At 40.4% G+C, this 144,179-nt stretch overlaps 6 protein-coding genes across 8 annotated transcripts; 3 read left to right on the top strand and 3 right to left on the bottom strand.

The window, feature by feature from the left end:
- The first annotated feature begins 25,143 nt into the window (after positions 1 to 25,143).
- On the top strand, positions 25,144 to 61,972 carry LOC133457150 (leucine-rich repeat-containing G-protein coupled receptor 6). 2 transcript variants are annotated; one of them, XM_061736073.1, is made up of 18 exons: positions 25,144 to 25,774; positions 39,617 to 39,688; positions 46,120 to 46,191; positions 48,003 to 48,074; positions 51,294 to 51,509; positions 51,669 to 51,740; positions 54,377 to 54,445; positions 54,896 to 54,967; positions 55,060 to 55,131; positions 55,510 to 55,578; positions 55,803 to 55,874; positions 56,182 to 56,247; positions 56,347 to 56,418; positions 57,017 to 57,088; positions 57,551 to 57,676; positions 58,322 to 58,476; positions 59,427 to 59,507; positions 59,617 to 61,972. In XM_061736073.1, exons 1-18 carry the CDS (start codon positions 25,530 to 25,532, stop codon positions 60,759 to 60,761), a joined length of 2,820 nt encoding a protein of 939 aa, XP_061592057.1. In that variant the 5' UTR covers positions 25,144 to 25,529; the 3' UTR covers positions 60,762 to 61,972. The 2 variants fall into 2 exon arrangements, with proteins under 2 accessions (XP_061592057.1, XP_061592058.1); XM_061736074.1 differs by lacking the exon at positions 55,510 to 55,578.
- A 114-nt stretch (positions 61,973 to 62,086) lies between these two features.
- ube2t (ubiquitin-conjugating enzyme E2T (putative)) lies at positions 62,087 to 66,822 on the bottom strand. 2 transcript variants are annotated; one of them, XM_061734943.1, is made up of 7 exons: positions 66,447 to 66,822; positions 65,462 to 65,571; positions 64,205 to 64,274; positions 63,989 to 64,094; positions 63,770 to 63,868; positions 63,263 to 63,346; positions 62,087 to 62,314 (listed from the first exon to the last, which is right to left on the bottom strand). In XM_061734943.1, the coding sequence occupies exons 2-7, from the start codon at positions 65,568 to 65,570 to the stop codon at positions 62,198 to 62,200; spliced, it is 585 nt and encodes a 194-aa protein (XP_061590927.1). In that variant the 5' UTR covers position 65,571; positions 66,447 to 66,822; the 3' UTR covers positions 62,087 to 62,197. The 2 variants fall into 2 exon arrangements, with proteins under 2 accessions (XP_061590927.1, XP_061590926.1); XM_061734942.1 differs by having other exon boundaries at positions 66,451 to 66,820.
- Positions 66,823 to 67,327: 505 nt separating this feature from the next.
- zgc:194242 (uncharacterized protein LOC100005854 homolog) lies at positions 67,328 to 69,002 on the bottom strand. Its single transcript, XM_061734941.1, has 4 exons — positions 68,890 to 69,002; positions 68,211 to 68,467; positions 67,814 to 67,994; positions 67,328 to 67,720 (listed from the first exon to the last, which is right to left on the bottom strand). Exons 2-4 carry the CDS (start codon positions 68,463 to 68,465, stop codon positions 67,524 to 67,526), a joined length of 633 nt encoding a protein of 210 aa, XP_061590925.1. The 5' UTR covers positions 68,466 to 68,467; positions 68,890 to 69,002; the 3' UTR covers positions 67,328 to 67,523.
- Positions 69,003 to 71,394: 2,392 nt separating this feature from the next.
- Positions 71,395 to 76,128, top strand: etv7 (ETS variant transcription factor 7). The gene is made up of 9 exons (XM_061734940.1): positions 71,395 to 71,635; positions 71,837 to 71,984; positions 72,128 to 72,292; positions 72,390 to 72,566; positions 74,462 to 74,563; positions 74,686 to 74,823; positions 75,336 to 75,478; positions 75,597 to 75,697; positions 75,794 to 76,128. Exons 1-9 carry the CDS (start codon positions 71,603 to 71,605, stop codon positions 75,978 to 75,980), a joined length of 1,194 nt encoding a protein of 397 aa, XP_061590924.1. The 5' UTR covers positions 71,395 to 71,602; the 3' UTR covers positions 75,981 to 76,128.
- A 1,715-nt stretch (positions 76,129 to 77,843) lies between these two features.
- Positions 77,844 to 84,923, top strand: pnpla1 (patatin-like phospholipase domain containing 1). Its single transcript, XM_061734852.1, has 10 exons — positions 77,844 to 78,140; positions 78,217 to 78,449; positions 78,982 to 79,047; positions 79,131 to 79,346; positions 80,608 to 80,681; positions 81,649 to 81,743; positions 82,372 to 82,605; positions 82,781 to 82,898; positions 84,209 to 84,331; positions 84,485 to 84,923. The coding sequence occupies exons 1-10, from the start codon at positions 77,933 to 77,935 to the stop codon at positions 84,546 to 84,548; spliced, it is 1,431 nt and encodes a 476-aa protein (XP_061590836.1). The 5' UTR covers positions 77,844 to 77,932; the 3' UTR covers positions 84,549 to 84,923.
- Positions 84,924 to 118,266: 33,343 nt separating this feature from the next.
- On the bottom strand, positions 118,267 to 142,940 carry kcna10a (potassium voltage-gated channel, shaker-related subfamily, member 10a). Its single transcript, XM_061734851.1, has 2 exons — positions 142,805 to 142,940; positions 118,267 to 120,173 (listed from the first exon to the last, which is right to left on the bottom strand). Exon 2 carries the CDS (start codon positions 120,007 to 120,009, stop codon positions 118,267 to 118,269), a length of 1,743 nt encoding a protein of 580 aa, XP_061590835.1. The 5' UTR covers positions 120,010 to 120,173; positions 142,805 to 142,940.
- Positions 142,941 to 144,179: the final 1,239 nt, after the last annotated feature.

Below are 144,179 nucleotides of genomic sequence, written 5' to 3'. Positions count from 1 at the left end.
AAACGATGCTTGAAATGTTTGATTTTGTATGACACAGTTTATGTAGTACATGAAACATCTGACGGATTACTGCAGCATTCAAGTAATGGACGCTAATGGCAGGTGTCGATTAAATGTGGCAAATCCCATCGTATGCATCCCATTAATTTTCTATGAAAAGCAGGAGGCATGGGGCCCTGGATAGCTCAGTGGGTTGAGCGGGCACCATTTGTAGAGGCTGTAGTCCTCGTACGGGCAGCAGAGGTTCGAGTCCTGGCCTGTCGCTCTATACTGCAATGCCCCCCCCCTCTCTCTCTGCCCATTTCCTGTCTACCTACTTTCTCAAGAAAGGCAACTAGTGCCACAAAAACCTTTTTGTTCTAGTGCTTATCATTGGTCATAGACAAACTTTAGCAAATTCAAAAAAACAAACTCAGCAAGTCTGATTTTAAACAACAATGTTAATGGCTTCCTATCCAGCACCCTGTAAGAGGTGTGTGATAAGTTATCAGGCTCGCGGTGATATCTGCAGCTGGTAAAAGCTGCAGAAACTTTGTGGCTTAATGGTAGCATTTCCTATTTCTTTTATGCCTTTATTCATGTTGGAAGCGTGAAAAACTGTATTCCATTTTCAGTTCTGTTTTACAAACTGTTCTGTGACCTGCTATGGTAGTTATTGAGTGTCATCTTTGCATGAAAATGAATTAAAACATAAACTTTACCTTAGTGAATAGGAGCTAGAACCTCCAAATGTATGGAGGACCCAATTAAAAATAAAAGCAGAAATATATAAATGCATATACATGCATTTCTTGTTTTTACATTCCATCGTCTCCTCTTTTTACTTGACCATATGCATTCCTGCCTCATTATGCAAATGAGGAGGGTTGCCCTTCTTGGTCCCGCTCCTCTTCTATTGGTCAATAAACAGGAAGAAGCAGGATTGCGCCAAAATTAAGATTATTAGTTAGTTATTTCAGCTTGGTTTAGTTCATGCTAACCTATTAAGCTAATTAGCATTACTTTGCATTCATTCAAAACAATATTTGAAATGAGTAAAGTCTTAAAAAAGAAGACGGGTACAATTTCAATTGCAAGGGACCCTCAATGAGCCAGCACTGAATGACTGCAGCCTTGCAGTCCATCTGGCCTTTGTTGCAGCTAGGTCCACGACCGAGGAGCTGCAGGACCTCTTGTTTCAAAAGTTGCTGCAGTGGCAACATCAGAAATGACCAGGGGCTCTTTGACGGCCCTATTGCAGACTTGGAGGCAGAGTTCCTGTGTGGATCTCGGATTTCAAATAGGCTACCTATTGTTTTGGTGGAAACGGCAATGTCCCCATATTGGACAATAATCATTGCCACAGTTACTTTGAGCCATTTCACATAAGTAAAGGATTTCAGCAGCTAATAATAATCACAAGTAAAGTTTGTGACTTTGTGCAACATGTTCTTTTTTTTTTTTGTCTGCACACATATTAATGGTTAATACCATGCTGGTAAGAACCTAAAGGCATATATATGTGCATTGTTAATATAAAATACATATGATATTTTTTTTTTAATATGTCACATATATTTATCCTATTAATATGCATACATATATATACGCATACATACGCATACACATACACATACACATATATATACACATACATACACATACAAACCCAGTTTTTTGCGTCATGTTCTTCATGCCATTTGCATGTCAGAAATGTGAAGAACAATATCAAGTTCTCAACTTTATTTCCATAGCCATTTAGCCTCCTGGATCAATTCTTCACACAGCAGTGTCATCCTTGTGCAATTAAGTCAAAGCTAAATCCACTGAACTGAACAGCAACCTCACAACAACACCTATTCCAACTGAATCCTTTCAAAATGGGGACAAAATAGCAACAATGTGAGATCATTTTTTATTATTTTCTACGGAAAACAGTGCAGTAATCAGAGGCTGCTGTCACATCACAGCCACTTGTACTCTAGAATGTGCTGTGGATGTAATATTGCCAGGAGCGTAAGTAATGATGCATTCAGTAGCAGTATTGTTGAGAGGTGTAACAGTAATAATTATCATTAGTTCTCACTGCATAAACACAGAGTTAACTAAAAAGAACTTGATAAACGTGTTTGGAAAAACCCTCAGCTTTCAGAGAAATGGGTGACGGTTGGGACTCTAATAGCTCAGCTTGCACCTGGATGATTCAGACGGAGTGATAAGGCCTGACAAACTCTGGACATTTGGAGTTACACACACACACACACACACACACACACACACACACACACACACACACACACACACACACACACACACACACACACACACACACACACACACACACTCTCTCTCTCTCCATGAAGACAGTGACAACTGATGCTTTGCCACGGCTTGTTCAAGTTAAGAGTGCTTAAAAAATGTTGTTTACTGAGTGGGTGAATCTGGTCTATTGAGATACCAGAATAAACTTAAGGAAAGGAACAGATTCATGAATGAAGATTTGCAGCTGCATCGTTTGGCCAGAAGGACAAGGGTTTTGAATGTCTCTTATCTAAACACAAAAATACTCTGTTGCTATAGGTTAATGTTCAGTTAATGTATCAGTAATGTGTTGTAATGTTTAGTGTGTATTATGTTTGATATAATTTCATTATATTATTCTCAGTTGAGAGAAATCAGTGTTCAGTGTCTGGTTGCCTACAAATACTTCTTTTTTCATGCGAATTATTTATATTTTCATCATATCGTTATGCTTTTTTGTGATAAAGCACATGCAGAGGAGTCTGGTAGGCAACGGAGATTTCATTATCTGCTTATGACTGAGTCACTTGTGGTGCTTTAACGGTCCCAGAATGGCAGGTGACTCATAGTATTGACTGGTGATGGCTTTATACACACATAAATTAGAAAAAAAGACCACTTAAGTACTGCACTGGAAGCAAATAAGTTGATTGTAGCGAGCCTTATCAACAGATCAGTTGCTGATGAGTAAGGGGCCGTATTTGTGTTGAGTGTGTTTTGTGTCTATGTGTCCAGGTGTAGCAAGTTTACAGTTAAAGCCAAACCCCCTAGATTAGTGAACATACGCAAATCACCTTCTACATGCAGGTTACCTGGAAATCCCCCAGGGATCACACAAAAAGATATGTGTATGTGTTTGTGTCAATTGATAAATGAATTTCTTGTTTGTCTGTAGAAGTGATTGCTCCATGAACACATGAACTTCACAGTGTGGAGAAACCAAAGTGATACAGCAGTCAGCGCTGCACACATATTTGATGCAATGCTTTTGAAAGTAACTATGCTACGTGGTTAATGGCTGCGATTGTGTGGAGTTAATGTTACACCTGACGGTGATTCAAGCTATTTGGGAGGCATAACAGTTTTCAAAACTTCTGTTCAACGTTCACACAGTTGGGTAGGGCAGCTGACTGAGGCCAGGTGAGTCAGATGAATAATCTGACAGGTGAGGAGGCAGTTGGACATGCCATGGTGTTGGCATATGAGCTCTGTATGTGAGACATGGGAAAGTATGCAAAACCTGAGGTTGACCCACGTATTGCCACCTACCCCACCGCTCCATCACCCCAACAGGCTTTTGTTTCTCCATATTTTTGTCCTTTATTTTGACTTTTTCAAACTTATTTTAGATGTGCAAAATTGTTTTCTTCATGCATAAGTAAATACATTTCTTTGGACTATTTTTGCTTTTTATTTTGCAAATATTTTTTCAAAATGTGCACATTATTATTATTATTTATTAGATTTCTTTTTAAATTTGTCTAAATGGAGCAATGAAGCCAAACCTCCTTGCAGTAAATGTACAGATACATTTTATTTGCATGTGTTTACAAGCATCACAGCAGTCAAATGGTCCTGGTTCTTGGTTCTGGAGGATAATATACATTACTCATACGGGAATGCTGGAGATAAGGAATGGGACTGGGAACTGCTGGGACTTTGCATTCCCACGAAAGATTGTTTGTGTCCTGCAGTAGGCAGTCTTACAATCTTTGGTCTCAATAAACACTCATAAACCACAGACATGCACACAACCCCACCAGCCTTATCAGAATAACACATAAACTCGAGTGCGAAGCCTGTACATAAATCATCTGTTTTCACAGTGAGATAAGCAAAAGTGTGAAATTTTATCTGAGCACCAAGAATAAAATAAAACATCTTCATGAGATTTTCCAAAAAACACAATGAGGGGCCTTAGGGTCTTTGATGAGCTATTTTCAAACCAATCCCCACTGCACAGAGGAAAGTCCACACACACACACACACACACACACACACACACACACACACACACACACACACACACACACACACACACACACACACACACACACACACACACATACACACACACACACTTGCAAAGCCATGTAGTTGTCTGCAAGCACAGCTTGACCATGTCATGGTGTATCCTCCTGCTGGAAGCCCACACCTCCAATCCACAGCTGTCATAAGGGCAGGGTAGATGAAAACAATAGCTGCTTTTTCTATCCCACATCTGAACTTGTTGCTTTATTGGCAACACACTCTCATTCAACATCTGTCTGTTGTCTTGCTTACATGGTGTATGAAAAGGCAATGGGCTTGATATTCAAACAATATTGGTATTGCAGTAAAAAAATCTTTCACAGTTCTTTGCTGCACTGCATAAAAGTTATACCGTGGCATTGAATATGCAACGCAATGTTGTGTGGAATGAAGAATTTAAGTAACAAGTTACAGTAATTCCGATCCAAGCCAGTTTCCAGGAAAGCCATGTTGCATCTAATACCTCCCTATTGTTTAAAAATGATGTACTGTACTTGTGTATCATTTTCATTTTCATTCTAAAGTGCTAAAAATCTAGAGAGAAAACATGTTTAATAAGCATTCAGTCTGGGAAGAAATCACCCTACAGTATACTCCAATCTACAAAGCTTAAAAATATGTAATTCAAGGAAACACAGCCGTTTCTAAGTGCTCTTTGAGTCTGTAGCTCTGTAGCTTGACGTGGCCTTTATTGACAATTGGGAGACGTTCTGGGGAAAGCCCGGTCTGATTAGAAGAGACGGCATTCATCCCAACCGGGATGGTGCGGCTCTTGTCTCTAGTAATTTGGCCAGTTTTATTAGACACTCCCCCTGACAATGCAGGGTCCAGGCCAGGTTGCAGAGCTGCAGTCTTACACACTTCTCTGCTGCTTCTCGAGGACCAACGCCTGCCAATAAAAGTGTAGGATTGCATTATGTAATTGGCGACTCTAAAACTGTAGGATTACATGATGTAATTGGCGACTCTAACCAGGTGCCTAGCAAAATAGAAGTGGTTGCAGCTCCCCACCCTCCAAAATTTCACCAGGTGCAGCGTTATATAGGCATTAACCAAAATAACCTTTTAAAAAATTAAAACAATGCACATTTGGTACCAATAAGAGACCGAAAAATTAGATGCGGACTACTAAATATACGATCGTTAAGCTCCAAGTCTCTGTTAGTAAACCATATAATTACAGAGAGCAGGAGTGATATTTTCTTTTTAACAGAAACATGGTTACAGGAGGAAGAGTATGTTAGTTTGAATGAATCAACTCTGCCCGGCTACATTAATCATCATATTCCTAGAAGCACGGGCCGAGGCGGAGGAGTCGCAGCAATTTATAACTCCAGTCTCCAAACAAAAACTGAACCTAAGTGCAATTATAATACATTTGAAAGCCTCACGCTTAATCTGAAATTTCCGAGCTGGAAATCAGAGAAGCCAGTTGTGTTAGTGGTAGTGTATTGGCCCCCTGCTGGCGCTTATCTAGAGTCTCTGTCTGAATTTTCAGATTTCCTATCTGGATTATTGATCAGTACAGATAAATTCATCATAGTGGGTGACTTTAATATTCATATGGATGTTGAAAGCGATAATCTTAAATTAGCTTTCAATTCTATTCTAGAATCAATGGGTATCTCACAAAAAGTGGACAAACTGACGCATTGTTTTAATCATACCCTGGATCTCGGTATCACCTACGGTGTTGAAACTGATGATCTGTTGGTGTCACCTGTAAACTCCCTTTTATCCGACCATTATTTAATAACGTTTGAATTTAATATTGTCGATGTTGAAGTGCAAAATAGGAGGTATTACTTTAGCAGATGTTTGTCTGATGAAACTATTGCTAAATTTAGGGAGGCCATTGCTTACGACAGTGGGAAATAGTGATGTAGTGTAGGCCAGTGGTCTGGGTTCTGCCTCTGCAGATGTTGATTTCCTTGCTAGTAACACTGCTGATTTGTTGCATTCAGCTTTAGATGAAGTTGCTTCTTTGAAAAGGAGGGTTTCCAACCATAGGAGCTTAACTCCCTGGTATAATTCAGATAACCGCATGTTGAAACAAAACGTGCGTAAAATGTAAAGGAAGTGGTACTCTTGTAAGTCTGTAGACTCTTATCGTGAATGGAAAGATATTCTAATAGTATATAAAAAAGCCATTCGCAAAGCCAGAAAAGCTTATTATTCAATGTTGATAGAGGATAACAAAAGTAACCCACGTTTTCTGTTCAGCACTGTAGCCAGGCTGACAAAGAGTCACAACTCTGTTGAGCCGTGCATTCCTGCTGCTCTCAGTGGTGAAGACTTTATGAGCTTCTTTAACAGTAAAATCACGAGAATTAGAGAAGAAATCAACCAGCCGGTTGTGGGCGTTCCTTCAGCTTTAGCGACTTCCCTAGGCTCTGACTTGACTCTAGACTGTTTTGATCCTATAGACCTCCCTGAGCTGACCTCACTCGTCAATAGAGCTAAGTCAACGACATGTATGTTAGACCCCATCCCAACTCGACTATTCAAAAATGTTTTTTCTCTTATTGGTGCGACAATACTGGACCAAATCAACCTATCCCTAAATTTAGGATATGTACCACAGGTTTTCAAAGTTGCAGTAATTAAACCTTTACTTAAAAAACCTTTTCTTGACCCAGACACCTTAGCTAATTATAGACCAATTTCCAACCTTCCATTTGTATCTAAAATTCTGGAAAAGGCAGTTTCAAGCCAGTTATGTGACTATTTGTATAGAAATTATCTGTTTGAAGTCTTTCAGTCAGGGTTCAGAATGCATCATAGCACAGAGACAGCACTGGTTCGAGTCACGAATGACCTTCTTATGGCCACAGATAAGGGATTAGTATTCATACTGGTTCTACTGGACCTCAGTGCTGCTTTTAACACTGTAGATCATGGCATCTTACTGCATAGGTTAGGGCATGTTGTTGGGATTAAAGGGACAGCTCTACGTTGGTTTAAATCATATCTATCTGACAGGTTCCAGTTTGTTCATGTACATGAGGTTCCTTCAGAACAGTCGACGGTCTGTTATGGTGTTCCGCAGGGTTCAGTGCTAGGACCAATCTTGTTCAGTTTATACATGCAGCCATTGGGAAGTATAATCCAGAATCACATACACTTTCATTGCTATGCTGATGATACGCAGCTCTATTTGTCTATGAAGCCGGATGAAACAGAACCGTTAGTTAAACTTCAGGCAAGTCTTAGGGACATCATGGACTGGATGTCTGGAAATGTCTTGCTTCTAAATTCAGATAAAACAGAGGTTATCATTCTTGGTCCACAGCATCTTAGGAAGGGATTAGATGGTGTTGCGATGGCTTCCAGTGCAACTGTGAGAAACCTTTGTGTTGTTTTCAATCAGGATTTGTCGTTTAAACCATATGTTAATCAGGTTTGTAAAATAGCATTTTTCCATCTCCGTCATATTGCAAAGATTAGGAAAATCCTCTCGCAGAGTGATGCAGAAAAACTAGTTCATGTGTTTGTATCTTCTAGACTAGATTACTGTAATGTGTTGTTAGCAGGATGTCCAAGTAATTTGCTGAATAGGCTCCAGCTGATCCAAAATGCAGCAGCGCGAGTGCTGACAGGAATCAGCAGGAGAGACCACGTCTCTCCAGTGTTAGAGTCGCTCCATTGGCTACCTGTAAAATTCAGAATCCAATTAAAGATTTTATCACTTGCGTATAAATCCCAAAACGGCTTAACTCTGCAATATTTGCAAGACCTGATAGTGCCTTATGTTCCTAGCAGAGCTATCCGTTCTCAGGTGCAGGTTTACTCGTAGTTCCTAGAGTATCCAAATATAGATTTGGAGGGCAGGCGTTCTGCTAACAGGCACCATTACTATGGAACCAACTTCCAATCTGCATTAAGGAGGCTGACACCACCTCCACCTTTAAAACTAAACTTAAAACCTTTCTGTTTAGTAAAGCCTATAGTTAGTGTTTAGGAAACCTCTAGCTGGTGTTGGAAAATCTCTAGGTAGTGTAAACTCTAGTGTGTTAGAGTCAGTAGTCATAGTTGCAGCTATAGAAATAGACTATAATAAGTTAGTCTCAAATATAGCTTCGTGGTAGATATGCTGCTATAGGCCTATGCTGCAGGGGGGCACCGACATGATCCACTGGACGGTGCCTCTCACCCTTCTTCTCCTCTCCTCTTCCCTTCCTCTCTTCTCCATTTCCATTTTATTCTAAGTATCTCATAGCCATCATTTTTGTCCATCGTTCCTGTAGTTTCTTGCGCTGGCCCCCTTTTTCCTCTTTTGTGTATGTTTGCAGGCCGGAGCTTCGGGAGCTGCGTGCTGGCCTGCGGTCCATGTTTTACCACAATGCCAAGAGGGTAGAACAAATCAATGATCTTAAAGATGCAACTGTTGTTGCACAATCTAGCAAGGGTCATAAAACCGTTTCCATACAATTCAGAGTCGACTAGTTAATGGTGAGATAGTTCTTGGCTGAGTTTTCACTTGATACTCCAGCTTCCTTCCGCAGTCTAAAAATGTCAGGTTTCTCTGTGATTCTGAACCCCCATAGTAGTGAGTATAAGTGTGCGTTGTCGTTGGTCTGTATGGGACCCTGTGGTGGACAGGTGACTCATCCAGGGTGTGTCCCTGCCTCCCATCTAAGAGTCTCAGCAGATACCAGCAGATCCCCTGCGGCAATAAAATAGGAATAAGTTGTTATAGATGATGGATGCATGGATGGTTGCCAGAAGAAGCCTCCTCTTTCTAAAACGAACATGGAAACACATTTAACGTTTGCAAAACTACATCTGAATTAAAGACATCTGGAATAAACTCCAGTAGAATTTATAGGAATTTAAATGTTCAAATGCTTGCCAGAAGAAGCCTCCTCTTTCTAGATGGTTGCCAGAAGAAGCCTCCTCTTTCTAAAAAGAACATGGAAACACATTTAACGTTTGCAAAACTATATCTGAATTAAAGACATCTGGTATGAATTCCAGTAGAATTTATAGGAATTTAAATGTTCAAATGCTCCATTGTTTCAACTGTGTTTCATGAGGTGTTTGTACAAACCAAACACAGCATTTCAGTGAAAAAAAAACCTCATCCCAGCTGTCACGACTGGCGGTGGAAGGATGATGATTTGCGGTTGTTTGCTCCAAAGGCTTAAACTTAGTCAAAATTAGGTAACGCAACATGTCAAAGTTCTTGACACCAGCAAATCCCCTGAAAGTCAAAAAAAAAAAAAAAAGCAACGAAGGTTAAAAAAAGGAATAATTAAAGTCTAGACTTCAATCCAACTGAAATGCTGTGGTGGGACCTTAATAAAGTGAGTTGTGCAAAAGTAAAACAAACAAACAAACAGGCAAAAAACAAACAAAGACAATAAGCTGAGGATCAAAAGATTGGACAAAAATGGGACGACTACAGTATATGTATATCATGATGTTGAGTAGAAATGGACTGGTTAGACTGGTGTAATGGGACAAGGGAGATTTTCTTGACACACTTTCTACTCTCGGTACAAATTAGTCACGATTTAAATGCCACACCCTACCACTGCCTGCTATGTGCATTGTTTTATGTCCATAATTTATCATCTTCTGTTAACTGCGTCCAGCATGATGATGCAGCATCCTTTTGTGTGCAGAGAAAAACACAAATATGGCAAGGAGAAATTCCAAAGGGGTTATACCACAATGATATGATCAACAGTTTTATCAGGTAAGGGTTGAATCCATGGGAGGTATTTCTAGCTGGGTTTTTTTACTGTGATTTCTGAACATTTAGGAGTGTCCAGTTAAGTCAGGATAAGTATGTCAGGTTGTGTGCACAGTAGCGGGAGCTTGTTATATTGTGGTAGGGGATGGACTTCCTCTTTCCAAAGAAGACCATGACATCGTGAGTGACTTGCCATGATATATGTCACTTCTCTTTTGCTGTAATGTTGTAATACGTGACAATTTGTGTTGTAAAGTGCGCAACACTTGGCTCCTGTTGTTTTAGAATTTGTGCTGAGAGTGCAGAAGGGGGTTATTATGTCATAATGATGAGTAATACCATGTTTCAAGAGGTGTTTGATTGTGGATTATTAATCGTATTTAAAAACTTTGAAGAGAATAATTTTATATGTAAAATCGTAAAGAAAAAACACTTTAGACATTATATGTATGTATTGCCAAGTGTATTTGTGGCTAGTCTCTCATACTCAGAAGGGGCACCCCCAGCACTGCATAGGCAACCTCAACTTCTGTCTGTGATAACAAAAAATATCATTGTCCCAAAAAACAAAACATTATTGGTTATTAAAGTACTGCCTCAGCAAAAAGAGAAAAGAGGAATGTGTGACGGATGATTAGTTTCCCTCTGCATCATCAGATGCCTCAAATAGGGGAGAGACATGTCAATGCAACTAGAGAGCGGTGGTTCATACCCATCCATCCAGTTTAGACCAGCTGTGATTGGGCAAGAGGCAGGTTGTGGTCACTTCAGAATAACACATCAACTTAACGCGTTACTTGAATGTGGTAAAAAAGGTGAAGTGGATAACCATACAGGAAGAGTCAGGTTTATATAGACAGAGCTGAGTAGTGGTTTGTACTAAGAGTGTTGTCTATTTGTCTCTCACCTAAAACTTCAGCCATCTTTGCTTTTGCAATTTCACGAATAAATATTAACTTCTCTTCAACATGACTGACAAGAGGTCAGAATCATGAATTATTATGAACTACAGCCGAACCTCTGGACAGAGCATATTCTTCTTCCTGTATTGTACCAAAGGCAGACAGGAGCCTGACTCACTGTCCCATCTTGTGGTATATAAAGGTATTACATCTGTTACAGACCAGCAAATCAGTTGGTTAAGCTCAATAGATATATATCTGCAGATCTATAACAGATCTATGATCTATGACAGCCATTACTATTGTTTCTTTACATTCTAACACGTACTGCTTGATTTCCAACATCAGCCCGTTGGTGTTATAGGGCTTCACTCCTCCCCCGACACCTTTCGTCGTGCCATTAAATCTGTTGCATTCGATCTCAGTTGAGAACTGCACACCCTTAGGACCAGAATAATTGTGCAGAACCCTCAAACTTGCTTGTGTCTTGTACAGGACCTGAGTTTGAAGAGGGCAACTGCCCACAGAGGAATGGGTAAGGATGGAGTTTTTTGTTTTTGTTGATGTTGTTTTCAATGTTAATATAGTGACGTTTTATGGGTTGGTTTGTCCATAAATAAGCTATGAGAGGACCCACTGGATGTCTGACTTCCAGTCATGGCCCATGTACAATCATAGATGGACCTCCACCGTGGCCCCACATTAAATCAGAAATTACTGTCAAAGGCACTTTAAAAATATGAAAATGCTGTGGTGTAAAAAAAGAATCAAGTGAGCTCACAAACCTCTTAAGTAGCTCATTTAACTGATATAAGCCCTTTCACTGCAAGTGGGACTGTGATAAAGGGAGGGAGAGAGAGAGTGAAAGAGAGAGAGAGAAAAAACGTGTTCAAAATAGATGCATGACTGCCTTTGTTTTGAACTGAGTTAGGATTTTAGTATTGTGGTCTCTTTTCCTTTCTTTTCTTTGCTTAAAATAATCTGTCACCAACCTCATTTCCAATAAGCAGTGAGTAATGTTTTTAAACTGAAAACATTTATCTTTATTTATTTTAATATGGAAAAAAAGCAAGACCAGTTGCCTTGACCTTTGGCTATATGAGAAAAATAATTAAAGAGAAGCTGGGAAAAAGTGTTGTCATCTGGGTATAATCAAGGTATTTTATTCTGTTGCAATCTGTTAAAGTGATGAGTATGGACTGTATAAAAAGGACCTGGACAAATCATTGTTACATCCCCAACAGACTTCTGAAGAGTGAGTGTTGAAGCGTATTTGTTGGACCTGTGGAGGATGCCACCTTGCAAGGAACTGACTCTGCCGAACCCCAATTCCAAATATGTTTATTTCTACTGTAAAATGGAACATTTTACCAGGAGGGTCAATGAAGACCGTCTTACCTTTGAGCCAGCGCCTAGTGTTCGTCAAAGGAACTGCACAGATCGCCACTTGCACGTTGGAGTGTTTTCCAAATAAGTTGTTTTTAACTCTTCTTCCTAAGACTTCTTCAAACAAGGCTAACAAACAAACAAACAAAACACATCAAGTAACAGTGAGAACCTTTGAGAAATAGAATGTAATTTTTTTCTTACATTTTACAATTTGTTGTATGCACAACTTCAAAATCTGCATTAAAACAAACAAGACATGTAACAGGTGAGATTTTAAAAGCACATAGTTATAAAGAACATCCTCAATCACTTTGCTTCTGTAACAAAAATGATGTCTTAAATGCCTTGTAGCTTCTGGTGATTCATATTATTTGTTTTGACATGAGCATATTTGATTAATCACTTTCTATCAATGTGTAAAGAGAATTTCTGGTATTTTAACAAAACAAATCCCTCATAAAAATACCTGTTAACCAACTGTTAATTTGTGAATGTCTTCAAAGACAAATTAATAATTGTCCATGTGAATATCGCCTGTTTGTTGATGAACATTCATAGAGATTACTCATACTGTGTGCTATTTTCTGTTATTCTTAGAAATGAAAATAAAAATAAAGAAATCATAAATCCTGATTGGCATGAAAGCTCAGGATTCCAGTGACGGTATCAACTTGTTGTTTTCGCTCCTGTTGTTTTTGTCCTTGTTCTGATTTTAGACATAAGATGGCAGCATTACTTCACCAGACTCAAAATGAACTCAGGCAACCCATAAGAGAAGCTGCACAATATAATTGCATGATTTAATGAGATAATTATCACTGTGCTCAAAGTGATTATAAGTTTCATACCTCCCAGGTGTTTAATTTTGTTTTACTGGCTGTAATTTTCCAGCTACTTTGTACCATTGGGATGACTGGAATTCTCTGTGCTGGAGTGAAATCTAGTGCAATAAAGCTCCTCATCTTCATCTCTTTAATGTGTTGAGTCTCCTGGCTGTTTTACTTAGTTTCTGCATGAATGAGACTCTGTGGAGACAACAATACTCAGTCACTGTTAACATTCCACATCAGTCTCCTTCTGCAGTGACAAGACTGATGCTATCATACAAAACTGAGTGCAGCTACCTAGGCGGGACAAACACTCATCATTCACGTGTGCATGCAGAAGTCCACACCTGCACGCAAATGCAGCTCTACAGTTAGAAATGTGTTAACGCGTACATAGACATAATCAAACAAACCTTGCCACAGTAATCTGGACTGGTTTTCAAGGTCAATCAACTTTTTATGGAGTGAATTAACAGGTGTAACAGTCACATACACACACAAACAAAGTCACTTAAAAACACAAGGCTCTGATTGCAGTGCCAGTGGCGCTGCTCAGAATAGCATCAAACAGAGTGGAGTGCGTCTTTCTTTGGCAGTGTGCATGTGTAGACCTGTCTGCTTTACTCAGCTTATTTCCCCATATTATCCCTCGTTTATCACACTGTCACTGCAGAGAAAACAAGCAAAGTGAAAATCAAAACACAAGAGAGATTCATCTTGATTGGGCTTTTGCATCAGAGATCACTTGGTGTAAAGAAAGGCGCTTGTATCTGGCACTTTTATATACATTTATTTTAGTTAGCCAACAAGATTTCATGTGAATACTAATGGTATTGCTTAAATTAGAAAGGTGCATGGTAACCTTAGAAACTATGGAAAATTATCTAATAATATATGCATGCCAATGTATAAAACTCAATCTTTCTTCCATGGAACAAAAGACTTACATTATTTATTTTCTGTAACTGTTACGCTTGCTCTCACTGTGCACTGCTGTTTGCAGTTGTGAAGATTGTGCTCCCTCTATTGTTTTGTGTTAGTTATTGCATTTTAAGAGTAAAGCACAAGTAGTTTTTGTTGGATTTTTAAAAAAAATAAATGTTCATTGTGTCCGAGGTTCACTAACGACGCTACTACAGTTCACAACTTTGAACAGATGTTAAGTGTTAGATGACGTTATTGATTATATTTTTACCTAGTTGCATTATACTTTATAGTAACCAAGACAAAGATGGGACAAAAATAAAAAGGAAAAACCAAAACTCTTGACCACTAGAACAAGATGGCTCTGGAAAGTCATAGTTTAAGTCCACGTCTCACTATTGATCTGTTTCTATCCTGATTAGAGCGTTCTCTTGGAAGATGACAATGCTCCCATCCAAATACGTATATATCTTCACAGGCCCATTTAACACAAACAGAGATTTTAAACCGATGTGCTGAACAACACTCTGCTACCATGATCAAGACAGCCAATGAGAAGATCTTTTAGAAAACTTATGGTAAAATTTCAGTTCATGTTGGTTTTTCTTTTAATTTGACATATCAATTAGTCTGATCTGAATAACTTAAGTATTTATTAAGTTTTTAACTTTTACTACCACTGAAAGTAAAAATTCTGTCAAATTTAAAATGTGTATCGCTATGTCCTACTGTGCTTAAACATGTATGTTTTTGTTTTCTTTCGTTGTCCATCTATTTTTTTGCTGAAGCACTACAACCAGGAGAAAGTTGACAGCAAAAAAGAGATAGAGAAATGGACCTGAAGAGGGATTTTGTGTGTTTGTTAGCCATGCTAGTGGCTTTGGCTCTGCTTTTTTTCCAGAGGCAACACCTGTCTGTCAGTTCACCACTTTGGCCCTGACTAACATAGCATGACTTGATTGACATTCATGTTCTCCAGATGATGAATTGCTCTGACTGATTTTCTCTAGATCCAGCAGGTTCCAGTGCATGACCATGTTTACCTGCACGTGACCAAAGATCAATAAGAGTGACCGGCCATAAAGTTTTTGTCCCTGTGCCTAGAAAATCAATGTATTCATAGATATATAATTAGAGAGTATTATATGTATTTGCTGAACTCCATTAGCACATCCATACAGACTTCATTTTGTCTCCCACAAAGAGACCAGAATAATATTTCCAGCACCCTGTTTTTCCCCACTCGTTTGCACCCCCTCTTCACCAGCCACTTGCTCTGCCCTCGTGTCCTCATCGCCTTACCTCATCCCCCTTCTTCTGCTGCTCTTTCTTTCTTTCATTCATCCCCTTTGTACTGTGAGATGCAGAAAGGAAGAGAAGGGGGGGTTGAGGGACCTTTTGTTAGCTTTCAGGTGGTTTCACATGAAAAGCCAGAGTACACACCTAGGTTGCCGCCATCTGCGACCTTCGGCGTCTCACTCGCTTCCGCTGAGTACACCTGAACTGGCTGTCAGTTGCCTCTAAAGCTGAGGCATGCACACAGAAAAAAAGGACAGCGAGCAACATGTAGCAACATAAATGCCGATGCAAGTATATTTTTTGGTCATTGTCTTCAGTTGGTGGGGAATAAGATGCTGAGTGGATGAAGTCATGGTGTGTGTTTGTGTGTGTGTGTGTGGGGGGGGTGCACGGCTTCCTCCATTCTTTCCCTGAATAGACTCCTCAAGCTGCAAGGAGCTCAGGTAGCCTCGTGTGTGTGTGTGCATACGTGTGTGTGTGTTTTCCTCCAGGTAGAGCACGGTGAGTGCTCTGAAGTTAGTGTCAGGTGTCAGGTAGCTACTTGTCTTTGTGTCTTCAAGGCAGCCGTTGCTTGGATAGTGTTTACAGCCCAGAGCGCACAGCAGAGAGGGGGAGGATAGGGAGGAGTTAGGAGGGGGCGTCAGCTTTGATCTGATGCAGCTCTTTTTGATAGCGTGTGTGAGCAGGAGATTGACTGTGAGAACGAGTGACAGGGAGACAGAATATGAGCGTACGACCGCTTTAGTGCAAATGTTTTCACATACTAACAGCTCTGCCTGCGCTCTTCAATCATTGCAAAGCTGGTCAAGTCTTTTTGAAGCCCTGAGCAGAATTTGAGTTGACATTACTGGATGTATCTCAGTACATTTATGACACCCTAAGGCCCCTGTTAAGTTTGGAATTAATATGGGTTTTCAGTCAACTGATCACAAATGGGCATCTCTGCACATGTGAATGCACCCTAGACACGTTAAGTTCAAGTCGCTTTATAAACATTCACAGGTTGGTCTTCAGAAAATATGCACAAACTGGTCACATCTAGATTTACAGAATCTTTTAAACTTGTAAATGCTGTGATGGCTCAGTGGCTGTGCTTCAATGCAGGGGATATGGAAAAGTGAACTCCAGGATATTTTTTTTTTGCAAATGAACATGATGTACAAATAGTGTTAAGAGTGTGATCTGATCACAGGTTTAACCACACGTATGGAGATGCAGGTGTGAACTCGTGTACTTCACTGATCATCTGTAACACATGCTGATGCCAGGTCTGAACAAGTGGATGTGTGATTGATGGTACAGGGGTTATCAATCAGTTAACAGAATTAAAGCTCTAGGTTTAAACATGCTGGTTGGTAGTGGTTTATGTTTTTCAGCAGGTGTCCTGGCTTCCTATCACAGTTGAAATTCATACATCTCTAAAGTGGTTGTGGGTTTAAAAATGAGCACATGAAGGATTGATGACCTGTATGGGGCTGTCATCTGACTTGGCTGTGATAGACGCCATTCCTGCCTCTAGACCCACAAAAGGATAAAGCGGGTGTAGTTGACCTATATGTGTAAAGTACATTATAGGTTAGACATTGTTTGTGTTCTTCTCTGGAAACTTGACTTACAGAAATGCTGGTAAAAGGAAAGCAATGTATGAACATTAGTAGCTATTTTAAGCGACTCTGGTATCTGTTTAATAGACATCGGTTATGCCATCTGGTTTGGATACATAAAAATAGTTGTTTATAGAAATCATAGTACAACAGAAAATAAAAGCCAGCATATTTTTTTCCCATCTCGTCTGTCTTATCCCCCCCCCATGACTGTTTACTTGCACACAAATAAAGGCATTTTAATTATATAAATGTATAAGAAAGGAATGGGAAAAACAATAACAATCCAATCATAAAACCTTGTCAGTGGTCATACAACATGAGAAAACCAGAAACCTTTAAGTGCCAATATTATTTTTTCCATAGCCTGCAGTCTTGAGATTACTTGTGGTTTAAAACAATTCCTAAAAATAACTTTTATTCAATCTTAATGTTCTTTTAACAACATAAAATTAGCAAATGCAACAGTTTAAAGGTTTGCAGAGGCCTCAGCTGGATTTTCGTGTTGCAAAATGGCATGCCAGCAATAACAACAATGAAAAGAAAATCCAGTTTGTTAGACAGACCCTGAATTTGTGTCATGAAAACTTCATCACAATTTTTAGCCCCTTTGTATTCCCACATGTTTGTAGGGGGACCAGCCATCTGACTTCTAAATGGTGTGCGAATGGCCGAATGATCACTTCCCAAGACAAACCATCTTCTTTCCATTGAAAGCGATCATTAGATAAATTCAACAGTTTAGACCTGCAATTTCACTTCAGCCAAAGCGGTGCTGTATTTCCATACACTTTTTAAGCAACATTGTTTAGTACAATCTCATCGTCAGGAATCATGAGGAATTGCTTTTTGGATGACCTTAACTTGGAGGCCACAATTCTGAGCCTGTTCTTCGCCTGCTCTTCCCAAACTAATTTCAGTCATGTTATTCATGCACTGACTGGACAAACAAAGACCACCTGGACGAAACAAAGCAAATAGGTAAGGACCGCTGTGATTAATATGTTTCAGCTGGCAACTTATTTAAACCGTACTGATGCAGTGAGTAACTTTAAAGCTTCTTAATCTTGGAAAGCATCCTGTGATCATGGAAAAAATGTTACTCTGTCACAAAAGGGTGTAATTTTATTGGTCTGCACTCATCAAACAAAAAACAACAAAAGGAATGCTAAACAGGTTAAGAACTCATCAGTGGTTTATCAAAACCTGGAAGGATAGTGAAGCAACTCACACTAAAAAATAACAGCAGCATTGAGTCATTTAGCTCCAAATTATGAAAATGTTGTGAAGTTTTTGTAAGTCCCTTTTTAGTACATTTAAACCAATATTGTTAACTTAGAAATATACTAAATAGATAAATATAAATTAAATGTTATAACCTATGTGTTGGTGTAAACGACTGTACTGAGTAAAAGATGTGACATTGCATAAACTTGAAATATGTGTCGTAATAAAAGCTAAAGGTGGTTTTTCTTTTTTTGTGACCAGACATATTCCACAAACTCAAGACAAAAGTCATCTCAGGGATTCAGGAGGGATTCAGTCGTCTTTTCTACGCAGGTGGTAGATGGAGAGAAAGTACTCCTACAGACTCAGCAAAGGGGCAAGAGGTGCAAGAGGCCTCTTGCAGCACAGCTAAAGAGATGGCTCAGGGTCAGTTCAAAATAAACTTTATCAAAAAAGAACATATTAAGCCTTATCTTAGAATCAGGGTAGTTGGCTATTTCTCAAACTCAAATAAGAAGCCGATTCCACATTAGAAGAGCCCAACATCTCCCATGCTACTTCTGGAAACTCTAGGACATGCTGTTAGGGTAATATAGTGTATTAGGGCTTCAAAGCAGATGTTATCATGGTATTTGTTTCAAAAGTTTACAAAGTTTACCTAGGTTTTAATGAAATGTCTGTGGCATGCTTTAGCCAAAATACTGCAGAAATATACACTCACCGGCTACTTTATTAGGTACACCTTGCTAGTACCAGGTTGGACTCCCTTTTTCCATCAGAACTGCCTTAATCCTTCGTGGAATAGATTCAACAAGGTACTGGAAAGATTCCTCAGGGAGTTTGGTCCATATTGACATGATAGCCTCACGCAGTTGCTGCAGATTTGTCAGCTGCAGATCAATGATACAAATCTCCCGTTCCACCACATCCCAAAGGTGCTCTATAGGATTGAGATCTGGTGACTGTGGAGGCCGTTTGAGTAGTGAACTCATTGTCATGTTCAAGAAACCAGTCTCAGGTGATTCATACTTTATGACGTTATGACTCTATGACCACAGTGTACCCATCAGAAGGTACAATGTGGTCATAAAGGGATGGACATGGTCAGCAACAATACTCAGGTAGGCTGTGGCGTTGAAACAATGCTAAATTGGTACTAATGGGCCCAAAGTGTGTCAAGGAAATATCCCCCACACCATGACACCACCACCACCGGCCTGAACCGTTGATCCAAGGCAGGATGGATTCATGCTTTCATGTTGTTGAACCCAAATTCTGACCCTACCATCCAAATATCGCAGGAGAAATCGAGACTCACCAGACGGACCAATGTTTTTCCAATCTTCTGTTGTCCAATTTTGTTGAGTCTGTGTGAATTGTAGCTTCAGTTTCCTGTTCTCAGCTGACAGGAGTGGCACCCGGTGTGGTCTTCTGCTGCTGCAGCCCATCCGCCTCAAGGTTCGACGTGTTGTGCGCTGAGAGATGCTCTTCGGCAGACCTCGGTTGCACGAGTGGTTATTTGAGTTACTGTTGCCTTTCTATCAGCACAAACCAGTCTGGCCATTCTCCTCTGACCTCTGGCATCAACAAGGCATTTTCACCCACAGAACTGCCATCACTGGATATTTTCTCTTTTTCGGACCATTCTCTGTAAACCCCAGAAGTGATTGTGCATGAAAATCCAAGTAGATCAGCAGTTTCTGAGATACTGAGACCAGCCCGTCTGGCACCAACAACCATGCCACGTTCAAAGTCACTTAAAGCACCTTTCTTCCCCATTCTGATGCTCGAACTGTTGTTTGAACTGCAGCAGATCATCTTGACCATGTCTACATACCTAAATGCATTGAGTTATTGCCATGATATTGGCTGATTAGAAATTTTTGTTAACGAGTAGTTGTACAAGTGTACCTAATAAAGTGGCCAGTGAGTGTAGCACAAAAGCTCCATTTTCAACCATGTCTTAGCTTCTCCGTTCACAGCAGCTGGTGTTAGGGGATGGAGTCAAACACTTACCTCATCTCCAACCCCTTTTTCCTTGGGATGCGCCTCTTTTGAAATTGATGCTTAAAAAAGTGCACTTCCTAAAAAAAGCAAATGCAACATTATGTGAAATTGCGTAGAGATAAGAATGAAGATTCAAAATTTGGCTACTTTGATTTGTTCTATAATGTCCAATGCAAGTCTGAGTGGCCCAATGAATGAAATATTTTTTACCACAAAGTGACAATCACAGAATCCCTTTATATGTCCCCTTTAAGATAGATGGAACTTGGCCGTTTAGTGATTCATACCTGAAGTGAAAATTAATTAAAGATGCCCTAATTAAAGAAAAAGCCAATAAAGAGAAACTGAAACTTCTCCTGCTAATTCCCATCAGAAATCACTCCAGCCTCTTTTAGCTGGAGGCTTTTCAGATACGAACCTTGTTGGAAACATGGATTTACATATAAAGATTCACAAACAAATATTTTCCAATTCATGGTCATTCTAATAATCAATTTCCAATTAAATGTTGTATATTCAACCTTTTTATTTTTGTGTCCCTGCGATACACTGGTACATTGATAACTGGATCACAATCACCAATGTTGAAGCTGACAGAACTCAAATAAAACTGTGAGGTGCAATGTGGCCAACTCCCACTTGGAGGTGACTTTTCTTACAGTAAAGGGCACCGTGCAGAGTTGTCAACATATTCGTTACAGGAATGACAACAAAAGAGAACATAGGAGAGGGCAATAAGAGAGAAAGACAGACAGACAGACAGACAGGAGACCAGATATGCAGGTTTCTTTTTACAGTGCACTGTGTGTATTTTAGGGCTCCCCTGGGGCCAGTCAATTAAAGAGCATTTATAAAAATGACAGAGCTCAGTGTGCCAGAAGGGGTGAGGAAGAGAGCAGGGAGTGGAGAAGTTCGCAGGTGTATTAAAAGCATGCACATGTTTTTGTGTATTATATATGCATGTGTATCCATGGGAAAGAGCGTGTTTGTGTGTGAACTGTGAGATCCCGCAAGGTGTGCCTGTAAACAGAAGCAAACATTAAGTCGAAGTGCTGGAGGAAAAAAAAGAAAACCATAAAACAATTCACGCAACATTTTCAAGCTGACAATAGCCAGAGAAAGCAACAACAGAGATTTCACTACAAAGAAGAAGCAAAGGAGAGGATGAAGAGAGGGCAGGAGAGAGAGTAAGAGAGAGGGACATTGTGAAGAACGGCTCTGAAAGAGTTTTTGTAGGGCCTTAACAAAGGCCCCTCAGAAAACACAGTGGCATAGGAATGTTAATTAATTAATGAGAAACTATTCAGGCTACAGAGGATTGTGGAGAAAGAGAGACAGAGCAGGAGAAAGACAGACGGGCCAGAGGGGAGGACAAACCTCAAACTGGTTGCAAAGACTTTCATCTGTCTAGCTTTTTATTTTCAATAGCACGTTGTGCACGCATTCACAAGTCCAGTATGCATGAATGAAGCATTTTTAGGGAGCGTGGACGCCATAAATTTAAGTGCGGCATCCCTGTGCTTGGTTTTGCATGTGTGCATCTTCATGCATGTAGCATCATGCATGTAGCATATACTGTAGCTGCAGTCAGACGAATACCACCTTCTTTGTCCTCAGCTTTTCGAGAACTAACACAACACCCTTGCTGGCCACGTTGACTGCCAAACACTTCAAAAAAGATTTTATTAGCCCAAGCGCATGATTTTACCAGCTCATTGGGGACTACTTAATCCAATAAAAATCACCTAAAAATAAAGTTATGACTAAGATTTGGCACATCTTTTTATAGGCGTATTTTCACCTGATGAAATAATTGTTTCTCCTCCCTTTTGCAGCTTGTAAGCGGTCAGGACCAGCTGCTGAAATGTCCGCCTGAGATTTAACAAAGGAATAGAACAACAATGTTGAAGCATTGAATGCCAAGCCTGCTTTTCTTTTGTTTGATTTATTATAATTATAGATGCATGATTAGGCTGTTGCGCAACATCCTGTACTTTCAGGTGCACAGCGTATAAATGCCTAGTTGTGTAAGACACGAAGCAGAGTCATGCCAATCCTATCACAGATTTATTTTAGATTTACTTTTGCCTCACTTTGTTTCACACAATTTTACTAGATACAGTTATTCTTTTATGCTTTTTAAACTGGCTTCCCTGTCCCTTTTATAAGTGTTTTACTCTTTTATTTTATTCAAAAGTGCTTTTTATTTATACTTTAGGACTTTTAATCACATGGTATTATAATGTGTTGCAGGTTGTCATTTTTATCTGATAAACTGTTCTTTGTGAAGTGCCTCTAAAAGATGTTAGATAAATAAGGGTAAGGAATATCTTACTTGCTTTTTTTAACAGTTTAACGATTTTCATTTGTTTTTAAGATTCTTAGTATTTTGTCTCTCCAGTATTTGCTGATGTGCTGACATCTTTTGTCGCAGCAGGTTGTCATCACAGTTACTGCTTATTGTTTTTCACTCTGCTCCAGTTGCTGCTCGTGTTCATGGAGGCACTTTTGTCTGCTCCACTCTTTTAACAACACGTTATAGTTATTGGTGGCACCTTTTTTCCCCTCATCGTCGCTGATTTCTCATTATGTTGTGTCATGATTTTCATATCATATGACACAACATATGTTTTATTCTTTTACAGTATTCTTAGTTTTTTATGCTTTTTATTTTAATCTTTAACTCTCAAACTTGTGTTTCAACTTCTGCTGGGCTGTTTAAATGTGGTACACAATAAAACATAAAGTTAATCTGGCTTGGCTACAACTCACTCATACTAACCTTTGTGTGGAGGTCTGTTCTTAAAAGTAACAACACAAGAAGCCATATTATCTTTATGATAAGAGTAATTACAGTATTATAACTCTGAACTCATCTCTCAGAAGAAAAACTCACCCAGAAGGTCTAAAGCTGTGACAGCTAGGTGCAGTGGGGCTGTCACTCAAAGACTATGCCCCTAATTGTGCCACAATTTGTGGCTTTACACAATGGTACTGGATGAGGTACAGGACAATTCACTCCTGTATTGTAAATCATTTTTTGTAAAAGACTATAAATGGGCTTCTTTCTGCTGCAAATGTGGTCATTTTTGCAGTGGTTGGCGGCATTTTCTCCTCAAATGAACAAGTAAACTGGAGCATGTAGCTGGGATGAAGGTTTTGTGTATAAATGCTAAATATTGCTTCAGTTTTCTGCTTGATCTAGCTCCGAAGCTGTGTAATTGCCTCAAGAAAATCTCTCTTACCTCCTAAGACCTGGCGTTCACATATGTGGACATCACATGTTTTGTTGTCATAATATTTCATTTCTTAATGGGGGGCCAAAAGCATCAAGAAAAAAAATGCACCAAGTCCTAGGAAGTTTAAAAAAAGTAGTTTAAAAAAAAATTATTATTATTTTATAACAGTCAAAAAAGTAAAATAGGATAATAATTACAAACACAACACAAATGACTATGATTGCAGCTCCAATGAATGAGCAGTTGTTCTTGCTTCCCCGGAAGAAATACGATCAAATAAAAGTTAATCATTAGATTAATTCGCAAGAAAAAAACAAACCTGCAGACATAAGTGTCTTCATAGCCAAGATAAGTCGCTTTGCTTTGTTTTTTCTCTTCTTTTTCTCCTTTAAAGTTTTGTTTCAGATCTGTTTCTGCACGTCTTCTGGTGCTTATTACAGTCATGTGTGACACCTCTTCTGTGTGACAAGGGTATGTAGCCTAATTTATTCAGGTAATGATCACGCCTTAAGGATTTAGTTAAATATTTACACGAGTGAGACCAAGTGAAACGCATATGTGAGTGACTTCGCACCAGCCACTAATAATCTGCTATTTATCTAGGGAAATCTAAGTGTGTATGTGCATGCATGTGTGTCTCTGCTGATTGAGATTGTGGCATTCCTGCAGTGGAAACGTGAGAAGGTGTGACTTAAGAGACACTGGATTGTGCTCGTTCTGGGGACCGAGAGGTGCTGAAGTGTCAGAATTCCAGTTTCTCCAAATGTTCACTTCTACTCACAGACTCCTAGATCCTTAACCTGCACAGCTTTTCTTTTACGTGTTAAAAGAGACGTATCATGTCCCTTTTCCTTCCACATTGATGCAATTTCTTAAGAAAATGTCTTTAACTTGTTTTCAATGTGAATATCATGTTATCTTCTTTGGTTTTATGGAAGAGATTGATCCCTTTATCTTCAATGCACCACTACTTTCGGCAGTTAATAACTCTTGTAAGTTTTGTTGTAATATGGAAGCAAGTTTTGTTATACTCACCCTTGAAGTGTGGTGTGATTATGCGTACGGTACACGTTTTGAGACACTTATGTGCTTCTCAGTTTATATACACACGGTATTTGGGCTTCTATGTTTTTGTAATCATACATCAGTGGGTATTTTGGTGGGCAATGTAGGAATTGACACATGGAAGAGTTGGAAATATATATATAACTTGCTGTTAATAGTAATATCAAAGCATTTTATTTTTTTCACAACTGAACAAATGCAGCAGGAAATAAAAATAGTCTGTATAATTTACAGAACTAGTCACAAAAAACGAGATATTTTGAAAATATACGCAGCTCCAAACAAGGAGCCAGATTGGTCTTTCCCCCCGTGTTTTTCTCATGGTAGAGACATCAGCTTTTGCACTTTCCCATAGCAGAGACTATCATTTGCTCTCAGAACAGCTCATAAGGCCACAGCAGCAGCAATTTTGTTTCACACCACCGCCTTCTTCCCTTTTTCCCCTTCTCTTCAGACTAATTACTCACTCATTCTCCTCAAAGTGAGCTTCAAGACTAAGTGAAACAAGGAGGGAAAGGACGACAGGGAAAAAGAGAGGGAAGAGTTTGAGGATCGCGGGCCCCTCCCACTTTCCGGAGATGCTCCAACCCATCCCTAAATTGCGGACCAATGAGGGTGATTCATTCACAACTCACGAGCTCCTTCTACAATAGGTAAGGAGAGAGAGACAGAGAGAGCAAGAGATATATGCAAAGAGAGGAAGACAGAGAGGGGGAGAAAGACTGAATCTGTCTGTGTGAGTAAGTTAGTGTAAAGGAAATACTAGAGTGAGAGGGAGGAAAGGAGTAGAAGGAAAAAAGTTACAGCAAAGTGGAACTCCTGAGAACTCCTTGGAGACTGAGAGATATGCAGATGAGTGGAGATGAAGAGGTGGACCTTGTGACAGGATAGATTTACTGTGTGGACAACCTGCAGGCGAAAGGAAAATAATAACGCACTGACGGAGACAGGAGTCGTTGGAAGAGAGGAAACTCCTTATTAATCCCAGCTGCCACAGGAGACATCAGAGTGGACAGCCAGGAAACCCTGAGGTGTAGATGCAGACAGGTGGACAGCCAGACATGCTGCTTTTACTTGTGTTTCTCTGCGTTGCTGGAGGACTTTGGGGGCCTGCCCCCACAGCGTGGGGACACAGACGGATCCAGGACAGACCGGGGCAGGGAGCGCCGCTGTGCCCGTCGCCCTGCCAGTGTGATGAAGATGGCATCTTTATCATGGTGGATTGCTCAGAGATGGGACTTTCATCTGTGCCACTCAACCTCAGCCCTCTCACCACATACCTGTGAGTCAGATGTTATAGCTACAACTCTCCTTTTCTTCTGTTTTTTCATGTCGTACTTCACCAAAACCCTTTAACCCTTCCAAGTTATGAGTTTTTCCTTGACCCCAGTATATTATCGTCATGTTTTTCCTCTTGTAGTCCTACTCTTTCTCTCCAAACCTGCACTTCTTCTCTCATTAGTGATGGCTGAGTGCCAGTTCAGTGGGATTCAGAACATTAATTGAAATGTGAAAGAAGGCTGCTGTAGTAGCTGGCATTTCATCGATTTGCTCTGTAAGAATAGAGCCATAAGCAACAGTTGGTTGGATGTGTGACCAGAAAAAACACTGGCAAAGCCCACATGGAGATAAAAATGGACAGGGCCAAGTGTGTGTGCGTATTTATGTGTGTGTGCTAGCCACTACGGCAAAATAACTGGACTACTTTCAGTGTCAGGTTTCCCAGCACCAACTGGAGACTGAGAATGCCTGGTGTGTGTGTGTGTGTGTGTGTGTGAGTGTACTTGTGCATGGTATGGATTTTGCATACAGTACATGACTGAAAGTGTGTTTGTGGGCCTTTGTAAATGTGTGTGAGTGCAAGCTTTAAGCATGCCTTTGTGATTGAATTAAAGTTAATATGATTTTTGAAGCTGTATCACAGTAGTTTATGCTGGTCAGCCAGGTAGAAGTTATGTATTTCCTTTTATATATATATATATATATATATATATATATATATATATATATATATATATATATATATATATATATATATATATATATATATATATATATATATATATACATATATATATATATATATATATATATATATATATATATGATAAAATCAGTTAGTGCAGAATAAATTTGGTGATTTTTGTGGGTTTTTGTTCGTAGATACAAATAAAAAACAAACATTGGCCACTCTCAGGGTAATCAGAGACATCCAGTCCTATTCTTAAGTCCTACTTTCTTACATCATCCTGTTGCCGGCTAAAGACAGAACTTTCAAATTGCTTCACCGCGTAAGCCCTCAGACGTGCCGTGATAACCAACAATGACCTCATAAGGCACTCGATAAGAATTGAGGGGATCAGATTTCAGAGGATCAACAGCTTATGCAGCAAATGACTAAATACGTGACACGTTTAAACCCTGCTCGAATGATGCCCGACACTCGGAAACCTGTGACAACCAGACTTCACTGTGTTCACTGTGTTTAAATGTTAAAACATCTGTACAGTTTATGGTGGTGATATATGGTCTCCAAGTCCATCCAAGCATCACTCTGGAGCATCCGGCTTTTCAAAGAAGGCTGAAACGTATAGAGCAAGAGCGTGGAGCTTCTTGGTCCTCGTCTAAAATAAAGACTGTGATGACCTGAGACTCTCTTCACAGAAACACACATCATTCCCTCCAAACACAGACATAATTGTTCATTTCCCCTCGTTACCTAACAGTGGAACTGACCAATTAGTGAGTTTGAGGGCTGATTTAGAATAAGATAAATAAACTCAGGGACCGCACACACCCACACATACAGGCACTCTCACACACACACACGCACTGCTCGTAGAGGAGACAAGAATGTGGGACAGCAAGAGAGAGATGCCGCAGCAAATTAAGATCCTACACACAGAATCACAGATTTCTCTTTCAACTTTCTGATAAAAATCATCAAACACAAACAAAACAACATTCCCTCCCAACATTCCCTGACTGCGCCCACATGCATGCACACACACACACACACACACACACACGCATACACACAGACATATCCCGTTTCATACTGGAGTATAAAAGGTCAAAATGGCCGTGAGCCGTTCCAATCCCCACCAGGATCCGTGGAAGTGTCCAGCACGCCCCGCTGTGCCGTATAGGCTGGATTAGCCTCCGACCACATCATGCAGCCTGTCGAGGTCACAGGGATTTGCATGGGAACAGTTCACCTTACGAAACCACATCCACACAAATCTGGGAAAGTATATGACATCATCCGCCCGTGTCACTGGAGAGCTCTTCAAAGTGAGCAGAAATGTTCATGTTATAGCGACTCCGAGGGCAACCCAGGCATGTTGCATGATTCACTCCGTCTTACAGCCTATCAGCACACTTGAAAGTCCAAACTTGGGATATGGATATAGGTATAAGTGTAATTAAATTAGAAAAATCAGAGGAAAAAAATGATCGTGGCGCTGAGGCGGGTTCAGTTTGACTCAGCAAAGGAATTTATCCACTGGGAGGCAAAGGTGCTCTCAGCAACATGCAAGATTTATGACAATAATCGTTTCTCTGGGCAACACTTCAAATGAACCGTCATGTGAGATGCTTTGAGAGACCTTCCCTTTGATATCAGATTAGGAAGGAAAGACAGTGCCCAAGGGTACGCGTCTATGTGAGTGAGCGTGGACGTGTGTTACGTTTGAGAACACTGAGTACAGTATAGGTGTTTGGGGATCTTGTGCTGCTTTAGCTGCAGGAACGGTAACAGCCACTGTGTGTTTTCTATGTCGCAGATGTTAAGGGAAATGAAATGAGCCAGTCATCTGACCCCCTTCTACACTTATATTCAAGCAAGGCAAATATTTAAACACCTGAAAATAATCAATATGCTCTTTATCTGGCTGGTGTGGCACCTGTAGCTAGTCTGGCAGATCCTTTGTTTACACATCTCACACTTGCCTAAGTGCTGTCAGCGTGAAGAAAGAATGCAGATCTGGGACTGGTCTGAGTCTGCAGCTGAGCAGCGTTTAGGTGATGCTTTGTGGTAGCGGTGAGTGTGGTGAACTTCTAACAGTGTTTTGGCCAAGGCCAGGAAACCACAGCTAGCACATTACCAGAAAGAGGAAAACCAAAGCGAGCGTGAGCACGTGTGCATGTGTGTGAAAGACCACCCACAATGCAAAGAGGACTTTTTTTTCTTTCTTACCAGTGGAGTTGACACGACTGTAAAAATTATGGAGAGATGGATTATGAAAAAAAAAAGATGGGGAGAAAAACTGATGTGGAAGTGATGTAGTAATGTGTACCAAGAGGAAGATTTTGAAGATTCAATTTAGGTTTTGATGCAACATATAGACGCAGACACACACAATTTACGCACACGCAAGGGACGACATCCTGTCTCTGTGCGGTGGCCTTGACAGTAACAGTTGTGTGCGTGTCATCTAGCCATTATGTTGATGGCATGATTCCTATCAGGAGTGACCGGGGGTCGGACTGTAAACATCATGTCTCAGAGACATTGGAGTGAAATTACAGAAATTGTATTTGATAGAGAGGGGGGAGGAGGATTTGAGGAGGAAAATGGACAAAAATAAGAAAAAATTAAGAAAAAAGAGAGCAGTGTGTGTGTGTGTGTGTGTGTGTGTGTGTGTGTGTGTGTGCGTTCTGACAGTGGAGGGTCCTCTATAGAGCAGCTATCAGCTCCAGCATCAGTGTCCTGGCTCCAGACGTCTATGGTAGCCCCCCGCCTTAAATACACTCCCCTCCCTCGCTTTCTGTGTTTACCCTCTCATACCTATTCTCCTGTCCTCACCTGTTTCCTCAGGTCTCCCTTCAGACTGACGAGGAATCCGTACATGGTGTGTGTGTGTGTGTGTGTGTGTGTTTGTGTGTGTGTGCGTGTGCGTATGTGTGTGTGTGTGTGTGTGCAATGTGCTTCCTAGAAATTTAAATTGAAATGACATACAGCTCAGAACAGCGAAATGAGAAAAAGTGAAGGGCGTGTTCCCAATTTAAATGGCGTAGATGTTTTCAGAGTGAATGTAAGTGTGTGTCTGTTGGAGGAGGAGCTGCTTTGGCTACAAGCCAGACAACTGTCAGAGAATTGCGCAGCTCTGATTATATAGACGCCCCAAATCAGTGGCTTATACCATCATGGTTAATTTGTTATGATGGAAAATGTTGCAGAATTAAGGCCAAATAGTTTTGCCATTTCTTTCTTTGTGCCTTCCAACCGTGATTCCCAACTTTATTCAGTCTCTCTCTCTCACACATACCTTAAGTGTATACCTTAAAGTGTCAATTCCTCAGTTCTCCTCCCCAGAGGCTCTGCGGTGAACACTAGCATAAAAACCCATTTCCGCTTGCCACAAAAGAGATATTTTTGCCAGAGGGGTGTTTGAGAGAAAGAACAGGCAGTTAGCGTCGGATAGTGCACCGGTTTGTGGTTTCCTGAGAGCAGCCTGGGAGGCTTTTAAATGCCGCTCAGGGGACAGACAGCAGGTAAGCAGGTACAGGACAACAATGGGATCAATGGCATTTCCCTTAGGAGCGGCTGGCGGAGAAGACACAGAGGCCATAGTGTGCTCTACTGCTCTATATCCTGTCCTTTAGAAAAAAAAGCAGAAAGCAATCACGACACAAAATCATGAAGGGGAACAATGGTGGAGGAGGTAGAGCTCACTGGCGAATGTCTTCGGAGTGTATAGCCGCATGAGCCTATGAGCACTAAAAAGAGCAGTGTTTGGTATCAGATCAGCGGCAGCTGACTGAATATGTGAATCTGTATGTTTCTTGTGATTGCATTGTGTCGCAAGTATGACACGGGGGCTAGGAATGTGCTCGTCGGGATGTGCGGTTGAGGGGTGAAGGGGCTGACTCTGAGTGAGGGGATTCAGATTGCCTGCACGGCCCAGATTCCTATTCATCATTTCCAACCCTGGGAATCTTTTGGAATGTTTGTTTGTGTGTGTGTGCGTGTATATGTGCATGAATCTGTGCAAATGGACTAGCGCTCTCTTTTCACAACAGAGAAGGCATTGTCCTATCCTGGGAGGGCCATAGTGAATGTCCCTAAACTGTCATGATGTATGCACATGCATACAGTATGTTAACTTACTGTATATCTCAGAATAAGACACATAGAACTTTGTGGTTTCAAACTGCCATATGTGCCTATCAATTTCTTAAAAGAACAATGGAATTAGGTCTATGAGCAATTGTAGATGACTGAAGCCTAAACTTTACAGTGCAGTGTATCCCAATATTACTTTTTAATGGAAACAAAAAGAAAAAAACACCTCTGTAATGAGCCATAAAGGAGAATGCTTACATGAGCGCTGACAGCAGTGTGTGTTCGTAATAGCTTTTAAGTTCCCCCTATATCTCAGCATAGTCAGTCTGTCTCTGCCCGCCTATCTGTGTGATCAGCGGCCAGGTCTGCTGAGTAAAGTGGCCTACATAGGGCGGGCAGTGTGCAGGTGATGACTGCTAAGAGCTAATGATACTTAATGCCCTTTCCTCTAGTGTGCACACACATGCCCATATGCACCCGCAAGAGGTCCATTTCTGCATTAGACATAGGGAAAATGTCTAGATATCAGTGTATGCATCCATATTTGCAAACGTGGCTGTGTATGCACACTTCCCTGATGGTTTTTGCATCCACAGAAGTTTGGGAGAAATGTGCAGAAGGGAGCTATACTGATGAAAGGAAAATGTAAAAAAGTGAATCTGCGGTTAAATAATGAGCAGCAGAGATCCCCACTTGTGAGTGCTCACAGGGCAGTTTGTTTTTGTTCATTTGAGGTTTAAGGTTTAATAACAGCATAATGGTAGTGGATGGGGTTTATTTTGACAATTTCCTAATAATTATTATACTTACAATGAACCTGTATAGAAGCCCGTCTTATGAAAGCAATTATTGCTGAGGCGGTTCTCCATAAGACTGGACACGACAGGTGAATTTTTCATCTGTTGGAAAGGGAGGAAAGCGGGACTTTGCAACTGCAGCCAGACTTGCTCATGTCTCTGTTACATGTCTGAGAAGGAATAAAAGAGGAAATCTGGACTTTTTACATGGATGGCGAGAGGCCAAGCTAAATCTCTTTAAACCAACAGCAGCCACATGCCTTCACTGGTGTGGAGTAAGATTTCATCAAGTGCTGATCTGCGTCCAGTTCTAGATGTTATCCATGGGTGCTGTTAAATATACGGAGCAGATGAGCTGATCACAGATCTGTGAGCGTAAGAGCGGAGGGCAGGGGGCCAGCAGTGGATTTGAACGGTCTTCCAACGAGATCCGAAGTCCCTCTTGTCTCTGCCGTTCAACCAAATGAAGTCATAATCGAGCCTGACAGTAATACTCATCAGGTTTCATTTACTGCTGTATGTACCGCACAGAATCTACACTGAATATGCATGCAAAAAAAAAAAAAAAACATGTATATTGGAGAAGCTGTATGGCAAACTTGTCCCAATTGTCATCACATTTTTGTCATTATCAACAACTTTCATTGGTATGTGTTTTGTCCTTTTGTGTGGTTTCAATTTCATAGCTTTGATTAAAAAAGAAAGATCATGTCACACATAAGTATTAAAACCAGAGAAAGTATACATGCCAGAGCAGCAGATTAGTGGGCAGGGCGATGAATGCCTTTCAGCCTTCCAGAGCCACGGGCTACTCTCAACAGCTGCCTGTCAGTCCTGTCCACATGTTGGAGGCAGTTGTATGTTGTGTAGCACCGACTGTTCCAACACTTCCTGTTCCATTACTGAAGTGCTTGACCTTTCACCCCCCTCCCCTCCGTCTCATGACAGGGGATGTGGGGGAGGACAGGCAGCGGACGTGGAGTGTGTTCGTGCACGTGTGTGTGTCCGTGTGCAGTATACCAGGGCATGAAAAAGTCCCAGAGGGCATGAGTATGTTTCCCATGACATGGCCTCAGACTAAACAGCCGCTCTCTCCACCCAGACATCCGCCTGCCATTCTCCCCTAAACCGCAACAGGCAGAGAGGAGCACAAAACAGGGAGGCATCTCCCTTTTTCCGTCTCTTCATCCTTCCTTTTCTGTTTCTCTGCGCTTTTGTGGCCCAGTCCTCCCCGTGGCCTTCCTTATCCAGGTGAAAGACATCCCCTCTCCCTCTCCCCTGCTCTTTGTGCCCCATGAATGAGAGAATGAGAGAAAAAGAGAGGGAAAGATAAAGAGGGAGTGCCTTTGGACACAAAGGGCAGCATACCCCTCCCAGGAAGTCTGGGAGAGAGGCAGAAAAAAACACATCTTCAGATGAAGGAGGAGGGAGGACAGCATTGTACCTTCCTTCCTGACTCTTTGTGTGTGCATGTGTGTGTGTGTGTGTGTGCGCGTGTGTGTGTGTGTGTGTGTGTGTGTGCGCGCGCGTGTGTGTGTGTGTGTGTGCATGCTCATGTGTGACCAGGAGTGAAACTGAATGCCAGAGCAGTCAGTCTATTCAGATTGAAAAAAGCAAACACACTTAGACCTCACCCTTGCTTTCAATGCACATACGCACACTGCTCTTTCATGCACGCACACATTTGCACGCAGTCATTTAGACCCTCTTAAAAGCGGCACCCGAGCACTGACTACCAGTCGCATTATGTGGAATAAAAGCTCCTTTTTCATCGTGCCTTAACTGTTTCAAAGAATTAAGCGGAGAGGATCAGACTTAATCTGACTGAAGACATTACTGTCATAGTTACACTAAAAGACAGCCAAGGTGTGGCTCAAGAAGCCCAAGCGCAGAATTCCTGCCCTCCGGGCGAAGCTTTTGCTTGCTGATTTCCACTAAAGATCCATTTCTCTAATGTTCTTCATATATAAGCCACCTTCAAAGGGGCAGAGCTTAGTGCCATTATTGGCTGTTTGTTCGGTAGATGTCTCCATTTGAGGACTGAAGAAAGGGATTGGTATGGGGCCAAGAAGAAAGAGGGACCAACGAAGAAAGTGAGAGGGAAGACCTTGGGGTATGGCTATGGCAAGCTGAATATGGGTTTATCTGTGAGTGACATGAAAAACATGTACTTTGTTAACATGCTTTTAGGTACATTTTCATGTCTCGTACAAATTTGCATGAGACACGAGACGCTGTCTCTCAAAGCTGCTCACATATTGAGCCCTTTAGTTTTTCATGTGCTCCCACATCTGCAGTTTGCTGATTGAGAACTTTGAACAGCCTACAAGGTCTGCATTTGGAGGCTGAAACCGTGGATGGGAAATAAAATTCAGAATGCTCCGCTTTTGATAGGAATAACACTCCAGTCGAGAGTGTGGACGTCTGGGCACTTGTAATCTGTTTCAACTATGTGGGCTCGACTCAGAGCGTGCGTGCAGCCTAAGAATTACACTTTTGGACAACGATAACTTTCGGCACACGTCTCTCTTTTGCGACAGACTTCTCTGTTTTCTGGGTTTTTGTGGTGACACATTCTGCGTTGACCAGATGAGAACATTTGACTGACTTCAATTAAAGCCTATCGGACTACCCTGGATGTTTAAAAGTGGCTCTAAATGGGTACCTTGTGTGTTGAAATTTTAATGGCAAGGGGTTTGGCCTCGCATCTGTGTGCGATAAGCTGGAATTCAAACAGGTTGACAAGCCAGACGCCTTTTCCATGCCAGTTCCATGTTTTTTTATTTTTTTATTTATTTTTTTTCTTATTTGGGACAATCTGTTTCCCAGAATCAAAATCATATCTCCTCAGCTTTGTCTGACTGACACGTTTCAGCATCAGTGCCAGAAAAAGACACCTGACTACTGATGGTATCTCTGCTGTTCTGAGGGCACATTCACCCGCCAGGGTGGTCTGCCGTCGACCCCACAAAAAACAAAAACAAAAAAAACCCAAAACAGCGAGTCTGGAGTGCGTACGAGGGCTGGAGGAGGCGGTGTGGGTGTGTACGTCTCTTTAACGTAAACAGGGTTGTTTTTCATATGATGTGGCTGAATGTTTTGCTCTGCTGAATCACCCGCTCTTGTCAGAAAAAGCTTCCAGTTTGAAACTGGCTACAATGGAGCTAGGGGCGCATTCACACCTATACGCACCCCGGCTTTGATCACAGACCCGATAGCATACTTCAGTAGTTCAGTTCACAGCTAGGAGGAAAAATGATAAATCCCATTGTTGTAGCTACAGGACTGTGCAACCCCATGCCTCATTTGAAATTTAAAACAGAGATACTGAGAGAAAATGAGTGTGCGAGACAGAGTGGTATAAGAGAGCAGCTGAAAGGGCCAGGGCTGATGAATGGAAAATGTACCTCTACAACTTCATGCTTCCGTTACTCCCTTAAGACAAGCTCTTTGCCATGGATACTCTATCAATCACAGCTAAAGCAATCACATATCCGGCGCTATACCTTTCTTCCCATGCCAAGCCTTCCTCTCTTACATTCTCAAGCACACAAGTGCACGCAGACACATTTTGGAGAGGCAAGACTAAACGATCTATCAAAGCACATTGTGTATCTGCAAATCACGGAACAATGGAGGAGCACGAATGGAAAAATGTCAAAATTCTTTTTTTTTTTGTTTCTTCTACTCGAAATCAACGCAATACTGGCTTCAATTTCACTCACGCTACTGTGCTTAATCACAAAAATTTGCACGCATGCACGAGGAAATCTAATTCTCCTCCAGGGAAAGACAAACACATCACTGAGGACTTTGTCAGTCATTGCTCAGAATCAGAGGAGGAGGGGATGAAAGGGAATGTTAAGAGGCACACATGGGAGTGTGTTTATTGTTGAGCATCACGCTCAAAGTCTGAAGTTTTAAGTTCATCGTTCAGTAGCAGAGGAAGATCTAAGTGGAGGTGATGGCCTGCGTTTCTCTGTCAGTTGAGAGATTTGTCTCCTTATGAGCAATCAGGCTGCTTTCTTGACGTTGTGGAGGCCAAGAAAGGGCAGAATGGTTCCCTGTACTCAAATGAAAAATAAAGTAAAGAAACCACATGTTCTTTCTTTTTGTCCTTCGCGCACACAGACGCACAGGCGCACACACACAGCTCTGGCAGCGTTCATGAATGATGTGGTGAAAATGCGAGCGGGGACTGTACCCGCCACATCTGCAGGCTCACTGGGAAACAATAGGGGTGTGAAAATGAGCGACAGACATCTTACCGCACACACCGCAGCCACCTATAAATGGAAAAATTATCGTATGGAACACACAGACACAGATACTGACATGCATATTCTCACTCTCTCTCTCTCTCTCCCTCTACACACACACACACACACACACACACACACACACACACACACACACACACACACACACACACACACACACACACACACACACACACATAAACGGACGTGCCGGAGGTGCCCATAAAAACGGGGACACAAAAACCCCAGTTGTAATTTTAAAACTCCAATTCAGCAGAGCCTGCAAAATCTTTAAGCACTCCTTTTCTCATTTCGTTTGTGGCTGTTTATTTACGCTGAAAATATCTGAACGTCACAGCGCCAGCCGACACAATGCACATGTGGTAGTCATCAATCATAATTATCATGGTTTAAAAAAGCCACAGCTGTTATTTGATTTTAAAAACAAGCCATGGTGCGGTGCCTTCCAATGATACGTCAACTTGTCAGCGGAGGCCTTGGCCTGCGTAGCAGAAATGTCTCTCTCTCACTTCTCCCTGAGTTCGCTGGAGTGTAGCTCCAGCCGAGGCGAGCTGAGCCGCATTCAACCTTTCCCCATGACTCACCATTGTGTGTCTTTATTTTTAAACATTTTCTCTCTCCATCGCTGCGTGTTTATCCTGACTGAGTGACGCCGCCGTTATGGACTTCACACAACGTTTGTATATGGCTTCTTTAATCAGGACCAGATAATGGAGTGCTGTCTCCATCTGTGGACGCATCCCCAGAAGCTGACTGCGTGTGTCTGCACGTGTGTTGCCTCACTTTAATGATCCGTCCAAAATGTTACAATAAATATTTCCCTCAAAAGAATTTTTGTAAATAGATGATGGATAGGTGGGTATGTGCTGTTCTAGAGGCCACACTAGCGGCGTACATGGTTTGGGATTAACGTGATTATGTCAGCAAGTTCATCTGCAGCTTGATATGTTATGTGTTTGGCACCTTTATTTTTTTACTTACATGTATCTCAGACTTTAATCAAGCACTAATTCATTATACTGTTTGTGTTGATTAGACAAATACGTACAGGAAAAAGAGAGATGGGAGAGATACAAAATGTACGGTAAGGAGAAAATAAGCATGCACTGGTATCTAAGTTTTTTTTAATAGTTTTTCTTTAATCAGCCTTCCTTGACGAAGTCCCCCAGTTTCAACATCCGTCCATCCATCCATCTTCTATACCGTTTTATCCTTTGCAGGGTCTGCTGGAGCCTATCCCAGCTCGTTACAGGTGGGGGTACATCCTGGACAGGTCGCAGGGCCATTAGCTTCCCTGTTTCAAGATGTTTTAGGGTTATCTTGCACTGCTTACCTTTACAATCGAATCACAAGCATTTACTGGGTATAAAGTACGAGTCTTGAATTGCTCATGCCTTGTTCATCTATTTCTTCTCTTGGGGCGATGGTTTCAGGGATTTAACGGTGTACTCATCATTCAGGTTCAGTTTCAATCCTCTGATTGATGGTTTTACCTTATGTTCAAGCATTTATGAATAAGGATGCACACATCGTCCCGAAACCACTAGTTATACAGTGATCTTACCAAGCACAATTTCACCAGGAAACATGTTGTAAGAACTTTTGTCCACATCTTCAAAACCTGCTACTGTCAAAATCTTATAAATTTGGGATGTAAGGTGGCGTCCCATGTGATAAAAATGGGAAATGCAAGTTGTAAACGTTGTAAAAGTCTATTTTTATATTTTATATAACAGCCAGGCCATGTGTATGAATTCTATTCATGTGTTGTTGTTTTTTTAACTTCCTGACTTTAACTGCCTGTGAAAAATATGCTGAAAAAGTGAAAAGACTGAAAAAATCTTGTTTAGGTCAGCTTTTGATATTTGGCTCTACAAGATGGGAGTTGGCAAGTTTATGTAGCGACTAAGAAAACATAGTCATTGTATGATTTTTTAACTCATGATTGTGAAACTGAGATTTATTTATCTATTTTCACATAGTGGTCTTCACACTTTGGCATGATGACACCAAACAAAACTCCTTAAGTCAGTGGTTTAAATAAGACGAGCTTTGTTTATAAGTTCAGGCTTTATTTATGAGACTCTAATTCAGGAGAGCCTGTTTGAGTAACTGATCCAGAGTTTATGGATTTAATTTTTTATCAAAAACTTTTTTTTTTTTCAAGTGAGTGATCTGCTTCAAAGAGGATCAAGTTTTTACTTGTTCAAAGTTGAAAAAGCTGGTACTTTCCACTGACTGTGTTTCACCAGGATTTTTGGTGAGAATAGCAGCAGTGTTGGGAAAAGGGTGCATGAAAATGTGTGTGTTACTTGCGAGTTGCTTAAATGTATTGAAATGTTTAACTTGCCATCCAAGGGGAATAATTAAAGTGCATACCATTTTTTTTTTATCTAATACTGTATGTTCAGGTCACTTGCAGTATTTTCTCAAGCTTCGTATGTCTTAGTTCATTTGTTCTTTGACTACTTTGTTCTTTTACAAAATGCCATGAAACACCCTTAAGAAAAATTGAAACTCTCCCACTTTACAACAAACACCTTGAACTCCTTTTGCAGTGAGACCTGGCAAGCTGGAGGAGGTAACATCAGCAAGTTTCCACTCATGGAAATCTACCATTATTATACTTTCATGAGAAAAATATTCAGTGGCAGCAGACGCTGTGAAAAAGGTGCACAATTATCTGACCTGCAAATTGTCAACTGTTTAAATGCAGCAGTCAGCGCTGGATGCTCTTCACATGGTGAGATTACATCTAATTACTCCAAATGACAGTTGGAGCACCCGTCCCCTCGCCTGCTGTCAAGTGTTATCTTTGACAGGATACCAAGCTCCTGAACCTTTCCCATCTGCTAATTATTACGCCACATATATATATATATATATATATATATATATATATATATATATATATATATATATATATATATATATATATATATATATATATAGATACACATACACACACATTTATATGTAAGATAGACTCTTGAACCAGAGTATTGTCATGCAGTCTTTTCTTCTGCATGCCTTAGGACAGATTCATCAGACTCAGCTCTCCTTTCCCCTGCATCAGCTTGGCTGACATGACAAACAAACAGCCCCTGTGTCAAAACTCCCAACAGCAAAGGGCTTCTGAGAGCACAGTTTACACTTGCTAACCCGGTGGTCTGGCTTTATGAGCAATGGTTAGTGTCATACACACATGCAGACATGCACGCACATAGGAATCTCGCTCCTAAAGAATCATGCAAGACCCAAAGGGCTGTGAAAGCAAAGAAGGGGTGACGTAACACCTCCCTGCTTTCATTGTGTTTATCAAAGAGATGACCTTACACGACTGGGGCCAAAAGGTTATAGACGTTTTCCACCACGGGCTGACACAGAAGTTGTTCCGAAGTGTTAAAAAACATGTTTATGTTCGTTGAGGATACGCGTTGCACGGATGTGACTGAGCATCCTCCACCTCTGCCTCTTTCACCGCAACGCAGCTGGATCAACACACCCTGCAACACACACACACTCACGTCAGGGAAATGAAGTGTGTCTGTATTAGAATAGTGACCAAGGAGGAAAGGAGGTGAACCCCTGAGAAGATGAGAAAAAAAAGAAGAAAGGAGACTGAAAGGGAGAAGGAGGAAGACGGAGACAGATATGAGGGGAGGCTGAGGGGTCAGATGTGAAAGAAACTAGAGTGAGACATCTGGAAAAGAGAAAGAGTCACTGGGACGAGAAGGAAATTGCAGCTGCCCAACAATGATTCATTGGGGAAAATTCTCTCCTGCATCTCCTTCTCCACCCTTTCATCCTCCAACCTTTCTCTAACCCTCTAACCTTTCTCTGTCCGGCTCTCCGCCTGTGATGATTAATTGCCAAATTAAAATACATTCAGAACTTCACACTCTGAGTATCTTGAAGACTAATAATAAGGTCTAAATGAAATGCTCTTTATATTAATGCTCTTCATTTTATATCTCTAGGGATCTGAGTATGAACAACATCAGTGAGATCCAGCCCAGAGCCTTCCATCGACTGCACCTGCTATCAGAGCTGTGAGTACAAATTCATTTATCTCACACTCACAGTCCACTCACACATGACAAGGATCCGTCATCTCCTGAAATGCTGATGGTTTGGTGACGAGGTTAATGGCTTTGGCTCGGCCCTGATCTCCCCCACCAAGTCACCGCTTGCAGCAATCTGCTAGTAGATCCTGGGATGGCCATACAAAAGAGGGAACAAAAGGGAATCTGATAATCACTCGGAGAGTGGATATGGATATGGATATGGATATGGTCCTTTAAGAATTTACAGAGCGGGTTATGTGCTCAGCATCCAAGCTGCTTCCTTCTCCCGCCCCCTTGACTTTGTTTCAGCTGGACGGCTCAGCACCAGCAGCACTCACGTAGACACAAGTGTTTGCCAAGACAGACTCACACTATGGGAGAGCCATGGCGGAGTCCATGTGATACGTGAGCACGAAACAGCACATGCGATTAGAAAAGGCTTCCTCGTGGAGGAGCATTCCTCCTTTCTGAGTGTGAATAATGATCTTGTGAGCATGATGATGTGATGACGTCTTCTCTGCTTTAACTGGCCATTTTTGGATTTCCATTTCAGTGGCCACTGATAAAACAATTAATATTAAAATGACTAAAGATGGTATAAATGGTGGTACTCTCTACTATTTAGTTAATAAGACTATTATGGCACCAACTATTATTATACAGCCACTTGCCAGACATTAACAGAACAACCTTTGGTGCAAAATGTTGCCATATCTATAATTTCTGAGATTTCTGAGAACTATGAAAAACAATCTGTGCTTCACGCACACACACGCACATAAAGTGCTAATCTTATTCTCACATGGTTGATGAAGAAGTACATTGGGTAGAACATTTGCTTAACTTATGAAACAGACTCTCCTTCACCTTGGTGATATTTGATCTGACCATTCAGCAGGATTCACTTCGGTCTCTGTTTGACAAAAGCTGCCCACAAATTTTCCCTCAGGGTGCAAATGTGCGTATGTCAGTCTTCACGTGATTATTTTTCCTCTGAATCCTCCAGTGTGTGTGTGAGACTGAATTAGACATTTGAACAGTCCGCTATTTTCTTTAGTAAATCTTGCAGCTGCAGCCTAAGAGCTATGAGCAAATGATGATGAAAGTAAAAAAAAGATTAGGAGGAAAACTGCTTTGTTCATTCTGAGTCCTGGTCCAACTGTGTTTGAACAGCAGAACAAAGCTGAGTAATGAAATTTTGCAGCACATTTAGATCTGGTTATTATATTCAAGACTGAAATTTATTGCAATTTAATTAACTGTGGATCTGATCCTTTGCCATCATAGAAACAATAAAGATCGGATATTGCTGTTTCTGTAATGATGAAAGATGTTTTTTTATTTGTTTAACGTACTAAAGGTATTGAGTTAATCAGGGATTAATTCTGATGGGAAGTCAAGCAAACATCTACACAGGATGAAGCCTTTCTAAAGCAACGTCCCAGAAAGTTCTCTGTTAAAGCTACTGTACTTATACTGCCCCACTTTTGGACCAGCAGCTTATTCCCTTTTTCTTAACCTTTTCTTGTCCAAAAATGGGACCGAACATCAACATGTTGCAACTCGGTCCATATAAAACAGTCTGCTGTTGTTGATCCAGTCTGTGTAGCTGTCTTATGCATCAAATGATCAAACTGCTATGAAATTGGAGGTTTGAGGTGTTTAAGATGGTGAAGATTTGCTCCTGTATGGCCCTCATTCTCAGTTAGCTGTTTGCAAAAATCCCAATCAGAATAACTGAGAGAGCTGAGATAGTTTCAGCTTCAGGTAAAGCAGTAACCACTCAAAAGTTCTTCACCCCCCTGCTTCCAAAAAATGAAAAAGAACAAAAAAAAACCAATCCTTTCAAGTTTGACATTTTCATTTGTCTTCTCTGAAGAAATGGTAGCTGGAGCTACACCTGCAGTGTTTGTCCAGACATCATCTTCCAACATTTTTATTTACAACCCCTTGATCTTGCTTCGTCTGTCTCGCCCCGAAGTTCTGACATTTTATGGAGACATCCTGTTTCTTTGTACCTCTTCCAAGGAGGATGTTTTTGCCCTAAAGCCAAGTTTTGTTGCCTTGCTGACCATTTCTGGAGATGTGCTGAGGTGATCAGGATGTGCAGGGAAAAGTAAGCTAGGTTTCTGATTTTTCTGTCTAGACAGTTTACAAAGATGGAGCATAACCGACATAAAGGACATACATTATAATTATAACATCTTATAGCGCTTAGAAAAACAAACCTAGCACAAACACAGTTGGTTTGAGAGACAGCTTTTGATGTGAGACCACAGCAATGCCTGGTAGCGCAAGAAGAGGCGAGACCCAGTCGTGTTGTGACTGGTAGAGTGATAAAGTGTTTGATGTTGGGCTCTACTTCACTGCCCGCCCTCCCTCACTCCGTCTCCCTCCCATATTCATTTAACTTCAGGCTACTGCAAGCTATAGTCACCACCTTTGATATATTTTCTTTTCATTTACTTCAGGCTATCACCACATTTTTACAAACCAAAACAAATCTGCTCATGTCAGGAGCTTTCATCGCATCTTACACCATAGAGAAGACATGGAATAATATATTAAGAACTGGAGAGTATCCCTGCCGTTAGACATAAACTGTTCCATGCTATGTCTCATCTCTTTGCTAAATATCCTCTATAGCACCAAAGACTAGACGGCTTATCCCTCTGAACCTCCAGCCAGGTGATTAAATTAATTCACAAAGCAGGTAGCAAATCTTGCCAGGACAAAGCTACTTTTGATTCACCGTGGTATTAACATTGATAATAAAATGTAAGTGTGATTGCCCCTCCTTCCAGCCTTTTCTCTACCCCTAACTCCTTATACTTAATCTTATTCTATTGATCTCAGATTCCTCTTATTAAGCTTTCATTTGACACTTTGATCTGTGAATTGCCCCTTAATTCAAAGACGGAAAAATGCACGCAACTGCCATTGACGTACGGCATAAAGAGAGGCAGCTGAAAGGTAGACTCCGTGTCTGGGGTTTAATGAGAGGGCAGCAATGCCCACACTCAGGTAAAGACTCTCAGAATGGTTACTTATCTACCTTTCATAGACAAGCCCCTTTTTTTTCAGACATTGCGGCATAGTATCAAAGATCCACTATTTCTGGTTATATTGCAACCTGGAGCTGGTAGAAGATGGTTCTGGCAAAATTACAAAGCTCTTCCTGTAAACTTGTGTCGAACCCAGCACTGCTTCTAGTCTGTCATCTTTATCAAAGTCGATGTTATCCTTACGGCTAGAGATCTCTGCCTTTTGCCTTTGACTCTCCATATAATCAACCGTTTTGGTGAGTCTCTCATACTCATTATCTGTACCTATCAACCACCTTTTGCTGTAATTATAGTGCTGAAATGAAGTCATCAAGGAGAAGCCTGACTTCCAATATGGCTTTTCCTCTTCCCGTGGACTCTTTTGCAACATTAATTAGTGCAGAAAATGGTTGCAGCCCCTATTTTGATTTGCTCAAGACTAGACATTTCGTAGACCGATCTAAATCTCCCAAACATCTTCTGAATATTCATGCATCCCTGTGAAAGTTCTCCAAGAATCATTTTTACATTTTTTATAGTCCGAATTTAAAAGGAAAGATGCAGCGACTAAAGGCCAGCACTGCCATGCTTGTCTTCCCTTCAGTGATAAGATTGTCTGCAGATACGCTTGCAGTTTGACAGAGGTGAGGGTTAAGAGGTCGCAATATTGGTTTCCTTGATGCTCCAGGTGCAACCCACAGCTGGCACTATCTCTCTCTCTCTCTCTCTCTCTCTCTCTCTCTCTCTCTCTCTCTCTCTCTCTCTCTCTCTCTCTCTCTCTCTCTCTCTCACTCTCACACACACACACACACACACATGAGCAGATACTCCCAGTGTCCAGATTATATACATGCAATTTCAGAGGTTAATGGCAGGTTAAGTGGTTGACCCCAAGGCTCGACCAAAGGGTCAAACACTTAAGTAAGTCACATTTTCAACTGATGGACCACGTGTATCAAGGATCACACATGTCCAAGTACTGAGAGAAAACACACCCACACACAAATTGCTTTCTCCCAGATAAGGCCCGTTTATGCTCACTGTCTCGTTTCATCACGGACTCCTATCCACCCATGCCCTGCTGGGCCTCTATCACTGCATGAGATTGTATCCCAAAATATGATGCTGTTCTCTATCTGTACTCTAAGTCTTTAATCTGTCAGCTTGTTTATTATTCAGAGGCAATAGGACATGGTGATACGCAGAATAATCAGCAGTCGCCATGCTTCAGTAAAAGCCCTCACTGAGGAGCACGGATAGCAGGGTGGTCTCACCTTTGTTAACACACGGCACCACTCCTGTTTCCCTCCCAAACGTTTGAACTACTCTGGCCTCTGTTATTTTACTTATAAATGACTTCAATAGAGCTAGCGTATGTTGAGGTCGAAGTTTTATCTTTGCAGCGTGTCGGCCAAGAACAATTCGAACAACCCCCAAATCAAATTAAAAAGAAAAGAGAAATAGCTGGAGACATGATTTGACAAGAGCAAGGCGCCTTTCATTAGAATGAGATTGATGTGGAACGACCAGGCGGCTGAGTGTGGAACATTCACTCAAACAACCGTGCACACTTGAATACACACGCTGATATCATGGAAAGAGTTGGTCAATGGCAACCACTGCTATTGTTCTGTTGGTATCTATCAATAATGCCTGAACAGTTGAAATTTTGTTTTCTGGTTTCAATATCCATCTTCACTTTCAACATCATTGTCAAATTGACAAATGAAGTCTACAAAGGTTTTTTTTAAAAAGCAGGAGAAAAAGAAAAACACATTTCCAGTCTAATGTTGTTTTGGCTCCAATGGAGCAGGGTTGGCAGTAGGACATACACATCGTGTTATTGCCTTAATGACAAAGTTTGTTTTCTAAAACTTAATATTACCAGTGTTTCCTCATCAACCCATACAAAACACATTTATTTTCTCTTTAGTGTTACCTATATCTTATTTCATTCCAGTGCATCTGTAACTAATCATTGTGTTTGAACAGGAACTGGATGAAGGCACTTGGGGGTCAGCGCTTTGCAGAAACCGACTTACTGTAGATGTTTGACTGATGTCCAGAGCTCTACTGAGCCTGCCTTAACAGTTCCCTCTGGAAATGCCTATGCAGGAACCAAAGTTGAAATGTAGAAAGGGTAGTGGTCCTCTAGGAGATGGTAAATGTGCACGCAGTCCTAGATGACCTATAGCAAGACTGAAGTCCTTTATCTTGATTCAAGGCTGAATCGGGGGGGTATCTGATGTTAGTTATGTGCCCCGCATTTTATGTGTCCCTCATGTGAAATCTATTCTGAGACTTAAGGTTCCATGGATGTCTTTTTAACTGAGTTTTGACTGAGGGTTTGAGAGGCCCGATTAAACTGCACCACAATATTTTGGAAAAGAACCTGCCTACTCTTCTCTGTAATTGTGCATCCTTGTGTTGATATATCTAAACTCTGGAAGAGCTCTTGACTGAGCTGAGTGTGAGATTTGGCAGGCGTGGGCGAGGTTGTGTGGTTTGCCACTGCACAGTAATAAGACTGAGACGTGTTGATATGATTATCAGATGTCAGACAGAGTTTGCTGCGAGCCCTTCGACTTCACTGCCTGAATGATAGTGGCTTGGAAAAACAAACCATCCAACATCAATATTCGAATATGCTGGTGCAACTCCGCCAAAAAGCGGGGTGTTTAGCATAAAGCTGAAATGTCACCTGTTTCAGAAGCGCTTTTGGGTGGAGGAGGGTGCCAATGACTAAACTTTAACGTATGTGTGTGTTTAATAGAAGTGGGTGGTCCGGGGCTGTGAAGACCAAATCTGTGTTTAGCTGTGTTCAGCTTGTGACCTTGAGAGTTTCTCTGTTGGACCCAATGTTATTTATTTTGACATCTCATACACACTCACAAATGACCATTAGGTGCCGTGTTTGATAAACAAACTGATTGGATTGCTTGTGTGAATGCGTGTGGTTTCTCTCCTCGGTGCTGTCCTCAAGGCCCCTCAGAATGGCCGCAATTTTACCTCAAGGACATATAAATTGGCACGTGCATTCACCCTGCACACATGTTTGTGTCCACATGCGTATTATACGCCCCACAATGCACACCCAGTCTCAGTTTTTATCTCACTCATCAGAGCTTCCAGTGATTGGTACGGTTTCAGCGTGCGTTTTTACGCCAATGTCAATCACACGTCTGGAATACAGTTATTTGCATGCTGCCGCAACAGTAACCTCAGAGCTGAAACTTTAGGATGAAGTCATATCACAGCCCAATCCAAAAACATCAAATACGGCATATGGCAAAACTGCTCTTCTGAGACTTGCATCTTTTTGTCATTTTGTCATTTATTTTTTTATGTTTTATTTTTCTATTTCTCTCTTAGGCGTATCTCGGGGAATCAGTTGAGATATATCTCGGGCCAAGCTCTCCAAGGTCTTCACAACCTCAAAGTTCTGTAAGTATCCTCCTCCTTCCTCTCAATTGTACTAAAGTGGGTTTCTCCTCGTTCAAAGCTGAACCATCACGCACTGTTCTACTTTGGCTTCCAGGAGTTGTCCTCCTGTCTTGAATGAAATGCAAAGGCTACACATCGTTAACTGCAGTTAAAGTTTATGGGTTGGCAGAGACCTGCTCTGCTTTGCAGCCAGTTCAATTGCAGGCAGCACACGCCTCCATCTTCGCAGGTGTAAATCAGGGGACCTCCCAGTTACAGCAACTGCTGAGATTACAGCGAACATCAGAAAGTTTACTTTAGAAGTCCGGTCATAGCTGCTTTCTTAACGCTCCATTTCTCATGCTGTGTTCATAGCTTTATGACCCATGGCCACCAACTGTTACCGCTGCTGTGAAGTATTAAATCACGAAAATGAGCAAAGCAGCAATAAAATACACAGCACCATTTGACTTGCAGCATCTAATGAGTTGTGGCCATATTTCTGTGGCTGCAATACAAGGGTTTTTAAGGAGGTTTTCATGAGCACCGGCAACCAGCAAAATTCCCCTTTGCACCCTTACTGAGATGTGAAATGTTGGAGTATCAGTGCCACAGAACATAAACTTAGTAGAGTGTGGCTTGTAATCTGGGGGACTCTGGAGAATAACCTTGTATTGTGAAACTCACCAAGACAAAATTAGTAAGCCTGTTACATGTCCAGGGGTATTAACAAATGAATAGTCATCTGAAAGCACTCGTGTTTCATGCTGAAACTCCAAAGCAAACTTTGAGTGGTCTCTGTGGCCTCATAGCAGCTGAACCATCACCTTCCTTTGCTAATATTTTAGACGCAGTCATTTTAAATGCAGGTATTCTGGTGAGCTTGTGTATGATAATTCAATTCAATTCAATTCAATTTTATTTATATAGCGTCTAATACAACAAAAGTTTTCTCCACGCTTTCCAGAGACCCAGAACATGACCCCCGAGCAATTATTAATTAATAATTAATTAATAATTTGGCCATACACTGGCTTTCACACAGTGATGGTTATTGTGCGTAATTTACTGTATTTAAAACAAACAAAGACTGAATTGAACAGATTTATCACCATCGTTGTAAGTAACACAACAACATTTCCTTGCTCCCAACATAATGCAACTTTTGTTCTTTTAAACAATTGCTGTAAATGACTGAGGTTTATTGTTTTTTAAGTGATGTATATCGATATAGAAATTATGGTTTTTACATCTTGATGGAATTTATTCTCACTTTTTCACTTAATAGTTAAACAAATTCAATTCGTACATGAGTCTGTCCATGTAGGCATCAGGGTTCCTTAGTGCTCAAACAGAAAAATACTCAGGAAATTTTTTATGGTGTTATTTATTTGAGGTATGATACTCAGAAACAGACGTGCGTGTACGCATGATGTCAAAATAAAAGCATAACAGTGCTGCTGGGCAACATATTGGCATTTTCATGCATTGTGAGCTGCGCTCCGTCGACAGGCTGAGATAAAATCTAACAAAGATGGAAAAAGCAAGCAAGATCGAGGAAAGAGCGAACGCTATTATTTGCTCCTCACTTCCTCCTCATTTTTGCACCATTCTTCTGAGAATGACATCAGCAGCCCACCCAAGGAGGTTCTCGTTCTCTTTTCCTCTGCCCTTCATTCTCTGTTTCTCTTCAAGCTCTCCCTGGCCCTCTCTTTCTTGTGTCAGATTTCTCCCACTATGGAATTATTTGTTCTGCCTAATGTGCGCTATCTCACACTAAATCAGCTATACTTCTGATGCCAACAGCTGAATCATCTGTGTGTACATTTTAGGATGCTACAAAACAACCAACTGGAGAGACTTCCTGACGATGCTCCATGGGACCTACCCAACCTCCTGTCCTTGTAAGTCTGTCTCTCTCTCTCTTTCCCCAGCACACATGCACATACACTAATCATGCTACTCTACCTCATCCACCGGGGAATGAAACGCCCCCCCCCCCCCGGCCACCCACGCATCTCAATTCTAACCGCAATGCAGGTATAGAGTACCACTGACAAATTACAGACCTTACCCCAGCGCTGGCTGCAACAGTTTTGCGCTCCGTGTTATACAGCATGACGGTAGGAGTCACAGCCCTGATTGTGTCAGCGCAGTTCATGGCAGCATCTGGAAGCCATGAGAGAAACAGCAGACACTGCGGGCCGGGGAGAGCATCTCCAATGAGCTGTGAAACAACCCTATTTTCCATCAATTCCCCCTCTTTTCCTCTTTTCCTCCTCCGTTCTTCTCCCACCACCCACACTGCTATCCCCCTGGCTGATGAGAGTGTTTGGTGGCTTAATTGTCTAATCTGTGGGGTCAGTGTGTGTGCGTGTGTGTGTGTGTGTGTGTGTCGAGGGGCGGGGGGGGTCGTGTTTGGACGAGAGCATATGGACCACCTGGTGGGACGGCCGTGGCTCCGTTGGTGGAGTGGTCGTCTTCCAGTTGGAAGATGAGTGGTTCAGTTTCTGGCCTTGCCACCTTTTATAGTGTCCTGGGGCAGGACGCTGAACCCTGCACTGGCCCCGGTGTGCTCATCAGCTCATACGTAACTGTGGGCACACGCCCTGCATATTGTATACAGACTAAATAAGTGTATAAATGATGATAAACAATGTGAGAGTGCCACAATATGTGATTAAGCATAATGTAAAACATAAAACAAGGTTCAAATTAATATAATACAGACACATTTTCTTTAATCTTTAGCTAGTACCTGTATACGCTTTCAAAATTATGTCTTCTTTCTGCAAATATCCATAGTGCCATTTGCCTCATCAGACAGAAATTAATGGACTCACCTTCCCCCTCAAAGTTATCTGTCAGCTAGAAAGGAGGCCTGCACTTCCTCAAGACAGTCCCAAACCAACACACACACACACACACACACACACACACACACACACACACACACACACACACACACACACAGCTGAAGCTGTCCTTGTGTGAGTAAGTACACGTTTGATGTAACAATTAACTGTAACAATGATGCCTTTCCGCTTCAGTATGTGTGTGAGGTCTTTTTTCCGTTTTTCCTCATAGATATCACTTGGTGTACTGAAAAACACTTGCACACACACAAAGAATACCCACACAGAAGCCGGTGTATAGAGACGCACCTTGTCATTATAATAATGATAAGCTCAGCGGTGAAAGATTACTGGAAAGGCTTTAGATAGTGAAGCTTGTCGGCGCCTCTCACCGGCATAAAACACACCGGGTAAAAAGACACACAACAAATGAGTCAGCACATGAATTTTACGTTGGTATAAACATATAAAGAAGGCTTTAAACCAAAGTAAATCGTAACTTAATCTCAGTCGAAAATCCTTATGTCTGCAGAAACGGATTCAAGAAAAACCCTCAAAAAGTCTCACCATTCGGAGCAGATTGGGTACAGTGCACTGTATGAGTGCTGTTGTTTAGTTTGATGCCATCATACGAGCAGACAGATGTCTTTCCGTCCGCAGGTTCAGTAGCGTAATCACCACTGATGAGTTTCACAAACAGCCTTGAATGAGCGTAAGCCCGTTATTAAAGATCTGATTGACTGGCAGGGGAAACGTGTCCCTCCAAGTTTGCCATTGTAAAAAATGTCGACCATCTGGAGAATTGAACGGGCACAAGCAGGTCCCCAGATCCAGTGGATCATTAAAAAGATCTTTGTCTTGGGTCTTAACTCTCACTCCTATAATCTTACCTCAGACTTTGATGTGATGGGCAGGAAATAGTCTGCTTTATTGGCTTCAGTGGAACATTCCCCAATCTGTCTGGACCTTCAAGAGACCTGGCAGTTCTACCCAGAGGAGCAATTATTTTGTCCAACCCAGAAAGTTGAAGGACCTTCCAAAGATTTCCTCCTGTGATTTGTCCTCAGTTTGATCAGACTGTATGTACTGTACGAGGATGATGTTTTAGCACCGTTAGAAATGTGTGTTTGGGAAGTAGATGTGAACATTTGCCCTAAGCTGGTTCCACGTATAGAGTGTGTATGTACATGCATGCTGGATGGTATCTGTGCGTGCCTGCGTTTGAGCATCTGCCAGTGTATACAGTTCCTCTCCTGATGGAAAATTTCCTTGGGGAATAAAGTCCACAGTTCAGAGTTCAAGTTCAGATTTCACTTTGATGATGCTCTCTGTTTGGCGAAGCCTCAGAGGGGAAAAGGAGGGTGAGGAGCACGGGAATCCAAGAATCTCAGCAGAAGATTGATAAGAAAGGATGTTTGAAAGATGAGCAAGAGTTAAGATACAAAGGAGTTCACAGTGGCTGTGAGTGCATCAATGGAGACGCAAGAAACAAAATGTGTATGTGAAAGAGGCCAGAGGGAGGAAACGGAGATTAATGAATAACAGCGAAGGGCCAAGAAAGGGAGAATAGCAGGAGGAAGTGGTCTCAGCTTGTCAACTCTGCCTTGAGGGCATCATTCATCACTATCGACAGTGTGTATGCACGTGTGTATATACATGGAGTGTGTGTCTGCACTTATTTGCCTGTGAGTTCAGGGCAGTGAACGGGATGGCTGAAGAGAGGAAAGTGCATGTGTGAAAGCACATGCACTCTACTGTCATAACTTCGTTAGATAAAAGAAGTCATGTTTGTGTCTGAGATGCGGAAACATCAGTTTCTCTGATGGAAAGAATGTGGAAAGGACAGGCACCTGAGGATCCATCTTTAACTGTCCTTTCTGTCTTTCCCTTTAATTTTTTTAGATGCAAAGAAAAGAGAGATTTACACAATATGAATAAATGGATGGTAAATTAAATAAGCTCTCTTTAATCGGTCATATGTGTCTTTATTTTTCTCGTCTTGTATTTCATGCATGTCTGCGCTGGTGAAGCTTGACATGGCTTATTTAGCGTGAGAATAAATCATAACAAGGAACTTGTAAGAAGCTGCAGCAAAGATGAAAGGGGGAGAATAAAAGACACGTAATGCTTCTAATAACCTTCCCGTAAGGTAAACACATAACTACTAATGCACACAAAAGCACAGATACACAGTGCACATAAGTAAAATAAACAGAACACTAAGAATCGTTGATTATCCCGCTACTCACAGCTCCTCTCGCCCTGCAGGCGTCTTGATGCCAACCTGTTGTCTGAGGTTCCAGCAGAGGCCTTTGGAGGCGTGCGTGCTCTGAGACACCTGTGGTTGGACGACAACACCCTGACAGAGATCCCCGTGATGGCCCTGGACTCTCTGCCATCTCTGCAGGCAATGACGCTGGCCCTCAACCAGATCACACACATCCCAGATTATGCATTCACCAACCTCTCTGCTCTCGTTGTGCTGTAAGTAACATCCTCATTTGTTTGTTTTGAACTCCCACAAGTCCGCGTTTCTTTACCAGAGAGATCATTATTTCTGCTAGTTCAGAGTGGGGCAGTGATGATGCAATGGGGAAAAAAACTAGTCATTTACTGAAAAGATGTTTGTGGACTATTTTCCAGGCATCTCCACAACAACCACATCCAAAGCATGGGCTCGAGATGTTTTGAAGGTTTACACAGTCTGGAGACACTGTGAGTATCTCACACACACAGGCGCGCGCACATGCCCGTATGCTCATGCTTCTTGGGAAAGCAGTTACTGTTAAAAATAGTACCATTAAAATGATTAGTTTTTCATTATCTTACACATACTTCATTTCTACATGCACTTACCTTGAAGGAAGTTAATTTCTTCGGTCTCCATGTTTCCCCAAACACTGATTTGGGCTTTGTGATGATTACATTTCAGCAAGTATCAACATTAATTTAGTGCAATTGTGTTTACAGCAAACATATCGCCGTAGAATAACCCTAAGATTTATGAGGGGCTTACTGAATATAACCTCAAAGAGTTAACAGAACCAAGAGCCATCACTTCCCACATTATAAGTCTGACTCCTGTCTTTTATTTTGTGTGTGTAATGGTTGTGGGTGTTACTAGGAAAACTTGAAAATTAATGTGTTTTTATAAATCATATGTTGCACGTGTGCCAAAGAATTCTGAAGTGTAGTGCTAAATTGTAAAGTCATAATGATTAATGTTCTGGTAATTTTAGCAGGTGCTTGAACATTTCTCAAAACCACAACCAACAATTGAACAGCAGGAATGTGAAGATGAAAAGACCCTCTTTGATTACTTTGAAGTATCATCAATGGATTCCACTGTTTTTTGTTTAAATAATTGCTAAGCAATGCTAAGGTCAAGAATAGCACAGTGTGGCTCCAGGAGAGTTTTTTTTGGGAGTCCGTGCCTTAAATTCAATAACTAAATGCTAACCGCATACCAATATGGAAAACCGCAGAAAAACTGACACAGCCTTATGAAAGAGTTGGAGGAAGAAAGTGAGAGAGACTGACACACTTGCAACTGCGTCTCCTGCAAAATTCATGGTGGTCTGATGAAAACACAGTTTCTGGCACGCTGCTTAACAACCTGTTGAAGTGTAAAAAATTATGTGTTCCTTTTTATGAGCATGTGTGTGGGCAACATGCAAGCTTGTGTGTGCATATATGAAACCACTTCTGCCTGTGCAATCATAAACGTATGGCCGGCTTTACACTCAACTTAAAAGCCATTATGCATGCTGGGAAATGTGAGGAAACAGGGTGTAACTCAGGGTAGCCATGGTTTAAGGGGATGAATGGAAACTAGAGAATGTGAAAAAGAGGAATGGAGCTCTCCGGACCAGAATAGTGTGTGTTAAAGTGTTTGGGTCGTCAGTGGTGGGGAAAGACAGATGATTCAGCGGGATAAGATGACAGGTGTCATTGACGTGGGGATTGTGCTGGTATGAGGGGTTAATCTCTCACAGTGGCTTTACTTGAGAGAAATACGAGAGACCATCTGCATCACCACCATCCTCCCCAACCCCTGGTGTGTAATATAAAATCATTACTGAGGAGCCATCCAAAGGGCTGCTGGAAAACCATGCAAACAGCCTATGCAAAAAAGAAAAAAAAACTAACAGATGCAAAGAGGGAAATATTTCACATCAGTAAAAATGCACATGTTCTGAAGTATTTCTTCAAAGATACTTTTTTTTCTAAAATTAAAAAGTGGATGGCTGATAAACTTCAAAAAACAGCAAATATGGAAATTATTTTCAAATCCACACATAGATTATATGCTGGCAGTCACATGTACACTTTATGTGCATGCACACAAGAACATCTTACATCATATTTACACAAATCTGTCACCAGAACCACTCGAAAGTGCAGGACCTCGTCATTCTGCCAAAGCTGTTCTTGCCCATCAGGATTTGGACAGAGAACATCTGGATGTGTCTTATGCTGTCTGGCATTGGGATGTTTGCAGCAGATCTTTTGGCTATGTATCTCTGAATCAGGATTTATTTTATCCTATGGATGTTAGATCAGGTTGAGATCTGGAGAGTTTGAAGTCAGGACAAGTCTTCAGGCTCTTTGGAGCAAAAAAATGGTTTTGGTTGTCGGACCAAATCCAGTCTCTGGCTCAAGACTAGAACAGGTTTTCAAAAGCCCGGAGCAGAATAATTTAAGATAGCAGTGGCAGATCATTTATAATGAAATAGCCATGTTATTGTGTTCATTGTTTTATTTGCAAAAGTCTGTTTTGCACTCCGCTGGCAACAACTTGAAATAAAATATATGAGCACGTAGCCAGTGTGTCGCTACACGTCAGCTAAACTAACAAGTCCGGCTTCACTTCAAGGTATCATCTTTCCCTGTTTTGTTTTTTATTTTCCCTAGTTTTGATTTGCTGGGATTAATCTGCCTGTCTCTTATATTTAGCGTGTGGCACAGCATTAAAAATAACAAAAAACTAAAAAAAAATATTACACTGGAGAAAAAGAAAACATTTCACCTATTAATCCTTTAAGTGTTACAGGGAATACACAGTGTCAGACCATGGCAACCGTTAAACAGTGTTTTCTGGGAAATAAATGAGGCAGAGACTTAAATATTGAGGTCAGCACACAAAAGGTCAAGGGTCCAACTTGAAGGTCACTCTACAGCTGTTAGCCTAGTAGGATGGAGATCACATGGCTTGGCATATGTACACAGATATAGAATATCAGATTAAGATGAATTACTCTTTCAACTGCAGTGACATAAAACCTTCAGGATGTCTTTAGACTTAATGACTTAAGATATTATTTAATCACAACTGTTTTCCTTACTTGCAGGGATTTAAACTACAATTATCTACAGGAGTTCCCTGTGGCAATCAGGACATTGAGCAAACTTCAGGAACTGTGAGTCTGCGTGCACACGCACATACACGAAAACACACCTGCCCAGCATGACTATCATGGTTACGTTATCCCAAGTAATCCCGTTAAGTGATTTTAATGTGGCACTCGGATACAATCTCTCTCACCCTTAGCAGGTGCTGGCTACACACCCACGCAGCCGTTTGCCTGCACATACACACAGTTGCTTACACACGTACACACAAAGCGTGTTTTTCCTCCTCTTCAGCAGATGTTTCGCAGTGTGCATATGTGTCACGGATACAGCGTATGTGTGCGTGTTTACATCTCATATATCCAAAAATGTTTTTCAGCTGTGCAACAGCAGGTGCAACATGAGGACATATAACTTGCCTCTAGCACACAAACACACTCGGTTGCTCGCGCAGACGCACACAATCCCAAACGTACAGACAGAGCGCCTCACTAATGGTGTGCTTTTACATTTTTCAGGGGCTTCCATAACAACAATATCAAAGCCATCCCTGAGAGGGCCTTTGTGGGAAACCCTCAGCTCCAAACCATGTGAGTTTATGTCAACATCAAGCAAAGCTCAACCCATTTTAAGAAGAAACTATTTAGCATATACCCAACTCATTTGTCTGCTCTCCTTACAGCCATTTCTATGAGAATCCTATCCAGTTTGTGGGAAAATCTGCTTTCCAGTTTTTACCTAAATTACACACACTGTAAGTATGCGGTCAGTAAAAACCATTCCAGCGAGTTAGTCCAAACACTGTTTAAATCATCTGCTGTCCCATGCAGTGAGAGTGGACATGTGTAATGGCCTACTGAATGATGTTGTGTTAGCATATTGCCGTGCTGTGTGCTGATGTGGTAAAAGAGTGCGTTGTAAGAGCATGTTGAATGGTGTGACTTATGATGTCTGGTGAGACAGCCAAAAACAGCCAGTGTTGATGTTGGAAGAGTAGTTTGATGGCTAAAATGAGCTGTTAGACAAGCTCTGTGTTCACGCATTGGTGTGCGAGTAAGTGTCAGGGAAAGAAAAGCAAAGAAAAACATTGTAGTTCATCACTTTTTTTTTTTTTTTCTGCATTTGACTGCAGTTCCCTTAATGGAGCAACTCAGATTCAAGAGTTTCCTGATCTGAAGGGAACCACCAGCCTGGAAATTTTGTGAGTGTCACATACACAAATGACTTTTTCATCTGCAGCACGGAGAGTCTCTTGGGTTGAGGTCAGAACTGGTCAGAACCAGGAGGGGCAGGCTAGTTATGCCAGCCAGTGACAGTTTTGGCGATCCTACACAGCTGTCCGTCTGACCCAGTTAGACTGCTGTTGGATATTTTCATTTGCTTGCACTCCAACAAATGATCAGAGGAACTTCTTTTTCTCCCCAGGACGTTGACTCGGGCTGGTCTCTCAGTTCTCCCTCTGGATCTTTGCGAACAGCTGCCTCGCCTCAGAGTGCTGTGAGTACACAGGAGGTGGGAGGGTGAGGGCCAATGACATGTACCAAAACCTGATACACAAAACTCAACCGTGTAGAGCTGTGCCCCCAAGCAATCGTTCATGCAATCACTTTACAATGAAACCCAATTACTCTGTCCACCCACCCAAAAAAAAAAAAAAAAATTGTTCTGTGGTATCGCCTCCCTCACAGAGCTGACACCCAAATAATCTTGTCACCCCGTAATTTCCCACACTAGAAAATCCACAGCTGGTCACTGTCTTCCTGAGTGCTCTGCGTAACTGTACTTGCTTTTATTGCTGTTGTAGGGAGCTATCTTACAACCAGATAGAGGATCTTCCCAGCTTTTCCCATTGTTCTGCACTGCAAGAGATGTAAGCACTCCGAATTGTTTTTTTTTTCTTTTTTAAATTGTTGCCCTACATTCATGGATTGTATTCACTCTATGTACGCTTATATGTTTTTGTCAACAGCGGACTGCAGCACAATAAGATCAGGAGGATAGAGTCAACCACCTTCCAGCAGCTCACCTCTCTCAGAGCTCTGTGAGTCAGTCTTTCTTCTAACTCTTCATCAGCACACACCCCCCCCCCCAAGTTTTTTTGTGTAGAGCAGAGTGCATTCTCCTTAAACTGAAAGGTTCAATCCCAAACTGCTTGGATGTCTTGACTTCAGACAGTACAATGAACTCCAAACTGCCTCAATGTACCATCTGTGTGTGAATGTGGGAGTGAGAAGAGAAGTGTTGCACTGATGTAATAAAAGAAAATACACGGTGTGAATGTAGCTTGTTGTGTAAATCAGACAGAAAGATGAATGATACTTCTGAAACGCAGTCAAGTTAACCTCCAATCAGACAAGTCACATGACTTGATTTTGTTTCAGGTTTAATTGACTAGATAGCTGGAAAGCATAACAAATTGGAGTCTATTTTAGAAACACCTTCATAAATTGTGAAACATCTAAGTAGTTTAGGTTCATAAGGTGTCAGAAACTGGTTTGTTTTATGGAAAATTAGCCGGAGGAGATGTAGAAGCTCTGGCAGGGCTTAAATTTGAGGACATATGTTCCATTACTGACACCTGGTGGTATGCCAATTTCAGTTCAATAAGGCTTGATTTTTTTTTTTTTTTTTTCTGACAGTGATCTGAGCTGGAACATGATCGAGTGGATCCACCCGGATGGCTTTGCCTCACTTCACTCTCTGATTAAACTGTGAGTAGAAACAGATAGATAATGAGACTCTTCTGCCTTTCATCTGACTGTTTAGTGCTGTCACTCTTCCTTCCTAAAGGACATGCTGAGTTTGTGTATCATAATTAGCGGTGAGTCACAATCTTGGGCTTACACGAACACTCTAAATTTGACTGTGTGCTTCGCAGAAAACCTCCTGTATTTGGCTAACTCTTCAAAGAACCCTGTCTTGTATTCATCATTTGTAAAAGCCCCATCTGTGTAGCCAGGAGCACAATCTCAGATCATGCCAAAAGAAAATATTGTTTTTGTGTGAAGACCATGTTGCTAAACAAGTTTGTTCTAATATCATCTGCATTTGATAGTGTTTTTTTCTTCTTCTTAATTGTGTTAATTCTTGTTTCTTAACTGTGGACAACAATATCTGCTATAAAAACCTACTTTGCAAATATAACATTGAGTAATTTTTGTTATTTGTCTTAGGGATCTGACTGAGAACCATCTCAGCTCCGTACCTGTTGCAGGTTTGGGGGGCCTTACCCATCTCAAATTAAAGGGAAATACAGAATTATATGACGCCTTCAGTCCTGACCACTTCCCCCACATAAGGTAAACACACCAAGACACCCTTCATGAGCATTCTGTGGTTCTTCTTTTTCAACAATATGAACTCCAGTCTTGTGATTTATCAACAAAAACGTATTCAATGATCCAGGTGTGCATCCTTTGGCCGTGAGGGTTCAATTCATGTCATAATATCCCTCAAATTATCCCTCACTTTAGAATATTCTATTAATATAATTTTAAGTGGCAGCCAAGCTTGAAAATTGGCTAATTACAGCACAGCCCTGCAAGCCATCCCCAGCTGGACTTTGACAATGAGGAGGCATCTGTTAGCAAGTTAATTCTTGTTACACGGACCCGTGAAGGCCTGAAAAAAATGCAGTGAAGTAAACACGAAGCCTGAGCTTCAAAGTCACTGAGGATGGCAGATGATCAAAGTGCAGTGCTGTGGAACAATGACCATATAAATGTTCACACATCAAAATAAGATAACCCAACCCTCCTTAAAGAGCCACATTTACCTGAGGGATAAAGATACTTCAGAACAAGCTCTAATGGTTTAACAAATAGTGTTAAAGACAAGACTGAATTGAAGATAAAGTTAAAACGACGAAGTCTTGATTACATCTATTGTGGCTTTGTTTTCTCTGCTTTGTTGTCAAGAGTGTTGTTTCCATCTGTTTGGTACAGGGTGATAGAGATGCCGTATGCCTACCAGTGCTGCATATACACATCCTGTGACAGTTACAAGCCAGCGAGCCAGTGGGACACGGAGCAGGGCAACACTCATGAAGACCTGCAAAAGAGGACTGCACCTATGTACCCCATCCACGCTGATTCTAACTGTAAGACAGCACAAGTTTAATACATGACAAAACAATGTTGATCCACTTCCATTTACTGTTCATATACATCACTGTATATACACTGTTCATATATCATATACGGTTACGTAAACACACACACAGTGAGAATAAACTGTGTTTCTGACAACAAGCCAATTATATAGGCATTGCGAATCTTATATTGTTCACTGATTTTACCTTATCTCAATTACTGTGTGGAAGTCTGGGGCAATACATATACTACAATGTACATCCATTGTTTATCCAGCAGAAAAGAGCGGTGAGGATCATTCATAAAGCAAATTACAGAGAACACACCAACAGATTATTTATTAATTCAGGACTTATTAAATTTAAAGAAATAGTTTTGGATAGGGCAAAAAGAAAAGTATTACCAAGTAATCTACAGCAGTTGTTTGTCTTTTCGAATCCAGAAGTTATAGTTCATAGAAGGAAATATAATTTCAAACATCAGTATGCAAGGACCACTCTCAAGCAGATGTGTATATCGGTTGTGGGAGTAAAACTGTGGAACTCTCTACAGAATGATTTAAAGGAATGTACAAATTTACTTAGGTTCAAAAAAATGTATAAAGATAAAATATTTAAGTTATATGATCATGAATAGGCTGGAACTTAAACAGTACTATTGATATATGTGGTTGGTTTCTATTTAAGTGTATATTTTATTGTAAATATTGGTTACTTTGACTGTTCTTTTTGTTTTGGTATTGAATAAGGGGCAGGTAAAATAAGACTTCTCTTCATCCTGCTCCTTTTCGGTCATGGGTGTGTAGATTGAAGTGTACAAATGTACTACTGTAATATTGTCAAACTATGCACTACCATGCACGAAATGAATAAATAAATAAATAAATAAATATGTAATTAATGCTGGTCAAAAAAGGTGATTCTCTAAATGTTGACACAACAACGATGCTGTCTTCCAGATGACCCGGACCTGGAGGATTTTCAGCTTGAAATAGAAGATTCCAAACTACAGACCAGTGTCCAATGCACACCCTTACCTGGTAATGCATTTTACACTTAGTTCTGACAACTTAGAGAAAACTCAGGTAAATATTCACTAATGGCGCTCCAGTTTTAATCTCACGAGTTCCGTGTTTTGCTTTGTTGCAGGTCCTTTCCGTCCCTGTGACTCTCTGTTGGGCAGTTGGCTGGTCCGCATTGGCTTGTGGTCCATCTCCCTGGTTTCTCTGTTGGGCAACTCCACCATGCTCCTGTCCCTGTTTGGATCACCAAGCAATTTGTCACCACTTCGCTTCACTGTGGCTTGCATGGGTGCTTCCAATCTTTTGACAGGTGTGTGTACGTGCACCCTGACCCTTGTGGATGCTCTAACCCTGGGAGAATTCAGTCACCACGGTGCCCGCTGGGAGGGGGGTCCTGGTTGTCAGGCGACAGGATGGGTTTGGGTGTTTGCCTCTGAGGCCAGTGTGTTGCTGTTGACTCTCGCAGCTGTGCAGTGTGGCGTGAGTGTGACGTGCGCCCGCTTCTATGGAAAATCCCCATCCCTTGGAAGTGTACGCACATGTGCATTTTTCTGCCTCACTCTGTCCCTCACACTTGCTTCCCTCCCGCTGGTGGGAGTCGGAGAGTACGGGTCTTCACCCTTCTGCCTTCCCTCACCCTTGCCACCCCCATCCTCTCGCCTGCCATCTTCCCTAGGTTTCCCTTTGGCACTCATTATGATGAACACCCTGTGTTTGCTCATAGTCACGGGTTCATACATCCGGCTTTACTGGGAGTTACTTAGAGGTGAATGTGAAGGCTTGTGGGACTGTGCTATGATCAAACATGTTGCCTGGCTAATATTCACTAATGGTCTCCTTTATGTTCCAGTGGCTTTCCTCTCCCTTTGTTCTCTTCTGGGTCTTCTCTCTTTGGGGGAGGAGGTTCTGAAATCAGTCCTTCTGCTCCTCCAGCCCTTGCCTGCCTGTCTTAATCCTCTCCTGTTCCTCCTGTTCACAAGAGACCACTCTCAGTTTTTCTTCTGGCCCCGCCCCAAAGCACGTCCACAGCTGCGCCGAGACCGCACCTTGGACTCGTTGGTTTCTGTGGAAACGGAGAAAAGCTCCTGCTCGGATTCATCAACACAGGTGTCGTTCACTGATGCCGATGCCACGTGCAGTGGGGGGTCTTCTCCACAGCCCGGACTTGATCCAATCCGATTTTCCCACTACTCCTCCAAATCCTCTGTTCTGCTCATTCCTTGTCAAATACCCACTCTCACTGCCAGAGATAGGGAGAAGGTAACAGAATGATGGACCTAGACTCTGACTCAAGATGCAGTTCATACAACTTTGCCCTCTATAATAGTCCTATGTTGACTCACTTTTCTCCCGTGAGCATCCAAACTAGCTGTCTGAAAAATCTGGGATAGTGTGGACATTCAAGGACCATCATCATACTGCTGCAGGACCATTTCTGGGGCCGTTGGTCCATCAGCTCCTTTGAAAGAGTTAACAGAAGCTGTTGAGGACTATCAAGAAGTTGATGAGAAAACAACTACGAGCCTCTGCGAATGGAGAGCGGGACTAAAAGTTGCTTTCACAAAAGACTTTTGAGGAAAGGTCAGTACTGTTGAAATAAAAGGACAACCTCAAAGATATCGAGTTGACTTGAGTCAATCATGGACTTGAAAGACAAAGAGAAAACTCAAAACTGTCAACTACAAGGGAAATGTAAGCATCAGACAAATCAATGGTTTACCCAGTGGAATAAATGTTTATACTAAAATGTGATGAGAAAAACAATTTAATTACATTGTTTTTTCCCAATTTAAGTGGATGTATTTCTAAATGATATCCTATTGCAAAGATTAAAATACAGAAGTAGAAAAAGTAAAGGAAAAAAAAATGAGATGGGGGTTTAATGTGACACAGACTAGACCATATTTCCACTCTAAGCTAACACTTTTCATCCACAGCAAAGTTACTTCCAGATATAGTACTTTAAAACTGTTAATTGTTTTTAAATAAAAATGTTTAGATGGCAGGAAAGGCTGCAAATGAGCTGCATATACAGTTTCATATGGTTTACATGGTTTGGTCTCAAATATGCATCTCTGCCCAACAGATAAGTACTTATGAAGAATGGGTGCAGCTATGTTTTTCTAGACTTTAAAGTAGGCTAGCGATGTACACACATATACAATGTAACTACCTCTGAACTAGCATGGCATTGACCCACTACAGCCTTATGATGTTTGTCTCCTTTTCATAAACAGCAAATATATAAATTTATATATTATTGAAATCTTAGTTTGGGGAGAAAAAAAAACAAAAAAAAACAAAAAAAAAACTTGGACCATCTAGGTTGTACATACTTTGTATACAACTGATAAGCATATGTTTGAATAAAATTTATCTTCATACTGGACATACCTCTTGCCTTCTGCTTATATTCAAAAAGACACTCACACACACTACACAAGGAGTCTTAGTAGGTAATATGTTAATAAACTTTAATATCACAAACATACTTATAAATATGTACATTTTACATTCACCAATCCACATAATTATATATATATATATATATATATATATATATATATATATATATATATATATAATTAATAGAGGGTAAGCTAAGCTCAAAATTAAAAGAATTCAATAAAAATTGTTTGTTTGTTTAAAAGCTAACAGCTGTGTGAGGCATTGTTTTTTGCAAGATTAGATACACAAGTAGATGGAAACTACATGCAGGTTCTTTTTGCTGGTTCTTCTGTGTCCTGCTGGGCATTGAGTGGTTCTCTTTTTCGGGATGATGCTTTCTGATCCAGTGCATTTTCTTTGTTGTCCTTCACAGCTCCCTAAACAAAGACAAATAAAAATGTTTTGAACAATCAATCTGCAAGAAATGTGCAGCTGAAATATGGAAAAGCACCACAGCACAACCTTGTGGGTCAGATAAGCAACTACACAGAGCTATGACCAATTGCGCTTGTATTTCCACAAGTCATTGACTGAAAATTAGTACTGTGAATCTTTGGAGGTAATATATGTTCTAAGTGCAACGGTTGCATCAGAGTAAACAAAAGAGACTAAAGAGTTATGCCATTGTGGCCGTATTTATTTTGCAGAGGTAAACATTTTCATCTTTTCACGAATGACCTGTAATTGAGGTGCTTTGATGTCTTGTCACTATGATGCAATATGAGGAAAAGCCAATTCATCTCTGGCTTGCAGTTAGTGTACAGTGTAGGTAGAGCGTTTCACACTTCTGGATTCTGGTAATTAATCGATAGCCAGTTTCTACATTTGCATACTATTCTGCGAGGTGCATCAAATCGATTGTTGGCTACTTGTATATATAATGAGCAGAAATAAAAGCAGACAATCCATGAGAAATGCTAAAACTAGCTATGATTTGAAAATATGTTAAAAACAACCAAAGAAAGAAGTCACTATGGGGTAAAAAAAAAAAAAAGTGATCCGTCGACCAATGCAACCTCTGAACTCCTTCCTTTTAAGTGATAACAGGTGAATATTTGTGTTTGTAGTACCTTGTTCCTAGTACTGGTTTTCTGGTGCACGTGACACTCCTGTTTTGGTTCATCCCACCCCATGTCATCTTTTTTCTAGTTATGCAAGTGTGTGTTCATGTACTTTGGAAGAGTCATTTTTGTTGGAGGTTGTAAGGAAGATGTGAAGCATTTTGGTTGCAAACTTTCAAAATTCATCTTGGTCTTGTAAATTTTCCAGACACCCCCTTTAGTGATTATACAAATATTTTAAAACCCTTACCCATCCCCACTTACAATGTTTTTCTGAACTGCGTGCTCTTGTGTCCACTTCTTGGCTTTCTCCATGAACAGGCTTTTGTTGTATTTAAACTCTGAGGACTGTAATAAAAGAAAAAAAGAACAGTTAAATGCATAAAGGATGGAGTTACACAGTCATACACTGCACTAACATAAAACTCTCTACTGATGTTACAGAAATGCAAGCGGGTGATTTGTTTTTGTGCCAAGAGGTAAAATGTTTTCTGAGAGAAAAAAAACAAACACCTTTATATTGATATCGGTACAAGAAAATCCCAAACAAGTATGGATTTCAAGTCAAAACAGGGTTTTACTTCTATTCCAGTTGGAGTAGTTTAGTTTTTGGTCAATCTTCTCTCACTGGTTATGTCAGTGTACTACTATCACATACTCGTATCAAAATTATTCAAAAAAAATTAGAATCCAATATGTTGTTATCTGTTTAGTGTAGATTTTTTTTAAACAGTATAAGTTGTGGTCAATAAAAGATGCAGTGTGGCTCACTATATCAGCCATAAGGGGGTCATCTGGATTGGGTTCAGCCATGAGCAGCTGAATGGAGGTGAGGACTGTGGAGATGTTCAGAGATGGTTTCCAGGCACCCTGAATAAAAATATAAGACAGCAAGCGTTTTACCCAACAACTGTGTACATCCTAATATCTCAAAGAATAGCAGACAATGTGCGAAACAAAGGGGCTGTTTTGTTTGAAATCGCCTATAACCTTTGGTGGAAGTTTGAGAGCATCATGGCAGATACGCCCAGAGTTGTCGATGTTCGGGTGGTAGATGGGGGTCAAAAAACGTATTTTTGGCGGTTCAAATGGGTACCTGTGAAAGGTTATTAAAAAAAGTAAGTTAAGTCCAAGTTAAAAATAGTGCCTGTAAGTAGCAAACGGTTGAATAAAATACACCAATTTGAAAACTTGATGAAAAAGTACCTCTCTGGAATTAGGACCTCCAGGGAAAAGAGTCCTCCTTCATAAGGAGTATCTGTGCCACCAACTATCTCTGCAACGGAAAGTAAACCAATACAAGAACAGTTATAGTCCATGGGCCAAAGGCCAAAATTTTACCTTTTGGTACCACTCAAGGTGGCAAAACCTAGTAACATTTTTTGAAAAGGTACATGTTTATAGATATTATTTTGGTATGATAACCCAGTCTAAGTGGTAGCTTTATGACAGTTATTAGCAGATAAAGTTATCCACCCCTTGCAATAAATAGGTCTCTAAATGCAGGAGTCATATCCTGTTTTGTGCTCATTTTGAGACCTTTACTCATATGTTATGGGGGCATGTTTGGAAGCATTTTAAAGTGTACACTCCTAGCTTTCATTTAGATCTACTGTAGTTTTGGGCCTGTCTAAAAAATATAAAGGTCCATTGGTCAAAGGTCAAACTGTCTCAACAACTATTTTTCCACTATCTTCGCCTAAACTGTAGTCTTTTTTATATCACTGTGAAATGTAGGAACATCACTGACACAAATAACAAAACTGAAATCCTCACAGGACTGTAACAATTCAGGAAATGTATAATCTTCCCATAATATCCTGCTATGAGGGATGAATATTGGGCTTAAATTGGAACATGGGCCCAGGCGAGAATTGTCAATGACTGCTAATTCTTTGGTATTTCTTTTTTTTTTTTTTATCAATAAATTATGTATAAAAATACAGGTACACAAATATTTGCAACAAACGTTTTTTTTTTTTTTTTATTTTTTTTTTTTAAATGGTGCACTCTATTTTGAAACAACATTTATTCAATTTTCTTCCACAACTTTATATAATAGAATATTGGACAGCAGTGGTCTGGTATTGATTCCAGATGAAGGTATCCGTGGAAACAAAGCCTCTGCCTCCATTCAGTGACCTGCAAATAAGCCCTTTGAATCGTATTTACTGTATAAGCCTCAACTGTGATATTTTCATACAGAGGTAGTTATTTTTCTAAAGCTAGTCAATACATTGAATCACACACAAGTTAACTTGAATAGGAACTCAAGGGTGAACAGGAGCTTAAACTTTAAGTGCTATAACAAAAAGGTCTAAGAAAAGGTTTCCCTCATCTCAGGGTTAATAAACTCAGAGTTTTCACAAAACCAGCTTTCTGGAATACCCCTCTGGTCTAATACTACAGTCTGTTTTCAGTTGCTGATTGTGCATGTGTTAGTGAGATATTCCCGGTCCTCACGGGCACGGAGGTCGTTGATGCGGTCCTCGGTCTGCCAGCAGGTGATCCCTGGAGGAGGCTCGCTGCTCAGCATCTGCAGCTCCCGCTTCAGACGAGACGCTCGCTGCATGCTGCAAGCAGAGGCGGATACTCAGTACTCGAGTTGAGGGGGGATGAGGGAGGGATGGCATCCCCCTGAAATAAAAATAAAACTGCCATCCCCCCTTTCCATCCCTTGTCATTTCATCAATGAATGTGGTATTACTGCTATTTCAACATATAGAGTCATCACCAGAAAAATAACTTCTGTCTCATTTTAGTAAAACAAATCTCATTACACTTAAAACAAGACTCATCACTGGAAAAAACAACAATTTTTACCTGTTTCAAGTACATTTTCCCTTGAAATAAGTAGAAAAATCTGCCAGTGGGACAAGATTTATCTTCTCATTACAAGCAAAAAAAATCTTGTTCCACTGACAGATTTTACTACTTATTTTAAGTGAAAATCTACTTGAAACAGGTGAAAATTGTTGCTTTTTCCAGTGATGAGTCTTGTTTTAAGTGTAATGAGATTTTTTTTTACTAAAATGAGACATTTTAACTAGAAATAAGACAAATATTCTTGTTAAGATTTTGAGTTTTTGCAGTGATCCATTTTACTTATCCTGTGAAGGACAGAGGCATATTGATAAGTTCAGAAAACTGTTTTTTATTGTTGTGTTTTGATGTATTTGATGTAAGCCCAGTGGATATTTAAAGCTTACAGAAGGCTGCATTTAACTGCTGCTATGTCATTCCTGCAGTATTTCTGCAGGTGTTTTGGTCAGTGCTATTATTTGTAATATATTATATTATTTGTAATCAGCACAAATTATCTGTCCCCATATGATAAAATCCACCATCCCCGCTGATTTTATTTTACAACTCGAGTACTGCGGATACTTATGTTTTGCTGCACATGTAACACTAAAACAATGTTTTCACGATGTAATGTATCACACACTTACTCTCTTTCAGCTCTTGTCCACCCTGTATTCCAGGTCAAGCGCTTTAATTTCACTTTTATCCGGCAAGAGACGTCGATGTTGTGAATGTGTTGGTTTTTGCATTCACCGCGGTTGCTACGTAATCAACGTCACCCGCGCTCAGTCTTCTTCTACTGTTTTGTGTGATGAACCTAATAGGAACACGAGCGCCATCTACCGTTGAGTTACGTACAATTCATGAATGGATTGTTGAGCGTCTGGCATGTTTTGAAACTTTAACCCCCTTTGTCTTAATTTTTACAGAAAATGTTGCAAGATATATGAGCAATTCACACTAAATGCTGACTTATTTCCTTGTTAAAACTGATGAATACAAGCATAGTTGTTTATAATAATCTAATCTAATATCTCTGCTTTATCACTAGTTACACTCGGATCAGTGAGCTGCCTTTTATATATATATATATATATATATATATATATATATATATATATATATATATATTACACACACACACACACACACACACACACACACACACACACACACACACACACACACACACACACATATATATGGCAGCTCACTATATATACACAGGTATACTCATATGTATGTATTTAATAGTTAACCCTCTTTTTAGTTTTTAGTGATTTTATTATTCGATGCAGCTTGTTACGAACATCTCAGTAAGCTTGTGTTTAAATTATAACAAGTTTTAACTAGTCACATGTATATAATTTGAGTCTTTCAGCAGTATCATGTTATGAAGATAAAACAAGGTCAATCTGAAAAATATGTCAGTCTTTCCATTATAGAATTTAAACCTGATTTACTGACTCTAAACACATTTACGCTGTTAAACAGAACAATTTTAAAACTGACATATGAAATTCCACTGGATTTGTGCCAAAGAAATATTCAAGCAAGTGTCTACTTGTGTAAAGTGGGAGTGAACAACCTTCAGATATCATTGGAAGAAATAAAAAAGGCTCTGATCATTGGCTTTTTTAATAAATCAATTTGTCCATGTTCAAAAGGCATGTCATATTAAATCTTTCAATCACAGAAGTAAGACAGAATAAACACAATGTCACTTCAAGGCAGTGGCAAAAATAGCCTGAAAAGTTATATTCTTGTGTTGTTTATCTTCCATTCTGATATCTGTGAAGCCAGAGTCTTCCAAAGCCGTCATATAAACCTCTGGGCGCCAGTTGTCTCCTGGCATCACTCGCTTCGCAGCCATAGTAGCCACATGAGAAAGCCTTAGGGTGGTCACCATCAAGCCTCCTGCATGTTTTAATATATTATTACTAAACAATATTTGTGGTTTAGACAGTAGATGCATCTTGACAATAGTCTGTCTCGCTGTTAGGTCATTACCTGATCTCATGACGCGGTGAATTTCTGTGGCTCCCTGGTTTAGGTCAGGCCAGAAGTAGTAACAGTTACAATGAAAGACTTTATCCACGGTGCTGTCGGCCAGAGGCATCGCCGCTACATCACAGTGGTGTAGGGTGACTTTGCCACTAGATATTAATTCCTTCATTCGTTCTTTAGCCATCTATCAAAATAGAAAAATAAATAATCTATTTTATAAAAGTCACGTTCCCTCTCTTTTTTCTTTTTCTTTGCCTAATTGTATCCATTACTGGGATGATTACAATGTGTGGCTGGAAATGTTTTTTTTTACTGTGCTGTTGGCTTTGGTTTTGCAACAGTTTTAAAGACAATCCTTGCACAACATATGCAAACAGACATCAAAATGTTAATGTGTCACCTCATGCATGTATTGGGAGTAATCCACCCCGATGAGGTGGCCTGTGGGCTCGGTGAGCAGCGTGGCTGCTGTCTGCAGACCTAGACCGGGGCCATGACCCAGCTCCAGTACCGTGTTCCCTGGCTGGATACCACACAGCTGCACAGCATTCTCCTCCAGGACCTGGTTACGAACTGTAAGCAGTTTGCTGACCAACCAGCCTGCCACTGATCGTGTGGGGTTGCCCAACTCTTTCCCCAGCTTTTTTGCCCACATCACTGGAAAAATAAACAACAAAAGATTTACATTTTTTATTTATAACCTCCAATCAGATTAAAAAAAAGGGACAATATTAATGAAGACAGCGACTCCTCCTTTTACTTTGACTAGTTTCACTGTCACGGATTTAAGAACAGTTAGCACTTTAATAGCAGAACCGGAAAATATTTTGACACTTACACTGTACCGTACAATAAACCGAACCAAGCTCCACAAGGTGAAATGAAATAAAAAAAAGATAAACAAATTCAAATAAATAATATCAGTCACTTGAGTTCAATTCAAAATGGATAACACTTAAAACCTAATGACATAAACATATTAGAAACACATCAGAAATCTATACTGTGTTCTTCCTGAGCAGTTTCATGAAGTTGAAAACGTACTTTATTAGCAGAACCATAATTTAGGCTTGACTCACCGGAGTTTAACGACCACTTTTATCAATTGAAATCCTCCTCGGCTCACAGGGTGCTGATATCCACCCTGTCTCTCATCTGCTACTACAGATGTCTTTATATATCACAGCCAACTCATTTCTGCTGCTGTATCCCTCGTACTTCTCTCTGACGGTCTCGTTTTGCTGCTGCTCAGCCTTCGCGTGTCTGTTTTGTTTTTTTTTTTCCTCTCATGTCGCTGCGGCTCCCCTTGTGGTAGGAAGACATGACAGGAGCCTGCTCATAGTTTATTAGACTATGGATCGAACTAGTAACCCGATTCTCCATGTGGGTTACAAAAATATTTCATGTTCTGTCTCAGTTCAATTTAATTGACTAATATATTCATTTTTGAATTCCTTGGTCAGCAACACATCAGATCATCTTGTCCTGATTGGATTCTACATATGTAATACATATATCGGCCTCACAATATCAGCATGAATAACATATTGCAAACACTATCACAATAATATATTTAGCCCATTTTAACCATGTTTTTATGAGTTTGTATATCAGCTTGCGTGGAGTCAGTCATTAGACTCATTCCACCCCCCCACTTCTGCAGGGTGTCTTAAAATTGGTTATAGGCATAGAACCATATTGATTACATGAAAGTAACATATAGATAATATCTATGTATAGAAGTGCAGGTACCTTTAAATGCTCATATATATGTAAATTAACCAATATGAAGTCACATGCATGCAGTCAACTATACATACAGTCATATATGCATTTATGTATACATATTATGATGAAAACATTGTGCAAAATGGTAAACACCCATTTGTGAGTACACTTCGTTTATCAATATTATATATTGTGTGTGGTGTGCGCACGATCCATGGTTAGCACACTAATATACTAGTATATTTATATTCATTAATAAATGTAGAATAGAAGCATCTAAAACATGTAGGACAGCAGACGTCCATAACTGAATAAAAGACCCCTGTCTGCTCTACACAGTCTGCAGTCAGGCCATTCTCCTCAACTGCTCTTCCCTATGGGTGATGTCACAGAGGGTTTATCCACTCTCATATATACGTAAACGTCACGTCGTTGGGGAGAGGTGTACCGACAGAGCAGCCATATATATATGGCTGCTATATATATATATATATATATATATATATATATATATATATATATATATATATATATATATATATATATATATATATATATATATATATATATATATATATATATATATATATATATATATATATATATATATATGTATAGGCATTTTCTCTCTCTGACTTATCTTACATGTGACTGTAGGGTTTGGAGTGGTAAAGGTGAAAGATATTGTGTGAATCATGAACATGTATGCATTATGTACCTGTAATAATTTCACAAGTTAATGAAATGAAAGATATTTTTTAATCCCAGACGGAAATTGCAATAAATGATAAATAGCAATAATTTTGTCACTGCAAATTTATCTCATTCACATTCACAAAGATTCATGGTTTAAGAAAATACTATATTTAATCTTCAACGTAGTAATATTTAAGGAATAAGTTGAACATTTTATGATTTGTGATCATTTAACAGTCGTTCCTCATACATGTAATGTAATGGACGGAGGAGCAGGACGAACCGTACGTTCGCGTTGCCACGTACCCTACGGCGTAGGCCCTGCGTTGGTGTAACGCGGAACCATAAATCAGCATGTCGCTCTAGCGGTAGCGGCCAGTATGGTAGGCTATATGGTCCAGCTGCAGCAGGTGTTTCAATAAAGATTCTTAAAAATAAAACGGTCTGAGCAACTGAAAAAGTGTTTTATTTTCCATAATACATAACTCTTAAAGATTATTTTCTCATTTTGTATTGTTGTTTCAGTAACATTTGGGCCAAAGGAGAAAACAGATAATTTGGGCAAACGATAGCGGGTTTATTTCGTGCTCTGACAAGGGAAAAAAAAAAAAAAAAAAAAAAAAAAAACACAAAACATTATATTGCTAATCTCAAAGTTACACCTCTAGGTTCTGCAGGCTACTGCAGATGTATTATCGCGTACGTCAGCGACTTTAACTTCTCACCATCGTGACAGCTGCACTGCTGTGTTGAAAATCTTTGTCATTAGTCACGCTTGCTTTAATATTTCCATTATTACACATCTTACGTACTTTTTTCATGCGTGTGTCAGGTCTGCGTCTCTTCCTGTACAGGGAGGAGCTGTTATTAGTGTTTTGATCGTTAATGCTGTCATTCGCTCCTTTAAACTCCCACAGCTTTTTCATCTTTCGCTTCCTGCAGTTTTCTGTTCTTCCCTCCCAACTCAGTTCTACATCGGTTTAATAAATGCGTGAAAGTGTGACAGACCCTCCCCCTTCACATTTAGCAACAATTACTAAATCTAATCGACAGCTCCCATAACTGACTGCGGAGATTCAGACCTTATAAAATGTTGTTAAATGTTTTTGGAAAGTGTCGTCTGCCATTGGTTCCTCCAAAGAGAGTTTTGCACACACCCCCTGCAAGGATAATGTTTCTTTCGTTTTCATTTCCCGGAAGGGTCTAAAGAAAAAAACAGTATAGGGTACAGTTTTGTTTCTTCGATAATATCATATCTGTATTTGAAAATATGACTGAGGAGGTGTGAGATAGAGTTATTTCTTTCCATTTATTTCGCGAACCGTCACCCCTATTTTAATTGTTCCTATTTTTGGCGCAGTCGTTTCCATGATGAACATTTCCTTGTCACCTTTGATTAAGGTAAGTTAAACAATAAAAGGCCAACCGCTTAACATTGTATTTACTTTGTTCAAATTAGAGTACAGGCACCAATGTGTGTGTTTTTAAAGCCTCTGAATCTTGCACACTGTGCTATTTCTGGTGTTTTCTAGAAACTTTCACTTTTAGTGCAAATGCACACCAAAGTTTGTGTATGCATGAGTTTGTGTTGATGTCTTGTAGCAGGAAAACACAGCAAGCAGTATGTCTCTGGTAATGCAGGGAAGACAGACGAAACCATCCCCAAGTCTGCCTCTCTCACTCCACAATCAGCCTTGTCTGGTCGCTTCCCCCTCCACTGAGGACCTGTGGCATCTGCCTGGAAGGCTGAGTAAGTGCAAGTTTCCACTTGTTTTTTTTTTTAAGAATATATTTTTCACATTAATTATACATACATACATGCATAAATGCATACATGTAATCTCTGTGACTTCTAATGCTGTCTGCAATTGTTTTAAACTTGCTGTTTTCCAGGAATAAACCCATCTCTGTGGGACAAGGAGGATGTTGCCCACTGGCTCCACTGGGCTCAGAAGGAATACTCACTGCAAAGATCAGAGAAGGGACATTTTGAGATGAACGGCAGAGCCTTGTGCCTGCTCACTAAAGAAGACTTCAGACGCCGCTGCCCCAGCTCAGGTAGAGATGAGGGTGTGAAGAAAAACAAACAAAAAATTTTTTTTTTTTTTAAATTTTTTGTAATCACTCGTAATTGCCTTTTTTTATTTTTCAATAGGCGATGTGCTGTACGAGATCCTTCAGTGTGTGAAACAACAGAGGAGGAATGTCTTCTGTGGGTCTCCTAATGTTTCTGCTTCTGTGACAACTGGACAGATTCAGGGTGCCATCAGCTGCCAGATACCCACCATCATTATCCAGAAACCACAGTCTGTGACAGTCAGTGACACACCAGGTCAGTGACAAGAGCATTTATAGGTTTACAGATTTATGAATCAATTATTACATGTTTATCCTTTTATTCTCTCTTTTTTTTATAGTACATTACAAATATATGAATCTAATTTTACCAAAGGATTTGCAAGCGACCATCGAAAATTGAAAAATCTAGTCCATAATCAGAATCAGAATCAGAATCAGAAAGGGGGTTTATTGCCAAGTTTGTTAACACACACAAGGAATTTGTTGTGGTGATTGGTACAATAAAAATAAAAATAAAAATAAAAATATAAAAGAAAACAAATATATGGAGATAAAATAAGGGATAGAATAAAATAAAATGTATAAACAGAAATAAACAGAAATGTACAATATGAGGATTAAAAAAGTGCCGGATATGAGTCTTTACAAAAAGTGACGTAGGATGACAGATGACAGATAAAATGTATAAACAGAAATGAACAATATAAACAGAAATGTACAATATGGGGTTTTTAAAGTGTCGGATGTGAGTCTGTACAAATGTTACGGGGTTGGAATAATACAGTGAGTGTTTAGAATGAGTTAAGTTATTCCAATTTGTGTGGAAACATTATTTGAAATAGATTTCTTTTATATATTTTTACGAGGAAAGGACAATAAATAAAAGTCTAGTTCAATGAACTTGAGGACATGAGTTAAGAGGTTTCAAACGTGCTGCAGAAAAAAACTTTTATAATAAAATAAATGCAGACATTCATTTAGATTATGTAGAATGCCAGCAAGATCTGAACAATCTAAACACACACATAGCAAGCAGATTGTGTTGTAATCTTCGCTAGAGGTTGTGCAATGTAGACCCCACAAAGATACAACATTCACAGTTATACAACAACTCGTCCTGTTTGTTGAAGTTAGAGTGTAGGACAAATACCTCCATGGTTCATTCTGTCTCACTTTTCTTTCTACATTTGTGAGAACATCCTTATCCTTAAATGTTCTCAACTATGACATTTTGCGTGTCTGCCCTCAGCCCCATGTTTTCATTTATTCATACTTTTTCTGTGCACTTATTAGTGGATAATCAATTTGCTGTGAAATCTCACAAGAACATACATTCATGATTTCTTTTTTAATGTTTTGTACTTTAGGGTATTGCAATGCACAGTTTGAATGTGCTATGATTTGTAGGAAGTGTATTTATTACAACTACCTGCATCACATAAATGTGTTGTAACATAACGGACATTATCAGTACATTTATTATTATTATCAGTAAAGCCGCAAAAGCATAAAGTGTTAGAGCCATAAAACTGTGTGTAAGCACTGTGAACAGTCAGCGTTGTCTCCTCCATAAAGTATTGCTTTTCATTAGAGGAAGTGGGATGTGTGCCAGTGGGCTGTAGAGACAAGAATACCAGTGATCTTATCAGCCACCTTGTTGACTTTGGTCTTTGCCCAGTATGTCTGCAAGATGGAAAACAGCATATTCATGTTAACACACCTTACAACTTGAAGCAAAACTGCTGTGCTTTTACTGAGTGTGAGGCGACACACACATGGAGGCAACGCTGCGAATCACCAAGCTGCCATGCTGCCACACGCTATTATAATCCTTTAAAGACATCAATAAGCATGAGATCTAAGTTAGTAAATAAAAGGTAAAGGCAGAAGGTTTTGCATTTCAAGTGATTTTTTATTTCATTTGTATACATTCGTCAGTGACTGAGATGTAAAATGTTATAGTGGACAGTTTTAAACTTTCAAGCAAACAACAAAGATTTAGATGTTGTTTTTTTAATGAGGCCTTAGGTCATAGCAGGTTAAGCATTGGCTTTGGTGAATCTGTTACTGAGGAACATTCACAGTGCTGTAAAAACTCTTTTGCTTTCTGTTTAGTATTGAATGTTTCCTCATATTTCTGCCCTGCAGTTTCCCCGGCGGCCACAGCAGCAGTGTCTGCAGCCGCCGTGAGCAGCCGGCCTGAGGTCTCAACACCTCTCAGAGATCACGCTGCTACACTCACACACAATAGTGGGTGTAAAAAACACTACAGTACATCCCAGAAACACATTAATCTATCCTACATTTAAAAAAAAATGTCATACCTTTTGCCTCTCTCTTTTATACATTTTTTAAAAATGTTTTTCTTATAGACGGATCGGCAGCTGTCTCTACTCAGAACCAAGTTCAGGGTATCCTTTCAGCAGAGAGCATCGGCCAAGAACCTCTCAACCTGTCCAGTCGAGAGAAACCAAGGAATCCACTGCACAAGGCCAATGGCTGCATCCCAGGTGTGGTAACTGATAGTTATTAACTCATTAAAAAGGCATTTCATTGTGGAAAGGGTTAGAGTCTGAAAAGGTGCACAGATATACTAATACAAGTGCAACAAAAAAACAGTTTACGTCAGCCTTTGATGTCATATGTTGGCCTATAAATATATAACATCAGACCTATGAGAGTCACCTGATGTTGGCTTCATAAGAGAAAATAATTATTTCTCTTTGGCCTCTATTACATTTTCAGTTTTTCATTTTTTTTTTTCACTTATTGAACTGGCCTCCAAATTATTGTTACCAATTTTCAAATACTAAATGGTAACGAGTCATAGAGATATATATTTTATTGTATAATCCAGTTTTGTTTCCTTTTAAAGATATTTCCCAACAAAACTATTTCAGATTTCCTTATGAGCATACCTTTGATACTGAGTGCTATGAACTATGGATGCTTGTAAATGTTGAAATTAGGATCATATTTTAACACATCAAATGTCTTTTGTTGTTGTCTAAATCCTGATCAGAGTGCAGACTGCTGTGGGATTATGTGTATCAGTTGCTACTTGACGACCGTTACCAAGACTACATTCGATGGGAAGATCACAACAGCTTGGTATTCAGGGTGGTCGATCCCAATGGATTGGCACGTCTTTGGGGAAATCACAAGGTGAGTTCCCAGATACTTGTGATTTATCTCAAAGGGGAATTTGTAGAGAGGAAATGCAGACTGGGCCGTGGAAAATATGACACGCGTGTCCTCAATGATGTTTGGACTCTTTTGACAGAACCGACATAATATGACCTATGAGAAGATGTCCCGTGCTTTACGGCACTACTACAAGCTCAACATCATCAAGAAAGAGCGAGGACAAAAACTCCTCTTCAGGTCTCCATCTCCCTATCTCAGCAAGTCACTTCCTGTCCTCTTCTCACTAAAAACAACCAACGATATCGTTCATGTCTCTCCTTTGGATCTTCTCAGGTTTCTGAAACTTCCAGGGGACACCAAGAAACAGCAGGTGGAGACTGATGTTTCCCTCGAGCACACTCCACCTCATGATGACTTTCCAGACAGCAGTCCTACACACAAGTTCCACGAGAACCGTTTTGAGGTTTCACCTGATCGGTCTCCTCCACAGCCTCCTCCCACTGGGCCTCCAGTGAGATAAGACAGTGGATTAAACTGGAAAAAGGGAAAGGATAACGGAACGAAAATGTGTGTATTGTGTATTTATTTTACAGTTTCAGCTTCCAAAATTAACCAGTGCATGTACAGAACGCACCTCAGCACTCCAGTAGCAGATGTATTTTTGGGAAACAATAGTGGCATTGCTTTCATTTGCTGTTATTCAATATACAGTAATAATATCAAGTATGCTTTGGATAAACAATAGGGGGCAAGGGAAATTGCCATAGGAATAAAATCAACATTCACTTCAGTAATCATCAGAACATAAATCTTAGATTTGCTTGACATAATTGCATTACAGTTAATTATCTTTTTTTTTCATAAACTATACAAGCCTTGCAGTTAGGAAGTGGATATGGAGCTCATTGCTCCAGTTTCATTGCGGATTGTTGTTAGTCACTGAGAAATGATGAAGCATGCGTAACTGTTGACTCAAAACTATGTGTTTGTTTAAATGCCATTTTTTTACGTTCAGTAGCAGAGGTGTTTGTGTTCCTGCTTTGTGAATTAAATATTTTATGTGATGCATTAATCAAGTGTTTCCAAATGTATTACATTAACATTGCATCAACTAAACCTAATTTAAAAGTCTCTAATGTTCATGACATATTTAAAAAGAAATATTCCCTTCTTTTTAGAAGTTGAAACAATTCCCAGAGCAGTTAGTGACAAGTCTGTGACGCGCTTCGGTGAAAATGTCAGGGATGTTGTACAACACAATCGACTGAACTGCTCCACTCCTTTCCTCCTCCGCATTTAACTATTTCTTTTGAAATCAGTGTGACCTTTTTTTTTAAAGTTTTTTTCTGCCTTGTGGACGGGGATGTGGAAGCAGTAAAAGCAGATAAATCTACTCTAACCCGGGTCATTGATGTCACAGGTCCACTTACTCCAATCACATATTTTCTAACAAGGGGGCGGCAAGCAAAGGGACAGAAATGTTTTATGTTGGATTTTTTTAAAGAATAAAATGCTTTCTTTATCTGTTGTTGGGCGCCTGTGGCATGGTGGGTGGAGTCTGATTATCTCCAGCAGGCAGGCTGCCAGACTGAGTCCTGGCTTTGTGTGTCCTTGAACAACCTTTTTACTTAGGGAAGGACACTGAACCCACCGCTGCAACACCCACTAAGGGGTCACACGCTTGGGGGCACTTATCCAAGCCTGGATTTTAACTGGGTGCGTTGTGTCACATCAGGTATTTAATGTAAAACCAATGGCATATCAAATATGTGGAGCACAAAACTGAAAGCTGTTTGGGGCCCAGGTTAAAAATAAAGTCTATGAGGCTGAATAGATGACTATTTCAGTTATGTCCCAGAACATGTAGTGTAAAGCCAAAAATTAAAGCAGAAAGTACATTTACAAAGGCACCGTTTGTACACACATTACAGTCCACATATTTATACTGTCTTGCTTAATAACATGTCAAATCTGCACCTGCAGGGGGTGCTGTAGTAGCAGCTGCACTTTGTGTTTTAGTTGTTTGTTTCCTTAACACAGCAGGGTCTTTATTTATAGGAAAGCCATATTAGTCCATTCAAACTCCATTTGGTTTAGTTAAGAAAACTCAAAGGATAGCTAGGGGGGAAATAAAGATAAATTAAGATATTAATTGATTATTTTCTCTTGCCTAGATTAATATAAGGAATACCATTTTCTTAATTTGTTTCCATTTGGGTTCAAAATATGTACTCATCTTTTCCATCTAACACATAACACACTTAGGAACTGAAAGTGCTTTATGAAACAGACAAAAAAGCCATTGAGGCTTTCACATCACATGGGCATGACAAATAAAATGTGTCAAATTGTGATGTATTTAAAAACACTGGATGGGCTTTACTGGAAGCTTCCTGTCTGACTTTAGTTTTCGCCTGAGTGATAAAGTTCCAGATAGAAAAGAATCATCGGGTCACAGAAACAGTTTAGACAATGGCCCCCAGTATCTCCAACTGTCTTCATCGCGAAGTCCCCTGGGACATCTCGTTCTCTGGATCTGGATTCCTGGCCACTTATCAGTTAGGAGTTGCCCTGTGTTTTCTGAAGAATGCACCTTGGGTACTGCGCTCAGCAGCCTGCATCCTCGGAGCATCTGCTGGATCTCTGATAGCAGCTGCAGTGGTCTGTGACATCAACCTGAGTGAGTGACCTTTGTTTTCCACGCAGATAAAGAAACACCTCAACATTTTTAATCTTGTTGACCTCTTATTTTACAGTTTCCATTCAGAATGAGATGCTTGTTTTTGCCAAACATCTGACAGCTCTCACGCTTGGACCACTAAACCCCTCTGTCAGTGTTTTCCACTGGTTGGAAGCTGTTTTAAACAAATATCTTCCATCGGATGCGCACCGTCGGGCCAGCGGTCGCCTCGGTGTTGCGGTGACCCGCCTGACTGATGGGAAGCAACTCGTTGTGTCGGAGTTCCAATCCAGAGAAGAAGTATTACAAGTAAGTCAGCACTACTGATCGCTAGTCATGACTTTAGTTACAAGTTACTTTAGAAAGTAAAGTTTTTGCAAAACAATTTAAATGAAGAAGTATTTTTTGTTGCATTAACTCAGAAATGAAAGGAATCAAGATATTTTTTAATGTATTGAGCATACGACAGAGATTTGGCTCCTGTTTTCTTGATTGTTAAAGCACTTTGCTTTTTGAAAATGATTTACCAAACAATCATTGAGTCTGTTTAGAAAATAATCATCCACATAATTCACACCTTAATTCTTGAAATTATCATTTGTCCACAGTGACCAAGCTTCTCAAATTGAGTTTTACCTGAATTAAACCCCCAGTAAATTCCTGCTTTTAATTGGAATAACTTTTATTAGTAATAAAGTGCTTTTGAGTGTGATGTGTAAGTAATGCATATAATTCCTTACTCCGTATTTTTGTTTTGGCTGTTCCTTTGAAAGAATTCAGACTCTCAGACATGTACTTTTAATCCCTTCTCCTATAACAAATGTTTGTTTTTTGTCTGTAGTCGCTGCTGTGTAGCTGTTTTGTGCCTGGATACTCTGGCTTTCTGCCACCAACCTTCAGAGGAGTTGTGAGTATTTCAAGGGATTCTCACTATTTATGTCCACTTACTCTGTCAGACCAGCTTTAATCTTCACATTCTTATTCTGACAGCGCTACATTGACGGAGGTTTGAGTGGTATTCAGCCTGCCAGGCGGCCTGACTCATCCAGTCACACGCTGACTGTGTGCCCCTATTCTGGAGACACTGACATCTGCCCTGTTGACCCGCCCTGCATGTTTGAGATGGTGGTGGACCGGACAATCCTCAACTTGAACATGACTAACGCCTTCAGGATCCTGAACAGCCTTTGGCCCATGACTCTGGAGGTCGGATCAATGTTTTCTACCACTGTATGCAAAACTGTTCTGGTCAGAGGTTGAGTTTTACTATCATGGTTTAACAGTTGCTGTTTCTTGGCAGCGCGGTTTAGTGTTTGGCACGGTTGCCTCACAGCAAGAAGGTTCCCGGTGCACTTTAGGTAGCGCCGACGATTACTTTCATGCAATCTGGAAATGCCAACCAGTTCACACTGGGGGGGTAGCTATGTGTTAATAAGTCAGCGGACCCATCTCCAACCTTTGTAGCTGCTCTACAGCCCAGAGGTGAATCCACCCCGCCCGTAGGGGAGGGATCTGGTTTAAAAAGGAGCTGACTTCCATCGGGCCGGCCACCTCCTATGGGTCTGATGGCAGCCCAAAGTAAGGGACAGATAAAAGGAAGGAGAAGGGGGAAAGAAGTTTAAAAATTGAGAACTTACAATAAAAAAGAAAAGAGGAAAATGTGAAAATATGTGCACTGCCGGTTTGGAATTTGGACACACTTGCTCATTCAAGTCAATGGGGGGAGTGTTTGGTAGGAAACATACCAAATTAAAAAGCAAATTAAAAGGGAAAAATAGCTCCTCCTGGGGACCAGCCGGAGATGCCCCCCAAGACCATGGTCACTTTTTGCTTGTTTGTTTGTTTTTCCCTTTGTCTCTCTCTCTCTGTCTCTCCTTTCTTTTCTCTTCTCTTCTCTCCTCCCTCATGCATTTCTCTCTCATTTCTTCCTGCATTAATACTGACTCCCCCCTTTAATAATGATAATAATAATAATCAATTTTATTCATAGAGCGCTTTTAAAAGATCTCAAAGACGCTTCACAGACACAAAGATAAAACATCAAGATCAAGAAAATTTAAAATTAAAAACCACAGGATAAAAAGATAAGAGATAAAAGATAAGGTAAAGTATAAGAAACAAATCACACATTAAAAGCTGTTCTGAAGAGGTGAGTTTTGAGATGCGATTTGAAGGTGGGTAAGTCTGTGCAATTGATGTTAGCGGGGTGAGAGTTCCAGATTGGGGGGCAGCTATGGAGAAGGCTCTGTCTCCCCAGGTCCAGTTCCCCAGGTCCAGTTCCCCAGGTCCAGTTCCCCAGGTCCAGTTCCCCAGGTCCGGTGCCCCAGGTCCGGTGCCCCAGGTCCGGTGCCCCAGGTCCGGTGCCCCAGGTCCGGTGCTCCAGGTGCGGTGCCCCAGGTCCGGTGCCCCAGGTCCGGTGCTCCAGGTGCGGTGCCCCAGGTCCGGTGCCCCAGGTCCGGTGCTCCAGGTCCGGTGCTTGGTTCTGAGTGGAGACAGGAGGTTGGCATCAGAGACTGCGGAGGGAGTGTGGCGGTGGAGCAGGTCGGTGAGGTAGCAGGGGGCCTGGTTGTAGAAGGCTTTGTGGGTGAGGAGGAGGACTTTGAAATGGATGCGTTGAGGGACAGGGAGCCAGTGGAGTCTCTGGAGGACTGGGGGTTATGTGGTCACAGGAGCAGGTGTGAGTGAGCAGGTTTATTGAGGACCTTGGAGGATGAGCCGTAGAGAATGCTGTTGCAGTAGTTGAGTCTGGATGTGATGAAGGCATGGATGAGAGTTTCAGCGGCGGGGAAGGAGAGGGATGGGCGGAGGCGTGCAATGTCTTTCAGTTGGTAGAAGGCAGTTTTCTTGATGTGGTGTTCGAAGGAGAGGTTGTTGGGGGCGCCAGGAACTTTGGGCCTCATGAAGACTAAAAGCTGCTGTAACCACGTCTCTCTGGCCTACCTGACCCGTTAAAAGCTTATATTATTATATTATACATTGCAATTGATTTCTAAAAAAAATATTTTTATATTAATTAATAATTAATTATTAATATTTTTGCTACTGTCTCTCATTTCTCTTATCTAAAATAACCATCATTCTAGAACACCATCATACTCATACACACCACACAAGTGCTTGCATACACACCCACATACACGCCCACATATAAGAAGAAATCTGAGCAAAAACATTGAATTTGTGGTTTTGTTTTTGTACTACTTTGTTTGTCTGTTTGTAAAAAAAAAAAAAAGGTTCCCGGTTCTTCCCCAGCCCGGCAGGAGTCTGTTTGTGTGGAGTTTGCATCTTAATTGCATGTTCATTTAAGTTATTTTAAATCTAATTGTTTGATGAAACAAAGCATAGCTTCCTCTTACATTGTGGAGAAATGCAGTATGTAAAGAAGTGGCTTGAATAAAAGAAAGAGAAAGAGAAAAAAAAATTGGTACCTCTGATGAGTTAATTTGTGTTGTTTAAGGGACACACAAAAAGTTAATAGTTTTGAAAATAATTTAGGATGTTTGTCCAGCTCTTACTTTCTACATTGTCCCTTCTCTTTGCAGACGTTGGAACAAGCCTTCTTTGATGGCTACAATGATGGCAACGCTTTTCTTCAGAGCAAAAGTAGGTTGAATGGAGAATGACATTTATTTCAACTCATAGGTGTATATACCGTATTTCTGGACTATAAGCCGCACCTGTATATAAGCCGCATCCGCTCTATTTAAAAAAAAAAAAACAGTAAAAAAATGATATACAAGCCGCACCTGTATATAAGCCGCATCCACTCTATTTAAAAAAAAAAGGATATTTCAGCCGCAGATATTTATGTTGTTAGATTAGATATTTACTACATGTACAAAACGATTTTGAACTGTAAATGATGTACATGTTTGTACCTAAATAGATCTTTCCTAACAGTGTCTTTTAACACGGCAGCAACTTTGCTGATTAAAACGGGACAGAACCAAGAGAAAATAACCAGTATTTATTTATCTATTTATCTGTTTGAAATCTGCTTCTACCTACTTTTTTCTGCTAAAGAAGAAGTAGCGTATTCTTTGCATTTATTTCGTCTTAGTTTTTATTCTAATTCTGGTTAGCCCTCCCCCTAGCGGTGGAAGAAAAATCCACAGAATAGCCGCACCTTTGTATAAGCCGCATGTTTCAAAACCCATGAAAAAAGTAGCGGCTTATAGTCCAGAAAATACGGTATTTGACTTTGTCTTAACTTTGTATTTTCCTTCTTCAGACCTTGCCCCATCTGTGGTGCCTCACAAAGTGCTCCAAGGGCCACTGAGCCATGACCCACATAGTTCATGGAGGCATTTTGGAGCCACCAAAGATGAAGATGAGGAGACGAAGGTGGAAAAAGAGAATATGAGAATGACATCTCTTTCTAACTACAGAGCCATGCAGATGATCTGCTCCACTGAGTCAAAACCCACTACAGATAATATTCTCCAATTTGACATGGTCAAGAAAGGTAAGACTGTACATGCATCTTAAATATTTACTGATCACTGTGTTTGAATGGGAGTGTAAATTTCAGTTAAGCTTTTTTCTGTCTTATTAATTTATGAATGAGGCTGAATCAAAACATTTGACGAGCTACACGAAGGTTTTTTTGTTAATTATGTCTCTAATCATTTTCATTTCAGTTTTATTGGGCAATATGACATCTAATCTGAGCATGTTTGGCCTACCTGTGAGAATCTTTTCCACCCTGTTCCTGCCTCTCATGGTGTCATTTTATGCTGTTCTCCAGAGTAGACAAAGGTAGTGTATACACCAAACACCACACAGACAACTCTAAAGGAATGAGGTTGTGCGCTGTGAAAGTTCTGATAAAACTGCTAGAAGAACATGTTTTTTTTTTTTGTCATGTTAGGTTGACTGGAGATTCTAAGTTTGTTGTAGGTGTGTGTGCATGGTTCTTTGTCGTATGTCTTTCTATAGCTGGATTTCCATTACACATTTTTTTACAAAAACAAACTGGAAACAGCACCATTAAATGGTGTTTTTCTATTTGTGAACGTAACTCTCTCTCCGTATCTCTGTTACTATTGTTATCTTGTCCTGTGGGACTTTTCTTTAAAACAAAAAACAAGATATTGACTTTAAAGATGGACAGAATTTCCATTTCGCTGTGGCGAAACAAATGTTTCTATTACACTTATGGGCTAAACTGGACTATCAACACATCTGAAAAAAGGGTTTTACAACATATTACAATTTTTGGAATTCTAGGTGTTTTCATTACAAGGATATTTAGGTTTTGCGCAATTCTAGTTGTAATAGAAACTCATGATGTTGTACTTGTTGTTGAACCATGCACACACACTTACAACAAGCGTACTAAGTAACATTAATCTTACTGTACATTATTTGTTGACTGAGTATTTTGTGACTTCCCTACTGTCATCTTACCTTTAGTTGCAAAATCTTTGTCCAGATTCATTTTTTTGGTACCTTTTTAAATGTGCATGTCTCAACTTTTGTTGTGAATACATTGTGCCTTTGTGAAGTTGCAAATCACTGCATTTTGTCTTTAAATGATATTTAACACAGCATTCCAACCTTTTCAAAATTTGGATTGTAGTTACATTCAATTGTAATATGGTTTAAGGTATTTTACATCTTAGAAGCAAAAATCATGCATTACTGGAACGATGATGGATCCTCTTTGGACCCACTGCTTTTTTTTGTGATAAAGGAAAAGTTAGGGTTTGAAAGATTAGATCAATTACTATTGCAACAACACATCATCAGTAGGGTAAAACTAACCTGTCTCACGACGGTCTAATCCCATTGGTTAGCTAGGACAAATGATATAGCAGGAAAGGACTGAAGTTAAAACTGAAAAATTAGGAAAGGAAACTTACCTTTATAGCTATTTATGTTACAGAAATAAAGGAATAGAGGTTCAGGAGTTCTCAAGGTGTCAGAGGACATGTTTTTCTGGTTTCTTTTCCCTTCAGATAAGTTAAGATTGGATTAGTAATGTAGGTATATATTTTCTTTTTGTCATTTTAGTGGTGTTTTGATATAAGTTAATGATTAAACTTTTTTTTTTTTGTTATCCCCAGAATTAAGTTGCTGTTTAGTCATTTTCCTGAGGTTGTTACCTGGACTTGGCAGAGCGTGAGAAATTGCAGCTCATTCTTTTTCAGCATACTTGTAGGCACCTTCAAGAAGCTTATAAAAGACAGGTAAGATCCTTTACTGAGTTATGATTTGGAAATTGTTAGATTTTGGGATTAATACTTGTTTATTTTGCTCTTATGCTTGATCTTTATAGTCATGTCATTTGATTTCTGTCTGGCCTGATTCCACTAAGCACGTTTTGATTATCTCTGTTTTAGGGTGATGCACATCATCCTGCTGTTGCAATGGCTGCACGTTGACATACCATATGAAGTTCTATGAAGTGAAAGGCATTCATTATCTTCTGATATGCTTTCTTCCATTCAGAAGACTTCAGTAGCAGGAATTTGAAAAATGAAGAATCTTACAAGAGAACAAAATGACAGTGCACATCAAGAGTTCACATGAAGTGTCAAGACTGCATTCTTTCTCCAGCTCATGACATATACTTTTTCATACACTTTTTTGTCTGATAAGGCCTGAGGGGGAGATTTAGTACATCCTTTAACCATCCTGACATTTGAAACAGTTACTGCTCAGCTGATATTTGTGAAAAATTCTGAATAACTTTCACTTGTCATTTGAGTGCAGTTAAAACCAAGCCTCAAAGGAGTTCTGCTGAAGTTTTCACTGAAACATGAAAAGTCATGACTCCTCTGTACTATTTTATTAATGTTGCATTTTTCCCTCATCTTTCAGTGTAAACATTTGACCCTAACTATATTAGCACATTCGTTCAGTACAGTCAAATATCATTCCCTTCATTTTGTTTTTAGAAGCAGCAGCTGAGACACTTATACACACATATACACATATACTGTATTTTCTGGACTATAAGCCGCACCTGCATACAAGCCGCATCCGCTCTATTTAAAGAAAAAGATATGCAAGCCGCAGATATTTATGTTGTTAGATTAGATATTTACTACATGTACAGAAGGATTTTGAACTGTAAATGATGTACATGTTTGTACCTAAATAGATCCTTTCCTAACAGTGTCTTTTAACACGTCAGCAACTTTGCTGATTAAAACGGGACAGAACCAAGAGAAAATAACCGCTATTTATTTATCTATTTATCTGTTTGAAATCTGCTTCTACCTACTTCTATCTGCTAAAGAAGAAGTAGCGTATTCTTCTTTGTATTTATTTTGTCTTAGTTTTGATTCTAATTCCGGTTAGAGCGCCCCGAGCGGTGGAAGAAAAATCCACAGAATAGCCGCACCTTTGTATAAGCTGCATGGTTGAAAACCTATGAAAAAAGTAGCGGCTTATAGTCCAGAAAATACGGTAGCTGAAGCATTGAAATACATTGTAAGGAAGATCATAATGGAACTCTGTGTGACGGTAACCGCTCTTTTCCCCTTTTTTAATGTTTTATTTTGTTTATAGTGCTGCTGTTGACAACAGTCTGCAATATGAGAACAATGGTTAGTTAAAACTATACTTTCTCCACTTTTTGAAATCTTACAATAAACAGATGTTTAACTGTGCTATTTAGGATATGAGACATTCCTTTGAAGACAATTATACATGTGTATACGTATACATACATACACATGCATACCTATGGACACACACACACACACACAAAGTGCACATATATATATATATATATATATATATATATATATATATATATATATATATATATATATATATATATATATATATATATATATATATATATATATATATATTAGGGCTGTCAAACGATTAATATTTTTACTCACGATTAATCGCATATTTTTTTTGCTGTTCTAAATTACCTTACGGTATTTTTTTATGTTTTTAATACTGTTAACAACATGAAAAGGGCAAATATGCTTGCTCTATGCCAATTTTTATTCAATTTTCCACAAAAAAAGCTTTTGACCTGAATGTAACATTCCTTCATAAATAAAAACACAATGTAGTTCCCAACTTTACTCTTGTAAAGACTAACTTGATTCATTGTTTTTTTAAGCAGCTCAGAGTAAAACAATGAACCATATAAATCACAAACATTGTACATGGTAAGAAGTGCATTGGTCAGTTACATTTTCCATGTAATTATGTCTAACCTCATATGGAGGACAACAAAAGGCTAAAAAAAATCCCCTTCTCCTAAGTGGGATCAAAACAGGGGGATACAAAAAAAAAATCTCAACCTGTAAAGTGCAGTTAGGCTAAGCAAATACTTCAGATTCTTTGGGCAGATCTCTCTTTGCTCATCTAATGTATTCAGGTGAGGAACCAGCCTCCTTCCCTCACATCTATCCAGTGTTGTCTGCTTTTGACTAGAACAGATTCTGTTCTAGCTCAGCTTCAGTTAAAGGAGCATGAGGCTCCTTTTAAGAAATGAGACTCTCTAGCGCCACCCTTCGCCACGACGGCCGTCGGGGGTACTGCAGCCAGCAGAGAAGCCGACACAGGAGAACGGGGAGAACGCACATGCAGCGTCATTTGACGTCACATCCGCAGCCCAGCACGGGAAATTCGGCCCCTGAATTGCAACACAATTTGCAGCACACAGCCTGTTCAAGGCGACGGAGAGATACGCTAGAGCAGGGGTTCTTAAGCTTTCTGACCTTGGGGCCCAATTTTTTCTTAAATTTAGTATGTTGATCTAATTATGTGGCAAATGATAATAAACACAAGAAATATGGGTACTTCAATGAAAAATACAGGACTGTCTCCAAAAATTAGAATATTGTGATAAAGTCCTTTATTTTCTGTAATGCAAAAATGTCATACATTCTGTATTCATTACAAATCAACTGAAATATTGCAAGGCTTTTATTATTTTTAATATTGCTGATCATGGTTTACAGCTTAAGAAAACTCAAATATCCTATCTCAAAAAATTTGAATATTCTGGGAATCTTAATCTTAAACTGTAAGCCATAATCAGCAATATTAAAATAATAAAAGGCTTGCAATATTTCAGTTGATTTGAAATGAATCCAGAATGTATGACATTTTTGTTTTTTTAATTGCATTACAGAAAATAAAGAACTTTATCACAATATTCAAATTTTCTGGGACAGTCCTGTAGATATTTTATTCAACTTTGCCGCTGTTCATACAAAAAGTTAATAAAATGTCCTATCTAAAACCAAGGACAGGCACAGTGATCAGTCAGTATAGACATAAATCCATGAATAAATAAACCTCTGTCCATTATTTTTAATTTTTTAAGGACAGGCAAATGTGTTATATGAAAAATAAAATAAAACGGCTCGTATTTTTTCTCCATCAAGTGGGTGAAATGGGTTCTGGATGGCAGGACGTTCTCTGGGTTGAACTGGTGTATCATTTGTTGAAACTCGTCAGCATCAACCATGGAGAGCTGCTCTTATCACAGATCAGTATTAGCTCAGTGACGACAGTCACCTGTTGCAGAAACACGTCTGCATCCTCTGCAGAAGGGCTCCATGGTGGCTCTCTTCTGGACTGCATGCATTTAATTTAAAATACTTTTGTCAGGCACAGTCAGGCATAATGTCAAAGCTCTCTTTTAAAGCCAAAATAGGCTTAATACCGTTTCATTCAAAACTCTGAGGTGCTTTTTCTCTTCAAATGCTCGTGCATTATCGATGTGCTCCCGTGATAAGCAAGGTCTGCTTTGCAAACCTTGCAAGTAATCTTTTTATTTACCGTATCGAGGCTAAAAGGCTCCCAAACTTTAGAAGTTTTGTTACGCGCAGCTGCTCTACAGGACGCCGTCATTTCTGTTTACCCACTACAGCTCGGCAGAGACGCTATCGCGCATACGCGACTCTCTGCAGAGATTGTATTGAAGTGAGACGCCTTACTCCATAGGAAAAAAACACTTCTGGCGACAATTGTCGATAATGGAATTCATTGTTGCTATGCAGTCCCGGGGCCCTCGCGGCCCACATGTACGAAACAGAATTCTTTTTGCGGCCCGTTAGGTGAGTCACGACGGGAGCAGATTTCCATAGGTCGTCCTCCGCTGCTGAAACCACGCCCACAACTAACTCTGACGGCTGGAGCTTCCGCCATTGTTCAGAAGCAGTGGCTGTTTCCACAGCTAGGGACACTAAAAATTAGGTTTTGTATCAACACTTACCCTCATAAAAGGATCAGTTCCAACAGCACGGACCCGGCAACTGAACACGAATCAGCGGTAAGTGACGTTAATTTGTTATGTTTTTTATATTGGTCTACAAGTATCATCTTTGCATGGGCTAAGTATTTAGCTTAGCTCCGGTGTTACTCCGTGTTACGGCTCTATTAGTACCGTAATACATTTTCTTCTGTTTATGGTTTCAGATCTTCCAAGCACCTGAAGCTGTTCAACGACACCTTCAGAAGAAATGCACGGTCCTTCCTTGAGCCAGCAATAGTGCATAAATGTTATTTATATACAACTTATGTTATTTTATTTTTTTTAACAATAAAGTCGCCATTTGTGAACATTCAGTGTTGTGATTTCTTTACAGTTAACATGATTCATTTGTATTGTAACTTAAGAAATTAAATGATGAGGAATCGGAGTAAAGAACTGGTGTACCTGTTTAGAATTCAATTAAATCTTCCTGTGTGAATTAGTGTGAAGACGAGGTGACCCGTTCCCTCTTCAGGTAACTAAAGGCTGATTTATGGTTCCGCATTACACCAACGCAGAGCCTACGGCGTGGGGTACGCGTTGATTTAACGCAGAACCGTAATTCAGGCTTTAAGATCCGTTTACACCGTGTCATAACTGCATTCGAGCGTCCGACTATCACGTCGAGCTGCGTGACATCGGACGCTCTCTGTCCACACCAGTGTCGGCGCCATGGGGGGGCACCAGGGGGCAGTGCCCGCTTACTTCAGTCACTGTGCCCCCTCACTTTTCTTCTTTGGCAGTAAACAAATTTCCCGAAAGCGCTCCTCCATTACACTATCCTCCTCTCCATCCAACACAGACTAAGCCATCCTGGTGGCAGTCTGCCCAGTCAGCCCCTTCAACAGAGCCTGACTTCATAATTCTGCCATCTCGCTCTGTACACCGGTCGCTTCGCTCTGCGCAAAAACCTGCGTCCCACTTTGCGCTTCGCCCGGCGTCCCGCCCGGCGCAGCAGAGCCGGGCAGCTCTGTCAGCCGGCTCTGCTGCCTGCCGTTCCCCCGCTCTGTCGGGGCATAAACGGATCAACTTGATATATTAAAAACATGTAGGCTATGTGACCTCTTTGTGTGTTACGAGTAAAGCCTTTTTCACATAGAACACATTGATAAATGATTCAATTGATCCTGATATGAGGTATGGAAATGCTATATTTTATTTTAAATGAACATTTTATTGTTAAAAGAGCAAAAGAATATCACATTTCTACCACTTTTAAACACACCAGGTATGTCCACATTCTAGGAGATTTCTCTCCAGACCCTGCAGACCCTGCGCCCTTGCTCGGAGCCGCAGCACATACACAATGAATGGCAAAGCCGGCGGCGGCTGCCGCTGTGCGCACTCTATGTGAAAAAGGCTTAAAACGTTTTCAGTCAAAGTAAAATGTGCGCTTCCTTGCATTATTTCCACCTAAGTGATTTGATTTCTCCACATGTTTTAGACAGATTATTAATAGGAAAGTAGTGAGAAATGCACTTCTTTCCTTAAAATGCTGTCCTACACGACTGATTTGGTGCCCGCCCTAATAAGCCTCGTGCCCCCTCTGAATATTTGCTCTGGCGCTGACCCTGGTCCACACTGAAACCGTTAAACTCGCGGCTAGTTAGGACTGTCCAATACAAAAAAAAGCAATGGAATTGATTTTGTCGCTGAAGTTCGATCGCATGGCATGGGACACGTCTTGTGTACGCAGCCGCTGCTCTTCAGCCCGGAGAGGCTTTGGGTGCGTCCCAATACTCCCCCTCGCCCTCGTTTTGATCCCTCCCCCTATATTTTGTGCGTTCCCGTGAGGGTAGTGGTGTCCCAATTCCTCTTTTCACCTAGGGGGAGTGGGCATAACGAGGGCTAGGGGCTGATAATAGCCCCTTTAAAGCAAGGGATTTCACATGCTGACTTCGCGAGCGAGGGGGTATAAAAATTTCCCAGAATACTTTTCGTCGTCATTTGCGGACTGAATCAAAAAAAAAAAACATGGCGGACATTTCTTTTTTTTTTTTGTGAATTAAAGCAATATTTTGAGTTAGTTTCTGAATAAAAATGCGTTTTGATTACATTTCTAGCGAGAAATATATATTTTACTTTCATAATATTCACTCAGTGAATGTACATAATCCCTTTTTTGTCCATTGTTCGTGAAGATCGTGCCGGAGTAAAGGCTGTTAGGTTACGCCGTAGGCTACGTAACCTACGCTGTAGGCTCTGCGTAGATTTGACTCGCCGACCGAGGGCAAACAGGCAGACTCGTCTCAGATTGTGACCAAGGGAGCAAGCATTTTTTTGTGGGAAATAGAGAGAAATAATCCTGTGACTCGTCAGATTTGTTTTGGATGTTTCTGATATAATAGTTTTCAGAAACCACAAAGCTGTTATCTGGGTTATTTACACACTTTCAGATAAAGCTGAAGTGAAGATAGCGGAGCTGATTTATGGTTCCGCGTTAAATCGACGCAGAGCCTACGGCGTAGGTTACGCTTCGACGCGCGCCGTACGCCGTACCCTACGGCGTACCCTACGCCGTAGGCTCTGCGTCGATTTAACGCGGACCCATAAGCTCTGGAGTCAGCAGGCAGAAATCTCTAAATTTTCGGAGCAAATTTCTTAACAGGCGTAGCTACAACTGTTAGATTTCATCTATTAAACCAACATATTCCTAAATGATTTATTTCAGCCAGCGTAATTCTCAACAGAGCTGCAGGTTTCTCTCCCGGGACGACGGCGTGGGTCGACCCAGCGATCACGTCTGTACTCCGGCTGCTGCTGCTGCTGCTGCGCCCCGGGGCCGGCGGCTCATCTCCGAAAACGTCGAGTCAAATTTCTTAACAGGTGTTATTTGGATAAACTGAGCCCAGGTTGGGGATCTTAAACGTTACTTTTACGCCTGAAAAAATATTAAAACTTAATAAAGTGCCATATTAACAGCGCTACAGCTGAAATTAAAACAGCTTTTGGCTCTCAGCTTCCTGATCAGGGTAGGGGTGAAAACGAGGGGTAAGGGGAGATTTGGGACAGGCACCTGGGCCAAGTGCTCTAGATTTCAAGTGCCCTAAAATCTCCCCCTTCTTTTTTAGGGGGTAGGGAAGAAAAGAAGGGCGAGTGAAGAAAAGTAGGGCGAGTGAAGAAAAGTAGGGGGAGTATTGAGATTGGGCCTTTGTGTCCTCCCCTGATACACGTCATTCAGGCAGCCAATCAGCGCAGAGCCTCATTATCATAGCCTCCCCTCCCCTCAGAATCCAGCATACAGAAGGAGGTTAGAAGCGGTAAAAATAGAGACATGGCCCACAGGCTGAATTTCTGATTTATGTAGAAAAAACAAGCTTTTGTTTGTTTTTAAGACATTCAAGGCCTGTTTAAAATATACATTAAATGGCATAATAGCTCTCCTTTAAGTTCGTTTCAGTCACTTTAACAAGTTTACAAGTTTACTACTAGTAAATAGTAGGGGGCCCCGACAGATGGCTGATATCGCTCCATATTCCATCCATCCATCTTCTTCAGCTTATCCGTTCCCGGGTCGCGGGGGCAGCAGCCTCAACAGGGATGCCCAGACTTCCTTCACCCCAGACACTTCCTCCAGCTCTCTCCAGCGTGTCCTGGGTCTTCCCCGGGGTCTCCTCCCGGAGGGACATGCCTGGAACACCTCCCTAGGGAGGCGTCCAGGAGGATCCGGTACAGATGCCCAAGCCACCTCAGCTGACTCTTCTCAATGTGAAGGAGCAGCAGCTCGACTCCGAGCTCCTCCCGGGTGACCGAACTCACCCTATCTCTAAGGGAGCGTCCAGCCACCCTGCGGAGGAAACTCATTCTGCTGGGCTGTGCCGGGCCTCCAGGGGGGAGATGGGAGTGTTGAGAGAGTGATTGTCCATGTCTTTGTCAGTGAGTGTATGTTGGTGTCCGTGGGGGTGGGTGTCCTGCGGTGGACTGGCGGCCTGTCGGGGGGTATACCCCTGGCTCTCGCTGTAGTTGGCTGGGGTGGGCTCTGGCGGACCCCTGTGACCCTGCAAAGAATAAGGCAGGTATATAAAATGGATGGATGGATGGATGGATGGATGGATGGGTGTCCATTGTCTAACCTGGGTTTGGGACTCTTTGCTGTTGGGCGTGTCTGTGTGGCTCCTTGTCGGGGGGTTCCCGTGCTCTGTGCCCATCTCTGCTTTTTTTTTCACTTTACACACACACAGTTACACAGATATACACAGTTGATCACTCACTACATACTTACCCCACAGTTTTGGGGGACAGATAATCGCAGTAGCCTAGTCTTGATTCAGTTTTAGAGACGTGAAATGGTTGCTGTTTGTGTCTCTGCCTGTTCATGTGTCTGTTCGTTTGTTTTCTCTCTTGCAGATTCCAAAGGCTGGTGTGCTCGTTGTGTGTTTTTCTGTGTTTCTCTCATTTCAAATTTGCAGCAGATCCCACCCCTCAACACCCCACCCCACCCCCCCTGGGGGGGCATGTTTTTCTTTACAGCGAAACTGTCATTTGTAGGCATAAAGTACAGTATAGGAACCATTCAGGGTGTTTTTTCTGCACAGTTAACCATGGGCTAGGGCATAAGCATAGTAATGTACACAGAGAATATAAAAGTCTTCCGACAAATGGTGAAGTAACTGATGAAACCATACTGCGTCACGTCATGCAGATCAGAGGGAGTGCTTAAATGTTTTAATGAAAAAATCTGCTTACATGTGTATGTGTCTGTCCATGTGATCTCTCAAATCCTCAGATGAACTGTGACGTAACTGACTAACACACGTCAAAAGGCAGAGGGTCGCTGGATGTTCTATCTGAATTTCCATTTTTTTATTTCTCTTATTTTATTTTTTGTTGAGAACCAAACTAATTAATTAACACCAACACACACACACACACACACACACACACACACACACACACACACACACACACACACACACACACACACACACACACACACACACACACACACACACACACACACACACACACATTCAATTACATTCAATTAAAAAAAAGAAAAAAGGAAAGAAAGGAGAAAAAAAAGGGAAAAAAAGGCAGAGGGGTTTTTTATATACATTTATACACTCTAGTTTATACACTCAGAAAAAAGATAAATGGTGATGATACAGAGTGCCATGCTTGGCAGACTAGAAAAAAGACTAGAAGCTTCTGTTTATCATAAAATATATACGATAATATAAAATATATATATCAATTTGACCTGCAATGTATATACTGTCCATACTGTCCATATTTTGTAATAATATATATCTTTTACTTTTTTACCTTTTTACCCCCTTCCCCGCATGCGCGCGCGCGCGTGTGTGTGTGTGTGTGTGTGTGTGTGTGTGTGTGTGTGTGTGTGTGTGTGTGTATGTTAAGTGTACTGCTGCTAACACGTGAGTTTCCCCATTGAGGGAGTAATAAAGGACTATCTTATCTTATTTATATATATATATATATATATATATATATATATATATATATATATATATATATATATATATATATATATATATATATATATATATATATATATATATATACTATACTATAAAAGCATGAGACCCACTGAGGCATTTCACAAAATATTTGAAGAAGCCCAAAATTCAGCCTGGTTCAGGCCCAGACTCCCTCCGCCGCTCCACGCTCCACGCTGTTATGATGCCAGTGATGCACTTCATCAGTGGCAAAGTCCAGAGGAATACCTCAGAAGTCAGTTCTTTGAGGTAATTGACCTCTTCACCTCTAAGCTGACGCAGAGGTTTAACCAGCCAACTCTTCATCTGCTTATGGGGACCAATCAGGTTCTCCTCACAGCAATAAACGATGCCCCATGCAGCATCAGCATCCCCCAGAATATGGCTGACACGTACAGTGGTGATGTTGACATGGAGCGGCTCCACCCAGCTGTCAGTGGTTCCAGCCCTACTGCAGGCACACAACAGGTCCACTGACAGACCCATTACTCGGGTCACAAAGCTGTCCACAATTGCAGCCCAGGGACAAGGCACTCAGTCTCTCTTTAGTGAAGTCAAAAGGCTTCTCTGGCTGTATTTCACAGTGCCCATGGCAAAGTACTCTGCAATTTCTGCTTTGTTAGTGAGTGAAGGGAGGCTTACTTTGGTCGAATCTGAGGGGAGGAATAGGCCAATTAAACTAATTCAATCCTTTAATTTCCATATATATTATTGTTGTTGTTAGAAGCATTTTATAAGGGAATATTTTCAATTAAAAACTGCTTATTATCCAATTTATGAAATGTACTATTGAAATGATGCAACATTCTTTGTGTTGTTCTAAAGTTGTTTTTTTCTCTCAGAGTAGAATTTGTTGTTAACTAAATTATTTGAACTGTTTTCTTTACTCACTATCATCAAAATACAGAGAGGAGCTATTTATTTCACTAATAACACACTCTGCCACTGATAAGACAAACTCTTGTTGAAAAGTATAGTCAAGTTTAGGGCATCACAACAACTCGGCGAAGAGCTCTCTCTCTCGCTCTCTCTCTCTCTCTCTCTCTCTCTCTCTCTCGGTGCATGCTGGGAGTGTGAGCTGTGAGCAGGTGGAGGTGCGAGTGTTTGAGTGACTTTTTTTCCGTTTTTTCTTATGGGGATGGGTTTTGATTTAACATAGTTTATTTGTATAGTTTCACACCGTTTCACACTTAGTTTCTTTTGAGGGGTTTGGGGGTTTTCTTTTCTTTTTTTTGATCCCTTGTTTCCGGCGTCTCGCCGCCGGCGTGGCTGACGCCATGGCCGGCGCGGATTTTAAATCCCTGACGCGGAAACATGGGATTAAAATCAGCACTGGGTTCCCCTGCAGCGTGGAGGAGATCGGGTTGGCTGTAGGGGAGAAAGTCGGACACAGCAGTGTCAGATCGGCCGCTCGGATGAACGGCGCGGTGGTCATCTTCCTGGACCAGGTGGAGAAGGTGAACCAAGTCGTCGGGACGGGAATCACGGTGTCTGGGAGTTTGGTGCAGGTGCTCCCGCTGTCACAGCCTGCGACCAAGGTAGTCCTGAGCAACATCCCACCGTTCATCACTGACGAATTTATCATTAGAGAGCTTTCTAGACACGGCAAGGTGGTTTCACCTGTCAGGAAGATCCTGTCTGGATGTAAGTCTCCTCTGATGAAACACGTTGTGTCGCACCGTCGACAGCTTTATATGATACTTCACAACAGAAGCGAGGAGTTAAACCTTCGCTTCCAAGTGAAAGTAGATGATTATGAATACGTGATTTTTGCCACCACGTCAGTGATGAAGTGCTTTGGCTGCGGCAAAGAGGGACACACCGTGCGTTCTTGTCCTGACAGAGGTGATCCGACTCCGCCTGGCCCGGGAGAGACTCCCGCTGCTCGGGCGGGGCCGGAGCAGCGGAGAGCCGCTGCCTGGGGGGCGGCCCCCGTGGTAGCGGGCTCCCCGGGGGGGGTGCCCCACCCCCCGCCCGGGACGCCGGTCCCCGGGGCGCCGGCCCCCCCGCCCGGGGCGCCGCCCCCCGGAGCACCGGCCCCCCCGGTGGCGGCTGCGGCGTCCGAGCGGCCGATCGTTGCTGCGCGGATGATGACGCGGGGATCCGCTGCTGTGTCCGACCCCGACGGGGTGAGTTCTGTTCATACACCGGGTGTTTGTGGTGGACATGAGGAGAAGGAGACGGCAGGAGAAAAAAAGGTGGATGAGGCAGGAGGAGGAGAGGTAGAGGAGGCAGGACAGAGTGTGGATGAGACAGGAGGAAAAGAGGTGGGAGATGAGGAAAGGGTGATAAATGGAGAGCGTGTGTGTGATAAAAATTTAAAGGAGACAGAAAAAAAGAATGGACAGGTGGAGATGACTGGTGAGGAAGAGGAGCAGGCAGGTGAAGGACAGGAGAGTGAGAAGTCAGAAAAAGCAGGAGGAGACTTTGAGCAGGACAATGGTGAAAATAGAGGATCATGGGCAGAACAAGTGGAGGAAGTAGAAATGGAGGGAGTGGCAGAAGGAGTGAATTTAAGGGTAGCAGCTAAGAGGAGAAGAAAAACGAAAAATACAAGTGAGACAAAGACAAAAGTGGGAAAAACAGAATCACAGAAAACACTCAGTGATGAGGACAGCGAGGAATGGAGCACGGACAGTGAGGTGGCGACGCTCAGCAGCAGTCAAAGGAGAAAATTATACACAGCAGGAAAAATAAAGATCTTCCTTCAACAAACAAAAAACCAACATAATGTGAAAATTGAAGATGGGTTTCCTGATCTAAACTTATTTTGTTCTTCGGCCAGGCTTCATATGGCCAACAAAGATAAGTCTGGACTCACGACACAGGAAATTTTTAGATTAAAAAAACTGGTGCTGAAAGCAAAAAAACAAATAAATGATGATGAGAAGGATAAGTGTTTTAATTAATTTATTAGTTTTTACACTTGTTTTTATCATCTCATTTAACATGGATGTTTTTAAAGTGGGAGTTTTAAATGTTAACGGTGCAAGGGAAGCAAAAAAAAGAGAAGCAATATACCAAACAGCCAGAATTAAAAAAACTGACGTCCTCTTTTTACAAGAAACTCATAGTGATTTTAAAAATGAGACAGACTGGAGGAGGGAGTGGGAGGGGGAGGCCATTTTAAGCCACAACACCCCTTTAAGTGGAGGAGTGGGCTTCCTCCTCTCCAGGGCTTTTAATCCTAACTCACTGGAGGTCCAGCAGCTTGTCGAGGGGAGGTTGTTGATGCTAAAAGCTCAGTTCGGCCATTTTAAAGCTGTTTTTATTAATGTGTATGCTCCAGCAACCGGTGCAGAAAGGAAGCAGTTTTTACAACGCATAAATGGTGTTCTAGATAGCTGCGCTTCGGAGGATTTTTTATTCTTGGGTGGGGATTTTAACTGTACAGAAGACGCGACTATAGATCGCAACCATACAGAACCTCATCCAGCCTCACAGCGCGTCTTAAAGCAGCTGGTCCACTCCCACGGCCTGGCGGACGTATGGAGAAGGATGCATGCAGACTGCAGGCAGTACACCTGGTCCCACCTTAGAGAGGGTAGGGTCTCTTTAGCCAGGCTGGACCGTATTTATTGTTTTAAACATAATTTTTATGTATTTAAACGGTGTGACATTTTACCTGTTGGTTTTACTGATCATTCGCTGCTTTTATGTAATGTTTTTATTAGGAATTTTTTACCGAAAAGTGCATATTGGCATTTTAATTCAGTTTTAACACTTGATAAGAGTTTTAGGGAGGCTTTTATTTTTTTCTGGGATGTTTTTAGACAGAGGAAGGGTGATTTTAGTAGTCTTAGGCAGTGGTGGGACCATGGTAAGACTCAAATCAGACTCCTGTGTCAACAACACACCCTCAATGTCACAAGAGACATCACCAGATCTATGAGGGATCTGGAGACCGACATAGTGGATCTAGAACGCTTAAGTGAGTCCACAGGAAATCGAGGTTATATTGAAAACCTCAAAGTCAAAAAAATGGCGTTAGCGGACCTGTTAGACAGGAAAGTACAGGGTGCACTGGTCAGGTCCCGGTTTCAGAACAGTAGGGAGATGGATGCTCCCTCTAGCTTTTTCTTCAGCCTGGAGAAAAGGAACGGACAGAAGAAGGTAATCCACACACTGCTATCTGACGCGGGGCAGGAACTCATGGAGCCAAGCCAGATAAGACACCACGCTGTGAGTTTTTATTCCCAGTTGTACCAAAGTGAATACAAGGAAGAGCGAGCTCTCCTAGAGGGGTTCTGCAACGGACTGCCTCAGGTCCCCGACAGGACCAACTCACAGCTGGAAGCCCCCCTGGAGATGAAAGAGCTAACCGCCGCCCTGCAGGGAATGCAGGGACGGCGGGCTCCAGGGATAGATGGACTCACCACAGAGTTCTACAGGGCGTACTGGGACATCCTCAGCGAGGATGTCCTAGCTGTTTTTAATGAGTGTCTGGCCTCTGGCTCCATGCCGGTGTCCTGCAGAAGAGCAGTCCTCACACTGCTGCCAAAGAAGGGGGACCTGCGGGACATCCGGAACTGGCGCCCCGTGTCGTTGCTCTGTGTGGATTACAAGATTCTGTCCAAAGTACTGGCCTCCAGGCTGGGGAGGGCTATGGAACAGGTCATCCACCGGGACCAGACCTACTGTGTACCCGGCAGGTCCATGGTGGACAATGTCCACCTGATTCGGGATGTTTTGGATGTCTCCAGTTCATTGGGTTTAGATACTGGTCTGATTTCTCTAGATCAGGAGAAGGCTTTTGACCGCGTTGAACACAGCTTCCTCTGGACAGTAATGGAGAAGTTTGGGTTCAGCGCTGGTTTCATAGCTAAGATCAAGGTGCTGTACAGTGATGCTGAGGGTGTGTTGAAGCTGAACGGCAATCTGTGTGCTCCTTTTAGGGTGTGTAGAGGTGTCAGGCAGGGCTGTGCTCTGTCTGGGATGCTCTATGCACTCTCCCTGGAACCCCTCCTCCATAGATTACGCTCTAGCCTACAGGGTTTGTTTTTACCGGGTTTTAATGGGAACATGATTTTATCAGCGTATGCGGATGATCTCATTGTTTTTATTGGAGGCCGGAGAGACGCAGACCTTTTAGTCGACATTGTGAGGGATTTTAGTACAGCTTCTGCAGCGAGGGTAAACTGGAAGAAAAGTGAAGCCCTCGCTGTAGGTGAGTGGCGTGGCGGTCTCCCGGCTCTCCCCCAGAACCTCGAATGGAAGAAAGGAGGTTTAAAATACCTGGGAGTGTTCTTGGGGGATGAGAACAATGTAAAAAAAAAATGGGAGACCGTCACTGAAAAGATAGAAGGAAAGATGGCCAAATGGAAATGGCTACTCCCTCACATGTCTTTTAGAGGAAGAGTGTTGGTTTTAAACAACCTTGTGGCATCCCAGTTGTGGCACAGATTAAACTGTATAGACCCCCCCTCTGGCCTGTTGACTGAAATCCAGAGGAAGATGGTGGATTTCTTCTGGGGGGGTCTGCACTGGGTGCCACAAGGGGTGCTGTTTTTAGCCAGGGAGCAGGGGGGACAGGGCCTCGTCCACCTGGCCAGCCGGACTGCCACGTTTAGAATCCAGTTTGTACAGAGATACCTCACAGGTCCGGCGGATCTGGTGTGGAGAGACGTGACCAGCTGCATCCTTAGACGTGCCAATAACCTGGGGTTGGATGATGTTCTGTTTTTAACTGATTCTAAATTTTTAAAATTAAATGGGTTACCTCCGTTTTATCAAGGTGTTTTTAAGTCTTGGGCTCTTTTTATTAAGAACAGATGTCCCACAGCCGACTCTCTGCACTGGTTGCTGAGAGAACCACTGATCCATGGAGCCAGACTGGACGTCAGCAACAACACGACACCTAGACTGACGGCGGCACTGGTCCAGTCTGGCACCCACACTCTGGGGCAGCTGGTGGATGCAGTGGGGCCGGCGCTGAGCGATGCCCGAGCCCTGGGCTCTTTGCTGGGGCTGCAGTCCGGTCGGGTGGCCCGGAGGATCCTGGAGCTGTGGGCCCAGAGGGTTTCAGGAGAAGAGAGGCGTCTCCTGGTGGACTACTGTGCCAAAACAAAGAAACCTGACCCTGCAGACCCCTTCCCTGACATCATCCTGAGCCCGGGGCTGGGAGAGCTGACCGGCCCCCTACTAAAGACAACCAATGAGAAGAAGATGACGCTGCACAGAGCGGATAAAAAAACTGTTTACGCGAACTGTGTAAAAAGCATCCACAAGGTCGGACTGAGCAACAGACCCTCCACTATATGGACGAAAAAAATGGACAGGACTGCACAGTGGAGGGTCTTATACAAACCTCCCCTCAAAAAACGAGCTGGTGATCTCCAGTGGAGGATTTTACATGGTGCTGTTGCTTCTAATGCTTTTATCTCCGTTCTTAACCCTGCCGTTTCAAGCAAATGTTCTTACTGTGATCTTAAAGAGACTGTTTTCCATGTTTTTACAGAGTGTTTGAGACTTACTAGTTTCTTCTCTCTTTTAACCATGGTTTTTAGTCTTTTTAACGTGGCTTTTAGTAAAGAAGTTTTTATCATGGGAGCTGGCTACAGGCGGAAAGAAAGACAGAAGTGGCAGCTCCTAAACTTTTTAACAGGTGAAGCAAAGATGGCCATATATGTGAGCAGGAAGAACAGGGTTGAGAACAGAGAAGGGCAGGGGGCCAGAGAAGTGTTTTTAACCAATGTCAGAGCCAGGCTTGTTTTAGAATTTAGGTATTGCAAAAACATTGGCAACGTGGATGATTTTAAAGATTGTTGGTGTTGGGAGGATATTTTATGTTCTGTAAAAAACAATGAGCTGCTATTTGCACAGTTTTTAAGGGACTAATTTATTTTAATCTGTTTTAAACGTTCCACGTATCATTCTGATGTGAAACGCCTGTAAATTTACAAAAATGTAAATAAAGTGTTTTTGTAAAAATCAAAAAAAAATCTCTCTCTCTGGCCCCTCCATCTCTAAAATGAATCCGGCTGTCTACATCTGTATAATATATAGGTTATAGACTGTATGCATCAACACTAGCAAAAAGAATAAAAAATATTATCTCAGACTTCACAGATCAGACAGACTTGCCAAGGCACAGGTACTCTTAGAATAATGTCTGACAAACTCTGGTCCTCATAAATTTGATGAAAAATAGTGACAGAGAATCCGTAGTTATTAGCCTTGACCCTGAAAAAGCTTCAGACTCGGTTCACTGGGAATATTTATACCTGGCTCTTGCTGGATCATCGATCATGGCTTCAGTGACCAGGTTGTTGGATGCTCTCTGTATTATTTCCCCTATGCCAGTGGTCTTTATCCGAATGAACTGTAGACAGTGGGCCCTGAGGACCAGGGTTTAACCACTGCCCTAGGACATAAATAGAGGAAATAGGCCCCTATACTAGTGAAAAACATGATATAATCTTTTTTTTTTTACCTGGTCTGCACACATATTAATGGTTAATACCATGCTGGTATTACATATATACGCATACAAACCCAGTTTTTTTTTTGGAAGGGGGGGGACAACTGCTGATAATCCAAGACGCGAGAACACACATGGAGGCGAACGTCGAGCATTGGAAACAGACACGAAACAGGTGAACGAGCCGAAAAAAAAAAGTCTTGAGCCTGCTTTTAAAAACATCAACAGTCTCTGCGGGCCTTACGTTCTCCAGCAGGCTATTCCACAGACGTGGGCCGTAGTAATGAAATGATGCCTCACTGTGGGTTATGGTTCTGACTTTGGGAATGATTAAAAGGCCGGTGCCGGTAAAAGCAGATCAGACAGATAAGAAGGCCCGAGACCGTTAAGAGATTTAAAAACTAACAAGAGAACCTTAAAATCGATCCTGAAGCGCATGGGGAGCCAATGCAGCGATTCTAAAACTGGTGTAATGTGAGCCCGCCTTCTGGTCTTCGTTTTGTAGTAATTGGAGACTAGAAATGCTCATGTGTGAAAAAGGCTCTGAGATACTTAAACTCCTCCAGTTGAGCCAGCACCTCTTTCCCTTAATCCTACTAATAACTCTGGTTTCGGATTTGGAGGTGCTGATTTTCATCAGCTCGGCTTCGTGATTTCATGAAGCCAAAAAATACCACATCATTTGCTGAATCAGAGATTGAATCCTTTGGCCACCAAACAAAACCCCTTTCATACCCAGGCTGTACATAAAAATATGGTTTATAAAGGTTATGAACAGTGTTGTGCAGTTCATACTTCTCATGAACTAGTTCAAAGTTCAGTTCACATAGTTTAAAATGAATAGTTCACGTTCATAATTCACCATTTTCACTTTTAACTAGTTCAAATTCAGTTCATTTCAATATTTTTAGGTGAGAAGTACGAATTAAACGCCCCCCTATCCTAAAACCATTCACTGTATACAATCATGTTTTGTTCTAGTGGCTTTTCAACTTTACTCAGTGGCTGTAAATCTCCAACAATGTAGTCCATTATCAATGTTTCTACCTGTTGCTGGGAAATCAAACCCCTGAAGGCTGCAGGCAGTGGGACTGGGGTCGTTTGGATCTGTTGGGTCTTCTTGGTCTTTCCTGATGACTTTTTTTGATTGTCAAGAACTTGCAGATATTTTCTCACACTGGACGGATGCTTTAACTCCATATGACGTTTCAAATTGGAAGTTGACAAGGCAGATGTTCGGACTTGTTTTCTCACCGCAGGTGGACATAATTTGCACAGAAAAGTTCGATTTTTATCGTCAGACTCTTTGAGAGACAGTGTGTAAAATTCCTGCAGATAATTTATAAGCGGAGGCATCATCTGACGGCTCACTGACGCTGCGTCTGCAACGTCTCTCTCTTCAGTGGTCATTGTAAAGACTGCACCAGGCTCGAGCCGCCGTTGCCATGGAGATTGTGCCCTTTGTTATGCTAGTGTGCGCTGCATTGTGGATGATGTAGTGTGAAGTCGTCGTCACGTTGAGTATTTTAAATGTGTGCGCCGCCTGCTGCTGAAATGAATTCCGCAATAATTGGACCTAAACAGTGAAGCTGAAACTCATATCATCTGAACAGTTCAAATTCCAGTTTGTGATCTGCAGATCTGAACAAGTTCACGTTCAAGTTCTTTATTTGCAAATATGTTGCATCAGTTCAACGTTCTCACAGAAATGGACGTGTTCAATGAACGCGTTCATTTAAACTCATTCATGCACAACACTGGTTATGAACAGAAACAATGACAGAGGGCAGCTCTGAGTCCAACTCTCACCTGGAACAAATCCAACTTACTACTGGGAATGTGAACCAGTCTCTTGCTCCACTTGTACAGGGACAGGTAGCCTGTATGGACCCAGTACCCTATAGTCTCGGAGTATCCAAGTGCCTTGAGGGACACGGTTGAATATCTTTTCCCAAGTTAACAAAAAGGCAATAACCAGAAAGTGGTCAGTTGGTGAGGGTCTGATCTCAGAATGGATAGGAATAATTGGAAAAACAAAATTCAAACATGGAAAGATGAACATCTCTGAAAAATAAGACTTAAAAAAGATTCTGGGAGAAATGGAAACTGTAATCACATCAAAGATGACCTCATTATTGTACTGGAACCTTTGTAACAGTACACAGGAACACACTGCCCCTGGGGATATTATTTTGTTGTTGAAGTGGCGAGACCAACTAAAGTCAGGCGGCTCTGTGTGTGTGTGTGTGTGTGTGTGTGTGTGGCATCATGCTTAATTAAAGCTCTTTGACCCTTACCAGTGATGCTGGCTTGTGTGGTGCACCCAGACTACAACATAAACTGGGACCTCTTGCTCTCCGTGAGCAGACCCAGAAATGCTGCTGTATTTCACTCAGTAGCTGTCAACGTCAGCTTGACTGTTGGTCCACTCCAGAGTGATGTTGTCTGTTTGAGAAACAGCCTGCAGGCCCATGGGTGATGGTGATTAGTGGATGCCTATAAGCAATCACCATTAAATATGTGGAGAACCTTCAACCTGATTCAATGCCCTAATCTTTGTCTGTCCTGACCAATGTTTGTTTTTTTTTGTGCCGCTATGGTTTAATTTTATTCCCTTGTTGTCAGAGTTAAGAATTTTTGTTTTGTTTTTTGCCAATAAAGCAAAGGAAAATGGTTCTAAAACAAATGACTCGTTAGCTTGTTTGTTAACTGACAGGATTGCTCATCAGATAAATTAGAAGTTAGTGGTGTACAACCTACTATAACCTCTTGTGTACATTTTGAATAACAAGAGCAAGTGAAAGAGCTTCCTTCTATCTCATGACTGGATGCAATGAAGCACAGTTTTGTTCTGAAGTGGCCTCACAAGAAGAAACTCTACCCAGAGACATAAGACTTTTCTGTTCAACTGCCTTGCACCTCTTGTGACCAACAGATAAGGTGGAAAACTTTTCCAGTGCACAGTTGCACCGATTGTACCCCTGCTTGTGTTCCTATTGATCTTATTTGCCCATGGTTAAAGGTTGCCAGCTACAAAGTTAAAAAACATCCATCTTGCTGTGTTGGTCTCAGATGACTTGTGGAGCTTTTGGAGACAGACGCTTGATCTAAAGGAGGATTAGGATAATAATAAACTTCTTGTCAGTTTGAGACTGTTAACTTTAGGCTCATTGTTCTGTTATCTGACATTGCAATCACTCCTCATATCTATCACTCAGTTGTGGAACTTTCCATCACAGCATCTTGTTTACGCTGGAAGACTCTCATGCATCTTTAAGCACCTGACAGGGATATCCTCATCACACAAAATCACACAAATGAAGACTGTGAAAATGTCAGTTACCGGTATGTTGTTCCATTATTGTGTTTTCCTGTTGTTTAACTTCACCACGAGCAGCATCATTAAGGTTTTACACATGTTTACTGTTGTCTATGTAGTAGAAAACTCAACTTAATGATCACACACTTTTATTGTGGCAATCCTGAATCTATTTACATTGATTCTTACTTAGGCTGAATATAAATCATAAACTTAATGTACCTAAAATATTATTACTGGCTTATGATATTTAATTGAATATTTAATGGAATACTATATGAGACTGAGAACTTTAGGAATTCACAAAAGCAAGAAAGATCCTTATCATTTTCAATATTAAATACTTTCACAAGTGCAAAAATGTGTTCAAAGGCTTATTTTAGAAATAATGTATTGTTTTTACTTCGTTTAACTAACAAATACGGAAACTTAGTATCTGTTATCAAGTTTGGGTAATCCCTTGGATTGCATTACCAATTATGACATCACTGAGGTATCTGATGACTGTAACGGAATTAAGCATTATCTATCTCAGCCTTGGAAAAGATTCAGTTAGATACATTGAATGTAGTTTGAACCCTGGAATGAAAATGTAAGACTCACACAAATATGCCCACACATGTTCTGAGCAAATATAATATAAGTCATATACAAAGCAGTTGTCATATTAGAAATACATTTGATGCTTCATATAATTTTTCCTTGCATGGTACAATCCCCCTCCCGAATTGTCATAAGTGTGTAATCAAACAATTGAGATGGTAAATTTTTTTGAACCAGGCTGTAAATATTTTAATTTCTGCTCAGAAGTTGGACATTTTATCAAAGGAGTCAATGGAGATTGACTCGCTTTTGGAGCCAGCCTTGAACGATGATTCGAGGAACTGCTATGAATGTTAGTTCAAGCCTCAACCCGGAATTTAGATGGTAAGCGCTTGCCTTGAACACTGTAAACCAATCAGTATGCAGCTCATTCACACTGCTGACAACCAATCAATGCATAGTCATACTTTATGATTAATGAGCACACCAAAACACCTTCATCAGGTTAGAGGGCCATTCACAGGGATTGTACAAGGGTGTGTTTTTACATTCCCTAATGCATATTGCATATAATCAATTTTTGGTCAGAAAAACACAACATACTCTATTTATAAACCTCATAAAACTGATTGAAGCAGCCAATAAATGCATTCATGGGACCTTTTAAGGAACTCACTAAAATAAAATGAGCCAATGGGACATGTTAGTGACAAAAAGGATCTGGGATAAGTACAGTAGTTAATCCGGTTTGAATATCTATTGTGTTTAAAGTACAAGCATACAGATTTTCATTTATACTGTAACATATATTTGTGGAAATGCATTTATTACATAGACAAAGGAGGAGGATTTCTTAGTGTAATAGGTAACGAAATTAAATGCCAAATGCAGGACACTTGAATCCAAAACGAGTTTATTTCATGGCAGAGGATCATACACAGATAATTAAAATCATCCTGAACTAAAGGGTTAGACAATATAGTCCAAAAAAAGAGGAAGAAAATAAAGAGGAAGACTAAGCTAAAACAACCAAGTCAAACCCAGAAATGTAAACATTAGTACGGAAATCACAGACCAATAAAAACTGGAATGGATAGAGAAAGACTCATATTACCCCCTGTGAGTAAAAACAACCGGGTAGCTATAGATGCCAGCAGATCAAGCTAGTAGTAATCAATTAAACACAAAAAGTTTAAGAAAGGTGAACATTTCTTGTGGAATATCAGGTTTCAGATGTAATTTCCATGGTGAAATCACAGAAATTACATTCTTTATGTAATCATGTACAACCTGTTATAACCTTTTATGTCAAATTCTATAAGAATAATATGTAAACATATATTTACATTGCATCTCTATTACATTTAAATTAAACACAAATTAAATTCTGTGTATGCAGAATATAAACAGTTTAAATTCCATGTATTAATGTCCATGTGACAACAAGCAACACTGTGTCACAAAATGGACCCAATCCATAAATATCTGATACCAAACTTACACAATCTGCGATATCATGCGTGTAATTTCAAAAATCAAAGCCCTAGAAATCACAACTTCAATTTAGGAAGGAAATCACACGACAAAACACATGTTTTGTGATTGTCAGTTATCCAGTTTATTGATTCCTGATAGTACAGATCTTTAGGATGACAGATATAAGAATTATTACCGAATTAGAATTGAATTGGACTGAAATGAACTAAACTGGACTGGTGTATATTTGGATTGTATTTTCTGGGCTTAAAATAAACTTGATTACTTTGAAAATGTCCCTTAAATGACTTTTGCTGCAAGTGGGAACTGAAACAGAGCTGAAATTAATTATGTATAGAGAAAGGAAAACACTTGTTCCAGTCATCAACATTCACATCCCAGTAAAAGAATCTCATTGGATCAGTGAAACCCAGTGCTGCTTTGGAAAAACACAAACACAAAAATACCTCCAATCAGCTTTCAAGGACGATATCGAGGGATGATAATTTGAGTAATTACATTATCTGGGCATCTTGTCATTGAGTTTATTATTAAGTGCTTTGTATATCACAGTACTTTAGTCTAATGTGAAGTCCTCTCCAACAGGTAATGCTTGGATGAATTAAAATTAAAAAAGGACATGTTTGGGAACTGTGCATGAATTAATAGACACAGACTGACCCTTTCATAAACAAATGGCTGCAAACCTTACTGAATTAAAGGGGATCTATTATGAAAAACAAGTTGTTTCTGGCTTTAACATAAAGTGGTCTCCCCTCAGCCTGCCAACTCAGAGAAGGAGGAAAGCAGCCAAATTGTTCACCCCGCCTAGACGATCCTTCCAGTGTCATGAGACTTCTACGAGCCTTTCAGATTTCCATAAGTCGCAGTCCGCAGATTTCCATAAGTCGGCCTCCGCTGCTGAAACCACTCCCACAACTAACTCCGTTGGCCGGAGCGTCCGCCATTGTTTGGAAGCGGCGTATAGTGTGGCTGTTTGAACAACGAAGGACAGTAAAAATTAGGTTTTGCATCGACACTTACCCTCATAAAAGGATCAATTCCAACAGCACGGACCCGGCAACTGCACACGAGTCAGTGGTAAGTGACGTTAAATTTTTTATGTTATTTATATTTGTCTACAAGTATGATCTTTGCATGGGCTAAGTATTTAGCTTAGCTCCGGTGTTACTCCGTGTTACGGAGCTCTATTAGTACAGTAATACATTTTTCTTCTGTTTATGGTTTCAGATCTTCCAAGCAATGCACCTGAAGCTGTTCAACGACACCTTCAGAAGAAATGCACGGTCCTTCCTTGAGCCAGCAATAGTGCATAAATGTTATTTATATACAACTTATGTTTTTTTTTTTTTTTTAACAATAAAGTTGCCATTTGTGAAAATTCAGTGTTGTGATTTCTTTACAGTTAACATGATTCATTTGTCTTAGAAGAAATGAAATGATGAGGAATCGGAGTAAAAAAACTGTGGTGTACCTGTTTAGAATTCAATTAAATCTTCCTGTGTGAATTAGTGTGAAGACGAGGTAACTAAAGGCTGATTTATGGTTCTGCGTTACACCAACGCAGAGCCTACGGCGTAGGGTACGCGTCGATTTAACGCAGAACCGTAATTCAGGCTTAAGATCCCAGTGTCCAACTATCGCGTCGAGCTGCGTGACATCGGACGCTCTCTGTCCACATTGAAACCGTTAAACTCGCAGCCAGTTAGGACAGTCCAATAGAAAATAAAGCAATGGAATTGATTCACTGAAGTTCGATCTCATCGCATGATTGGGGCACGCTTTAATAGGGTCCCATGCTGCTCTTCTGGCGGAGCAAGGCTTTGTGTCCTCCCCTGCTACACGTCATTCAGGCAGCCAATCAGCACAGAGCCTCATTATCATAACCTCCCCGCCCCTCAGAATCCCTCACAGATAATGAGGTTAGAAACAGTAAAAATAGAGACATGGCCCAGAGGCTGAATTTCTGATTTATGTAGAAAAAAACAAGCTTTTGATTGTTTTTAAGACATTCAAGGCCTGTTTAAAATATACATTAAATGCCATAATAGGTCTCCTTTAAAGCAATTTTTTGAGTGAACTCTATTTACTGTTGTCTGACACTGATTATACCATACAAACAACAATTACTTAAAGATATTGCTACTAAAAGTGGTTCTACAAGCTGAATCATGGGATGTACAGTTTTTCTACATACAGTACTGTTTCTGCATTTTTGTTTATTAACTACACACACCATAATATGTTTATTGCAAGAATAAACCATACATCAATGTGCAGACTTGATCAAGTATTACCTGAAATAATTTGTTGCAGTTGTTATTGCTGAAAAAGTTGGTTACAGAGAATTATTTTATCATTTACAGAGATGTAGCTTTGGACAGTCTACCACTCTAAAAAGATTCTAATATTGTCTTTATCCATTTGGAGGATTTGCATGAAAGATTTTACATTAACACAGAAAACATAGAAAAGAATCCACAAACTCTGAAACACCACTGTATGTCTGTGCCAAAGATCTACTTCACTTGTTACCTATTTCCGCGCCTGGTTGTAACGTATCTCTATCACTGCCAGTCCATTACTATGGAGCTAGAACAGTCTCATAATTCACAAATGCACAGGACAAGTTTTACAAATGCACGGACCGATTTGCAAATACACACACCGTTTCATACGTGCACAGAACAAGTTTTACAAATGCACAGAACGATTTGCAAATACACACACCGTTTCACAAATGCACAGAACAATTCACACGTGCGTAGGACAAGATATACAAATGTATTTTTGATGCACACACAAATATAACCTGATTTACACATGTTTTTTTGTCTGTGAGCTGCGCTGGATTTGTGTGTGAGTTTTGAGACTCCCCTGACGTGACTAGATGCACAAATCTGCAACCAATCAGATGTCTTCATTTGTTCCGGCCAATCATAAGAGCAGACCTACGTGGGGGACGATTTACTCATAAACCAATCAGATTAAAGGGGCGGATACACCTGCTGTTTGAACTGCGTTAGCGCTGTTCACTTAGAAAAGTGATTAATATTTCAAGTTAGTGGAGTGAAGATAAAAAACAGTTACAGGAGATAAAATATAAATAAACAGGATGGAGAGGAGATCATTGCTGCTTTTCTTGTGATCCCGGTAAATAAAACAGCGTGATTGGAGATGGTTTGTCGGGCTGTTCAATCCGTCGGGAGAGCTCTAGTCCTGCCGATGCAGCAACTGATGATGAGAAACAGTGGAGATTTTTGTATATTTGCTCTGTTTGGTTTCACGAAGTATTACTGTCCCGCTGATTGAGCTCAGAACCAGACAGACAACAGAGAGCTGCTGCGCTGTCTGACGGGGACGAGCTGCAGGTGGAGCAGCAGCGCATGTCAGGAGATTAATTTACTGAAATATCTGGAGTAAAGTCGGTATCAGTCGACTGATAACCGAAGAACCTCTGTATCCAGCTCAGATGTTTGATGATCGGTGGACTAAACCCCGACCAGCATCATCACCGCTGCATCTTCCCATGAGCATGACTCTATCTGCACCAGGACTGTCCTGATCCGCCGCTGTTTTGACACATGTTTGTCTCTGTGTGGTGGCGATGTCACATCATAAATGTGAGGATAAAAGCTGCTTGTTTCTGACCTCCACGTCTCACTGGTCAGCTGGTCTGACCGGGACCAGCGCCACTCGCGGCCAGAGCCAGAACGACCTGCAGCAATATTCACCCCCGTCAACAGGCTCGTTCTCCTGAAAGACACCTGTAGTTCAAATACAGAAATATCTCTGCTGTTTCTCATCATCAGTTGCTGCATCGGCAGGACATGGACCTCTCCAGTCTCCTGACGGCTCTGGTTGAACGGCCTGACAAACCATCTCTGATCGCGCTGTTTTCTTTACCGAGATCACAATAAAATCAGAGCAGTGATCTCCTCTTCATCCTTTATTTATCTTTTATCTCCTGTTGCTGTCTTTACTCCACCAACTCCAAATATTAATCACTTTTCTAAGTGAACGGCGCTAACGCAGTTCAAACAGCAGGTGTATCCGCCCCTTTAATCTGATTGGTTTATGAGTAAATCGTCCCCCACGTAGGTCTGCTCTTATGATTGGCCGGAACAAATGAAGACATCTGATTGGTTGCAGATCCTTCCGTGTTAAAAAAAACCTATTTGTGCATCTAGTCACGTCAGGGGAGTCTCAAAACTCACACACAAATCCAGCGCAGCTCACAGACAAAAAAACATGTGTAAATCAGGTTATATTTGTGTGTGCATCAAAAATACATTTGTATATCTTGTCCTACGCACGTGTGAATTGTTCTGTGCATTTGTGAAACGGTGTGTGTATTTGCAAATCGTTCTGTGCATTTGTAAAACTTGTCCTGTGCACGTGTGAAACGGTGTGTGTATTTGCAAATCGGTTCGTGCATTTGTAAAACTTATCCTGTGCATTTGTGAATTATGAGACTGTTCTAGCTCCATACATTACTACAGACCAGGTAGCGTGTGAACTCACAGCTTCTCTTTCTTCCTAAGTGTCATTCATCCTTTCTCTCCTTTCATTTGCAGCTCTGTTTCACTCTCTGACCTTGGATGTTCCTAATTTTTGTGTTCATTATCTGGGTTGTGTGCCAATTAATCTAGACGTTCAGTTTCCTGGAGGATATACTTTATTACCATTTTACAATGACAACAAGAAAAAAACTGGGTGAACAAGTGTTGCTTATTAAACTTTTCATCTGTTCTTTTCAGCAGAATTTAGTCTGAAATAATTCAAACATTAGTTGTGTTATTGTTTCCAGCCTCATATAATAACACAACATCTGTGTTGCAAAGCAATAAAAGTCAGCTCTAAATGGATGTGTATTTTTCATCTGCATTGTTAACTACATACTTTACCCAAGAATTGTTAAAGGACCATTCCAGAGGGGTGCAACGATTCCTCGAGTACCTCAAGCACTCGATTACAAAAAATTATCGAGGAATTTCCTCTGCTTCGAAGCCTCGTTTGATTAAAAAATGTGAAAAAAATGCTTACAGGTATGCGTCCCCTATAAAGCGTAACCCTGCGTTCACACTGAAAGCGTCAAAAATCGCTGGACACCAGCATCTCGCTGCTTGGTGCATTCACACTGAAAGCTGCATGTACTGTCGACGCCTGCAGGGGGCGGGGCTAAAGCTGCGCTGCAGAACTGGAGGGAACAGTGGGAACAGCCTATATAGCGTGCACATCTTCAGTTTCCTATTTCACCATAAATCACACTTTGGGACGCCTGCTTTATATTTTAGCGTTATTTCCGCGTAGATAAGAGTGAGTTTGATGCTCCTTAACAAGTTTGGTCCGCGGAACAACATCAACCATCGGTGAGCCCTTGCTCCCGGTGAAGGCTGGGAACAAGGGCCTTCACCGGGATCTCTCCTTCTCCCTCTTCCTCTCCTCTCCCTCTGCTCTTAAGTTTTTATACAAGCTAATGGACGTTAACATTAGAGCTAGCCAGTTAAGTTAAGTTACAAGGTTGGTAAACGTTGGCTGCGCTGTTTCTTACCTTGCTCTACGCTGACTTTATTAATTCCAGCTTCACCGTCACCACCTTTTTTAAAATATTTATGTAAAGAATCTATGAGGCCCCTATTTTCTTCTTCTCTTTTTCTCTTTTCTCTTCTTTTCTGAGCACCGGACTTGTGCTGACCGGACATTTTGACCATTCTAATGGTTGAATTAAATGATAACATCAAATTTTGATCAGCGGCCAAAACATTTTTGTGTTGGGGGTTCTTGACCACAAGGACAATTAGGAAGAAAACAAATAACAAACTTTTATGTAACTCAAATACTACATATTTTTTCCACAAATAGGCATATTTTGAAACATTTTGAAAAATGATTCCATAATTTAATGAGAATAAAAAAAAAAAAAAATATATATATATATTTTTTTTTTCCCAGTTCTGGGCCCCACCGCACCTCCAGGAGCGCCCGCCCGGCGCCACTGGAGCCACCAGGTGGAGGGGGAAATGGCACAACATTCTTCCAGTCACACTGACGACAGATAACATAGACACCTCGGAATGACTCCCCCGGCGGACACCCCAAAAGCCCCAGAGTCCCCGCAGACGCAGGGGCAAGTGGCCCCAGCCCAGCGACGACGGACCAAGGCAGCAATGCCCCCCCAGCGCAGGCAACCACCCCCCACCCAGGCAGAGCCGGGCCTTCCAAGCGGGACCCCCACGCCCACAGCCCAGCCCCCCTGGAATGGACCGGAGACGCCCAGGCCACGGCCCCGAACCAAGGTCCTCCCCAACCACCCCACCCACCGCCACCCCCATAGACCCCCAAGGCCCCCGCCGGTCAGGGACAGGGGCCCACCACGACATCCTGTTGGTCTCTGGACGACTTCCAGTGAAAGGGTGCCATGCATGCTTTGTCCGTGACCTCTATCTTTGTGCCTATGGCACTAACATTACAGTGAAAGCAGAGACATGGTAATGAAAGTGAAAACAAAATCTTGTATAACATGAAGGATTTTCTTACCTGAAGGGGATCCCCAACTATGTTAACTTCTTATTCTCTCTCTCTGTTTCTCTCTCTCTCGTTCTCTCTGTGCGTCTCAGAAACACACACCAACATATAGACTTTTAGTTTCACATTCGCAAATATGACAAAACATTACAAAAACATGAGAGAACACAGTTCAAAATGTCAGAATGTATTGTTTGAATGTATTATTTTTATCGTTGAACAGTGTCTTTGCAGTGGGTTAGACCACGCTAAAAATAAACAAGAAAATATCTAAACCTCTCAATATATATGTACTTGTAGTGAATGTTGTGTACTCGCATAAAACCTGTTTACTATCAGAGTGACAGAAACAAAAGTAGGTGAGATATCTAAAATGCTCTTTTTTTAAATGCTCTATAAGGCAAGTATAGATAAACACTTTCTATTCATAAGACTACTAAATTTTGCCAAAGTTGAAAAATATGACCCTGTCAACTAATATAATATATACATCATAATATATAAATAAAAGACAATGAAATTCTGAAGTTCAAAAATTCAACAAAAGCAAACTTAAATGTATAGATAAGAATTGCATACACCATAACAAAAAGAAATTGCTCAAAAATGTTGATTTTGCTCTTCAAAAGGATCATCATATCCTGTTGTCAGAGCCATATTTCACAAGAGAGGGATCAAAGATGAAAATGGAGAGTCATATAAAGTTAAATAAAAAGTAAACAGACACACTTTTACATTAATTTAAACAATTTAATCCAAAGTTATTTATGAATGCATAACACAGAAAGAGGGAAAAATGGGATATTGTAAGACACATTGACATATAAAATGTGAAACAATTTGTTTGAAAAAATAACTATTCTACCTGCTGAGATACTGTTGCCACTCAACATAATACTATTGCCTTAAAAAGTATTTGTGTCACACAGCACATGGCACAAACAAGGTGGTGGAAGGAGCATGATGATTTGTGGCTGTTTTGTGCCATCTGCGCCTGGAAAAAAAAGTTTCTTTAAAAAAAGCATTTAAAGGTGATTTCCCAAGACACAACTGTGCTGTTAAATGCAATGTAAATTGTATTAATTGTCTTAGTAATGATTCTCAGCAGCAAGTTGATTTTGTTCAAAGGTTATGTCTTGTTAATAGAGATGAAACAACAACATGTGACATCATGGCAGTTAGCATGTCAAGGAGCTTACTCATGATAGTAAAATCTCGAAACCATTGTTATGTGTGCCACAGTTTCTATTACTGCCAAAGCTTTAGCCCCCTTAATTCAAACAACACCTTGTGTTTTTCTAATTTTAAGAGGAGTCACATTTCCATTCATTATGTCCTTAAAGTCTAAAAAAAAAACCTATGGAACTGTTCACATAACCAATAGCTTACTTACTGTGTAAGCTATGGCTAATTATGGCTAATTGGTCAATTAATGTGACTTGAAATCCCATCAGCTTTGATGATGTTTGAAATTGAAAACAAGCCTTTGAATGGGTGATAAAACTTCAAACTCAAGCTCTCTAAGAGGTTTAGGAGGCTGGGGGTCCTACAGAGTATCTTCGCTGCTCCTATAGATTGTATCTTCTGAACAAACAAGTAAGATGTTGCTCCTGGAGCTGTTTGAACCATGGGACTGTGACCAGGTAACCAACTCTTTGTTGATAACCGTTTTGAGTGTCCCGCACCACTGATGCCGTACCCTTCCCCAATACGAGTGCAGTGGAAAAACTTGTTTTTAGTTTTTGTACCAGTAGTAAAATATAGGCTAATGGAGCTGTGCTCAATGACAACACAAAATATAGGCATTACATGTTCCTGACTCCATTATTTGTCTGAACTGTTGATTTAAATGAGATCAGATCCCATTATTTGATCAATCAATTCAGATAAATTAAGTCCTTTCAAGGGATTTACATGTTAGTAAACTCTCTTTGCCTCCATGTAATTTTAATCTGGTCATGTGGTCACCCAGAAACAGTTGAAGAATAATTTCATATTATTTGATTATTGTATCCCTTGCATTCCAAACCTTAATTTACAGTAGGAAAACATGTAAAAAAAAAAATCATAAAATGTAACACCAATATGTTACATTACAATTACCCTTACAAAATGAGATGGATCGTGAGACATTTTGGCCTAATGTCCCTGACCCAATAACAGGTTCCCTTTATTCCTCTTATCAAGCATTTAAGTTTGGCTTCTTCTTTGTCATTCTCAGTTTCTTATGTTCATCCATGACTGAAATGTTCTTTTCCTCAATAAGTTGCCTTCTAACTGATAAAAACAACGATGTATCCAATATGCAGTTCAACAACTTAAAGATTGCATCTTACTCTGCATCTTACTTTGGATATGTTCAAAAGTGTAAGGTAAGAATTTTTTTTTTCCATTGATAGGATTTTGGAAAAAAAATTCTTACAAGCAAATTCCAGAATGAAGTACAATGTCTAATAAGCTTAAATGAAAAAAAAAAATACTGAACATATATGCACAATAAACATAGGTATTATACTAAGATGATGTATGGCAAATTTAACAGCATAGCAACATTGTATTATTTAAGGCACTTCATTGTAATACATAATGTAGAGTAAAAGAAACCGTTTGTGGCTATAGGAGAAGTGTTGCCTCCAGTACTTATTATACATAATTAATAAACACATGAACAACTTTTTAAGTGAATGAATAGAGGAGAACAATAATCTAATAACTATACACAAAAACTCTTTCAAGACAATTGCAGGAAAATTATGTTTGGTTTATTCATTTATAACTCATCATAACCTTGATCTGATTTGTTGGGAACTGACCATCATACCTTTAAGTTTACCTTATTTTTGTCATCTGCACCATCTGTCGGTAACCGCAGAGGTAATTATTTTATTATTGAAGAAATTATCCAGAATATATGGATAATTGTCAGTCTCTTCAGTCAATGTTTAAGAATGTGTGCTGCATAAATACACACACACGCAGTGAGTGGGTTACAAACTGTAACAGACAATAAAAACTTGATATTGAAGGGAAAAATTGATTTTCCAAACAGTATAATGCATGTCTTCTTTAACTAACTCAATGACTAACTATGAAGTGCAGCTTTAAAAATAGACACATTGGATATTTGACTGTAAGTTTTGCCTTTGATAAAATCAAAGATTTCAAACAAATCTAAAACGTATCTTTTATGAGTAGGCTACAGCAAACACCTTTACAAAGATGTGGTCAAAGTCCTTGAGACCAGAGTACAAATACTGAAGTTGGTGAGTAAAGTGCCAAAAACAATAGGAATGATGACCACAATGATAGCAGTAAGAACAAGGATACCCCAAAAAAAAGGTTTAACATGGGTGTCGAATTATGATGTATAAAGAAGTTTTTTGCATTACATTACATTATGTATAGCAGATGTGTATTCAAAGTGACTTGCAATAAGAGGAAACACAATCAACCTGAAAAGTTGCGTGAGACTTGCAGTATGCCAAAAGGGCAATTTTTACAAGGAAAAGGGCAATTACAAAGTGTGAGCAGAAAACACAATCAAACGTACAGCTAGATAATCACCTTAGATATAAAAGTTCAAAGGAGAGTACGGTTAGATTATCTAATGCAGTTAGAAGTGAAGATGAAGATGGAAAAGGTGTGCCTTCAAGAGATTCTGAGCCTATTTAAGTTAACTGAAAATCAGACATGCTGCTGCATTCAGAAACATCTGTAAAGGTTTTGGACTTCAAGCTGAAAGACCTGCAGGAGGGCATTGCAGCAGTTGAGCCAGGAGATAAATGTGGCCTGTACCAAGATCAGGGTGGCATAATTAATTCAGTTTGATTCTCTTTATTTTGTAGAACATGGTTAGAAAAGGGTAGCTGGTGATTAATCATGAAACGCTGATTATTCCTCACTTTGGAAGGCATGATAAATGTAGAGGCAACATTGCTTTTGAAAGACAGACATATGGGCAGGAATGACCAAAGAGTTTGATCTTGGAGAGGTTGAGTTGAAGGTGCCATTGTTTAATACATGAAGGGATGCCAGAGAGGCAGGTCTATATTCTTGCCAAGATGGTAGGGGCATATGGCAGGAATGAAAAGCGGGGTATCAAATGTAAAGCAGTGATTTGTGAACCTATGCAAGTGGATGACATGTACCAATTAAGTTCTCTAGATGGTAAACACGGTTGGGCCCCAGAACCAAGCTTTGGGGAGCCCCTGTGGAGAAGCAATGAGAATGGGACATCTGTCCTTGTTGTGACACTGTGAATGAATGCCCTCTGAGATATGGTCCAACCAAAATAGTGCTTTCCTGAGATGCTCCTATCATAGAGAACTGATAGACTGCTAGCAGAATTGGGTGGTTAGCCAATCATGTCAAAGACAGCTAAGGTCTAGCAGAATGAGAACTAAGGATTAACCTGTACCATTAGCTACTCTCAAGGACTCTGCCACAGAAATCAGAGCCATTTCAAGGCAGTCCCTGCTTTTGAAGCCAGACTAATAAGGGTCTAAGAGGTTGTTCAGAGAGAGTAATTCAGACCTATTTGAAAACACCTCTTTCAAACACCTTAGAGAGTAAAGGATGTAGTGAGCTAGGCCAGGAGTTCTTAACTTGAGTAGGATTGAAAGAGGGTTTCCTCAATAGAGGCTTTACCTGCGCTTGTTTGAAGGCAGTGGGAACCATCTCCGAAAGTAAGGAACTGTTTATCATATGTGTGATAGCTGGTGCAACAGACATGACTTTTGCTTGGAGTGTTGTAGGGATGGGATTGGATTGATATGTAGAAGGACGGCTACAAGTCAGAAGTTATGACATTAGAGTGAAATGGATTTGCCAAGAGTCAGACCATGCACCTAAATAGCCTTAAAAAAAATAATCCCAACATCCTATCATGAAAGTAGATTATCCACAAACAAAGCTGTCTGTATGTTATTTTCATATTAGACACAGAGGTAAATGTAATAACCATCTGTTTGCCAATATAATGGTTTAAAGCTTTTTATTGGCAAAAGGTATAAACAACAGTGAATTTTTTAATTGATCACATGAAATAATTCTCAGAGTTTTTGTTTGTTTGTCAGATTAAAATTCCATTGTTATTATTTTCTTTTATTCCTCTTCTGCGCTTATGTGCTCTTACTTAACAAGATGCCATTAGCTTTATTGAGTGAAGGGCTGCTACTCTGTTTACTATTTGTCTCAGCCTTCATGGCTTCCTCAAGAGCATCTGTCAAGGGAAGCTTGTCTTCTGCTTCTGTCTCTCTGTGATAGAAATAGTTGAAGTTGGAAACAATGACAGGAACAGGCAAAGCAATAGTCAGTACACCTGCGATGGCACACAAGGTGCCTACAATCTTACCGCCTGTGGTTATGGGACACATGTCGCCATACCCTACAGTGGTCATGGTGACCACAGCCCACCAGAAACCATCAGGTATACTGACAAACTGTGTATTTGGCTCATCTACCTCAGCAAAGTAGATAGCACTAGAAAAGAGGATTACTCCAATAAAGAGGAAGAAGATAAGCAGACCAAGCTCACGCATGCTAGCCTTCAAAGTCTGCCCCAAGATCTGAAGCCCCTTAGAGTGACGTGAGAGTTTGAATATACGAAATACCCTTACGAGGCGGATAATACGCAGAATGGCTAAAGACATGTTCTGTCCTGAGCTCTCTTGTGGTGTCGAGACCAATTCTGTAATTACTGTTACAAAATAGGGGATGATGGATATGATGTCAATGATGTTCATGATATTGTAGAAAAACTCGCTTTTACTAGGACAGACCATAAAGCGAACACACAGCTCAAAGGCGAACCAGACAATGCAAACTGTTTCAATAAAAAAAAATGGATCAGAGAAAGTTGCGGCCTTTGCACCAGGTGGAGAAACAGAAGTGTAGCCTTTGGATTGGTTGAAAGGTTGTACTGCTGTGGGTGCAGCTGTGTCAGAATCATCTCTGAATTCTGGCAGTGTTTCCATGCAGAAAATAATAATGGATATGACAATGACGAGGACAGAAACCAGTGCTACAGCTCGTGCTGCATTAGAGCTCTCTGGATATTCAAACAACAACCAAAATTGCCTATATATTTCATTATCAGGTAGTGGAATGTCAACATCTTTTATGAAGCCTTCATCTTCTCTGAACTGTTCCATGGCCTCATGTCCAAGCTCATAGAAAATAATTTCATCCGCAAAGACATCAAGGGGAACATTAGCTGGTCTTCTGATTTTCCCCCCAGACTGATAGTAATACAAGATCCCATCAAAGCTTGGTCGGTTCCGATCAAAAAAGTACTCATTCCTCATTGGATCAAAGTAGTCCATCCTCTTCAAAGGGTCTCCTAGAAGTGTTTCAGGAAACTGGTCCAATGTTTTGAGCTGTGTCTCAAAACGGAGGCCAGCAATGTTGATAATGACTTTTTGGTCTCCATCATCCAGACCTCGTTTGTCTACAAACAGATCGTCACAGCATTCCTTCGCAAGTCGACTAAATATTGTCTCACTTTCCTTAACTCCCTCACTGTTCAACAGCAATTTCCAGTTAGAGATTATGCTGGCACAGCTACTGCCCATCTTTCTGCCTGGAGGTGGCATTGTTGGGGACTGAGGTACTCCCAGTCTCTGTGTTTGTGGAATTGGAGAAGATGAGGTGGAGTCCCAAACATAGGATGGCACAGAGCTGCAGTGGGAAGGTGTAGAGGATATTTGAGGGGCTTGCAGAAGATAGTTGATGTCTGGACTGTTGTGCTCTGGGGGCATGCCTACTGTGAGAGAGGTGGTCTCATCGGTGTAGGTGTCCAGCTCATCTTCAAGACTGCCATCAATGTCCTCCAGACTCTCAAAGTTTACCAGGGCCACCTCCATGGCTGCAGTTGAGCCAGGGCACAGCCTTGGAACACCAGGATCGGACAGTACCTTTGATGTTGAATAGAGGCCACTAAATTCAGCAGTTTAGTAGTAGCGTAACAGAATGTCAAGACGCACAGGACAAACTGAAGCCCCTTTTATTTTCAGCTTCCATTTAAAACCTGTAGAATTAAAGGGAGAGAGGAAGAGAGAAAGAATAGTCAGTGTGTTTCTGTCAGTGGTTATGGCCTTGTAATCATTTGACAAGAATGTGAGATTACTATTACATAAAATGGATGAGTTTAGAGCATTGATAATTGTGGCAGGGTGGAGGATTGGGTGTGGTCTGCGGGGGAGTAGCGCACAGGTGGCGCGGGTTGGATCAGCTGATCGGGCACAGGTGTGTCCGATCAATCTCTCATCCCTGCCTGTGTGTTTAAGTAGTGGGCTGACCCTGGGGGGTGGTGAAACGGAGCCGCCGGAGAGACTGACACGACGGCTGCCGTGTGCTTGTCTGTGTGTGTGTCTGGTGACAAATAAAGTCGACCGTTTCTCCACCAACCCACGTGTCCTCATTCCTGTCCGGTTACCCCTAGTAGCACGAGTCGGCTACAATAATTATGACATAAGGAATTAAGTACTACATGTTTTGCCAAGATACAGCTGCAGGTGCATACTCTGGACTCCAGTACAGTTCAGTACGGTCTAATAGTAATCGCTGAATGTGACAAAAAGTGTTTAGGTTAGATCAGGAGTTTTCAATTCCAGTCCTTAGGCCCCCATGTTCTGCATGTTTTAGATGCTACCCCGCTTCAACACACCATAATACAAGTAGCTGTGTCATCAACAGAGTTATGCAGACCTCGATGACAAGCTAAGGAGGAATATTAATTAGAATCTGGTGTGTTGATGCAAGGCGACATCTAAAACATGCAGGACAGGGGGCCCAAGGACCAGAATTGAAAACCCCTGGGTTGGATCATTTAGAATCATATAGAATCCCATGAAATTGCTTACCCTACCTTTAACTTATGTAATATTCTTTTATTCAGTGTACAGCATGTGAAATAGGCTTAAACCAACACTCTAGATTCTACCAAGTTATCCTGGAGCTCTTTGGTTGTCTTTCAGAAAATTGTTCAATAAAAATTCAGGAATAGCAATATTTTTGAACAAAGCTATTTCTTTCACAAACATAACAGATGCTCCAAGGGATATGAGTCAAATTGTACACTCTGACCCAAATGTGGACTGTGGGAAAAGAAGATAGTGCAGGGTAACTGGGGCTCTGCATACATTAGTGCATAATTAACATACTGTGCAGTGATAGCATAGGTCTGCCTTCTTCCAGACACCAGGGTTTGCATTTGAATTGCATTCTGACATGTTCTTTCTAATAACCATCAGGCAGTTCACTTTCTTTGCTGCTATTGTTTTTATGTTTTTATTTTTTTCATCAGCATAAAGGCTGCTTGAATTATTAAATGGTTCTATGAGTGTCTAAGTGTCTTTTCTACATGAGTGTGTGTTTGCTTATACTGTGCATGTGTGTCAGTGTGTGACCAAGAACTGCCACCACAGATGTTTAATTAAAGACTCCAGAAATGAGTCACCATCTAAAACCAGCACCAGTGATACCAATCCTGCTGGGAGAGAAACAGATACAGACAAAAGATATAGAAATAAAGTGAATAAAGGGGATGACTTGAAAATTGATGGGATTGTGGATGTGGGTGGAAGGACAGGTTTGGTTGAGGAAAAGCAATGAAAAAAAAGGAAAGTTACAATAAGAGGACAATGGGAGATGTTAGGTGGATGGGTGGATGGACAATATGATAAAAGAGCACCTATGACAATTGAAGATAATGAATGGATAGAAATAACAAAAATCGATCAGGATCAATCAATCATACATTTTTACCCTAAATTCTTCATATATATATATATATATATATATATATATATATATATATATATATATATATATATATATATATATATATATATATATAGATAGATAGATAGATAGATAGATAGATAGATAGATAGATAGATAGATAGCTCATCAAAACATAAAAAGCAACCACACTTCCACTCAGACAATAAAAGCACATCAATATTAAAATAAACATGCAATATAAAGTTTAAAAATAGCAGGAGGAGTTAAAAAAAATTTCAGGTAAAAAAACATTACTGTTTACTGAAGCGTACTCTTAAATTAAATACTTACCTGCTGGACTCCACTGCCCTTATTTTTAACAGATTGTGCTTTTTATTATTTTACTTCTTTTCTTATCATCTTATTCATAATTTTATTCAATTTTATTTGTTATTTACTGTCTAATTATGTCTTGCCGCTTTTAATGTCAATGTAAAGCACTTTGAATTACCTTGTGTTGAATTGTGCTATATAAATAAACTTGCCTTGCCTGTGTTGTTAATGCACTGCCTGCTATTTGAAAAAAAAAACATATAAAAATAAATACAATTCTTTTCTTTATTACAACAAAGGTTTCAACAGACTTTTTGTTTTCTCGACAGCTTATCCCAACCAGTATGTTGGGGTAACCTGTCCGGGAAAACCAAATATTAATTTGTACAGCAACATTTGTACGTGGCGGCAGACACTGTTTGCATTGCATAATGAAAGTACTCATAAACGTATTATTCTGCTGAGATTACATTGTGAAAACAGCTTTTAATTAAGTGAAAGCAAATTAAAAGCAAGACTGCAACACCTGCAGATGTTTGTCAAAGACAAATGGTAAAATAAAGAAAATAAGAACTATAATGTCAAATCCTCTTCCGTCCCCTTGAACCACAAAAGTAATTTGCCCCCATAAAATATTTGTTGTAAATAGCATCTGAAAACTACAAGTAATCTGTCCTGTTATAAAAAATGAGTATATGTATGTGTGTGTGTGTGTGTGTGTGTGTATATATATATATATATATATATATATATATATATATATATATATATATATATATATATATATATATATATGTGTGTGTATTAGTGTGTGTATAGCACAACATGAGTATATTAACATTCAGCCATTTATCTTTTTTTATCTGAATTAATGAAAGTAAAATGTTGTTTCTGTCTTTAGTGTTTTCATTTGAAATCCTGCTCTTTAGATCCCCTATGTTAAAGGACAAAACAAAGTAATAAACACCCCAAACAGGCTCAGAGACAATAAAGCACACTTACCTTTTTCTGAAGAGATATTTCAGACTGTATGCTTACAACATGCTGTAAAAAGCTAAAACTGAATACACAGGTAGAGGTTCCACAGGTTCTGTTCAAGCTTCCTGCTACCTTCTCATCCGGGATCAGAATGACTTATCTTTTGTCAACTAAATTGGGTAACCTTATGCTGAAGTAGAAACTGGAGCTGTGGCTAAGGCCAAATGTGCAAACCTGCACCCACATGCACACATTCCACAGAGACAATTTACAACTGTGGAGAGCAATCAGAAGTTAAAGATTGTTTATATTGTTTAGAAAATGTGCCTATTTGCATCTTTGCATGTGTGTTTATTCATGTGTGTCACAAGATATCAGTAATCTAAGTTATGTGATCAAAACTTCCTAGACTGGAACAGTGTGATTAGATCCTCAGATTTCTTGTCCATGCTTGACACACTTACTCTACACACATGAACAAATGCTGTATCCTAGTCCAAGTTATTTACAGTATCACAATAAATAATTAAAATTTAACTCTGCCGGCTTGATGGAGACAATGATGAAGTGTCTTCCCTTACATCACACAGTCATTTACTAAAACTCAAGAAAGGGCCTTTGTTGTCAGCTCCGTTAACTCTTTCTTTTATGTTTTGTTTTTTAACTCTAAGTGCTGTCTAAATTGCACACCTAAGGAGCATTAATCTTTAATGGCTCTAGGTCTAAAGGACTGTCTAAAATCTTCCATTATGAAAGCAGGATAAAAGAGAACATTTGAGCCATTAATGGTCCCTTTGATACGATACCTTTGGCAGCTAAAGAGTTTATGCATCTTAAATGCATCACTCTTTTCTTTCTTTTTTTTTGTAAATCAATTTGCACAAAAAAGGGCATGGGAGCTACAACCCTGGCTTCTTGATAACTGTGGACATAAACACAGTGTGAATTATCAATTCATTATAAATGCCTTTTCAATTACATCAATTAGTGATTCAGTGCTTTTAGGTGGCATTAAATAAATCAGGCATAAGTGTTTGTTTCAAATAAAAATGTTCAACAAAAAAAGCTGCTTGATACAGGACAAACAAAGAAGAAAGAAAGTATCTATGAATATTTTTTTTTAGGTATTAGAGTTAACCCTTTCCCAACCAGGCTTGTTTTTTAAATTAAAGCTTGAAAATGACATATAAACATTTAAATGAGTGTATCTCAAATTAAAGTTAACACATGACAGTTTACAATAGGAATATACAACTAAGTTTACATATTGCGGGCCATCATAATTGAAGAGGCGACACAACATTTAAAATAAAAGGTAATTTCTGTCTTGGATAATATTACTCTTTTATTTTCATACTGTGTCAAATCTTTGGGTTTGCGACAACTTTGGCTATACAAATACAATAGCCTTGGCTTGCATATTGAATACGGTGATTTAAGAGATAACTATACAGTTATTCAATGGTTATTATTTCAAGTACTGTACAGAGAAAAGGCACATTGTCAGTGGTTGACATTTCCCCCAGTTTGTTTCCGTTTTGCCCCGCCTGTGTCCCATCTGCTCTGATTGTCTGCACTTGTATCTCGTTATCCCCTGTGTATATCTGGTCTTGTCATTCCCTTGCTCCTTGTGGTTCCGTACTGTGTTTTCCTCCATGTGTCCTGCCTGTTTTTGCTCCAGTTTTTTTATCCCTGTTTCCGTGTGTTTTTGATCCTGCTAAGCAGCGCTTTGGTTTTTGGTTTGGAAAATAAACCCTTTTTGTTGCGAACTCCTGCCTCGCTCTCCTGCATCTGGGTCCTCACCACACCAGTCCTGACAGAACGGAACCACCAGTATGGACCCTTCTGGGACATCGTATACCGGTAGGCGGAACTCACTATCCCGGGTTGGCGGCACCCAGATGAGCTGGACTCCCCGGATGAGCTGGAATCCCCCTTCTGGGGAACACGCCTGGCTCGGGGAGGTCCCCGGAGCATTCAGGCTCTGGAGCGACGCAGACGACGGCGTCAACGCCAGCCTCAGCTAGATGCTGTTCCGGCGGTGGTCTTGGGCGCGTCGTCGGTGGTGGTCCCGGACGCATCAGCCCCTGCTCCGGTGATGGTCCCGGACCCCGCGCAGCCAGCACCATGGACCCGGGTTCCCCCGCAGCCAGCGCCACGGACCCGGGTTCCCCCGCAGCCAGTGCCACGGACCCGGGTTCCCCCGCAGCCAGCGCCCCGGACCCGGGTTCCCCCGCAGCCAGTGCCCCGGACCCGGGTTCCCCCGCAGCCAGTGCCCCGGACCCGGGTTCCCCCGCAGCCAGCGCCCCGGACCCGGGTTCCCCCGCAGCCAGCGCCACAGATCCGGTTTCCCCCGCAGCCTGCTCCTCGTATCCTGTGTCCCCAGCCAAGTCAAGGTTCCCCACCAGGTCAAGGTTCCCCGCCAAGTCAAAGTTCCCCACCAAGTCAAGGTTCCCCACCAAGTCAAGGTTCCCCGCCAAGTCAAGGTTCCCTGCCAAGTCTTCCAAGTTCCCCGCCAAGTCGTCCATGTTCCCCGCCAAGTCGTCCAAGTTCCCCGCCAAGTTGTCCAGGTTCCCCGCCAAGTCGTCCAAGTTCCCCGCCAAGTCGTCCAAGTTCCCCGGCAAGTCGTCCAAGTTCCCCGGCAAGTCGTCCAAGTTCCCCGCCAAGTCGTCCAAGTTCCCCGTCAAGTCGTCCAAGTTCCCCGCCAAGTCGTCCAAGCCCCACGCCAAGCCTTCCAGGCCCCCCGCCAAGTGGTCTAGGCCCCACGACAAGTCGTCCAGGCCCCACGCCAAGGCCCAAGCCTAGGCATCGAGGACGACCCCCCGGAACTGTCTCGCCGGTCTGCCCAGTCCCAAGGACGGCCCCCGGAACTTTGGCCGTGTGTTGGCTGCATCTGGGTCCTCACCACACCAGTCCTGACACACATTTTATATTGGTCAGTATATCGGACGCTCTGGCCCTATTACATTAAAGCTCAAATGTATCTTATTTTCTTTTGATACCGGACTGCTATAGGTCCAGTGAGTAGAACTAGTAAAGCCCTCATCTACATGAGTATCCTCTTTGCACTACTGTCATCTCTATCAAACTTGTGTTAACTTGTCCTCTTAACTTTAGATCTAATGTAATTGGTTTCTCACGGTGTATAAAAAATTATGTGTGAAGACTGGTTCTTCCAACCTTTTGCTAGGAAGAGGCTAGCTGTCTGAGCTTGCCTTACTGAGGGTGAAGGCAGATTTATTTTAGAAATCCAAAGCCACAGATTTGATGATTGGTTTTGCTTAGGATATGTATTAAAACACATAAACATCTTATGGACTTATTAAGTTTGAAACGTAATTTATATTGGAGGGAGACATAAACATAGTTCTTTTTATGTATTTTCTTAAGTATTTTCTTTGTTTGATATAATTTGACACATGTGTGGTGCATGTTTGCTAGTTAAAGAACATTAAACATGTAAAAATGTAAGAAATGCAAATTTAACAAAACATCGGGGCATGTGAATCAACATGTTGATGCAAAGCAAAGCAATAAGCAGTGATGAGACAATTAAACATAACCTTGGCTTGTTCCAGGACAGCATAAAACATAAGCGTCACATGTGGCCCATGCCAAACCCCCAGTGGTGTAACTATTTTTACGAATCTATTAATACACAGAATCTGCTGAGGGAAACCCATGAGATAAAATCTCTTATGACATCTGATACCCTGAAGTACACAAACATAGGCAAGAACCAGATAGGGCAGGGATTTAAAAATTCCATGCTGGCAACAATATAGGGATCTTCATTGGATATGGCAGTGCACGCTGAGCTGAGCTGCACATTTTAGTATGCTATTCCCTGTGGCTTTATTACATGTGTGTAAACATGAACAGATGTTACTGCAAATCTAGCTTAAGCTAATCCGTTGCCAGCTGGTTGCCAAGAAAAGCATGTACAAGTTCAATGCTTAACTAATGGGCAAAATATTTTGTGCCATCACGTTCAGAAATTAACCTTTTCTGCTGTTACGCAAAAAACATCTTTGCAATATTAGCTAGTAAAAGCCAAACATGTACCGTAGTAAGTACAGCTGCATTTACAAAGATAGGGAAAATGAAAGTATTGTGTCACATGTGGATAAAACTACACTGAATTAACCACATATTTTATAGAACACAATATAAAAACAAGTATATTATTATTAATATTATTATTATTATTATTATTATGAAAATTAGAAGGTGTATGGTTCGTTTTTTTTATATGCTCTTTTTTAGACTTTCAAGGTAGAACATGGTTTAAAAAGTTGCAAAGTTGGGACATAGACCAGAAATGTTTCTAGTAGTGATCATTTATCCTGACTCATCTGCCCCGAGTCACCTGACTGGTACGCCACAAATATACAAAAAGAAAAACATACTGCTGGCCTAGGTTTACAAAGTTGCATCTAACAGTATTCTGTGGAGAGTTATGACCATTTAGTGAAAACCATACACAAGACATCAGCACAAACCCCTCATATCGACACGGCTCTTTTGTAGTTATGAAACCGGGGCATCATGAACTCGAGCTGATCATGAAGTTCTCTGTTTACCAAAGTTTTTATAGTGAAACCTGAGGCCACCTGTACTACAGCTAACATCAGGTCAACAATGAGTGATGGAGCAGGTCAAGAACACTAGAAAATCTACAACAGAATGCCTGAAAATGAAAAAAATTGAAGTCAAGTTTTCGCGATGGCCCAGACAAAATCCAGACGTTCATTTGATTGAAACAATATGCCAGGTCCACAGAAGTCTCATTCCCTGTAACGGAGTACGTGGTAGAGACTGTCATTTCCAGGGATAATCAATACAGTATTGTTGGCCGTGTTTGTTGAACCTTCTGTTATTTTCCAGTAAAGCGGTTCCAGACTGCTCAGACTGTTGGAAGGGGGGCATTGGTTGATAGAGCTGGTATTTTTGGATCACAATTTTGACTGTGTTAAGCAGATTAATGCAGGATGTGCAGCTCAGTTTTATAAGCCGAGGGATCTTTTCTGCCAGGTCAACACTGATACTACGCTGATACTAGTGAGTCATAACAGATATACAAGCAGAACATACAGAGTTTGCGCGCACACACACACACACACACATACACACACACACACACACACACACACACACACACACACACAGCTCCTTTGGAAAACTGACTCAAGACCCTTTCAGGGAACACTCATCCAATAGAAGGATACAAGGTAACTGTTCTGTAACTGTGGAGAAACACACTGTTTGAAACATAAACAAAAATGTGACAATTGGGAAATCAAGCTGTTTTCACTGATACTACGCTGATACTAGTGAGTCATAACAGATATACAAGCAGATCATACAGAGTTTGCGCGCGCACACACACGCACGCACGCACGCACGCACGCACGCACGCACGCACGCACGCACACACACATATATATATATAAATATATATATATATATACACACAAATATATATATATATATATATATATATATATATATATATATATATATATATACACATATATGTAGTTACTAATTTCATATTAATGAAGAAAAAATAAAAACAGTCAATTGACCCTTAATTTGTGCAGTGCCGTTTCAAAAACACAGTTAATTTGAAGTCCTTGTGAATGTGAAGGTCTTTTTTTCTATGACCCTCACTCACTTAAATCACTTACTGGAATATGTCCAATTGTTAATTAAGTTTTAATATTTAGAACCAAATGCCGCCCTTCATTAACTGAGTTTAAAAATAAATGCAAAGTGGAATTCACTTTTTATGAATTTACTGTACTTTATGGAAATTACCATTCCTGTGTGTTTCATTAGGGTGAAGCATTATCACTTACAAACACTGTTATTGTTATAATAATTGTTATAATTTGTAAATAGACTCCATTTTATAGCCTTATCCAACATTTAAAATACATTACAATCCAAACCCTATTCACCCTCACACACAACCCCTTTGATTATGTAGATACAACTAAGTCATGCACAGATCACGGGGCAGTTGGTTTACTATTAGAAACAAATCAATTTTGTCAAGTCAACTTGGTGAGCTAGGGATTAAACAGAAAACCCTGTGGAGTACTTTTTATGGTACCTTTTGAGCCACATCCTGCTGCTGCAAAAAAACAAAACAAAATATGACTAAAAGTTAGCAGAACCAGTACTTCCATGTTACTTTTTGGATTCATGGGCTCTTTATTCTTTCTTATAACACAGAGACAGTTTCTTCCCCCAAGCTGTTGCTCTGATGAACTCTCATAACTCATAGAGTCCCAGAGATCAATCACCGTGCAATAATAACAATAACAATGATAACAGTAATTATAACACAATCACATGCTGTAACAATGCACCTTCGAATAATCATATCTACCTCATTCTGCTGCACCTTTCACTTTAAAAAAAATGTATATATGTTATTAAGAGCTGTCATTACCATGTCTACCTCATACTGCTGCACCTTTCACTTTTTCTAATTGTATATATGTTAATAAGTGCCACATTTGTTTCTCTTGTATTTACTGTTTGCTATTTTTAAAATCTGGGTGCAGTGAGCGAAATAACCGCAGTCAAATTCCTTGTTGGGCATGCTCAAACTTGGCCAATAAAGCTGATTCTGATTCTAATTCTGATGATTTTCTTTTCTATAATTAAGGTCCTGGACGACATCAGGTTCCAATACAGATAGTGGCAACATTTCAGTCTTGGTCTTACTGGATCTCAGTGCTGCATTCGACACAGACGACAATGACATCTTTACAGACGGGTTGAAAAACTGTGTGGGACTTTCTGGCGTAGCTGTTGGAGTCCTATCTAACAGACAGGGACTATTTTTTGTCTTTGGGTAACTAAAAATTGGAGCTAACAAAAATAACATCTGGAATTCCTCAAGGTTCAATTGTGGGGCTTCCGTTGTTCAACATCTATATGCTCCCATTCGATCAAATTATAATAAACTACAGATGAGACACAGATCTATACAACAATCTTGCCAGGATACTATAATGTAGTTTAGACATTGATCAAACACATTCATCAAATTAAAGAGTGGATGTGCCACACTTTTCTTCAGTTAAATTAAGATGTTAAGACGTTATTCAAATTGAGCGAGCACACAGGATCGGTGCCCTTACTGGGAGAAATGAACGGCCCAGATCTATTATTGTCCGTTTCCCAAACTACACAATGAAGCAAATTGTGCTCCAAGCCGCCTGGTCCAAAAAGGACATCAGAGTGAAAGACTGTAGGATTTACTTTGATGAGGACTTTACAACTCGGGTGTTCAAAGAGCGTGCAAAATACAGACAAGTGAGAAAACAACTACAGGAGAGGAGGATCAAGTTCCGCATACTTTTCCCGGCGAGACTAAAACTATACCATCCTGATGGAAAGTTCAAGGTATTTGAAAACCCCAAAGATGCTGCGAAAGGCCTGTCCGAGTACGGAGTTACCATGGAGGTCCCTGCCGAGGAGCTGGATTTGGAGACAACGCTGCGCGCAGCAGGCTGGGAGACGCACCGCTCCAAGGGCAGAAAAAACCCTGCAGCCGATCTGATCTGTGATATAAAGACACTACTGGACTCTCTGGGTCAGCACGCAGGGCGAAAGGACAGAGGTATGTGCGCTGATACAGATGCGTAAAAGATCCAGATGCTGAATAATGCCTTTTGCAGCTGCATGATGCTGCTCTAAATGAACAATGGGTGAGCAACTGGACACTCATGTCTTCTCCAGAACTGATGTTCCGGAGTATAAAATATATGATTTTGAATGTAATGTTGACCCTGAGAGCCATGTCTTCAGTCGGATTAATGATACGTGTGATTATTTTACTGATGACCAGTTCAAAGATAATGTTGAATTAAATAAAAGATTTTCGTTGATACACTTTAATTGTAGGAGTCTGTACGCCAACTTTACTAAGATTAATGAATATTTGAGTTCATTTCAAGGCAAATTTAAATTGCTTGCCTTATCTGAGACATGGTTAAATCAAGAAAAAGGAGTTGATTTTTATATTCAGGGTTATGAGTTCTATTATATGAACAGAGGTAGTAAGAGGGGAGGAGGTGTGGCCTTGTATGTAAGCAGTGATCTGAAATGTAAACAAATTGAATCTATGACGATGGCAATTGATGAACTAATGGAGTATATAACTGTGGAAATTGAAATGGAAACTGTAAAAAACATTGTTGTGACTTGTGTGTATAGAGCACCAGGAACAAATATAGCAACATTCAAAGACAAATTGGAAGAGTTAATGGACAAGCTAAATGAAAGGAAAACATATATTATTTGTGGAGATTTCAATATTGATTTATTAAATGTATCCAAACATAATTATACGTCAGATTTTTTAGATGCAATATACAGCAGAGGTTTATTCCCACTGATCACTAAGCCTAGTAGGATAACATCACAAGGGGCAACATTAATTGATAACATTTTTGTAAATGACTTGCAAAATTCGGTCAGAAGTGGGTTGCTAATTAATGATATAACTGACCACTTACCAGTCTTTGCAGTGTATGATGGTAAAACAGGGGGAAATGAGGAAGAATCGTGTACTAGATATGCAAGGGTAAGAAATGCTGATGCAATCGATACATTTCGGGATGATTTACTTAAAGCGACACTACGTAACTTTTCCACCTTAATATCATATTTCCAGAGTCATTGTGATGGTACATCAACTTCCAACAGGTTTAATGACACCTCTGTCATGATCTGAGGGGGTCTGTATCGCTTTCACTGGCACTATGTAACTTTGAGGAGCATGGTAGGAACCCTGCCACACTAAAAAACTACAAATTTTACGACTTTGACTGCTTTACGGCACATACGTCACTTCCCCCTCCTTCCCGATTCGTAGTCGAGACAAAAATGGGCGGGGCTTGGAGCGCAGAGGCTGAGCTCAGCAGAAGCTGGTGTTGAGCTAAACGAGGAGCTGGTATCATGGCCGAAGCAGCGAAAAAAACGAAGAAAATAAAAGTTTTAACGGAGCGGAGGAGACGAAAAAAAGAAAGCGGGAGAGTAACAAGCTAAATGCCCGGTGGAGAATAAACATTGGCCCGGCGTTCTCTCGCTACAAGCCCTTGCAGCGCCGTCGTCTTGGACGAGATGGTTGAAGGATGTAAAGACGTTCATCACCTCCAGGTATGCACTTTTGTCAACACCTATGTCAGTGTGTTTTACAAAAACAATTATCCTGAAACTACTACAGCTGGTGTAAGTGTTGCTACTGTATCAAATGTCAATATCTATGTAAACCTTTTGACTCTTCAGGTCTGTATATACAGATACTTATACACTGATGGTAAAAGCAACACATTTGTAGATATAGTAAAATATAGCCAGAAAAATGAAATATATAGGCAAAGTATACACTTCCAGATGAAAAAAAATACAATATAAACACCATATAAGCATATAAAATAAATCTACTTTGTTGGAATTATATTAAAATAATAACAAGAGTAATAAAAGAAACCTTATGGTGTTTATAATGTGTCGTTTTATCTTGTGAGTGTATAAATATATACATTTCTCTAATTTTTCTATAGCTATACATTACTTGCTTTTACTTTCTGCATAATTACAGTGACTTCAACAAAGAAAAAAATTCAAACTTGTGATCAACAAAATATGTTGAATGATTTATAGGTCAGTAATTATCAGAAAGACATAATGTTTTTGTATCTTTATTCTCACACTCTGCAGGACTACATCAGATCTGGAAAACTTCCAGAATCACATCCTCATGCAGGGAAGGTTCTCCTACACTCCAGCAGTGAATCACACGCGGACTCTCCCAGCACGAAACAAGGATGGACACAAGATGCTACTGCTACTATAGTCATTGTATTTATTTACAGTAACTTCTTACACTGTTTCATAGTTCAGTTTTTATTATCAGTTCATTATTTTTAGTTTATTTTTCTACTACTCTATTTACACTTGTTTACTTTATTCACAGTAATTTATCCTGTCATACAGTTGTTCATTACTGCTACTGTGATACAGATTACTTATTGTTTATAATAATGTATGGGATAACTGCTGTCACTATGCAAATGAAAAAGTTCAAGAATGTTCTATTTTCTGAAAGGTGTGTAAATAAAAGTCTGTCTTGTTTTGCACAAATGTCTTTATTTTAAACACACAAAAACAACTGTACAGGAAAAAATGGAACAAAAAAAAAACAATATCAAAATATTTGCAGTAATCCTCATAAAGGTTCCATTCTACAGAAGACGGGGATCCCTGAAACCAGTGTACTGTCCCATTGGGTCTGGAAAGGTGTCTCTTATTTTCATTGTCATTCATCATCATTAACATCATGCTGCCAGAGCACAAACTGGCGATATGTATATATATGCATATATACAGTAAATGATATATATGCTGTGTGTCGGTTCTGTCTTTGTGGGGGTTCAAACTCTGATGATGCAGAGGTAGAGGTGTTCTCACGAACAGCAGATTCCTGATAAAACAAGAGACAGAATTGTTATGATACAAATGTAAATGTAGAATTCTATGATCAATAAGAATCAAAATTAGAATGTTTTCACATACTGGGGATTCGTCTTGGGTTTTGGTAATTCTAAAATTACTGACAATATCAACAACAGACAGAGAAATAATAGTGATCATAAAAATGTGTAATTCGCAATGAGGAAGCTTTATAAAATAATAATACAATTGAATAGAATTACAGCACTAGAGGAAATAATGCAATGCGAAGAAAATGTATAGAACATTTCTAGTATTTTTCCTGAGAACTGTAAAATTGTGCAGGTCTGATCTGCAAAATATAAGGAATGGGCATTCAGTTATTCACAGGTTATAAAGTATTTTTTTTATTTTGTCAGTAAGTATGTTGGACTACTAATTTATGACGAAGTCCCTCTAAAAAACGTGACAGGAAAAAGGTGCAGAGCGTATGAGTTTGTAGGGCACATTATCTCGCTGAAACAACTTAATAAAACCAATTTGAACTTAGTGTTTTTCAACATCGTCATATTATATTGTTTAGCCAAAAATAGATACATTACCTCTTCATTATCCATCCTGCAAACGACCGCTGAAAACAGAAAAGTCGTTTTGAAAGCCCGTCCCGTCTTCTCTCATCAAAACAAATGCAGCGGCGGGGACGGGGGTTTTCCGGCAGTACGCGCTGGTGCTCATGGGAAATGGAGTGTTCTTTCTGGTAAAGCACTACCGATTTTTGTCCAAAGGAGGCGCCAAACTCAACAAAGCTGAAAGTTCCGTTGTGCTGCTTTAAAGAGTGTTGGAGAGGAGTTTATGTAGATGATGTTAACTCTGCATATGAATCATTTTTGAATAGTTTTTTGTTACTGTATGACAAACACTGTCCATTAATGCCAAATAAATCAAAAGCCAAGTATATTGGAAAACCATGGATTACAAAGTCCTTGCAAAATGCGTGTAAGAAAAAAAATAAACTTTACAGAGATTTTATTAAACTTAGAACCAAAGCATCTGAAAATAAATATAAAATATATAAAAATAAGTTAATAGTTATATTGAGACAGGCTAAAAGAGATTATTATAATAAAAGATTACTAGAAAATAAAAAAGATATAAAAAATACCTGGAAAATTCTTAATGAAGTAATTGCCAATAATTTACAGCCCACTAGTAAACCTAGTAACTTTTATGTTAATGATAGCCAGGTGGTCCTAAAAAATATGAAAGAAGTGGTGAATGAATTTAACTCCTTTTTTGTAAATGTTGGACCAAATCTTGCAAAAACTATTAAACAACATAATAATGGACAAGCAGTAGGTAGCTCGAAAGGGGGAAGTAAAGTATTGCAATCTATGTTTCTTGGAGAAGTAAAGGAGAGTGAAATTATTTCTATTGTAACAAAATTTAAAAATAAGACTTCAACGGATAGCGATGGAATTGACTTGACCATTATTAAAAAAACTATTGATTGCATAATCAAACCTTTAACTTATATCTTTAATCTTTCCTTTTGTACGGGTATTTTTCCAAATAGAATGAAAATTGCAAAAGTTATTCCATTATTTAAAGCAGGAGACAAACATAGTTTCACTAATTACAGACCCATATCATTATTGTCACAATTTTCTAAAGTGTTGGAGAAGTTGTTTGTAACAAAATTGGATTATTTTATTGAAAAAAATAAACTGTTAAGTGATAATCAATTTGGTTTTCGAAAAAATCGGTCCACAACCTTTGCTTTAATGAATTTAGCAGAAGAAATTACTACAGCAATAGATAGCAAGAAACACACAATTGGGGTTTTTATTGATTTAAAAAAAGCGTTTGATACCATTGATCATAAAATTCTTATTTCAAAATTATATACATATGGGGTGAGGGGCATGGTTTTAAATTGGGTACAAAGTTATTTGGACAAGAGGAAACAGTATGTGCATTTTTTTGGTAACACATCCAACTATATGAATATTGTTTGTGGAGTCCCACAGGGCTCTGTTTTGGGACCAAAACTTTTTAATTTATACATTAATGATATATGTGAAGTGTCAAAATTATTACAGTTTGTGTTATTTGCAGATGATACAACTTTTTTTTGTTCAGGACATGATTTGGAAACTCTTGCTAAGTGTATAGAAAAAGAAATGGTAAAATTAAAAAAATGGTTTGATGAGAATAAGTTGTCTTTAAATTTGAAAAAAACTAAATTTATGATTTTTGGCCATTCAAGAAGAGAAACAAATGTATCACTTACTTTAGAAGGAGTACCAATTGATAGAGTATCACAATTTAGGTTTTTAGGGGTTATTATAGATGATAAATTGACATGGAAAGCTCATATATCTCATGTAAAATCAAAAGTGTGCAAAAATATTTTTGTTTTGAACAAGGCTAAGTTTGTGTTAAATTATACAGTAATGAGAATCTTATATTGTTCATTAATTTTGCCTTATTTATCTTATTGTGTTGCAATCTGGGGCAACACATATCCAACCAATATGAATCCTTTATTTTTATTACAAAAAAGAGCACTTAGAGTTATTTGCAATACACATTACAGAGAACACACCAACAGATTATTTTTTGAATCAAGACTACTGAAACTTGAGGATTTGGTTAAGTTACAGACACTCACAATCATTTACACAGCTAAATGTAAATTATTACCAGAAAACTTACAATACATGTTTACTTTCAGTTTAAATAACGAAGATAGTCGCAGAAAATTTAATTTTAAACATTTATTTGCCCGAACCACCTTAAAGCAGATGAGCACTTCAATTGTTGGAATTAAGTTATGGAATTCATTAAATTATGATTTAAAGTGCTGTATAAACATATTTCAGTTTAAATATAAATTTAAAGAGAAAAAAATAGCTATGTATGAAATAGTCTAAATATATAATATATGCGTATGGAGACAGACAATTTATTTTCTTGTTTTTCTTTTCTTGTGATATTAATTAAGTAATTGTGCAGACCATCTGTTATTATTGTTCAGTTTTCTTTTGAGGGAGGGGCAGGTATAATACGATTTTCTTCTTCCTGCTCCTTTCTGGTTCTGGAATATGTTTTTGATTGTGTTGTTATTTTACTTGCTTGCTTTTTTTCTTTGCATATTTCCATGACCAGAATAAATAAAAATGAAATGAAATGAAAGATAAAATAGAAATAGTGTTTGGAGCCAAGAAAGAAAGATTGAAAGTCAGCTTTCAGCTTCAAAGAACCCAGCTCCTTGAAAGGGGCTGGACCCTCCACTACTCTGGAGTTGTCCAGGGTGAGAGGCGACGGGCTGGTGTGGGCTTGTTTGTAGCCCCCCAGCTCAGTCGCCATGTGTTGGAGTTCACCCCGGTGAACGAGAGGGTCGCTTCCCTGCGCCTTCGGGTCGGGAAAGGTCTCTCACTGTGTGTGCCTACGGGCCGAACAGCAGTGCGGAGTACCCGGCCTTCTTGGAGTCCCTGGGAGGAGTACTGGATAGTGCTCCAACTGGGGACTCCATTGTTCTACTGGGGGACTTCAACGCTCACGTGGGCAATGACAGTGATACCTGGAGAGGCGTGATTGGGAGAAACGGCCTCCCCGATCTGAACCCGAGCGGTGTTTTGTTGTTGGACTTCTGTGCGAGTCACAGTTTGTCCATAACGAACACCATGTTCAAACATAAGGGTGTCCATCAGTGCACGTGGCACCAGGACACCCTAGGCCGGAGGTCAATGATCGACGTTGTTGTTGTTTCATCTGACCTTCGGCCGCAAGTCTTGGACACTCGGGTGAAGAAAGGGGCTGAGCTGTCAACTGATCACCACCTGGTGGTGAGTTGGATGCGCTGGCAGAGGAGGAGGCTTGACAGACCGGGCAGACCCAAACGGATTGTGAGGGTCTGTTGGGAACGTCTGGCGATCCTTCACATTGAGAGGAGTCAGCTGAGGTGGCTTGGGCATCTGTATCGGATGCCTCCTGGACGCCTCCCTAGGGAGGTGTTCCAGGCATGTCCCTCCGGGAGGAGACCCCGGGGAAGACCCACGACACGCTGGAGAGACTATGTCTCTCGGCTGGCCTGGGAACGCCTCGGACTCCCCTCGGAAGAGCTGGAGGAAGTGTCTGGGGTGAAGGAAGTCTGGGCATCTTTGTTGAGACTGCTGACCCCGCGACCCGGGAACGGATAAGCGGCGGACGATGGATGGATGGATGGATGGATGGATGGATGGATGGATGGATGGATGGATGGATGGATGGATGGATGGATGGATGGATGGATGGATGGATGGATGGATGGATGGATGGATGGATGGATGGATGGATGGATGGATGGATGGATGGATGAATTTCTGCTGGCAACTCTGCAGATATTTAATCAGCTGAACAGCTGAAGGAGCTGGGAGCAAAGCTAACTTTGATTGACATGCGGTAGGTGTGTTCTCGATGGCTTGCTTAACAACCTGGATGTGCCTCATATGAAGAAAAACCAGCTTCAAAACCAGTCTTCAAATACCAGCTGGTCTTTTGACTGAATACTCCCTCCATTGTTATCTATAGTCTATGGTTGGAACCAAATACGATGAGACAGCATTCATCTTTTATGCTCCTGACCTGCTAGGACAAACTCCCAGAATGCATCAGGGCTGCTGAAACTCCTTTAGGTGCTTTAGGTCAAGGTTGAAAACTGTTTTATTTACTGCTGCATTTCAGTATTCCACCACACTTCACTACAACTTTTATTTCTTGCATCTCATTTGTTTTATTCTTTTTAACTTATGTCCTTCTGTCTTTAATTTCTGCTTTTAAACTATTTTAGATTTAAATGCATTTTTAAAGATCTTTTTATGTTAAGCAGTTTGAATTGTCTTCTGAATGAAATGTGCTACAAATAAACTTGCCTTGGCTAGACTGCTGCTGACACGGGTGTGTCTGCAGGCCCCAGGCCAAGTCTCAGTGAACAGCAGCTGGGACAAAGATCCTCATTTGGCTTGTTGACAAGACACAGATATACACACACAATAACACAACGGAGAAGCTGAAATGCCTTCTTAATAAATTAATCACTTCCTGTGCAGAATCTAAAATAAATGCTCTGTAGGCAAATCACTAACTCAGGAAGCAATTACATAAGCTTACCAGTAAGCTTGTTGGGAGAGTCCCAAAACTGTTATTCTAAACTAAAAAATACACAAAAATGTCTTTATCTCACAATAGTGAAAAAGTCAGTTTCCTTATTTCCATTTTGTAACAAAAATTAAATACTACATCAGCCTGGATTTTAACAATATTGGACATTTCTAACAAATAGAATAACGTAACTGTTTGTGTAACATCTGTTCCCCTGTGTCATGTCTGCACACACTCTTAACTACCTTTACCTAATGTTATATTCTTACGGTAACATTTCTATTGAGCTCTTCTTGATTTGATTGGCATGCCGCAGCATTTGTTTACTGGTATTTCTCCACAAAGCACAGCTACAGGATTAAACGGGGTTATTGAATTTTAACTAAGAGCAATGACATTTACACACTTTCAACCCCCTACCATGTACCCCTCCTCCCCCGGCATCCGCTCTCCACAGAGGGGATTAGGGCTGTCTCATTTACAGAAATGTTACATTATTTTTTAGAAGCCTTTTTTAGTCTCAGAACCAGACGGGGAAAATTTAGCCATCTGGTCTGACGGTCTATTACATATCACTAATCTCAGGTGGTGTTCAAGTCAACTAAAAAACATATACACATGCACATAAACTTACACATACACACTGATGCAAAACTAAACCATCATACTGAGTAAATCTGCACATCTGCCCATGGCATTCTGATATGACAAATACTGTCCTTGTTCAATGAAGATTTACCCACATGGCAAGTACACAAGCCCACTATAAATGTGCAAATATAATGTAAACTATTGTATCAATAAAGATATATAATAATAATGGATTTGCATATTTCTTCTCCTCCAGCTCAACTAACTGTTTGTCTTTTTGGTCACATGGATCTGCTGGAGCCCATCCGTTTTCATTTTTAAGGACAGGATACACCCTGGACGGGGTCACCGGTGCATCTATAATGCATAATACAATTAAAGGATTCAAGGAATCTTTAGAAATTTTAGTGCATAGAGGAAAAGGATCCAAGCAAAACCTAGATACCTGCGATCTTTGATCCTTCAGACGACACTGAATCAACTCCTGATATATATAAGGGATTATTGCGGTTAAAGTCTACAATGTGGAAATTCATCCACAAATGTCAAAAAAGTCTTGTGTTTAACTTGTGCAGAGATGAGTCAATGTCTCTGGCATCTGAGGCCTCTGTGATAGACCATCACACAGTGGAAATGTGTATTGTGGTCAGATGGATCAGTATTCTAAACCTTTTTTGGAAGAACTGGCAGCCCTGTGCTCTAGACAAAAGACACAGAGGACCACCTAAACTTTTATCAGCAACAGGTCCAAAGGCCAGCCGCTGTGATGATTTTTTTTCTTTAAAAAGTAGGATTATGCCTTGTAAGGTTTTAAGTCACAACTCAGAAGACAAGCTTTCTAAAGGTGTTAAGTAACTAAAGGGATGACAGGTAGCCTACAGCTGTCAAGCACAGGGGAAAATAAAAACTAAAAAAAAAAAACTTTTGGAGCCTAGTGGCCATTCAAAGAACTGCACATAGGAATATACTAGAACATAAAAGCAGAGGATCCCATGACAGCGACACACAAACTGGACAGAAACCAAACCATTAACTTTTTTTTTCGATACTCCAAGCTGTGATTCACTATGGGCACTCCCTACTCACCCTGTAAAATGTAATAAGTTGGCTTTACTTACAAAAAAAGCATGTATACTCGTTACCTCAAAAGAATTACGTTTTTGAAAATGTTAATAATGTCATATAGTCACTTAGTCACATGCATACAGAGGTGGCAAATCCGGCTTCAGAAAGTAAAAGTCCTGCCATATATTTGTTCTGTCCATTCACTAAAACCAGGTGAGTTCACTAATTAGCTCATCTACCTGGCTGAAGAGCTGTGCTGATTAGAATCAGCTGGTTGAGTGAATGTGCAGAACAAATACATGGTAGGACTTTTACTTTCTGAAGCCGGATTTGCCACCTCTGCATGCATATACACACACACACACACACACACACACACGCATGATCATATACATACACACACACACACACACACATAGACATACACACTGGCTTATTCACCTGCATGCTGGCTCTCTAGTTTTTGGGTTTAGGTAGCGGTAGCGATAGCTTAGCTCAGACTGCGATCAGATCTCAAGATTTAGGTCGATTGCTGTTATTGTTTTGGTTGGCTCCGTGCCGGTTTTGTGCTTTGTTTGTGTTTTTTTGTTGCAGATTTCCAGTGCTTGACGTGTGTCTCCGTGTGTTCCTGCTTCCTGGATTGGCAGTGGAGGTCGTCAACCCCCCCCCCCCCCCCAAAAAAAAAAAACACTGGGTTTGTATGTGTATATTTATGTATGTGTACGCATATGTGTGCGTATATATATGTATATATATTAAATATAGTAATAATGCACATATATACACTTTTGGTTTCTACCGTCATGGTATCAATCAATAATATGTGTGCAGACAAGGTAAAAAAAAAAAAAAAAAAAAAAAGAAAATGTTAATAATGACTAAGATTCATTTGTACAGTTTATATTGGCAGAACTTAAGTCATTTGAACAATTTATGTATGCTATAATAACATGTTATCGTAGAAATAACCTAATGGAACAATTTGGTATAAATTAAGATCAATGTTTTATATAAAAACATTTTTTTATTACACAGGATTATACTAAATTCAGTTTCATCATCAGCTATTATTTGTTTACTTATTACCAGCTATATCATTAATTTATTTATTCATATATACAGAATGAATCACTTAAAGCAGTACTTGAATAACCTTTATTTCAGGGATACCATAAATATAACAGTTTCAGCTTTGTCATTTAAAAATACTTTTGAAACATGTAACATTATGATTGGGAAAAAAAAGTCTTATAAATTACTTATTTCAGGGGCTGCTATTTTGCGGTGATATGCAGTCTTAAAATAAATCCTTTGTTTCTTCATATTGTATTCTATAATTTTATATTTTTGAATAAAAAAATGAAAATTTTAGCATTCTCAAAATGTTGCTTATACATTTTGATTTTTGACAAAAAAAAACTGCCTTGAGTTACAACAATAAAGAAGGCTATGCTAAAAAAATTAAACCTCTAATTTAAGTGTCTTCTCATTGGCTGAATTTCTGAAAGTTCCCATGATTTTTCAATGAGGCATCTCATAAACACACACAACTCCTGCTGTTGGTCAGGAGTGGCAAAGACAGCCCCGAAACCAGAAGATAGCTACGATACACAAAACTGTCAGAGATTACTTGCACTTTCAACAGTGACAAGTCCTTAAATCAAGCAGTAATGTTTGAACCAGATCCAGAGTACGAAAGTAATCAATCTGAAGATCCTCAACTGCAAAGACCACACTGTAATGTGTCTGTTTTTGGACAACTGTAAAAGCAACACACCTCATTTGCATAAACATAAAGCATCTTTCGATGTCTTTTAGTTTTTTTATCGTTTCTGTCTCTTGATTGAATGATCACACCCCACCAAGGTAAAGATTCATTGTTGCAGCACTTTTGATGAGTCCAAAAACTTGGAGAAGAATACAATGCCCACTTTAATAAGATGATAGGAAAATACAAAACAGAAATTGGCATTAAAAACTAAAGGGAATATTCAAATTTGAAAATGTTGGATGTTTTGTTTCCATAGAAAAATATTTATTTCAGTAGCAGTATTAATTTGGATAATAATAATACTCATAATAATAATAATAGCACTAGAAATCTTTCGGTGGGAAAGATACACAAAATCACTGTAGGCTGCACGGTGAAAACATGATGCTCGTTGTTTCCTCCGTTTCATATTCTTAAATTATTCTAATGGCAGAGGGCGCCCACTGGATCTGACGTGTCGTTCAATTATCGCAATTGTGCAAGATGTAGTTGGGCTTTCAGAGAAGTTCGCTCACTTAGGAACCTGTAGAATGTGTAACAAGCTGATTACATATTTAAAATGGTGAAAAGTTGCTTACCTTTAGTGCCGTGTGGGTCCTGCAGGCGTCAGGCGTTGTTGGTAAAGTTTGGAGCTCCGGGCCGCGCCGGAGGCATGGTTAGATCTGCGCGCTGGATCCACCGACCACAATGCCTCTCCGGCCGCACCGACAGCAGGCACGGCCGGGGTCACTGGACAATCCCCTTCTGGGGCCAGATGTGAGTGATATAACAACATCCTGATTATGTTTAATTTGGCCAATTCCCCTTCGACGCAAAATCCCTGTTTTTCTTCGTCCTTCAATTACAGCTGTGTCGTTTTAACGAGGGGAGGGGAGAAGAAATGGACACAGAGAGAGAGAAAAGAGAGAGAGAGAAACAGAGTTGTGACCTAACATCTGTCAATCTTCTTTATGCCTTCTTGACTGCATCATCTCTATAAATGCAACTTTTTCCTTCTTTCATTTTTTTGACAAAGGATGATCTATATTGAATGATTTTCTGAAGTCTTTGAAAATAGTATGCACTTGGCTTTATCTACATTAAATCATTGTTTCCCTCTTCTGGTCAAAATGAAGATCAGACTTCAACAAAGGTGTAGGAGTATACGCTCCATAATTACATCACAATCCCTATCTCCTGCTGCAGTGGACATGTTTTCCTAATTTCCGACAGATGCAACGTAAACTTTGCACTGTATCTCATTAAAATATTGAAGAACATGGGAAATCATTCTTTTATCACACATACCTGCAATGGCCTTGCTTTCATAGAATAGATCCATGCATAAATTGTCTATTATTTCAATCCTTTTCAGGGTTAATGGGGTTATTTAGAGCCAGATCCGGCCAGGGACGGTTCCAGCCAGTTCTTAGCCTTGCCACACAGAAACGAACAACCACGTACGCTCATAGTCATTCTTTTTAATTTAGGATCACCACCAACTTAACATGCATGCTTCTGGACTGTGGAAAGAAGCCAGAGTTCAGAGTATTCAATGGACTTCATTACAGGTCAGACTTCATCAGTCTCATTGCATGTGTATACAGTCTTTAAAAGATGCATTATCAATGACAAAAAGGGATGCACGCATCAGTAAACGCATGAAAATATATAAGAGTATGAAACAAGTATAATTATTCTAATTAATGCTATTGCAGCTATAGTAGTTCTTACAAAATGAGAAATATTAATCACATTTACAGGTGGAAGCTAAACCGAATATGGAAAAAGCATATCGAGGAAACTGACCCCACAATCTCACTCGTATTAGAGCGCAGCTCAGGGTGCGGTAGGAGCAAAATAATGTAATTTACAGAAAATACCACTAACATTTGGAAACATCTGGCTCACACAACAGCCTCCTATTGCAGTATCTGCAGATTCATGCTATAATTATATCAATGTGAGTGTCTG

This window comes from Cololabis saira, chromosome 12 (genome assembly GCF_033807715.1).
Source record: "Cololabis saira isolate AMF1-May2022 chromosome 12, fColSai1.1, whole genome shotgun sequence".
Lineage (NCBI taxonomy): Eukaryota > Metazoa > Chordata > Actinopteri > Beloniformes > Belonidae > Cololabis > Cololabis saira.
This window is presented reverse-complemented; position numbering and strand designations above follow the sequence as displayed.

Coding starts and splice junctions, on each gene's coding strand:
- LOC133457150 (XM_061736073.1), top strand. CDS start 25,530: ATGCAGACAGGTGGACAGCCAGACATGCTGCTTTTACTTGTGTTTCTC. Junction 25,775..39,616: donor AGCCCTCTCACCACATACCT/GTGAGTCAGATG, acceptor TTATATCTCTAG/GGATCTGAGTATGAACAACA. Junction 56,419..57,016: donor CTCACCTCTCTCAGAGCTCT/GTGAGTCAGTCT, acceptor TTTTTCTGACAG/TGATCTGAGCTGGAACATGA.
- ube2t (XM_061734943.1), bottom strand. CDS start 65,570: ATGCAGCGAGCGTCTCGTCTGAAGCGGGAGCTGCAGATGCTGAGCAGC. Junction 64,095..64,204: donor GAGGTCCTAATTCCAGAGAG/GTACTTTTTCAT, acceptor AACCTTTCACAG/GTACCCATTTGAACCGCCAA. Junction 63,869..63,988: donor CTCTCAAACTTCCACCAAAG/GTTATAGGCGAT, acceptor ATTTTTATTCAG/GGTGCCTGGAAACCATCTCT.
- zgc:194242 (XM_061734941.1), bottom strand. CDS start 68,465: ATGTGGGCAAAAAAGCTGGGGAAAGAGTTGGGCAACCCCACACGATCA. Junction 67,995..68,210: donor ACTCCCAATACATGCATGAG/GTGACACATTAA, acceptor CTATTTTGATAG/ATGGCTAAAGAACGAATGAA. Junction 67,721..67,813: donor TCACCGCGTCATGAGATCAG/GTAATGACCTAA, acceptor TAAAACATGCAG/GAGGCTTGATGGTGACCACC.
- etv7 (XM_061734940.1), top strand. CDS start 71,603: ATGATGAACATTTCCTTGTCACCTTTGATTAAG. Junction 71,985..72,127: donor GCATCTGCCTGGAAGGCTGA/GTAAGTGCAAGT, acceptor GCTGTTTTCCAG/GAATAAACCCATCTCTGTGG. Junction 72,293..72,389: donor ACGCCGCTGCCCCAGCTCAG/GTAGAGATGAGG, acceptor ATTTTTCAATAG/GCGATGTGCTGTACGAGATC.
- pnpla1 (XM_061734852.1), top strand. CDS start 77,933: ATGGCCCCCAGTATCTCCAACTGTCTTCATCGCGAAGTCCCCTGGGAC. Junction 79,048..79,130: donor CACCAACCTTCAGAGGAGTT/GTGAGTATTTCA, acceptor TTATTCTGACAG/CGCTACATTGACGGAGGTTT. Junction 82,606..82,780: donor ATTTGACATGGTCAAGAAAG/GTAAGACTGTAC, acceptor TTTTCATTTCAG/TTTTATTGGGCAATATGACA.
- kcna10a (XM_061734851.1), bottom strand. CDS start 120,009: ATGGAGGTGGCCCTGGTAAACTTTGAGAGTCTGGAGGACATTGATGGC.